This window comes from Struthio camelus, chromosome Z (assembly GCF_040807025.1).
Source record: "Struthio camelus isolate bStrCam1 chromosome Z, bStrCam1.hap1, whole genome shotgun sequence".
Classification (NCBI taxonomy): domain Eukaryota; kingdom Metazoa; phylum Chordata; class Aves; order Struthioniformes; family Struthionidae; genus Struthio; species Struthio camelus.
Window position 1 is genome coordinate 34,601,921 of NC_090982.1, and position 144,179 is coordinate 34,746,099.

General features: G+C 36.3%; 1 long non-coding RNA gene and 1 other non-coding gene across 2 annotated transcripts; one reads left to right on the plus strand and one right to left on the minus strand.

Annotated features, from left to right (window-relative positions):
• The first annotated feature begins 13,739 nt into the window (after positions 1–13,739).
• On the plus strand, positions 13,740–13,901 carry LOC138064873 (U1 spliceosomal RNA). Its single transcript, XR_011138130.1, has one exon. It is a non-coding gene; the product is annotated as a U1 spliceosomal RNA (small nuclear RNA).
• Positions 13,902–22,630: 8,729 nt separating this feature from the next.
• On the minus strand, positions 22,631–68,954 carry LOC138064378 (uncharacterized). Its single transcript, XR_011137616.1, has 4 exons — positions 68,902–68,954; positions 35,725–35,839; positions 24,648–24,747; positions 22,631–22,753 (listed from the first exon to the last, which is right to left on the minus strand). It is a non-coding gene; the product is annotated as an uncharacterized lncRNA (long non-coding RNA).
• Between the last annotated feature and the right edge of the window lie 75,225 nt (positions 68,955–144,179).

The window sequence follows — 144,179 nt, forward strand, 5'->3', positions numbered from 1 at the left end:
GTTGAATTTTATTTTGATTGTGTTAAGTTAGCAATACTGAGTCCAAAGCTCATTAGGTCACAGTTTTGGAAGGAAAAATGTAAATAAAGGAAGAAACTCCAGCCAACAAGAATTTCCCAACATTTCCCAAATATTTCTACCATGAAGAGCCTACAGAAATACTAACATGGCTTAATAGTTGTACTGTGTGTATATGAAGTGGGAGATAAGAAGTTCGTGAGTAGAGTTCAGGTAATAAACTATGCAGAGTAAAGCAGAAGCAAAAAAGTCACACTGTTGAGAGAACAGCTGGTAGGCAGGAAGCAGTAAAAATATATCAGAAAATTCTAATTTGCAAAGTTGAAACTCTTTATGAGAAGTTTAGCATTGATGCATCACAAATTTAGAATAGCAGTGCCAAAAGAATTTTCCTGTTGTGTAAATGCCTCATTCTGGCTTATTAAAATGGAAAGTTTCTGGTTTTCAGTTAAAAACAACTTTCTTACACTAAGATGTCAAGGTTGCTTTAATTAAAAGGGATTAAAAATAAAAATAAAATACTTTTGTGTGACCATTCTGTGAATCCATTCAGTATTTTCATATTACAAAAAAAATATGGAATGCAAAATTTGGAAAAAAGGGAATAAAAGGCAAAGTAAATTATAACAGATATAACATCAGCTACAGAGGGCAAACGACATTCTCTGATAGATCAAGAGAGAGGTGTTAGCCAAGAGAACCTTGAACAGTAGTCAGAGTAGACAAAAGAAATGCATATAACTTGGAGTATGGGAAATATGCTCATGAAAGCTTGAAAAATATATGGTCACTGACAAGGTTAGAGAAATCTTAGCTGGGCTACAATAGGAAAAACATTTTGTCCCATTTTGAAGACAGCTTACAGCTTTGCAGATACACGTTATTTGCGAATGCACTTATTTTTCATGCAGGAGATTCAAGAAGCAGCAGAAGTGTTGTGGATTACCATTCCCAGATGTACAATAGTAACAGATAATCCTTTAGCAATAATTTTACAGAGCATATGTTAGCATACTAGCAATCCCCATCTAACACATATTTTATATGCACAGATCTAAATGCGCACGGTCATATTTTAGGGAAAATTCACAAACAGAGGTGTCTCTATAATAATTCTATCCTACAAATAAACTTCACATTTGGAAGTGTTTTGTTGTTTTTCAAGAGAAGTAGTAATATCTTTCTCTGCATTTCAAGGGTCAATCAAGAAGAAAATTTAGCTTTACCTGTACATGATACCTGCTGTTTCAGTCGCTAGATAGATCAAAAAACTAGTCTTCTAAGAGTACTTGCATTTCAATAAAGCAGATTTCAGAAGTCTAAGATTTGCTTAATAATGTATCATGCATTTCAAAGTGAAACTTTGAAGGTACCATCCAAAATTATCTGAAAATCTAGTGACTACAATAATACTTTCTTTAAGAAAAAAGAAGGAATACGAATTTTGTATGCATTTCACCCTACAGCTAGGGCAGGTGAACTATCCAACTAATTTGATCTTTTTTTGAAGGCTGGCCGACATTATCATACACTAATTTTTGTGGGTTACTTTTGCAATTTTTCAACTCCTAGAAAAGAAACAAAATTAAAAATGTTTTAGGAAAACTAGGGCATGATATATCGTAGGTGAAGTATTTCCCTCTGATTGCAGTCAGCATCAAACTGATTAACTATCACAACTCCCAGATGTTTGCAGACATCACTGAAGGCATCACAGATGTTGAAAGACAAGCAAGGTATGTCTGTGTGCACCATTAATTATAAGTAATTACAAATAGCGTGAAAGTCATCTTGTTTGTACAGGTCTGATCTTGAAAGAGATATTTAGGAGAAAGGCAATCTAGAAGGCAAGGTGAGATGCGAACATAGGCTGCATGGAGGGAGGCTTATGAAACTGAATTGAAACTCATGAAAGCTCATCTGTCTCTCTATGGATCTGGCTCAGTCACTGACTTTCTGAATCTCGTCAGCTTTAAGGCCACTTTTGTCCACCTCAGCACTATAGTGCAGCCATAGCTGGAGCATGGAAAGGGTACATTCACATCTGTGGTGAAGGAAAAAGAAATTAAAGAAAACCCAGAATGAAACTTTCAAGCAGAAGCAGCAGAAGGATGAAGACTAACAAGAGACAGAGAGGAAAATTTTTCAAAGAGCTGAATTTCAAGAATAACTTTGAACTAGGAAGTAGAGTAATTGTCACAAATACAAGCACTTGGCATGAGCTAGATAAAGGCAAAGAAGACAGAAGAACCATTGCTGTGAATGGTGGTTCTTACTCCAGTGATAAAGCACTCAATAGGTTGGTTGTACTACAAACGGCTCAAGATGGTTGTACTACTCATTACTGAGATTATCTGTGTGTACTTTTCTCTTCATTTGTTTATCTCCTGCACCTATGATGTTTGTTACAGGATAAACGTTCATCTCTACTGTATCTTGTCAGTAAGACAATGGAGCTAATTTATCTTAGCAGTGCTTTTTAACCCAAAGTAAAGCATTGGTGCTTGCTCTGGAAAACTACATATTGCACCATTGCATAAAAAGTGATGGTCCCTTTTTCTGCACCATAGTTTGTGACACTTGTTTCATCTTTCATAGCTGAGTTGTTTTACCTAGGGTTTTCTTTAGTCTTCAGAAATATGGGCTGATCACCTTTGCAACATGTTTCCATTTCAGTTGCCATTTTCCATATGTTTTTAATAGGTCACCTGGCTCTGATTTATCTCCATGGGCTTTTCTGCAGCGACCTGCTACACCAGCTGTCTCCACTGTTGTTCTTGGGCCTCTCATTTCTATTTATCTTTGCCAGTTTCATCCCTGTTGATACTTGTTTTGCATATGAGGCAGACCAGACGGCATACCATCTTGAAGGATCCACCCTGTATGTCAGCTAGCTAATTAGGGAGGCTCAATTTCTAAGGCAACAGCTTGCAGTGTCTGAGAGATCTGCTACAGACACCATCATAAATCATTATTCAGTGACATTAATGAATTGGTCTCTGCCCAGGATTTACCCTGTTTTGGCAAAGACATTGCAGCATTTTACTTATACTAGCTCCCCCTCCCCTCCAGTCTGTAATCAGCTCTATTGAGGGGTGCTAAACTTTTCTTATTCATGCTGAAGACAAACAATTTTGTTGCCTGTTTCTGAATTGTCAGTCAGTGCTTGGTCACAGGTTTGTAGCCCTTCAGCTTTCTGACTGACTGGCTCCCCAAGGCCACTTCATAGCTGTTCACAGCATGTTTGAAATGCTGCGGGATTTTCCCAGTTGTGCATTCAGTCATTTTATGGTTGAACTGTTCCTTTCTTGGAAGGGAGGTAAAAGACCTGACAGATCTCCTTTACGATGGGGAGGATGGTGAACTTCAGCCTAATTGCTACATCTTCTTCTTGGGTACCCTTCTCTCTAAGTACTCATTTTCAATGAGTACATTTCAATTTCCTGCAATCACTATTCCGTTCAAGAACTAAGTTGCCTGTACATGTCATTAATGTGCCATTACATTAATGTTAAAAGTGCCATGGAATACTGCAATGTATAACTCCAACTTGAGAATGTTAAATGAACAATCTTTGATGATTTAATATCACAGAGTCCGTATATAGAGAACACAGGCAAAAGCAAAACAAAACAGGAGAAACATCATGGACAACAGTAAATGTCTCTAAGAAAAAAAAAAAGACTTGTTGGAATATACAAATTCATTCCCCTTAAAGGGCAAGTATAATAATGAGGCAGTATAATAATCCCTTCATAATAGCCAAAACTAATTTGTCAATCATCTGTTTTGTCGATTTTGTCAGTTTGTCTATTGTATACATTTAGTGTTAATTTAGTCTTAGTCTACATACAGGTTCCACAGCAATGATGGCAACATGTTGGCTAGTTGTTAAAATAACCTTTAGATAAGCACATCTCATATCATGTTCCAGCTTCCAAGTTACTGAGACCCTAGGAAATAACCTTTTACGAAGAGGTAGAATAGTATTATGGGATACTTCAGTGTTCAGGGACACTTGTATTCTGGGTCCTACTGCTGGATATTGAGATCTTTTCCTTACTATTCAGATTGTAGCTGCCCTGCTTGCAGCCATGGTAACTGCACATGAAAATATAAGGGCGTAATTGCTGGCCCTATTTTGTAAGTGTATCATTAAATTTCATTACTGAGTGACTGGCCAATAATGCCAGTGTATATCCATTTTGAAAAACTTAGTGCTACAGAATAATCTTCTTATAGATAAAATGTAAAATTTATCATTTAATGACATTTATATTATGCAGAGAGTGTCATTTATATGAAGACTAAACAATGATGGTGGAACAAGGAACACTGACTTAAACCTATATTGTTTGTACAGTCAGTTTTACAGTATGATGGATTTTATTGTATGGTGGGCATACAGCTTCCCGAGACTGGCTTTTGTATGTTAAATTCTCAAGTAAACTTTTGGCTTAAATATTTTTAGGTACTTTCAATTGGTAGCTAAAATTGGAAAAACTCTTTCTGCTAGCGCTAAATAAATAATTTAAAATTGCAAAAAAATGAACAAGCAAACAAAAAATCCTTTCCACTTTATCAGAATTGTTTGAGACTCTCAGTAAGGACATTTTTATTATTATTAATTACCTTAATTACTTCCTGTACCTCCCTATAACATACATGGATAAGAAAAGTTCCAGTAAAGAATTTCAGTCAAAAGAGCTGATCTTTTGATATAAACCGTTCAAGCTGTGGGATGGGAGTGAAGAGCAAGATTACTCTACCAGGAGTCCTTCAGCAGGAGGACTACTCTAAGAAGACCCAGATATGCTTTGGTATGATCCCAACGATTAGTTAATGCCATACTGCTGTTCTGTTACTCCTATTCTTTTTCTCCTAATCTATTTACCCTAAATTTACATACAAATTAAAAAAACAAATGACCCCAAAACCCAGAAGCTTAAACTGAAATTCATTTATGGAATAAAGATCATAGAGATCAATATCTAAACTTTAAGCAACTGGATAAGCAAGATATTTTTTCAAGTATTGAATTATCAATGAATAAAGAAATATGAGCATTAGCACATGTCAAGAATTAGGTAGATGATAAAATACATTAATCAAATAAGCTGTAATAAAAACATAAGGCTCTGCTCTAAAATATAATATCTGAAGTTGCTCAGCCTATGAATATAACAGTAAAATTCTTGATTTTTATCATATTCTTCAGGAATAACTTAGAATAAAAATCTATTAAATAACTATTAGCAAAATAAAGAAGTACATGCACATATATTATTTGTAAGGATATAGGAAGGCTATTAAGTTTAGAAAAGACGTATTATGTTTAAAATACTAACCAAAGCAGCCAAGAACTTTGAATTACTTTAACAATTTTCCATATATTCTAGAATCTCACTATAAGTTGCATATCAACTGTTAAGAAAGAATATTTAAGACAAAAAATCCCAATCATTATCAAGTCAGTCTTTTCAAGTACTTTAGCTCACAATTGTTTCTTCATCTGTTAACCCACTAATTGTCTTTTCTCTAACAGCACAAAATTTTACAATTGATGTAATAGTTTGAGTAAGTAATGTTATGTGTTTTGGATAATTGCTCACAAGTAAGATCCGCCAAAACAAAATATAAATGCAAATTTTAGGGGATGGAGGGAAACTTTTGTTGACTATTATTTCTGTACTTATAAACCTTTATTCATGAGGTATCCCAGTAGTCCTTCGAACTGTTTGTAATAGAGCCACTTAGATATTTTTAATTACATTTCTTTTCTCTGAAGTATAAGCCCTACGCTAGACATCCAAAAATGTGGCTATGTCCTGCCTCAAACCCTTGTGGGAAAGAGTATGCTTTCACACATACAAAAATAAAAAAGTACAAAAAATATCTGATATTAAACTGTTTAATTTCAACTATTTAGAAAGTAAAATATCATTTCCATCTTTAAATGTTTTTATTTTGAAAATAATTGCAATCTTAATTAAAATATGATAAAAAAATCAATTCTTTTTTTCTGAAATAAAGTTATCTGCATCCTTTGAAAAAATATTAATGATTAACCAGATTAAGACTGGCAAAGTTTTCCATAATCTCAAAAACTTTCATGTGGAAAAAAGAAAACTAGAACTTTCCCAGTGTCAACTGTGGTTACTTTTCAATCTATGATTACTTAGAAGTCTAAGAAGTCTTGGTTGACTTCCACTCTAGTTTTTTTGCTATTGCTCCTGGAAGTAGTATAGAAGGTATGATATCATTATCAGTCTCTGAATTAGTATTACACTATATGGATATACTACTGTACAAAGGCAATAAAACTCAATATTTATCACATGAGTTGTACAGCGAAATCCTTTTCTTCCACTAGATCTTCAGAAAGATTAGAAATCTTAGAAAGAAAATTGCTTGTTGGTAAGGCATTGGTGATATTAGGTGAAGAATAAAAAATATGTTCTATTTAGAAAAGTTTAAAAAAGGACCTGGAGGTATAGAGGAAGTCATCTATTCCTTTCCTAAATTCCTATTTACAGATAGTTCAAGCCTAATAAACATGTGCTTTGAAAGACACGATTTTGAATCATTCACTAACCCACTCACACTCTTTATTTAAAGCACCTAATTTCCTTGGTTCTTTCACTTTCAGAGCATAGAAAAACAGAGATTGCAATCCGCTCCCTATGCTGACCAATGATTATACATTAATTTACACACTCTACGAGACTTTTCTGTACGGAAAATAATTCTGAAAATTTTTTCCTGCTTGACTGCACATGTAAACATGCTTTTCATATGGGGTCTGTAAAATATGTGACTAAGAAGGGTAGTTTAATATGAAAAAGGCAAATTTAATTGTAGTTGACATTAAGAGCACTATTTACATCTTCTATAAGAAATTTTAAATAGGGGGCAAATTTGAAGGAGTAGTACACTCCATAAATAAAACATAGCTGGAAAAAGGATAGTGACTTCTACGGGCAGGAAAATTTGAGTAAAAAGACTATGTGTGCCTGTATGATGGAGAAAATCATACTATAATTGATTTAGACAGCAAGAAGCCAAAAGCGAGGAGCTGTGAACACCTTGTCCTTATACCCCAAGGAAGCAACCATTCCTTCAAGGACCTTCTCCATAAATTCGAGAGATGTAAAACTCGTACATACAGAATAGAAACTTATGGCCCTTAATGGTTTCTTCAAGCAAGCAACTTGGAATCATTTGAAAAACTGAAATTTATGAGAGAAGTAAATTGAAGAACCCAGCAATATCTGCAGTGATTGATACTCCCCAGTGGAACACCGTCTAATTAGAAGAAATGAGTTCCAATGTCAAGAAGAATAAAATTTAGATACAAGTACAATTATGTTCTACCTTAAATTTGTGCAAGTTCTAGCTAATAAAACATATTTTACTCTCTTCAGAGTAGTCTCTTCCAGTGACTGCTGTAATGGAAGTCTTTCTAGGATAAGTTCCAATCCAGGTGGATTTCCTGAAAGGAAATATATTTGCAAATTGGGTTGCTAGATCCTTGTGGTCTTCCTGTAAGCTGTATGCTTATGCTTAGAAATGCATGCAAGTTCACAGAGCGCAATGAAAAAGAGATCACCTTTCAAGTAACGCATGTAATTTTTGACTACAGGTAACAACACTGATGTTGTAATAGTGCTTCCTTTAAAAAAAAAAAAAAAAAACACCTATACAAAAGGTAGGGGATACTGGCAGGGAGAGGGCAAATGAAAAACAAACAAGAAAAGGAATGAACCCTCTTATATTTCATGACTACCCCAATGCTGATATGTAATCTAAACATTTTATATATCTGAAACATACTTCCATGGTTTCTGAAGAAATTCTTTTCCTTCAGAATCACCACAATATACTATTTCCTAAAGTAAAACCTTTTCTTTAATAATCACCTATTCAGATATTTAAATCAACCAATTCTTTCTTCACATACAATGTTCTTCTTGTAGCCCCATGTTTTCTAGCAGTTAGCAATATCCTATGATATTAATATTGAAAAGTCATTGGATCGTAAACACTGATAAACAATACCAACCACACAGCTATATTCACTTTTGTTAACGTATTAACTTTCGCCTAGGATCAGCTCCATATTTCTGATTGTGAAAAACTTTCAGAAAAATGCCTTAGGCTTTGCATCTGTTTCTTGCTACTGCTATTATTCTGTGGATGCCTCGAAGATGTTACTTCCATATTCCAGAAAAAGAAGGAAATCAAAAGACAGGAGTTTTTTTACTTTTAAAAAGGTGATATTAAAATTAATTTGGATCATAACTGTATTCCAGGATTGGCTTGGGCATTTGATACAGTATTCCAAACCTGATCTGGTTCTCAAAAAACCTAATCCAAGACCCTGCTTTCAATAGAAGGTTGGAGGAATATAACGTTAGCCTAGTTACCTCTACGTTGCCAACTATTCAGATATGCAGTTACAGTAACGACACAAGAAGATATACGAAGTCCCTTCCAGTCAGACCTTTCTGTGACTTTACAGAAGACTACCACAGTTAGAAGCTCCACAAGAAGCAGTCCTGACACAGCGCTGTGGAGTTCGCGTTTTAAGGAGGTTCCGGCTGAAGTATGAAATACATATGTGAAAACTCTTTTCCTTTTTGCTACATACAAAAAACTGTAACATAACATAAAAATAAACCTTTTTACACAGGGTTCCTCAATGTCTTCACCAGTTCCAGGACAAATTAAAACATACATACATACCTACATACATACATACATGCATACATATAGTATGCATTTATACGTATATATATATACTTATACACACACACACAAATTATCAAATGCACGTACACCCACCAAACAAAACAAAAGAAAAGAAAACAAAACAAAAAAAACCTGGCTAAAGCAATTTAACAAAATTACAAAGTAATTAGAAGAATCTCTCTTCTGAAAATATAAGTTGTCACAGAACACAATTGCTGTGCATTAAAAATAACTTCAAAAAAAAATTAACTCTTTCTCCTTCAACTAGTCAGTTCTTCTCTGAAAGTGAAAGGAAATGAAACAATCTTTAAAAAAAATGCAAGCTATAAACTAAGCCAATGGTATAAATAATATTTATCATTGAGTCACAGGAAGCAGAAATGTGACTTTGAATATGATTCACAGATTCTAAGGCCAAAAATAAAGGTCATAAGATTTCCTAATAATTTTTGTACTAAAAATTTGATTTGGACAACAAGAAGCCAAAAGCGAGGAGGTGTGAACACCTATACCTATACCCCAAGAAAGTGATAATTCCTTCAAGTACCTTCTCCATAAAACTTTGTGCTGAATTAGAGGATGTTCTTCGGAGAAGCTCTTTCAATACTGATTCCTGCAATTATGCTACATTTGTTGGTTAGTCTTTCCAGTGAGTAAATATGTCATTTAATATTGTGCACATTATTTCTAGTGCAGGAATGTAGTAGGATTTCCTAAATATAACTTCAAATTTCAGTTGTATCTCTGTTTAATAAATTGATGAACTCTGTATTATCAAGATCCTGTTCTCCAAGTAGATCCTCATAAACAATGATCAAGTATCTACTCGACCTTATTCTACATAGGACTGAGGATGCCAACTTCTGTTTATGACCTATATTCTTCTTGATCAAACATCACACAGCCACCTTTATTGTGAAATACATTTGCTTGCACCTCTTTTTTAAAATAATTATTCTGTCTCGTTCCTCATGTATTTCTCTCAGTCTTTTTGGTTTTGTCTGAAATTATCAATAGACATTTAACAATTTGGTTAAAAAATGGAAGCACAGATAACGTGGCAACAAAGAATAAAGAAAAAAGAATGAGACATGGATGCAAGAACTTGAATAGGAAAGTGGAGTTGAATAATAAAAGATGTGGTGAAAAAAGGATAGAAAGCAACAAAATGAAAAATGCAGACTGAAAACAGAGCAATTAAGCAGGTGGTAAAAATGGCTGATGCCTTAAAGTAACCCTTTCATTTTCTTCATTGTACGAGAAAAACCGTCAGGAGGAATGATACAAAAAGGAATCCGTTTTAAGGGAGTACTAATGTAACTGAAGACAACACTGATAAATGACGATAAGTACAGACCCAAACCACTATTCAAAAGTGGCTATCAGTCTAATAGTCTAGTGATATCTTCTCTGTATTACATATGAACATCCGTGCTTAAAAATCTCTCAGTTTTTGAAAAAAAGCTATTTTGCAATTAGACTGCAGAGACTAGTTGAGAGTTTCATATACTCAGTCCTGAAAGCCTACAAAATTCTCAGTTGTGGGCACCTTTAAAACTCTCGCTGGTTTTTGCAGATATACTGCAAACATGTCAAACGGACTGCAGCACTCTAACTGCAGTATACTATTTATAACTACTGCAGATTAACTGTCACATAGTGAAGTATTATCATATTGTCAAAGCAAGCATTTGTAATCTGACTAGATGTAACTTGCAATAGGAAAAATAGTCACTGTTTATTTTGGTACTGCATTTGAGATATCCCTTTGTATATCTATGTAGTTTGCAGCAGTTCAGAATAGTGCAAATGAAAGCTTGTTAATCTGTTCCTAAGTAGACAGCAATCTCTAAATCTAAATTTAAAGCATTTTTAGGATGATTTATTGCTGACTGATAAGTGGTGGATCTATACCGTCAGATCCAGCCAAGTCATGATGGGATACATCAATAAGCAGACATTCAGAATAGGTTTAAAACAGGAACTCTGGGTTCAAGAAGCTGCTCCAGACAACTTGCATAGGTAAGAGCAACTCAGGATTGTACTAGATTGCTTGCAGGCTGCCCTGTATAATTTATAGTGCTATAACACAGAATGCAAATTAAAGTCACTAAGTAGATAGTCACATAACCTCCTGTGTGTACTGTCTAATTCCAGCTTAATTTGTGGGCATGATTTAAGCAAAAGTCAAACTAACTCTTATTTCATAACAACAGACTCCATACTTTAGGATCACACCAATACTTCTGTAACGATTTAGGACTGATATAATTATACTGTCAAAAAAGAAAAAAATGTCCTACATAGACCTGCTCCAAATAAAACACTCTATTTTCATTGTCAACATGACAAAAGCTTGTATCTCTCTTCTACTCCTCAAGCACTCAAGCAGTTAATTTCAAAAACTTTTAAAGATTGAAAAATAGTTCAAAGTGGTTATACTCATACCAAGAATTTGAGTCTGAGTATTGAAAGCTCCTTTTGCATCCAAATAAAGTTTATAGGAACTACTTTTCATTTACATCAAAAAGAAAGCTGTTTTTTAAATTAAATTCTAATTACTTTGATACTTCAAAGTTATATCCCTGACCTAAAATTAATCCATTGTTTATATTTGTTAAGCTCACTGTAAGCCCAGGAGGGCCCATGATCTGTTCTCTCAGACTAAACAGAATCATGTAATTATTCACGTATGCAGAATTCTTACCAGCATCTTTCCTGATACATTGTTTATTATGACTGAACACCTATGACACCACAATAAGTAATAAAGTTTGATTTATAGTGCAGTAGGAGCAACCTCCCTCGCTTGGAACTAATGCATTCTAAATAAGACATTTTTTGCAAAAAAATCTTTCTCTAGGGGATGAAGCATCCTTTTCACTTGTACCAGCGTTCCTCACAAAATAAGGGAAATGAAAGAAACAAAACAATATATAAAGAGAAGAACAGTACTACCAGGTTTAAAAAAGGTGCACTACTTTAACACAAACTTCCTCATTGTTGTCTACACAAAGCAGCTTACACATATTCTCTTGCTTGTACCTTCTAAGTATCAATCCAGAAAATCTCCTGCATGCTGAAGGGAAAAAAAGCACTAGTCAACAACTGGGCCAAAATCAACAGCTGTCAAGAGAGAATGATTGAAGACCGAGGTCAACCACAGAACTCAGAGAACTGCAAAAGCCCAGATAACTAAACTTTTTTCTTTTGAAGAAGAGTTAAGGAGTGGACAAGTGTAATTACTGTCATGTTTAAGACAGTTCGGATATACATTTCCATAGTGAGGAGGCAGTCCATACAGCATCAACGTGACCAGACAATGGTCTTTTAAAATCCAGGGAACTATAGCTTCTTCTATACTAACTCATTTTTTACTCTGCATAAATTTCAAGGACAATGACATGTGCCGATGAAATAAAGTATATGTAGAACTGGCATTTTCTGAAAACATGAACTGAATCATCCTTATATTGTTCTCTCAAAAATAAGAATCTTATATCTGCTTTACAAATATGCCTATGCAAATATCGGCTCAAATATACAAATTCAGAATATTTTCCACTTTGGTTACATATCCCATGTGCAAAGCTTTATGGCTAAATGTTAACAAAGCCTTCCAAAACCAATAAGAATAATATCCTAACCTTTATGAATAGAAAACACTGGCTTAGAGTAATAATGTTTCTAGTTGTATGTGGATAACCTTGGGAGAGTAAAATCTCCTGATTTTCTAAAACCATAGCTTAACCAGATAAAGCTCTTCAAATGTTAAGAGTAATGAAAGAAATAAAAAGAACAGTAAATTATTAACATTGTCTGAAAAATGCTAAGAAAAACTGAAAAAAACAGCCATATTCCTACTTCATAGTTATTGTAGAATAATACAGAATATGGAACAAAAAGGACCTCTCCAGTTTCTGCACCCCAGCCCCTCCAGAAATGTGTAGACGTTAGAGTTTACATGTTTAACGAATAAAGCATATAAAAATATCAAAGCTATCTAGAAAATGTGATAGAGAAACAAGAAAGAAATGGTCTTACTCTGGGATCTCTACACAGAAAATGTTCACAAGAATAAGCTTCTGAAGTTTGGAAGAAAGGATTTGAATATAATTATCTCAATTAAATGAAGATAACATTCTAAGTGCTCTTTAGCAACAGGAGCATAAGAAAACATCTCATTTTATCATTTTCAAAATAATATATCATTATCAAGTAAGACCTAAGAGACAACGTATTTCACACAATAATGAGCATTCCTTTACCAAGATCATTTGATAGAACATGTTTCCACAGCACAGACAGAGCCTACAGAGAGTGGTATAATGTGCAAAGAGAAAAGAGAAAAGAAAAAATTGGCATCTTAGAAGAGAAATCTGATTCTGTGGAGTGCTGGGAAACAAAAAGCATGGCCACAGAGGCCAGTTCCTGCTGATGACTTGGCCTCCAAGACCTTACCTTTCCACTGAGGACCAAGAAGGCTCTCTGAGGCACTTACTAGGAGGGGCACAAATTGACCATCTCACCACGTTTCTAATAGAAAAGGCAAATAGAACCTGAGTCTTGAGAAGCACTAGTCAAAGCATTTAATTTAAAGAGCTGTGACACTGAAAAGTATATTCACTTTTTCTGAGAGAGAATCAGAATTCTCACTATAGGATCCTCCATAATTTCTAACCTTACACAAAGAATTCTTTCAAAACAAGATATCCTGATATGCATTAAAAACTGTTTTATCACCTTCAAACTTGATGGAGGGAGAATCATATTTCATAAAAGCAAACTTCTAAGCTTACTCTGGAAAAGGTGTAGCCAAGCATCTGGACCCCACCGTCTTGCTCTGTGTCAGATCAAGCTGTGTCACAGGACCAACTTCTGCAAAACAACTGTAAGCCTATAGCAGCATAAGTCTGTAGCACAACTTCTCAGCATGGAGATCTTAACCCCGGATAACCATTCTCAAGGATGAACTATCGGCAGGGGAGATGCCATAATCAGGAAGGTGGTTTTCCCAGGGTAAGGCTCATGCCTTGCACTCTGGGTGTGCTGACCCCTGCGATTTCCCCAAATGCGGGAAACTTGACTGCATAATTCGTGGTAGTGGGGAACTATGTTCACACTCTCCTAATAAAATCTTTTGGGCAAAGGTGACATCCACAAATCCATGGGCCCTGATGGGATGCACCCACAAGTGCTGAGGGAGCTGGCCACTCTCCATCATCTTTGAAAGGTCCTGGAGATCAGGAGAGGTGCCTGAGGCCTGGAAGAAAGCCAGTGTCACCCCAGCCTTCAAAAAGGGCAAGAAAGAGGAGCCAGGAAACTCCAGGCCTGTCAGCCTCCCCTCCATCCCGGGAAAGCTGATGGAACAGCTCCTCCTGCAGGTCATCACTAAGCATCCGGAGGACAAGACGGTGATGAGGAGTAGTCAGCATGGATTCACCAAAGGGAAATCATGCTTGACCAATCTGAGAGCCTTCTGTGATGGGACAACTGGCTGGGTAGATGAGGGGAGGGCAGTGGATGTTGTCTACCTGGACTTCAGCAAGACTTTTAACACTATCTCCCATCACATCCTCCTAGGCAAGCTCAGGAAGTGAGGGGTGGGTGAGGGGCCAGTGAGGTGGATTGAGAACTGGCTGACTGGCAGAGCTCAGAGGGTCGTGATCAGCAGTGCAGAGTCAAGTTGGAGGCCGGTAGCTAGCGGTGTCCCCCAGGGGTCAGTCCTGGGTCCAGTCTTGTTCAGCTTAATCACCAGTGACCTGGCTGAAGGGACAGAGGGCACCCTCATCCACTTTGCTGACGACACCAAACTGGGAGGAGTGGCTGAGACCCCCGAGGGCCGTGCTGCCATTCAGAGAGAGACTTAGACAGGCTGGAGAGATGGGCAGAGAGGAACCTCCTGAAGTTCAACAAAGGCAAGGGCAGGGTCCTGCAGCTGGGAAGGAAGAACCCCCTGCAGCAATACAGGCTGAGGGCTGACCTGCTGGAAAGCAGCACTGTGGAGAAGGACCTGGGAGTCCTGGTGGACAATAAGTTGACCATGAGCCAGCAATGTGCCCTTGTGGCCAAGAAGGCTGGCAGTGTCCTGAGGGTTGCACTGCCAGCAGTGAGGAAGGAAGAGCATTGCCAGCAGGCCAAGGGAGGTGATCCTCCTCCTCCTCTACTCAGCCCTGGGGAGGCCCCACTTGGAGTCCTGTGTCCAGTTCTGGGCTCCCCAGTACAAGAGAGACGTGGAGCGAATCTAGTGCAAAGCTACTAAGATGATGAAGGGGCTGAAGCACTTCTTCTATGAGGAAAGGCTGAGAGAGCTGGGTCCTTTTAGCCTGGAGAAGAGAAGACTGAGGGGAGATCTGATCACTGTGTACAAGTATCTGAAAGGAAGGAGTCAAGAGGATGGGGCCAGACTCTTCTCTGTGGTGTCCAGCGACAGGACAAGAGTCAATGGGCACAAACTGAACCACAGGAAGTGTCATCTGAATATGAGGAAATTTCTTTACTACTGAGCTCACTGTAATTTTTATGAGGTCCTCTTGCCCACCTCCAAAATAGGATCAGTAAAAAAGGAGATTCTAACTGTGGGCATGCATACCGTGGCCACTCTATAGGTGTGTGAGGAGTCCATAAAAGGGGGGATAATCCTGCAACCTAATTTCAGAGATCTGATCTAGAATTGGGTACTGAATGAGAGAATCTTTATTCTCAAGCTACAGTGCAGCAGCAGCTTTTCACTCCACCTGTGAGGGAAGGAGAGAGGGATGGAAGGGTGGGTGGAAGCAAAGGAAGCAAAGGAAAGAAGGAAGGAAGGAACAGGAAAATAGGATGTCCTACATAGCAGTGGATTTTTTAACCTCTTTCTTCTGCATTTTGCTGCAGATCACCTCCTTTTATATTGGGAAATGTTCTAGTTCTACAGGTCTTCAATGTTAAAGGGTTAAATAAATGATAAGATTTATCTATTTATTTTAAAAGTACAGATCTCATAACAGTGAGGTAATATTAGTACACTGCTAAATAAACATCTTGAAGACAAGCATGACAGTAAGTTTTTAATTCATCCTTACTTCAAAACTGCTGGAGTGCAATGAATGTTAGCACGAATTCTAAAATTAAATCATCCTATATTTATAAAGGAATATAAAATTACTTATATTTCCAGTCTTGTAAAAAATATGATGATGTGTATGTTCAATAATTAAGGACAAACGAAAAAAGCTGAAGTGAACTAAAGTGTAGAAAGACTAGAAGAGAAAACTGAAAACCATTATACGTTATTTTTCAAAGGAACATTTTGGATCCTTTACTAAGCAGGTGAGGAAGCATCTGTTTTATGGTAGTATCATGCAAATCAAAGGACAATTGAATAAAATATCAAATCGAGATTTCTATACAAATGTTTTTCAAATAGATTCTTTAAATTGAAGAGGAGTTTCAACCTTAGAGAAAGGACTTAAGAAAATGGGAAATTACAAAAAAGGCCACAGAGTAGACTGCTGAGATGAAAAGAAAGCTCAGAGGAAATGCAAAGCATTTTCTACTTAAGCTGGAAAAAAGCCTAAAAAATATAACTTAACCTAAAGTGTATAGTCTGACACTTCAAAACTTTCACAGATGATTTCTCTAAGACTTAAGGCAGGTTATTAGGTTAAAATAATAGAATCTTTCTTTTAATTCTATTACTAAAAACAAACTCAAAAATATACATTTCTCTAATCTTACTGAAAGTCTTCTGGAAAGATGAATGAAATCCAGGTTGTAATCTTTCTTTTCAATAATGACAGTGATAGGCAGTGGATTTTATTTATTGAATGTCTGTGATCTTAAAATCCTTGATAATAAAAACACTATTTAAAGAAAATAGTTCTAGGAAATATATCAGCTATAGGGCTAAACAGCCTTGCAGGAAACACTAGAGGATAAGAGCAAGTGAAGATTCTGTCTTTTCTTTTGTTTTACTTATATCAAGAAGGTATTTTTCTGTTGAAATACAAATGACTCTTCTCATGGCCAAGATGGAATGGTTGGTCAAAATCAAGGACTAGACTTGGTCTGAAAAGCTCTGAAACACTCAAGTTATAGGCCATATTGCAGGAAAAAGGTTGCAAGTACCCCACACCCCAGCAAATGTTTCTTAACTTTTTATTATTATCAATGTTCTCTGTGGAGGAGGCTGTTGCAGAGAAAATAAATCTCTCAGTCATCTCATTGTAGAACAGAAATTTTCAAAGCTTCTAATTTCACATACAAAACAGAACCCTTGTTTTCGAGCCAGCCTTATTAAGAACCAAACTGATGAAAGAGAAAGGAATTGATCTGAAATAGTCTGTCAACTCTCTATATGTAACATTTTAGCACTGTAAAGCATTGTGATAAAGCAGTCAACAAAGAACCCTTGTTGTTATTCTTTATCTGTAACTTGAGTTTTAGCACTTATCTATGTTCTGTAAAACTTTTTTATATCAGTAGATATTTCAAAGTATTATATTTATGTTTTATGTCTTGAAAAGAGACTTTTTTTAGAAAGCAGCCTACAGTTCGAAATACTCAGGAAAGAATTTTAAAAATGGCATTTAACCAACAACTCAATATGTAAAAGTTAGGGCGCAAGTGGATAGCTGTAGAGTTGCTGAGCAATAAACTGAAATTTCCTGGATATGGGGTAGAAACTATATTTGAATATGTGATGAAAGTAGTCCGATTTCATCAGATTCAGTTACAATCTAGAAGGGCAAGCTAAGGAGAGAAGATTACTCTTGTAAAAAAACAGTTTTCTATGAGTTTACCTTACACATCCAGATTCTGGATTGCCAACTTACTATCTTGCATAGATCGTTTACAGGTCTCAAAGCTACGCAAACAAAATAAAATATAAAGCTCACAAAGAAGTAGCTTTAAATTAAGGGAAGGGTTTGAAAGCCAAGAAATGAACTAATGTAACAAGAGGGACCAATACATGACTGACCAAAGCGGCAGAACAAAAGTTAATGTTAATTCAGTTATGTTATTTTTGGTGCTATCGTCTCACTTATCTGCACTCCACTAGTGCGGATAAGCCTTAAGGACAAAAGTTTAGAGAAAGCCAGCCAGTGCTCAGGGACATCCTTTTCACAGTCCTTGCAAGCAGGACAACAAAGCAATGCACAGAAGGAGACTAACCGATTCATGTTTTTCAAAGAGCTGTTTTTTCAAAGAAACAATTTGTTTCTCACATCTCCCACTGAAACAAACAATAATAAGAACAGCATACAATCTCAATAAATAATATTTAATCACTGCAGGTACATTGCAAACTTCAAAAGAGCGTGAGAAAACATGTGGCATAATCACAGCTGGAAGGGATTTGAGGAACTGCAGAAGACACAGCGTGTAGCCTCTCACCAGCCAACATCCAGCTACGTTATCAGGAAGTCAACAAGTCTTTGTGCCTAAGTAAATACAAGCAATATCCTATAGTAGCCCAAACACCTCTTTTGCTTTAACAATCCATTTGTAGATTAAACAGAAAATTATCTATTCTTTGTTTTTTGACAGCATTGAGTAGAACAAAAGCAGAATAAGCAAGACAATTTCTCTTTCAAGCTTTCAAATAGGTGTAAACTTAAATTTTTAGTGTAGACAATATATACACATTTGTCTGTAGACATGCACAGCATCCTGACCTATACTTTTATTTTAAAGGGAAAAACTGAAGGATTCAATTTTCAAATGAAATACACACTGTAACTTGTTACTAAATAAATGGAGTAACAAATATATTGATTTAAATGAACCAAGTTGTTCAGCTACCAAGAGACCAACACCTCTTCAGGTTAATCCAGCCAACATTAGCTCTTATAAATCTCAGTCCAGGAATTTAAAGACGCAGTATCCCACCTAGTTCTAAACTGCAATAAAAGGATTTTCCTTAAGACAGGCAAAACAGCTAAAGGTTGTGCATAGCTTAACATGCAAACAAAATTAGTTTGCTTTCAGACCTTAAAATAAACTAACATTTTTGTGAGTAAAACACCACCCTACTCCCTCCTTTGCAGTCCAATTCTGTGAACACAGACTATGATGGTAGTCTGCAGCTCTCACTCTTTCCACTCATACTTCCTGACAAAACCAGTGAAATACTCAGATGTATACATTAACGCTCATGCCTTAAATTGCAAATGCAAAAGTGAAAACTAAGCATTAGGAATTGGAGACTTAAAACAGAGAATAGTTTTAAACTCTAAACTCAACCTGAGTGAGCTTTGGACCAATACGTCACAGTTCGTCAGTCAAGATGACTGCAGCACAGCTGCCAACAACTTCTATATTTGCAGTCAGTTTAACTGGTTTCCAGTTGCGATGTCTGCTTTAGATCATACCTGGTTTATGTGACAAAGGCTAAGGGCCCAGTGTCATCTAAGGAAAAACCTTCCAAAATTTTCTACAAATTTCATTAGAGTATTATGCCCTATATCAAGGATATGAAGATTCCCTGTGACTATATGCTTTTCTCCCCATGGCCAATTTTTTAATAAAGTTTCACATCTCTTTCCTTGATCTCACTGTAAATATCTGGTTCAGTGCTGCTCTCTGTTGGCCCAAGAGACTCTTAAGCATACAGAAACAAGATTTTTGGTTTTCTTCCTCAATTCAGGTAAGTTTTTGTAGGAGGATAACAGGTAAGCTACATTTTCCTCTTCATGCCTCTTTTGTTTTACACACATGCAGCATATATCTGAAAATTTCTTATCTGCTCCTAGTACTTCATCTATACTTTCACCGTACACACATATACTTTCTATGCAATCTGTGTGTAGAACTGTATGCAGAATCACAATAGATTTTCAAAAATAACATATCTTTACAATGATCAATATACCTACAACTTTAATATAGTCAAGAAGTTCTCAGAAAAATGTTTCTTATTCCTCACAGAAACCATCAAGTTTTTGATAAATGATAAAGGACATACAATAAAGTGGTAGGGATGGATGGGTGATGGTATGGAAAGGCATCGTGTAGACGTCAGGGGTCACTGACTTATACCTCTTCTCCTACAGTTAGTCATCTGCAAAGCTGTACCACTCCTTCCTTGTAGGCCTCAGGACAGTTTTGATGAATGTCTACCTTGAAGGAACTTTCCATTTGATGTATGTGGCTGTATCCATCACAAGTGTTTTGAAAACTTATGAGGAAAACTGTGTAAGAATGGACCTAAACATATTCAAGTAACAATAACCGAATGCTTACATTGTGCATTGCTTAGATTTCTAGAGCAATAACTAAGTCTGAATTTTTTTAATAGCCATGCAGAAGAAAGAAGAACTTACATCTTATACAGCTTCCACTGTGGGAGATATATATACCACAAACACCAGTTTGAGTGTCAAAATTTTCTTACTGTCTTTTTTTCTATTGCCTGTGTTTTGCATGAAAGTCAATGTGTTCTGAATGGAAAGGCAGTAGGCCTTAAGGCTAGGAAAGATTTCCCTTATGGCGCTAAGATGCGTATCTTTCTGTAACCAGGAGAAACCAATTCTGTAAAGTGTTAACACTGGCCCTCCCTTCAGCAGCTCTTTTATCACATCAAAGATACAGACTTCTGACCAGTTTGTAAACCACCATTCTGCCAGTGGCTGGTGGGTTGTCACAACCTTGTGGAAAACTCCTCTACCTTCTTTCAGATTGGCCTCGTATCTATTTTGTGCTTATGTTGTGCCACTTCTTATTGCATAACAACAAGGCACAGACTCTCTTACCATCCACATATATCACATCATGCATCACATACATTGAAGCTGTCAGCAGCTTACACCTCAGTTCCTCTTCTCTCATTTTGACAAACAAAATTTAACCCCACTGAGGTTCCTTCATGTTACTCTTGCAAAAAGCATCTAGGCAAATAACCTTCATTAGCTATTTATTAGGGTTTCAAGTATTCATCTTCCTGTTTTTCCTCCTACACTTCTACTTCTTACAGCTGAAAGTAAAATTTGGAAATACCTATAAGGTTCCTCGTTTGTTAAATTCTCTTTCACTTTGTAGCATATATATGTGTACAAATGTGCATATAGTCACACCCATATACAGTCATCAGTATGTAAGTAAAGTAAATAATAAGCATTAAAATGCTTAGCTTGCTACTATGCTTGACTGCTGTATGGCTAACTACATCTGTCTCATTAACACAGTGGGGTACTCAGCCAACACAGGGTAATATAAAACACCGATAATACATTTCACATATGATGAGAAAGAGCTACAGCCTAAAGCATTAGTTTTAGAGAGATAAAACCAACAAAAGTGAAATTATTAAAAGAAAAGAATACCCCAAAAGAGGTGGTGTCTTAAGAAACTGAGAACTGTACAAAGTTTGAAAGGCACTGTAACTGTGAGAGGCTGTGTTGCACAATTGCTACCTGAGCAAATAATTCAGATACAAGTTTCAATTTATGACTCTTGAAGACTAGGAGAGACGAGAGAAAATATTCTCCTCCTCGTCTGATGACTGAATTACAATATATGCAATCACTAGGTTACAGATCTTCTGTTACTGCAAACAGCAAAGCTGCAGAGCTGACAAAGGAATTATATCATATTATTAGCAAAGGATCTAGGTCATGTTGACTCACTAAATGAATAACATTTGCAAATTTATATTGCATAGCTTTATGTAAGCATAATTTTACACAAAAGCAGATTCTTATGAAGACTTTTGTCACAAAAAGATCATGAGAAAAGTTGATTCTCTGGCAGCACAGTGGAGTACTGAAGGTTGCTCATTGCAGAAAACTATATTAACCTTGTTCTTGACATCTACAGAATCTTTTTTTTTTAATGAGAAACAGGACAAAATGTTTTCTCTGTTAGTTTGAAAAATAATTTTACCTGATAGCAGTGGAAATATACATAGTTATTAGTAATAGCGTGATATTTTTGTGTTGTAAACATAACACAGAAGTAAAATTTGAATTAAAAAAATTCTACCATTCTTATGTGCATTTAGAATGATGTGCCAGCAAACCTACTGGAGCATAAACATTTTCACCCTGTACAGGAGACAGATCCTTTCTACTACACGGAGCTGCTGAAATACTGTTGGCTAGGATATTATAACATACAATGTGTCTGGCATGGATAACCCTGATATGGTTGAGCAACCTCTGGAAATAATCATTCATATCCATGCTTAGATTGTTCTGTCAAGAATTAATCTGACAGTATTTTTAAGGAAATAGAACAAATAATTGTTTTCATGTAAGACAGTTAATACTAAGGCAGTATTTCAACCATTAAGAATAACAAAACTGTTACCTCTAAATAAATATATGCATATATTTGAGACTTTCAAAAACAATTTTTAAATAAATAAATATTATCCTCTATTGCACTGTAATGAGTTCCATTTAATCAGAACTCTTTTATGAAACAAACAGGCAGGTTGATCTCCCTAACTGCTCTGATGCTTGCTATTGTTGCAACGAAACACATGCACTTTTGGGCATTTGTGTCAGTGATTATTCCTATAAATAATTGTTCCGGATTAGCAACAGTGAGACTTTCTCAGTGCCACTACATAAGCAATCTGACAAAATCTGCAAGATAAACTCCACAGCAGCAACATGACATTAGTTACAGGACAAAAAAAGAAAAGAAAATCAGTAAGTGAACGGTCAGAAGATTAAAACCATCAGAAAATTAAACCCATCACTGATTTTTATGCTTAGTGATAGCTTTTTGGCTCTCTCAAAACTGCATGAAGTAAAATTAGATTACGAGTTTCTAGGAAGGCAGGTTCTGGTCCATGCTTGGCTCAGCATGTATAAATGTGGAATAAAGATTATCCTCTTCTAAAGGTCACTTTTGAACGATCTCAGTCTTACCTGGGGCTTTGTCCTTCAGAGGAGTGTAGAGAGAGCAAGACACCCAAAGAATCATCTAGTTGTGTTGTGGGAGTTTGCAGTGCCCCCGAAAGTGGCTCAGTAAATTTCACTTCCATTTCCCCACTCTGCAACAAGACTTTCAAGTAGCACTGTTACTTTTAGGCAGATGGGAAGCAGGCATTCACAAAGCATTTTCAGAGTAGGGCTGAATATTAGACACCCTAAATCGATTTTTATTACAGGGTAGTTCTTTACTAGTACATCTAGTCTCAATCAAAAGCCATCCATATATTTTAATGGGTGTCAGTTCATATGCTGATATATATATATATATGCATTTTAGTATATGGAAAGACTTCTCTTTGAGGCTTACATATTGCCTCACTGGCTGAGAAATTTTTCTTTTGTATACACTACAGAGTTACTGAGAATTGAGACAAATACAAAGGATAGCAGCTGACCTGTCAATTCAGATATACATTTTCAATTACCCAAGACAATCAAGAAGGTGTTAAAATTGTCTCTTGAGTAAGCTAAGGGTCAATAATCTTTAGGCATGGCTAACCCACTCATCCCGTTCTCCAAGACATAGGATATTATTAAGATATTTACTGCCCCCAGGAATTTTACATTGTCCAAAAGATTGTATGAAATCCGAAAAATAGCACGCAACCATGCTGGTTTTAATATACAAGTTGGAGGGGAAAACACTCCATGATTCTTTTCCATGTTTCCATGTTGCAAACCGATGGTGTAGGAAGTTAAGGAACTTTTTGAAGTCCGTTGCATGAGCTGCAGCTTTTTGCAATTTAGCTGCAGCAAAGTATGAGTTTCATGTCCTTTAAGATTCAGAACTCTGGCGAGAAATTAAGGGATTAAGGGCCTGGAAACACTAAGGGATAATACCGAGACCCATCTCATCACACTTGCATGACTTTGCAGTGTTTGTGACAGCCACCAAGGTTCATGTACATGCAGAAGCATATTTAGCACCCAGTCTTCAGAAACTGAGTCCAAAATTCTGCATCTCAGAAAACATAAGAATTGTAAAGTGGCAGGACTAACAAGATGAGAGAATAAGAGAAACATTACCTCCTCCATTAGTCAATTAACTTAAAAGAAGTTAGCAAAATCAAAAATCATTTGCAAGATACACTCTGAATCAGAAGAATTTGCAGTCAAAACCCTTTTGATTAGTGGCGACTACATGATCATAATTCCCGGAAAAGGTTAGTACCTAAAGTTCATTAGAAGCACATAGACAAAATAGCTGTTGTATCCATCGTAATTTGTGAGTATGAAGTTCTATGCCATTGTTCCCCAACTAGCTTATTGGCCAAAAGCTATTTTGCTAATTTGCATATGATAGTCAACACAGTAAATATTACTTCCGAAAGCCCCCATAAAAGAAATAAGGATTTGAAAGGCAGGGAGTAGGAGCTTGGACAATAATGTAACAGAGATAAGGTATCCCACACATAAATACATTCACATTTGATTCCTTCAGGAACCTCTTTTCTGATTTGACTTGTAGGCTGGAAGAAAGAACTATTGCTGATCCTACAGTTTGTGCCAAAAGGATTTACTTCTTTTCTCTAAAGCTTCCTTCTTCTCCTCACTTTCTCTTGTCTTTCTAAAGAAAGAATTATTCCATATGCTATAATGGACATCATAAGTCTGTCGTCATACCTAACACAGAAAGATTAAGACAACAGTCAAGACCCAGAAACCAGGAGTAGCTGCTTTCTCAAAACTGAAGTTAGATTTGGAGCAAAAGCTCTGTTCACTATTTATTAATTAGGCACATTTTGCCATGTCTTTTCTGACAGAAGAACTAGTTCTACGGTTCCACTATTTCAAAATTATAGGATAACATCGCCTAAAATCTGACTATTATTACCTAAATTGCTCCTCAGGAATAAAGGGAAGAGTAATGAAATAAATCATGTGGCAAGACAGCAACAAGCATGTGTGAACCCAACTAGTGTATGTTTGAAATTATATATGAACTAAAAATACCTTACTGCAATAGGTTTGCTATTTAGTGACTTAAGCATTGGTAGACCCACAGAAGAGTTGGTGAAGCAGTCTGGAACTTTTCAGAAAGTGAATATCAGAGCTAGAAAACAAAAAAGAGAATTAATATTTCATTGGTTAGTACTATGGGGCCAAATGGATAGATTTATGTCAGATTTTACCTAGGAAAAGACTTTTAGCCTCAGGAAAAAGGTATCTCAAGATAGTCAAATCATTCATAGTGTACATGGTAAACTGTCTCTGCAGTCTTTATATTTCTGTCATATTTTATGAGGTGCCCTAAGAATTTTCCTATTTTCAAAATCTATATAAAACACCTTTCAGTTTTGAAGCATTGCTCTTCTTCCCAATAGCATGATTTAAAGGTACTATGTCTATGCAGAGCTGTTCAGATTCAGTACGACAAAAATTTAACTTGCTTTAGTGTTTGTGTTATGCTTGCACAAAGCCAGAGTTTTTGCTTCTTCATCAAATATGGATATATTTATATTTAAGTAAATTAACACTAAATTTTCTGTGCTCCTTCACTTAGTAATATTCCAAAAGGACAGTAAATTCCAACCCACCTTTCCGTATCCACACCTAGTTAACAGACAATCCACTACCAATGCCTCAGCATGTACCAGCAGTATGATTCCTACCACCTACAAAGCTTGCCAAGTCAAAAGTAGTATTTCCCATTGGGATGGAAAATCTTAACATAAGATGCAATTCCCTCTTTTGTGAATGGCTTACTGCTACACACAGTGTAATAGTAACCACTGTAATTTACCAGATTCTACAAATAAATTGAGTTTTGTTAGGAGGCCTCCAAAATTTAATGTTTTTTTTCTCTCTTTTTTTCCATTAAAATGCCTGTAAATATGTTTTGTAAAAACACTACAAAATAGTGTTTCAAGACTAAATGATACATATTAAAGACCTTCCTGCAATGCATATGTTATAGTATGGATCTGAGGAATACAGTGACTGAAAACTCAAATTCCTATCACAAAATTCAAAATTTCAAAATATGAGAGGTTCAAAAGATTACTATTTTATGATTCTATACATATTCATCCCTTTCTTTCTTCCACTATTGAAAATAGTGGCCTTAACAAAATAATTTATTTCAGCTGTCTCCAGTATTTTCAAGGGAGTTCTTTACTCTAGCTAACTATGATCTTATAAAGAGTTTTGGTAAATGTTTTCAATAATAGCCATGACCAGAAGCTTCAGCTATTGATACTAAAGAGATAAATTATAATAAACTAGTTTAGTAGTAGTAAGGGTTTTCTTAACAGTGGTAACACCTCATTTTTTCAGTAAATTTATTTTTTTACATTATAATAGCAAAGTTTGCATATTTATTGGTAAAGAAATCAACCCTACAGAGAGGAGAGAAAAAACTGAATAGACAATCAACAGGTGAGCATAATATTTTCTTGTGATGAAAGTGTGTTGGATGTTCCAGAAAGCATTCTAGCTACGGCTGGACATGATGTGTTTTTCAAATACCAGAATTCTTATTTTACTCCTACTCATTTACTATTGTTTGAAGTGATCTTGTATATCACTCTCTTCATCATGAGTCTTTTCTCTGCTGAGATTTCTAACTTGCAAACGCATCTGTGCTGTCTGTCTGTTAATAATTCACACACATGCATAGATTTGGCAGGAATAGACATTTCATAACTTCTGAGATGGTGCTGATGAACCAGTTCCCCATTAAAGGTTCAAACCCCTTCTAGCATGAGCTGTGTGGCCACCGTTTATTAGATGTCATTTATAGGATTCATTTTTCAGAAATTTTCTGCCTTTTACTTTGCAGTAGTACAACAACAAAACAAACTGCTCTATTTTGTGAAAGCTAGCTGAGGTCCATGATACGTCTTCTGACATAGAAGAATAAAAAAATGGTATTTGTAGACACTGGTTATTGAACAGCTAGAAATATATGGGTGAAATCTGAAAAATTTGGCGAAAGGCCTCTTAGACGCTGATGTTTGATTAATTTACTTCAGTTTATGCTCCTCTGTTTCTCTTGTCAGGACCCAGATTTGAATGGCATGCTATCAGTGTTCTTCTCATACCAGCCTAAGGAAACTGCTGCATTAACATTTTCAGATCTTCATAGGTTTATGTTTCAATTTTCTAAATGGCTAAGAAACATATATTTCATCGAAGGCAAAGCACTGCCTTCAGTCATAATGACACTTTTCTACACATTGCCAGAAATTGTGTGGTTCTTCATTAAATAATTTGAGAAGTTATCTTTCCTCATAAGGGTCTTGGGGTTAGCTTGAAGCTGTAGGGTTTACAAACACTATCAAGAATGCTGTCAAGTAAATTATTTCAGTAATTTAACTTTTTTCCTGTTGTTCAGCAATGATTTTGATGGAGCTTGACTTCTTGGTTATGCAACATAAGCATTTTCTCCACAGCTGAATCTTACGACCATAAGCTACGCTCATGAAATGAACGTGTGTGTTGGATCATCTGTCACATCGCTCAGCTCCTGCTAAACATCTGACATCCATTCGAGGACACTCTGCCCCTTTATGCAGTGCTAATATTCTTCAAGTCCTGCAATGTCCTGTCAACACCATTTGTTCTTTAGACCAGAGTCTTTCCATTAATGATAAAAACAAATTGTCTGGGGATGGCTTCTGAAGGATGAATATTCTGATAATCACTCCAGTGAAAAGTTGCCTTATTTGTTTTTTGTTTTTTGGTTTTTTTTGTTTGTTTTTTTAAAGATCTGTCCAGTGTTGACCAGTCAGCTTGAAATATGATCTAGCATACATGCCAACATTTTTCTAACAGACAACTCTCTATTTTAGGCAGCAACTTTCCAAAGAAGTTTCCATGTCTTTTTCTGTATGAATTCTTTCCCAATTCCTTTCTTTACTTAATGTCTGAAAACACTCTAAACATTCTGTTTGCAAACATGGCCACAATATTTCCATGACGGATAGCCATGCTAGAAGGTTCCCATGGAAATGTTTATACATTTGCCTGTTTATATTGCTGTTGATAAATCTGCTGATAAACAAACTTCCTATAGGACTACCTAACCACCTTCAAGTATTTTAAGCAGCACTCCAACAGCTCTTTGGTCTTTTCAGGTTTTTTGCATCTGCATGAGTCCATCTAAAATTATGTCATTGTGCCCTTCCTTAACAGTCTCATAAAATGCTACAGCACTCAGCAGTCAGATAACCTCTTGTTTGGGACAAAATGACCTGAAGTCTGGGTACCTTTATTTGCTTATCAATTTAAATTTTTTCTAGGGGAGGTAAAGATCCAGTCCAAACCAAACTTTTCTTACATTAGAGTACAGGCAACCAGTTAGCTAAAAAGTAAACATGCCATTTATATATTGCAGGACTCGTAAGCAGCATGAATCATTAGGCAAATCGTAGCTCACATTCAATTCAGATACAATATTTTGTCTCCTTCTCTAGAGACTAAACTTTAATCGCAGCACAAAATGCCCACCATACTAATGTAAGAATCCCCACCTACCCTTTCCTTGTCACTGCCATCATGTGGTGATGATGGAGCACTTCAAATATGCAGCCTTTGTGATCATAAATAGCATCAAATGTGAACATCTACATTTGTTAAAATGACTGTTCAGCTATTGTTGGTAGATGTCGCCATATAAAGGTCTAAAAGTGTTTTTCTTCAAGTAAAAAATACATTCAGATTATGAGTGCAAAAAAACTACAGAAATCCTTTATTGGCAGTAACATAATTGTAAATTAAATGGATATCACTGCCTTCAATTTTCATTTTTTTACTATTTTGAAAAATTCACTTCCATGTAGAAAAGGTTTTCACATATGAAAGACCACATAAAGCCATACAGAGAGATAAGACATAGTTTGCCATGGCAGATACTAGTTACCACCTGCCTTAGAGAACAGAACTGCATTTTCTGTAGTCAGTTTCTTTCTGGGCTGCCTCACTCGTCATAACTTACTATAATTCAAAAGTTACATTTTTTTAGACCCACAAAGCCCATAGGCATCTTCAAAAATTCTTCTTTGCTCTACAAATCTAGACATTCTTTACTAATCTTAATTCACAAAGAAGGAAAAAGAGGAAAAAGCTCTAGGAAAAAGGAAAAAAAGGAAAAACTTTAAAAAGTTTTTTAAAACAGGAATTTTGTCAGCAGAAAAAGAGATCTCGGAAAAGGTGTTTTGCGATAGAAATGCAAAATGTGTATCACTGTATATAACGAAATCATTTTATTTTATAAAGAACTCTGTCATACCTCAATTTGACAGAAACTCAACAAAATTATGGATAGCATATTTGAAACTTCATTTTAACTATTGTATAGAACAGCCAGCTAAACAGCATGCAAGCAGCATGTATATAGGTACCTATATGCATTTATACACACACACACGCACACGCGTACATGCACACACACACATATCATTTACAACAAACTTCCAGAAGGTTATTTAATCAAAAATGGAAAAGGATAAGAGAGTAAAATTTTGGCATGTCAAAGAATTATGGCCTGAACACTAAAACAATATTTTCAAACTAAGAAAACATCGAAAAGCAGAAGAAATTAGTTCTTTTTACTAGAGCAGAAATAAACAGCAGCCAGAAAATAGCAAGAGCTCCATATTCTAGTAACTGACAACGTCATCAAAGGAAAACAAACCTTGTTCTGAGCTTTTATTTATTTTATGCTGTTATTAAAGTGTAAGATGAACCTTAAAATGTATGTAGAGATTACTATCCTAGTAGTGGTCTCTGCAAGAAAACAGTTGTGAGTGATGGATGCAGATACAGCCTCCTGCGTAGTATTAGCACACATATATGTAATATCTCCTTGATGCTTTTCAGATACAATATCATGCCCTGAACACCCTGATTTCCATTCTGCCTAGATAATGCAACTGAAAGGGCTATCCCTATACATACACTTAAAAAACAATTTTTGCACATCAGGCAACATCCTGTCATTATCATCCTAATCATCAGTGACAGAATTAAACTTATTTACCCATAAAACCATGATTCTGTTCAACGCTGAAGTTTTGCCAGTTTATCCTTAAACCATGATCAAGGGCTTCTGTAAGAGCTAGGTAATCTTCCACCTCCAGATATGAGGCTCCAAATCAATGCAAAAAAGGCCACTTAACAGGTCAAAAAGCATACTTAATATACATCACTGCAGAACGCAAATTGAGAACAAAAGTCACACTAATTCTCAAAAAACTCTCACTAAACCCTTGTACTGAAACAGTTATCTGTGAGAAATGTTTCCAGCACTACCTGTTCTAAAGCTACAGTCTTCACTTATAAAACCCTGTGACTGTCTTCTGCTGAGTGAGATAGATTCTTTCTCTCACAGAAAGGCTTCTCAAAACAATTGCTTTTCACAGGAACAATGAAACTATATTGTAATAGATAATGCCTCATAAGCACAAGAGACAGGACATACTATGAGATTTGCTTCTGTAAGAAATAGGAATGACCACAAAAATTTAATGTTTTGTGAATGAAGAGGAACTGTTTCAAGTATAACCATCCCTTCAAAAAACTGCATTATTAAGAGGGTAATAAAAAAAAATCCAAAGTATATTCACAGTAGATAAATAAGAACATTTATTTCAATAATTTCACATTTTATTTTATTTCTACACATTTCAAGGTGATGAATTGACATTACTGTTTAATTTGGCTTGACATACTTTCCTTCTCAAATTGCTTTATGCAGTTTTGAATTGCAAACTGTGGTCTGTATGGAAGTTCCTACAGAAAAACGTTACAGAAAATGAAATGAAGGCCTTTTCTGTCACCTTTAATATTAATTTCTATGTATGTTTTTAAAGAATAGAAAAAAAGGAACAAAAGAAGGATCATACTACTTTATTATCAGTTCAAGTGTATTCAAGCTACCCTAGAAATTTGTCCTGTTATGTGATTTATTTCCGTAAATACAACATAAACTTTAATCAAGCAATGCCCCTTTCTGCTTTTGAAAGCATGTTCATGAATTATTTAACTAAAGAAATAATACCTTTCCCCAAAATTATTTGACCAGAAAAAAACATAAATAGTAGAAATTTAATGTACTTGTGTGAAATGTGCTTTTCAGTGAATGTCCTAGTTCTTCTTACTTTCAATTTATTGCAATTACAACTTTTGCAATGGATTTGCAATGGCTGTACTGGATTTGCTTTACTACTTTTTTTTTTTTTTTTAAATTCTTGAACACAATTTTTCCAGTTTAGCTTTATCACATTTTCAGGATAGATGGCTCATCTCAATTCTTGATAAAGTTTTTATTCACTTTTCTAAAATCTTATCTTTCTCAAACTAAACTTCAGTCCATATCTATTCATAGACATCACTGTATTAATACCCTAGAAATATTGGGTATTTATAGCATATAAAAATAGCCCTGAAGAAATTCAGTGAGTGTTCAGACAGTATCCAGAGACTTTTTAAAAAGCTAAATAAAGCACATTTTGCAAGAATTGGCTATTCAGTAGAATTAACCACATGCAAAGAAATAGCAGTACCTTCCTCACAGCTTCAAAATCAGGTTCAGTTAACTCAGTATTAAGCATATTAAAAGTTCTCGCTTTTAACTAGCTATGTACCTACTGATTCTTTCAAGACCTTGTAAATTAAATTTTTGTACCAGCTGTACCCTTAGATTTCTAGTCCTACATTTTCAGACTTGTTTTTAGGTTTAGGTTATCATTCAAATTGCTGGATATTCACACCAAATATTCTGGTTGTTACCTAACTCTCGCAGAGACATGGTACATAATCAGTACCCCAGGTAGCATGGCAAAAGATTTCTATACCTTTAGGATGCTTCTTTGCCACATTCCTGCAGCTTTATGGGTAGTTCGTCTCTGCAAATGGCAGAAGATTCAAAGATCGAATGGCAAGCTTAAACAGGCACGAGATTACCTGGCCAGAAAACATCTGGGGTTTACTGACACTTTGCCCATGACAACGATGTGCTGTGAGGTGATTTGTTGCGGTTTGGAAGTGCTCAGATACCACAGAGACTCCTTTCTCTAATGATAAGGGACATGAAATAAAGAGAAAGGATAATCCTTCTGAATTTCATGCATCACTAATATCGGGTGCTATTAATCTGAGACAGTAGAAGAAACGCAAACATGAGGAAGAACTGGATCTCTATAATCCTGAGTTCTGGTTACACTGTTGATATCAACAGAACTGCTCACACAGTGGTCTACCTCATTGGATCAGAGTTACTCAGTTTGGTAGAGGTAGCACAAAAATTATTTGGTCTCCACAGCATCTAATAAATGTTGACCGTTTTCCACCGTTTAAAATGGTAACTATTCTGACTAAACTAATCAGAAATAGTGACAATAAGAAATAATATGCATATTGATTTGAATAACCAGAGTAAATCAGAGTTCCTACTACATTTGTCTATTCTATCATAAACAATACAAGCTTGCATTAAGATAAATAATATTAACTCACAATATAAAAGAGCATGCCCAACTGTGAAGCACATATGCAGCTTTAAATAGCACACCTCTGTTGAACTATGGCAATTGAATTTTATCTCTGTATAGATACTTGTAGAGTCTCCCAGACCCCAGAAGAACTAGGACCTAATATCATCATTGCTCCTTACGCTATGGTCAAATTCTTCTTAATAAAATCAGAATTTTCTAATTAAAAAAAAACAGACATGTCAATTTGTGGCTGAAAGAAAAATTGCTCCTGCCCAGATGCAGCAAAATGGAAAGGAGATGGTGAAGCAGAAGGACCCTGTTCAGTGGCAGAATTATGTTGGATTTGAGTATTCATGAAGAATTTGCCTCAAAATTCTGTATGTAGAAGCAGTTCCAGAAGATGGAGATGAAAACATTAAGGATAGACATCTAAAGTTTGGTAGAAGTTCTAGGGAAATAAATAGTATCAGTACTGTGAACTCAGTACTGAGAAATAAGGTATACTGTACAAAGTAAGGGCTATAGGACCCTACTGTGGGAAGCGAATATGTGTGCCCACAGCTGAGAGGTAATGTTGAAACTACCACCACTCTCATTACTACAGAGAGCCAGGCAAAGCAAGGCTGAGAATGCCAGACTAATGGGTCATGTTCTAAATCAGAGATTAAGAGATCATTATTGTCAGTATTAGTATTTTTTAGAGAATACTATAGGAATAGATCGGAATAATCAGAAAGCAATTCAGAACCCTGAGTAAATTCACTGCCTTGAAGATTTATTGCATTGAAACCCTGTACTGAGGTCCCTTTGTCTCTGACATAGTGGGAAGCATCACAGTTTCCTGATGATAAGCTGCAGCAAAAAGGGCTAATATTATCCTATGAGGTATACACAAGGAGCGAAATTAGGAGTTTAATTTTACAGCCATGTGCAGCTTCACTGAGACCAAAAATACAACGCCTGACTTCAATTTCTACATTTAAGGTTAAAAAAATGAGGGGGGGGGGAAGGGTCCAGTGCCTGGGAACATGCCTTTATTCAATGGCAGAAAAAGGTGCTGCAATAAGAAGGTGTAAGACATAGCTACCTGAGAAATGCTACTAAATACTAAAGTCTTTGGGGAAATGAGAAGAATCAACGTGTAGAAGTTGTACACGTAAGAAACCAGGTGTCTTTGTTTTTTTAATAGATGAGACCCAAATAGCAAAGAAATCAGTGAATTTTACAATACTTTCTCAATCTCTTGCCGCCCTCAAGTTAAGACTGAATGATTTAGGCAAACACTTAATATTCATCAATAAAATGGAAGATATTGTTTAATATAGCAGCAACTAAAAAAAGTTAAAGCATGAAAGGGGGAAAACATAGACTTATTTATACAATGAAATCACTATTTATTATAAATATACTTTTATAATCAAACAGAAAATTCTCAGATAATAAATAATACATTACTTACAACACATAGCAGTTTTTGCTACAGTAGAAATTGCAAGGAAGAGAAAGTCAACACTAGCACAACACATTACTGAAGCCAACAACTCCCAGGTCTAAAAATGCGTTTGCTAAACAGCTGGTGTAAGTGCCTAATTATATGGGAAATGATTATAGAATCTTTGAAAGAAAACTCTGCTCTACAGTATCAAAATGTAAAATGCTGTATTATTTACCTAAAGTATCCTTGTTTATGGGAGAATACAAAAATAATAGAGTGAAAGCCATGAATAATTCCAGACACAGTAAGATTTTTTAATTTTTTTCAAATCTAAGCAGAACAAACATTCAAAAAGAAATTAATGTCTAAGTGCTAGTGATAATATGACCTGACATAATGCGCTAGCATCAATGTTAATATAAACATATTAAATGTATTAACAACTGACCAAAACTAGAGAAAACTCTGGGCGTGGTTGCTGTGGCAGAGAGGCAGAGCTGCCAGCAGGCAAGAGGCATCCTCTCACCCCACTGACAGGACACCCAAGGAAGCAGGACTAGCTTTACACTTCTGGCAATAACCCCTACTTGATGCTACAGAGAAAAGGCAGAAATTCAGCAATTGCTTTGAGAGAAATCCTTTCTAAACCTGGAAGATCATATGGATTCATTAGCGAAGAAAAACAAAAAGAGAGAGAGAGAGAGAGAGAGAGAGAAAAGGTGAGAAAAAGAAAGAAAATATCTATCTCCTCAAAGTCCCAAATACTATAATTCTTCAATGTAAAATGAAATGGAAATTCTTGCTTTAATGACAATAGAGCTTTTGAATCATTAATAAAAAATATACTCAAAACTCTGTTTTCATAATGACCGAAGCAAGCTATTTGATTACAGTGCTTTTCATTTGCCACAATTATGGTAATGATTATAAAATTGTACAACACCTTTAAAAACTTAGTTACATTATTTGGCTAAGTGACCTTTTACAGAACCAAATTCCACTACTAAAATGGACACATTGTGATACAGCCCTACTACTTTATTTAATGTTGCTTATTAATAACTTTTTATCTTGTTTTCCAGAACAGCCTGAACAGTTTCCAGATGACATTAAATAATTTAACACATTTGCTAATTTATTTTGTTTCCTTATAACATTTTTAAAATGATGAAATATTCATTGTTAAGTAATTTTATTGCAAATGTAAGAACTCACACTTTCTTGAAACTTTTATGTCCTTACTACATCTTCTCTTCAGGTGTATATGTACCTGAGTAGTACATGCAAGCCTTTGTATAATAAAGAGCCAAAGAACAGTAACTTCATTTTTCGCTAGCCTATATTATTTTGCTTTAAATTAGAATTATATTTCACATTAATTTTCATTGAACTAGTCACTGTGATATAGAATCTCTCAAAGTAGAGATTCCCATAACTTTCCTTGTATTTACTAATTACTTCAGTAACATAGATTTTTAAAAGAGTGTAACTGCTGCTGTTTGCTTCATGTTTTCCTTTACGGTCATATAAGACATGCATAAGAACTCTTCCATTAATGACAATTCATCATTCTAGAATGAAAATGAAAAGACTCTTACATATCACATCTATTTTGAGGAATAGGGTCAAAAAATGCCCTAAGGACCTCTTTTTCTGTCAGCACTGAAAAGGTGAGCAAAAATTGTAGGAAAAGTTTTCAAAGAATTTCAAAGTAATTTAAAAATCAATTAAATTATTGGTTTCTTAATTCACATTTCTCTTGGAACTCCTAAACTATCAGGTAGCTTGCAGCCATTTCAATCAATAATGATTTAATCTTATGACACAGTGAGATATGAGTTTTACAGACGATAGTAATCACCTCTGTGCTCTTGCATAAACATCTTTATCAAAAAAAATTGTTTGATTTAACCACCAAAGAGAAAGATTTTCAGATTATTTGGATATCATTACTCACAATTAAACTACACTAGACATGATAGTACATGACTCACCTGCAACTGGAAACACAGAAAGATTCATAAGCTCATTATTCTTTACTACTTCTGTTCTCCAATAAGATGCATTAAAATTGATCATTGTGAAATTTGCAGAACATCCACTAGTAACTTAAAACACAGGAGCTTTCACAACTTTCTAAAACATTCTGTTTACCTACCTTATTTATTGAGTTCTCTGGTGTGGAAATTCCAGGCAGTATGTGAGAATATAATTCCATGAGTCAGCTGTGGAATTCTAGGTATCCAGTCATGTATACTAATGTACTTCTATTGCTGTAAGAAAGAGGAGCACATAATTGCCAATTAAAGGCTGAACATAACTTGTATCATCAGCTATGAAATTAAGAAATAAATATTTTAAATAAAGTTGACCCATAGCTTTAAAAAAGAAACTTTTTTATTCTTATGATTGGAACACAAATAAGTATTATTTTTGTCTCTCCTTACCATATTCACAGGTTACAGCAATACTGCTGTACAGAAAGTGAGAGGAAGGAGGTAAACAATAAGGACACATTTACTGTAGCTGATACATGCAGTTTAGTATATAGGAAATAGGGTATAGAGACTATGACCTCATTCTGAGTCTGTGAGTTTCAAAACAGATCAGAACTAAAATTGAACCTTTCTCAGATGGGCTAAAATTAGAGCTGACTGGTAGGTAACAAACACAGCACATGAATATTCACTGAACTTTAAATCAACCAAGGTAGACTGCTATGCTTTTAGGTTCAAGATTTCAAGAGACCTAAGGAGGCCAATGGCATCACCACAAAGAATCTGAGAAAGTTTTAATATTGAATCAGATCAACACAGGAAGAAGGCAGTTTGCTTATTTTAATCTAGCATTTTCTACTAGGTCTTCAGGAACTACTGTGGAAAAATAAGCAGCGAGGTCCCTGTTTTCTTAGTTTTCTGCATCTCTATGTTGCTTTAATAAAATAAACAAAAAATAAATAGGATAGATAGGATTTTTCAGGACATTCAACTGTCTTTTTGCATATCAAAGAGTTCAGAGCTGTAAGAGTGGTAGCAGATTATTCTCATTTTCCTTTCAGACCTAGAAAGCTGCTGTATCTGGAACCAAATTGAAACTACCCTAGATGTGCTGTAACTGATACTGTCAAATTGAGAGGCTCCCAAAACAGTTTCTAATTTAGCAAATTCAAAATACTCCTTTAAATACTCTGTGACTATCTAGAAATATGTCACACCAGTGGTGCCACTACATATCCTTTTCAAAGTCATGGAGAATTTTGCTTAGTTGTCCTAACAAAACAAAACATCACAGGAATTTTTTTCTCATACACACATATCTATATTTGTGTGTGTATATGTGTGCATATATATATATATATTTATTTATTTATTTATATAAAAATATATATACACACATATAATAACTATATATATATATATAAAAAATATGCATTCATAAAATCTACTGAAAAAAGTCAGCAGATGAAGCATTTTACAATGGCTTCTAGCGCCCATGTGTTTATAATGCAAAATGTGTTTTTTCTAAATCCTCTTTTAAAATCAAATGTTTATTGACATTATTATGGTTGCAGTATCAAACAACTATTTTATAGTTATTTTCATAAGAATTTTTTCTTGTTTAATGATTGAATTTCACTAATCTATTTTTCCAATTAGTTATAGGCTAGTTCAACTGACATTTGAAGCTTTAATTACTTACGAATAATTTATGCATTTAAAATAATTAATATGCATATAATTTGGAGAACAAATCTTCATCTTCATTCATGTTTTACTGAGATGCTGTTCCAGACACTTTTTACAAAATATAATCCAATTATTAGCCTAAAGATGCATGTATAAAAGCAACAGTTTCTAGATGAGTTTAAACAAATATGATCAAACGTTGCATCATTTGTGCTTAATACAGAGATATGTAATTTTAGGCCAGCACACTGCTTATCTCTTGCCCTTAAAATTCACTTAGTGTGATGGGAAGTAGCAACACAATAGTCTTACAGTTTTTTCACTACTATGCTATTAATTTTAAGCATTGGTAAAATGCAGAGCATATACTGCTAGTATACACAGCAGCATGAGCCTAAAACGCTGTAGTAATGTCCTAAGTATATTAAATACACAGAACTCCCTTTTGTTGAAATCTCCATCTTCTCATGGAAGAAGACTCTGATCACTTCTACACTATATTTTCTGCTCCAACTATGAAAAATACACTCAATAGATGAGTCAAATGTGTACAGGATGAATTTGCAGAAACTCATGAATTATCAGTACTGTTAACATATTTTTGAAAGAGAAATAACGCCTATTATTATAGCACCTCTGACAGCCCTGAACTACATTAAAATTCAGTAGAGAGTGAGCCAGAATGGTCTATTCACAACAGCAGAAAGCTCCACAGTGCTCCAAAAGAGCAAATATAAGAAGTCTAGGCTGAGCCCTGTGCTGTTTACGCTAAAGTACAGAAGGTATACAAAGTGGCTGACTTCAACAAAGTCACAGTCTCGAAAGTAAACTGTTGCGTTGAAGTCTATCTTCAATAATTCTACTAAAATTATTTCATGATTCTACTCAAATTAGATTTTTACATTGTTTCAGTCAAGTATCAGTTTGACTGCTGAAAGTTTATTAAAGGGATCAATTTCATTTTATTTTAAAAATAAATTTATAATAATAATTTTATTTTAAAAAGTCTATTCAGAAAAAGGCTACAGAAAGAAAATTCTACTTTTATTATTATTATTATTTTTTCAATGTGGACGATTCATTTCTGTAAAAGGACGCGTTCCAGAATATGCCAAGTACCTTCATGCTGCACTTCTGCTTCATTCATTTCATCATGATAGAAGTAATATTTTGAGAAAAGCCTGGTTTTTGTAACTCCTTAGAATAAGAGAGAAATGAGTAAGCCAAATAACTAAATTTTAAAGTAAATTATGCAAAAAATTTAGGGGAGGACATTGGTACATTGAAATTTTAACCAAACATCCTCTATAGAGAAAAGGAGAATGTAGGTACAGTATTTATTTCCTGTAAAACAAACCTGATATTGTGAGTTCTTCTAAATGCAATGAAATCTCATAACTGGCCAAGAATTAAAACATACTCATCCTGGTTTCCTGTCTGCTGAGTCTCATCACATTTTGGATCTACGTCATCTTTGTTAGAGGAGTCTGTGACACAGTCTCCATGAGATAGCAGATGATTTTAACGTCATCACAGGCCATCAAACTTGCCATGAGAATGGTAGTCTGGAATACCTCTAACTCTAAAATTCTAGACTTGTTCAACTCATCTCCATGAAAGCAAAGCATAATTCAGTAGGGTATGATGAGGTACTTAATAAAGTGGTAAAATATAGTAAAGTTACAAAAATTTGCTATGCCAGTGAACTGAATCAGTAGTTGTTAAAAACATGCATTTAACATAGATCATGAGCACACCAACTTTCAAGGAAAACAGGAGTTTATGTCTAAATGTTTATAAATTAGTGTCCTTTGCAGCATCCAATTCCTTTGTCAGTTATAAAACAATAAAACAATTTTAAGTAATAGTGGAATGTATTCTATTTCAGCAGGACTTAGAAATGACAACTTTCAAAGTTCTTGTGAAAACCTTCACGTTATTTATTATTATATTTTTAAGTTTTGTGAAAGACTTTTTTTCTAGAGTGAGAAGAAAGCTAGTACTTGACAAAGTTCCTTTTTCATTTAAAGATTGGGTTTTAACTTTTCAATCAATATAAAATGATACTTCCTCTTATTTCCACATATTTATAAGCATAACCATTTAGCTTAAAATTCCAGGACTAGCTGAATTAAAAGAAGCTGACAACTGCAGTTTCTTGTAAGCTTTACCAACCAGGGCATTTATAAATTCTCACTCAAGAACATTCTCTCTCTAAAATTAATCATCTACTTCAACATAACAGCTTGTGTACATTGTGTTCTCTATCAAACAGCTGTATGTTTCTTCTAAAACTTTGATTTTTGGTTATGTTTTAGTTTTTCCAAAATGTAAGTTACTAAAACTTCTTGAAAATTAGACTGAAGCCAGTGTCCCAAACCTATTTGCATTATGCATGTCAAGATTTGTATAACTGCCTCCTTGCCCCCATCCTCATTTCCTACTACTCTTCATAGTTGTGCAGATACCTTCCCCTATGCCTCACTAATTCTTATGACTTTCTGAAATACTTCCTCTTTCATATTGCCCTCTGTGCCTAGGCAGAGACAAAATTATAGATGATTATTTCATATACAGAAAGACATAAATGTTCCTATAACTATGTTAGCTCAAAATAGATACACATTTTTATAATGTTTATGCGTACTTTTTTTCAGAATCTCCTAATAAATCTTTTGTAGGAAAGTATTGCATTTATTTGTAAATTGTCATCTGTTACTGCTGTGGTGCAAATATGAGAAAAAATTCTCACAAAAGTTGTATGCTACAGAGAGCTCTGCAGATTAAGCCAGACAAAATTTGATATCTTGCTTATTTTGTAACTTCACATTTTCATCAAACAGGATTTCTTCCTCTCTCATTAAGTTTCACTATTTTGCTGTTAAAAAGGACTGAGAGACAAACAGCATACTAGTCACATTCAGTGCATTCAGTGACAGAGATTTTCATAACTGTACCTCTTCGAACTGAGTAGCAGGTGGGCAGAAGGTTTCAAAATCTGTCTCTCAAGTAGCTTTCAAGAATAAGATGAAACAATCCATTATTTCAAATAGTATCAGAAATAAATTATCTTTGCTTTGGTGTCATTTTATCTTAAACATAGTCATTTCCTGTAATATATTTGGTGTGAGATGTTTGATTTAAAATAATTGATTTTCTGACACTTTTCCAAATGAGCAAGTCAGGATAAAGCATTGTATTTCTTCAGTATAAACCTGATACAATGGCTTTTTCTAGGACATTTTAGTAAGTTAATTAAAAAATAAATTAAAATGCACACTGGAGTCACTTCACTTTTTTGTGACATTGAGCTTCCAAACACTATTTTATTCCTGTACTAAATCTATATATAAAAAAAAGTCAAGATATAAAATAGAACGGATAATGCAAGTTCTAGAGCTCCCCATATTTGTCTGTCTTACTATTATTATGCTCTTTGCTGGAGGCATTTGCCAGGTTTTGCTTTTTAAATTCTAGATAATTATTCAACTTTGACTCTAAGAACAAATAAAAATCTCCTCCTTCAAACTTTTTTCTCACTGTACATTGCATAGCTAGGGTGTGACATTGGTTCATTGAACTACAAGTTACCAGAGAAAATGCAAATCATTCCACATAGATACAGCTGTAAATAGACGTTAACAATCTTCAATAGCAACAATAAAAATCCCTTAAGTAATGACAAAGATGATTTGTCATTTGTGACTGTGGTCACTTGTGGCACATAAAGCTCAGCCATGCATGAAAATGCAGATATATCATGCTTCAAAAAAATACAATTTCCACAGAACTATACATGGTAGTAAAATAAATTTGATTCTTTATTTTCATAAACAGAAAAGAAGAAAAATGCATGTTTCAAACTGGAAGAAGACTGCCTATCTTCAAGCAGAAATGGCTTTAAGACTTACACTATTAGCTATTCTGACAGAAAAGCTTCAGTCATTTTCCTGCTACTTTAAACACAGCATGCTTCAGATACACAACCTTAAGAAAGAGCACACTAACAAAACTGCTGTAAAAATACAACATACCAGGAAAATTGGCAGTTATATTATTATTTAATTAGTATCACATTGCCTCATGTTTAATACTAAACTTAACTTGAAATGAATTCAAATGCTGAATGAAGTACTAGACTATATGCTCTTTGCTTCTCAGAAAGGTAACTTTTAAAATCCAATTTCTCTTATTGAAATCTCAAGAAGTAAATACGGCAGCTAGCTCTGATCTTACCTGACCTCATTTAAATCAAAAATAACTCAGCGCACAAGTTGACACGCACAAACACACCAACAGTGCTAAAACATTGTAAATGTTTCCTTTGATTTTGTATTAATCAATATTAGATTAGTTTGAATACTCAAGTATTGACTCTCTATAACATCACAGGCAGTTCCTGCAAAACACAGGCCTTAATCAGGACTACACAGTATTATCTAGAAGCTGTCATATTCTTAAGTGCTAAGTACTGTGGCAAAAATAAAAGTTAGAATGTAATGATTTCTTCCACCCCGAGGCAGAGCTACAAGTTAGCTTTGTTCAGCTAACTTGGAGAATTAAGAATGGCCTGCAGATGACTTGTATACTTTGCATTCTAATGTTATCGTTTCTCAAAGTTTTAAAATAATAAAGTTGGGGGCAGCATTACCTATTTCATCAGACTATACAGTAAAACTTCACCCTCAGAAAAGAAATCTCTGAAACCTTTGCACTTAAACATATCACTTCCCTGAGGGCTTTGGAATAATCTGTAAACACAGTAGTTTTCTCTTCTGAAAGAATGCTGTGCCTATGGAAAAACATACTTATTTTTATTTATAGACACAAGTTTATGAAACACTTAAAGAAAGCATGTTTCAAACTAATCGTAAATTCCCTGTATGGTATTGTTAACATATCATCCTTGGATACTTTTTTTTACCTCCAAAGTCCTTATCCAGTCCTGTCATCAGAGTGATGTTAGACACCACTGACAATCAAGATCGTTTATATCAACCTCGTAGCTGCTTTCTTGGACATCAAAGCTTATAAATCAGTCCTGGTGTGCATAAGACCTAAATTTCCTTCCTATTCGGAGACTTTCCTTTCCTTTCCTTTTCGGAGACTGTGCAGCTCCAGGAGTCCCCACACCCCACTGCAGCAGAGTTGTCAGAGGGCTCAGCACCGTGTGTAAATGTGCATCATAACACTGTTGAAGAGGGCTGGAAGCTGGTGACCTCTTGTAGAAGGAGAAAGGCTCTTGCTCCTCCTCAAGACTTACCCTTGAAGAACAAGTTGAGCACCCTCCAAGCCGAGGAGGAGCTGGGCATGGCTCCAAGTGAGGCAACTGGCCTGGCAGACCCTGTGCCGTGCAGGAACCCCCGGAAGAAGTGGTGAGTGATTGTTGTGGGTGACTCCCTGCTGCAGGGGACAGAGGCACCTATCTGCTGACCTGACCTCTTCTCCAGAGAGGTTTGCTGCCTGACAGGGGCTAGAAGAAGAGATGTCATGGAAAGACTGCCAAGGCTTTTCCATGCATCAGACTACTACCCTCTGCTGATCTTCCATGTGGGCGCTAATGACACGAAAGGCAAACTGGAAACCATCAAACAGGACTTCAGAGCTCTGGGAATGGTGGTGAAGGGTCTGGGAGCCCAGGTGGTTTTCTCCTCAATCTTGCCTGTGAGGGGAAAGGGTGGGAGGAGGAGTAGACGAGTTTTCCAAGTTAACAACTGGCTGGGCCGCTGGTGTTGGCAACAGGGCTTTTGTTTCTATGATCATGGGACCCTGTTTGAAGATCAACAGCTGCTGGGGAGCGATGGGATCCACCTTACCAAGCGGGGCACGCGTGTCTTTGCCAATAGATTGGCCAGCCTGGTAAAGAGGGCTTTAAACTAGGAAAGATGGGGGAAGGGGAGTGGTATAGTGGCAGGGGAGTCAGTAAAACACCGCTCAAGTCAGGAGGCCTCCAGCGGGTGCATACAGCCAGGGGAGACAGCATGGAACATGGCTATGGAGGATCCTCTTGCACCTCTCCTGGGAAGCCTGCGTGCTTGACTGGCTCTCTCAAATGCCTGTATACCAATGCACGCAGCATGGGGAATAAACAGGAAGAGTTAGAGCTCTGTGTGCGGTCGCAGGGCCATGATCTCATTGCATTACAGAGGCATGGTGGGACAGCTCGCATGACTGGGATGCTGTCATGCACATGCTATGTGCTTTTTAGGCAAGACAGGCCAGGAAGGCGAGGTGGTGGAGTTGCTCTTTATGTGAGGGAGCAACTCGAATGTATGTAGCTCTGCCTCGGGGTGGAAGAAGAGCAAGTTGAGAGCCTATGGGTAAGGATTAAAGGGCAGGGTAACATGGGTGACACTGTTGTGGGGGTCTACTACAGGCCACCTGACCAGGAGGAAGTCATCGATGAGGCCTTCTACCGACAGCTGGAAGTAGCCTCACAATCACAGGCCCTGGTTCTCATGGGAGACTTCCACCACCCTGACATCTGTTGGCAAGACAGCACAGCTAGGCACAAACAGTCAAAGAGGTTCCTGCAGAGGACTGGTGATAATTTCTTGACCCAGGTGGTGGAGATGCCAACGAGGAGAGGTGCATTGCTAGACCTTGTACTAACAAACAAAGAAGGTCTAGTTGGAGATGTGAAAGTTGGGGGCAGCCTTGGCTGCAGTGACCATGAGATGGTGGAGTTCAGGATCCTCCGAGGAGGGAGCAGGACAATGAGTAGGATTGCAACCCTGGACTTCAGGAGAGCTAACTGTGGCCTCTTCAGGGACCTACTTAGGGGAAACTCATGGGGTAGGGCCCTAGAAGGAAGAGGGGTCCAAGAAAGCTGGTTCATATTCAAGCGTCACTTCCTCCAGGCTCAAGATCGGTGCATCCCTCCGAGTAAGAAGTCCAGCAAAGCGGGCAGGAGACCTGCATGGATGAGCAAGGAACTCCTGGCCAAACTCCAACAGAAGAAGGAAGTACACAGAATGTGGAAAAGGAGACAGGCCACTCGGGAGGAATACAGGGACGTTGTCAGAGCGTGCAGGGATGCGACAAGGAAGGCTAAGGCCCAACAACAAGAAGGGCTTCTTCAAATACATCAATAGCAAAAGGAAGACTAGGGAAAACGTGGGCCCACTGCTGAATGAGGCGGGTGCCCTGGTGACAAAGGATACAGAGAAGGCAGATTTATTGAATGCCGCCTTTGCTTCAGTCTTCACTACTAAGGCCAGCCCACAGGAATTCCAGACCCTGGGGACAAGAGAGGAAGTCTGGAGAAAGGAAGACTCTCCCTTGGTGGAGGAGGATCAGGTTAGAGATCTTTTATCCAAACTTGGCATCCACAAATCCATGGGCCCTGATGGGATGCATCCGCGAGTGCTGAGGGAGCTGGCGAATGTTATTGCTAGGCCACTCTCCATCATCTTTGAAAGGTCCTGGAGATCAGGAGAGGTGCCTGAGGCCTGGAAGAGAGCCAGTCTTCAAAAAGGGCAAGAAAGAGGAGCCAGGAAACTCCAGGCCTGTCAGCCTCCCCTCCATCCCGGGAAAGCTGATGGAACAGCTCCTCCTGCAGGTCATCACTAAGCATCCGGAGGACAAGAAGGTGATGAGGAGTAGTCAGCATGGATTCACCAAAGGGAAATCATGCTTGACCAATCTGAGAGCCTTCTGTGATGGGACAACTGGCTGGGTAGATGAGGGGAGGGCAGTGGATGTTGTCTACCTGGACTTCAGCAAGACTTTTAACACTATCTCCCATCACATCCTCCTAGGCAAGCTCAGGAAGTGAGGGGTGGGTGAGGGGCCAGTGAGGTGGATTGAGAACTGGCTGACTGGCAGAGCTCAGAGGGTCGTGATCAGCAGTGCAGAGTCAAGTTGGAGGCCGGTAGCTAGCGGTGTCCCCCAGGGGTCAGTCCTGGGTCCAGTCTTGTTCAGCTTAATCACCAGTGACCTGGCTGAAGGGACAGAGGGCACCCTCATCCACTTTGCTGATGACACCAAACTGGGGGGAGTGGCTGACACACCCGAGGGCCGTGCTGCCATTCAGGGGTCCTGGACAGGCTGGAGACCTGGGTGGAGAGGAACCTTGCCTGACAAACGTAAGGGCAGGGTCCTGCACCTGGGGAGGAATAATCCCATGCACCAGGACAGTCTGGGGGCTGACCTGCTGGAAAGTAGCTCTGCCAAGAAGGACCTGGGAGTCCTGGTGGGCAACAAGTTAAGCACGAACCAGCAATGTGCCCTTGTGGCCAAGAAGGCCAATGGGATCCTGAGGGTTGCATAAGGCAGAGTGTGGCCAGCAGGTGGAGGGAGGTGATCCTGCCCCTCTACTCAGCCCTGCAGAGGCCTCACCTGGAGTCCTGTGTCCACTTCTGGGCTCCCCAGTACAAGAGAGACATGGCGCTACTGGAGAGAGTCCAGCGGAGGGCTACCGAGATGATGAGGGGACTGGAGCATCTCTCCTCTGAAGAAAGACTGCAAGAGCTGGGCCTGTTCAGCCTGCAGAAGAGAAGACTGAGAGGCGATCTGATCAACGTGTATAAGTATCTGAAGGGGGAGTGTCAAGAGGATGAGGCCAGTCTCTTCTCCGTGGTGCCCAGCGACAGGACAAGAGGCAACGGGCACAAACTGAACCACAGGAATTTCCACCTAAACCTGAGGAGAGACTTTTTTGCTGTGAGGGTGACAGAGCACTGGCACCGGTTGCCCAGAGAGGTGGTGGAGTCTCCTTCGCTGGAGATATTCAAAAGCCGCCTGGACGTGATCCTGGGAAATATGCTCTAGAGGACCCTGCTTGAGCAGGAGGGTTGGACTAGATGATCTCCAGAGGTCCCTTCCAACTTCAACCATTCTGTGATACTGTGATACCAAATATTTCTCTGCATAGCTCAGAATCTGACAAATTTCTCTTATTACTGTGTTTATGCATTTAATTTTTAGTAATTTTGCTAATATTAAAGGAGTAGATTAACATAGTTTATTGGTTTTGTAAGTTCCTAACAATGTTTTGATTGCCTCGAACAAGGCACGTGTGCTTGATCCTAAGGGATCTTTTTCTATTGAAATCAAAATACTCTGTTTTCAAGACAAAGCTTTCTTATGTATCTTATGATGAACATATTCTGGGGCTGTCTTTTTAGTTAGTCAGACTTAGTAAGCATAGAGCTATTAGATTTGTAGTTTGCATTATAAAGTCACCTATTTCCTAAGGTTCAGAGAGTCACAAGCCTATCTTATGAAAGACATCATATTACTAACATATTACATATTACTAACAATACCTTTCCTACTACTGCGTGAACATCAGGCACTGTTTAGAGTATGGTATTTTTATTAGATGGCTTACTCTCAACATGTTCCTATTCAGGTACTTATTTATTCTTGCTCTCATTCCTTTCCCCAGGGAAAACGAAACATCAGAAATTCTTGTAATGCTAGGAGTGTAGGTGACCCATGCTGTCAGTAATCCGGCCTGAGGATATCACTTGAAGCAAATGTCATCTAATAGGAGCCAGGCAGTAAATAGTTCTGAATGTCCACCCACACTTTCCTCATCAGGTCCAAAGAATCCCACCCTGTTGCTCAGAGTGGTAAGAATTATGCTAACCTTCTGATCCAGCCTAGACCTTTACAGTGATACTGGCTAAAGGAGAACTAGTTAGGAGACTTACACAGTTATGACCCATACTACCCACTTCTATAGCATAGAGAATTTTTTTTTTTTTTCAATATAACAGTTGGCTACTGGAGGAGTTTCATTACTAGTTAAAATCCTTAACTTTGGATTTTCTTTTAAAATATTTTGTGATTGCCATAAAGTCCACCTATTTCCTTTCTTTTCGATTGCTACGATCATTCTGAGAAAAGCCTCATTTCATGCTGATCTGTTTATCTGCACTCCTGAGAGCTCACAAAATCCTCTGCGCTGTTCCTAGGAATAGGTACTACTATTTAAAAATACTTTTGTATGGAGCAAACATTTAACATACAGAGAAGAATAACATTAGTTCAAAGAAGGTAGAACTTTACTGAGCTTTGTTTCTGTCTTTTCAGTTTTGACATACCTCTTAGTGGCCACGGAAGGATCCCAGTGACGAAACAGACAAATAAGATCCAGTAAGGTTAAAATTAGAAATTAATCAGACCTAATGCAAATAAAAATGTAGAAAATAACATAGGCTTGAATCATATCACCTGTATCCTACAGGCAATGGAGGAATTAACAAAGTTGCATGAACATACACAAGTTAATGAAGACAAAATTTACAGAGTTCTCATACTTGTTTTCATAAAAAGGGATTGTCCCATTTTATTAACAGAGATTCCTTAGGTCTTACAGGATAAATAGGGTACTCAAGGGGATCTTTCCAACACTACAGTCATTGTTATCATGAAGACTTAATGAAGAATAGCTCATTAGGAAAGCTTTTCCTCACTTTTTTTTTCTCTTTTTTAAAGTTTGAATCATTTCTTCTGATTTTAAAAGAGTTATATATAGTCAAGAATCCAAAATTGGCCGCATCTCTCAAACAACCTTTAGTTTTCTTGTAGCAGTGTTGTTGCAATTATTGTTAAAATAATTTGAATTTTTATAGCTTTTGATAGTATCATAGTTTCCATCTTGTCAGCTGTTGCATTTTCCTTTCCACTTAACATTATACTATTATTTGATATACATCATTTTAAAAAAAGAAAAACAAGAAAACATATTCTTATTAAAATAAGCTAGTCCTTTCATTAAGGACTAGAGTTCATGCTGATTGTTGCAATGATGTATTTTCATTAAAGAAGACCAAACAGATTAAGGGGTGTTGCATACATTTTGACCTACTGTGCATGTAGATCAAGAATATATATTACCCTAGGATACTCAAAATTTCCTTCCGTAATCTACTGTTAGAAAACAAAATACACCCTGGTAGTGACATAATTATTCTGAAATAAACTTTGCCTGCTGAAGTTAAGTGAGATCTTCATTCAGATGCTTTAGAAAGCAGTTTTTCTTGTGAACATGAATTAACAGTAATGCCCTTATCTCTCATTCTCCAGTTCTTAAAATTTTTGAGTCGCCTGTACATATACAGTTTATGAGGATTTGGTATTCAATGTCCTCAAAATAAAGGCCATCAAGCCCATTAAGAAGAGAACCAGTTTCTCAGAGTTCACGCACTTACCTGTATTTAGAATTAATTTGTCTATTAACATTTTTCAGTGGCTGGTTGACAGCGTAAGTAAACATATGGGACCTAGAGTCATAATATGCTGAATTCAGGTACAACGTGTATGAGATTACAGGATGATGGAAGTTTCAGCTTTTTGCCATTGCTCGTTCTGGGCCCATGAGGAGATAAATCTTCCCACAGTTTCTGTAACCTAACTGAACTGAAAACTCAATTTCAAAAAATAAAAATGAGGAATCTTTACTTAAAAAAATGAAAAAAGGTAGCTAGGAGAATAGGAGAATTAAGCCTTTAGAGATGTCACAAAGACCACTTAAGAGCATCCTATGAGAAGCCCTAGGTCAGTGGATATCACCTGTTAAAAAAAAAAAAAAAACACCCTGGGAAAGGACTAAGTCTATATGGCTAAATAGCAGGGTAAGGATGATTGTTAAAAACATAGAGGTCATCTGTCAGAAAGCAGGAAGCAAGTCTGCTGACTACAGTAGGGAGAATCAAACTCTCACAGATTAAATGTAAAAACATACTAGAAAAAGTCCAAGAAAAAGTCTGTGATGTAACTAGTAAAAGGAGTCAAAACCAGTAAGAACTTTTCCTTCAAATGCACCAGGAATAAGAAGCCTGCCAGAGAGTCCATAAGGCCAACTCTTGATCCAAGACCAAAGGGAGCACTCAGAGAAGCTAAGGTTACTGCGGAAATACTAATGTTACTCTTTGTTCCTTGTGGAAGGAATTGGGAAGATTCTCATGCTGCAAACCCTCTCTATGGGAACTCAGATGATCTGTTCGAAATTGAAGCAACTGCAGAAGAGGTTATATAACAGACCGCAAAAAATGGCAGTAATAAGTTACCAGGGGGAGATGGTATTCATGAAAGAGTTCTAAAAAACTTTATAGATTAAATATTACTTTTGGCATGCAGCTGCTCACTTAATATTTGCTGCTACCCAAAGATGGCATACCATTTCCTTTACGTTTTTTTCCTTAATGACTGCAGAGAGTTCTGAAGATCATGACAAGTCTGATGTCTCCATGTTAGACAAACTAGGAGAAAAATTGCTAAGGAAAAGAACTACTAGGTAATAGTGGTAACCCCTGTACAAGGCAAATATGTAAAAACTCTGTACAGCTGACTCTTTACAGCTATTCCTATATCTGGCATCAGAGAAAATCTCAGTTATGCTGTAGGGCAGTGTAAAGCATTACAATTAGACTAAAAGATTAAATACAAAATAATTTTTAAAATGTTAAAAAACTTAATATAAAAAGAAAACACTTTTTAATGTAATAGATATTAAAAGTTAAGGAAAATATTAAAATCGGACATAAGCAATAGTTTTTTTTCCTCTAACTTACTTCAAATTAAATCGGTATTCCAGAGAAGACATGGATCTCAGCAAGTCAGTGGAAACCCATGCCTGACTGCACACAACAGCAGTGGGTTATTATGCTGAGTAGGCCAAAAGTAGGATTCAATCCTAGTTTATTTTGTAACAGGTGAAATTTAAGTGAAATGGCTAGTGTCCCTGCCCTGGGAGACTGCAGTTAGTTGAGTCTTCTCTTCGTTTACAATAAAAAATAGCAATAGAGTCAGCACCTTCTCTCCTGGCTTCCAACAGGCAATCTTTAGGAATTATATTCTACCTTGGAAGATCTAAACTAGTCCAGGATGCTAGACTATCCTTTCTTATTACAATGTTAAGTGCATTTCAGGCATTTTGCCTCAGTCAGTCTCTTCCTTTGAATGATGCCTCTCATTGTTTTAACTCTGCTTCCAAAAAATCACTGGATACTTGGTATGGCCTGTGTTTCAACTGAAGCATAGAATTCTTAGTCAATAACCAAAATTTGCAGTTCACACCATCCTTTGCATTGGTGGTTTAGACCAAGAGCTATGAATCTTTATATAACTTCTCTGATTACTAGCTAATTGCAAGAACTTACCTTCTTTTGTTGGAAGAAAGTCAGCCAAGAGTTCTCTTAATGTAGAGTTTTTTATTCCCTTGTGCCTGAATTTACTCTTTCCATTTATTTTAATCAGATATATCTTGAAACGGTCACATGATGTGACAGGTAGGTTCAGGAGCACAAATCTCACCTAACTACCACATCCAAAATTGCAGGTCTTAAAAGTCTTGCTTTGACATAAGCTTTGTATAAGCTTTGTTTCAGTAACAGAGTTGTCATTGGATAAAGCACTGTTTCAGCTAATGCCAAGAACACCTAAACTTTGACAGCATTGAGCAGATTTATATGAATTCACATCTGGATTTCATGCAGTTGCATGATTAGAAACTTCTCCACCTGAGACATGTTCATAAAGCTGGAAGAGAAAATTCTTAAAGTATGAGGTCCCACACAAAAAGATTCTCTTAACTTCTGTATAAGAACTCTGCACTCAAAGTGCACTCTAGGCTGCAGAAGACACTCAAAGGACTCTGCACAAAGCACTTTGAATCAGCATTTCCCTATCTCTTGACAGTAATGCCAATTGTAACTAACTGAAGTACGACATAAAAAAACTAGACATTGGGCAGCTGTTTTTTTTTGTCCTTCTGCAGCTCTTGCACTCAAACTCTGAAACTAAATACAGAGAATCACCTGGAAAGAGAAGAACACCAACACATGATTTTACAAACTCAAGGTATTGCCTGTCTGGAATTTACACTATTTTATAACATCAATCAACTTTTAACTAGAACTTCCCATCCCTCCCTATTCTGCCCTATCTTCTGCTATCAGTCTAACAGTGATCACCCACTAACTAAACCTGTTCTTGATGGTTTGATGAATTTGCATTTTTAAAGAGAAAGAATATAAACTGTGGGAGAGGAGAGAACTGTATAATTAATTCATAAGAGTCTTAGTAAGTTCAAATCTTATTTAAGACCCATTCCAGCCATCATTTAAAACAACGGAAAGACTTGAATTCAGTGGGAGCTGAATAAACCCTTTTAAGTACATGTGTTGACATAACTTTAATTACGGAGCTTCTCTGGCACCTCTATGTAAAACATTACTTCTGCAAAGTGGTTTTGTCAGGAAAACACTATCTCCTTTCGATATAAAATGGTAAGTGATAATTAACATAATTGCTCTTAGTGCTAATTAAATAATTATGTAATTTATTGTACAAGTAATTAAACTATTGCAATTTAATAGGTTGAAGATGCAAACATACCTACTTTATATTCATAACTATTCTAGCTTTTTATTGCCATTGTAGCTAGCTAAGTTCTACTACAAATTACAAAAGATTTGGTTATTCATGTAAGCTTCATTGACAACACTGTCAAGTGTTTCAAACATTATTTGCACTCAGTGATCATAAGACTATTTTTCAGCACCTTTTGAGACCCTTTTCATATTCAAAATTTAAAAAATTCATCTGAAAGTTATTTAAAAATTTATATAAAATTCCAACACCCAGTATTACATTTAAGTAATTTCCAGATATAAATGACATACAGTGTATTTCCACACTTAGGGTTATTTATGGTTGTAAATGTAGGAAATGTGCAGTGTTTTATTTAGTCTAAGGTAATCTTTAACTGGTCTTTAACTGTAAAATTATTCACAGGTTATTAACCTTTGAAGTGGCAGTGTGAAACAATTTTTGTTAACCTGCTCTGCTTCTCTGATTGATATGAACATCACTGATCAAATTTAAGATAGCATTCTGTTCTATATACTGATAGGTAGTCCAGTTGCAAGATTAATTTAGCAGGCTCTTACAATGTTTGATTCATTAGATTTTTAGATTCAATGTGAATTTTTCTTTGCTATCTCATGGATGGATTTGGCTAATTATTCATCTTGAATGAGGACATACTCAATCTTTAGTTCCCTGATTGAGTTCCCTTTCCTTAATGAAAGCCGACATAAATTCAACTTATTTAATAAATATACAAAGTTTGCAAGCATTCTAGACAATGTAATTTGCAGTTTAAACAACCAGATTACCATATGGCAACGTAAGAATTGCGACAGTAGTCGGACCAGTAGTCCAGACCAGTTTGTCTATTGCCATGTCATCTGCCGAGTATATCATCAGATCTATTAGGGAAAAGTTTAAGACCTCTCACTGCATTCTGTTACTATTTCTATAAAGAAAGAAACTCTGCAAAACAGTCTCAGTTTCCTCATTACACACCTTTTTAGCAATCCTTGTGACATCCTCAGATTTTGATTTCATATTTACTTCTAAAAACTTGATGAAGAAAGAGCTTGAAATTAGTCTCAGAAAAATCCACATAGTAAAGTCCCCAACAAATACTTTTAGAGAACTATGGAAGAAATAAAGGCCTTGAACTTTCAGTGTATTGAAAATGCATTTCCTTAAGGAAATATAAAATGTAATTTTTAAGTGATCAAAGGAAAAAAAAAAAACTCTTTTCTATTAAACTGATCAGTAAGAAAGCTTGTAGTTTTAAGACTATAGACACAAACATTAATTCATAAGATATTCATTTCTCTCTTCTCTTTCCCGCTTTATACATTTTATAGCTATATATAGTGACAAAATCTGTTTAGGTTAACATATCTAAATATACTGCACTGAATACATTTTTAGATTGAGTTTGATTTTTAGGTCAAAGTGGAAAATTATATACTTGGATATAAATAGACACATATTGATTTACAGCTATGTGTATATACACTGTAAAAATACACACTCTATTTTTAAGTCCATATTTATATTCCATGAATAACTTTTACAGTCAGCACTAGTCATCTATTTTCAATACAAATGAAAATGTTTGACTTTATTCCGTTTCTTTTCCAGTTTAACTGTAATATTCTATACCTTACAGTCCTTCAAGTTGCCCTCTTACTGTTATCATAGCAATAATGTGTTTCAACATATCACTGACTGATTTAAGTCTACACAGTTTTCGATAGTTCTTCATTCCCTGCAACTAACACAAACTTGTGAAGTAGAAATTAAATAGAAAAGTGATTTTTAGAAATAAATACTTTAAAAGACACAAACTACAGCCTACAGGGGTTGGAAATCTATGCTGTTATAAGTTACAAGAGATGTCCTATTTTGTTTCTTTAACTCAGTTTCAGCTGTGGAAATGACATTATGGCATCTCAGTATGAATGATACATTGCAGTTACTTAATTATCTGGATTCTTGTTTATCTGGATGTTTTTACTACACATGAAATATCTAATAATATGTTCATCACAACTTAACTATGATTATTTGGTAATGGGTTATTTGATAATGTCAAACTTAATTATTGAAAGTCAGCTTCTGGAAAGTCTAGTGATTAAACAATTTGTAGTACAATCAAGACCGAGGCTGCAACACTAATTCTGAAGGTAATTGAACGGGTAGAGAATTAGGTATGTGCAGGAAGGAAAAGAAAGCAGTTTACATCTTACACCTCATGGATGGTCAGAGCAGACTCCCAAATCCTCAGACTTTGTAAAATAGGAGAGCTAAAGAGGACATCCTACCAGAGACACTGTTTATGAATGAGTGACTAAAGCACAGTGTTGGGAATACAAGTTCAGTGAAAAGCTCACCTAAAGATTGGTAGGTATACTGCCAGAATAAATGTATAATTATGTCTGATTTAAGAAGGGATTTTGTGAAATTAAGCATGCAAATATCTAGAGGCATAGGTGGAAAGTGATTACTACCTTTGCTACACGGATAAGATGGATGATCCCATTTGCGGCAGCTATAACATTACTTAATGCTAACATAGAACTGTCTGGGATTGCGGAATCTGTGGCACTCTTGTTCCTGTATAATGTAATATGCAAGGCTGGAAATAGCCTTCAAATAATCCTTTAGACACATCCAAGGCTATAATAACCACTTTCCATCACTTTTCTGCTTTTTACAGAAAATATTGACCTTCAAGAGCAATAGAAACCACTGTAGTATATTGCTTTGATGTCATTTCTTGAAATGTCAGAGGTGAAGTAATTGGTTGAGATCAGAAATTAAATGCAAAGTGATTTTTGAAAGCAATGGAAACACCATATGACTTTACATTTACAATCAAAACATGAAGATCTGCATTATGGAAATACTAAAACATAAGATTAATTCTATAAACTTTGGGCACATCTGATATGTATTACATGACTGTTAAGTATAATTAGCACTTCAGATTTCTGTTAGTACATAACAGCTCCACAGTAATGGTGTAGATTTCTCAGAAATATTACAGAAATCTTGTTTTCTACCCTCAATTTCTCCCCACCCCAACGTATCTTTGTTTTCAGATAGCATTTTAATATACCAAAATGCTAAAAGTACAGAATAAAACAAATACTATTGAAAAAGAGTTACAGAATAAAAAAATGAACAAATCTGGAAAAACGTGAAAGCTGTAACAGGATACTTACTTTATAATTAAAAATTTCAAATATAAAAATATTTGGGTAGTTAAAAACTTCTGAGCACTGCCATACTTCAGATTATCAGAATATCGCAATTTGAGCATGCACCCTGAAAAAGAACAGACTAAGATTCGTCAATGAATTATTTTCTCTGTACTGCTGTTTAAAAACTCCCTTAATGTATTTTTTTGGTTCTTCTTCTTTTTAAGGGTGAGAAAATGTAAGATTACGTTCTCTTTATTTGTTGTCTTGTTTTAGCTGTTGTTCTTACAACAAGATCTCTGCAGTTCAATTTAAATTTCTTTGATTAACTTCAACACTCTCTAATTTAATGACCAAAGTGAAAAAGAGGACAGTTCTTTCCCTGTATCTCCATTCTGTAAGTGCAGTAGTCCTACTGCATTGCTACCTTTGAAGTCTTTAATGTTATCCATTTTTAATATATTGCTGAAGACTTCATTGCACTCTGCTTAAATTTGAGTTCTCTAAGTCTTAAGCAGAAATTTTGATTTCAAGAACATTTTGGTTATATTTCTTTTGATGTACGTGAAGAGTTTGAACAGCTGACGTCAACTGACATGTATTCAGTGTTTACTTCTCCTTTCCCAATTCAGTTCTCCCAGCTGCACAAGCAATTTCCTTCAACTGGTTCTAACTTATGTTGCAAACAGCATAGTTTAGAATATGAAGAAAAAAGGAGAATAATTAGCAATTATTTATTCAAAATGTAAAAATCATCTGTAACAGACACTAGATTGAAGATCTACCACAAGCAGCCTCATAGGCTGTGCGAGGCTAGCTATTTTTGATCCTAGGTCAAAATCTTATGCCCTCTTCTATGTGATTTGAGAGGAGACAGAACAACTTTCCTCTGTGTAAAATGCACCTCCTTCATAATTCAAAATGCACTCACTGTGATTTAGAGCAAAATAAGAAGTTGAAAAACCTACTTGAAGAAGTAAGTGGTGGGATAAAAGAAGAGAAGGCCTATATGAGAAAAACTCCTGTTATCCATGTGTTTCATGTAAATGACAGGTCTAGTAAATAATATCATAAAAGATGCCATTGCTTCTAACTGTATAGATGCAACACAGCTAAGTAATACTGGTTTTCACACTATATTTTATCATATCTGTTTCACACCATCATTTTAGACAGCAAAAATTCTACTCGTATTAATGTGAGCAGCTACAACCCAAAGTTATTCACCAGCAATCAGCACAAGCAGTTCATTCAATGTTATTAACAAGCAGTTGCACTTTGAAACAGTAGATGGTTTTCAACGATATGCTTTCTTGTATTAAATATATGAAAGAGCAGGAATTGTCTGTTTTTTTTTTTTAATTTATTCTTGTAAAGTAAATTTTTTGACTCTTCCATAAATTAAGTTAGGTATTATTTAAGGTAAGGAAAATTAGATGTTGTGAGAGACAATGAGGTGGAATTTGCATTTTCATCCAGTTACCCAGAATGTCTCTGAATGAAATCTTTACAGTCTTACTTTTCTTCGAGAATGCAATGACTTGAGAAAATACAACCTCCACAGCAGATAGCATGAGTCTTACCACTTACCTCAAAACTGTTGTTGTAAATTTAATTAATATTTAGTGCACTCTGGAGCAACTACTTCCAAGAATGTAATACATTCACAGCTGTCTTCTATATCTCGGAAAAAATGATAGTGGTCTTACTGCCATAGAGGGACAAGTCTTAGAAGTTTGGAAATTAAGCTTGGGTGAGTAAACTTAAACTACAGATACGCTTCTGGATTTTTTATTCGGAATAATTTCTAGATGAGCATTTTCTTTCATCATTAATTTTTCATCTTTCCTGACAGTATGACTGACAAGCATTGAATTTGGTTCTAGACAAAATTTGCAGTTAATGCAGCTGCAGTTGCTGGCTAAGAGACCTTCATTAGTACACATGCTCAAGTACTCCACAAAAATGAATGTGCAAGGACATTCCATCATGTATTTTCAGCTACAATTCACTGCTTAATTGTTCCACTAGGCATATAAATATACACAAATTTTTACTTAGGACTTCTAGTTCCCTTTTAAAATTTTAAACCACTTCCGCATTATCTTTTCTTTACAGAATATCAGTCTAATTCCTTGCAACAGAGGAAGACATATTTTAAAGAAGAGTGGTCCACTGGTAATGACAACTTATGCCTTTCTGCCTCCTAAATTATTCCATGAAAGACTTCCTTTCAATACAGTTTTATCTATTTGCAACAAAGATTGAAGACCTTGCAGCTTACTTATTTTGCCATTTTCCTCCCCACATTCAGTTTTTGCCATGGTCTAGTAAAAAAAAATTAGGCATAAGCAAGCCCCAAGTGACTCATGAATTCAGTACCTACACTTATACACATTTTATACCTCCTGTGTCATCTGTGTGCCATATTCTATGAGCTCTTTTTCACATTTTATGAGACTGGATAGTTTGATTATTTCATTATGGGAATTTATGTGGGAGAGATGAAAATATCTGACTCCAGCTTAAACAGATGAGCATGAAATTTTCTCTAATTCCTTCACCAGCCAAAAAGAGGAAATATTCCTGACTACTCTTCTCTCAGATACTATGTATTTGAAGCGCTCTCTCTCACTAGGGGGTTAACCTCATTTATGCTGTACAGAGCTTAAGCTAGTCATTATCCATCTAAAGACTTGTCTATCCAGACATAGCAGAAGCCCTGACTATCCGTTTATAAAGGAAGCGGTGCATCATCAGTGCATCATTCCCATTTTCAGTGGTAATGTCTCACATATCCCTTACACAGAAGTTTAATGAAGAGGATTGAATCCTGAAGGCTTCATCAAGTCTGCCTTGCAGCTTGATACACTCATAGGCACCGATATGTGAGAAAGTTTAGCACTAGGTGTGTAACAGTGGAAGCAATGCTTTGACCAGCATTAGTTAGCTTCTCTGCTGTGCTGAAACACTTAAATCCCTGATATGTCCATGGAAGAGAAGCAGCAGTAGCTTTTTGGTGCATCAGGCATGTAAGCATTCAGGGTTGGATTCTCAACCTTTGGTCATTAAATTAATAAACCTTCAGTCATTAACAGGATGTACGATTTAGAGCGCAATACCTAAATTTCTCATCAGTTACTTCCTGTCTGTGGACTACTACAATATTCTGCCTGTTAAGCCACAAGGTAATGTAATATGTGTAATACGTGGTTAGACTGGGAGTGCAGCAAAGTAAAATGTTAAAAAGGAAAGTAAGACATAGGGCATTCTTTTCCATTGCCTTTTTCACTCCAAATGGGCAAAAAAACTGGCTATGATTTGTTTTAGAAAGGCTATAAAAATATGCATTTGTTAACATTATGCTCTTCAAGAAAAGAGTTCTTATGTAAGTACTGTGGATTCAGACATTATTTTTAGACTGGAAACAGTTATGCCTTTTTCTGCAGATGTCCAAATTGCATTTCTCATTATTAAAAATCTACCTAAGTTTCCTTTTAGACTATTCTAGATAGAAAAATACTCCCCACAAGAGTTTAGGAGTGGCTTATATTAGTATCAGAAGGTCAATTTCAGTCTTTAGTAAAACTAGTAAAAAATTTCTGCTATATAAATTGAACAATTTATATTGGCAAAGATGTGAGACATTTGTCAAACTCCACACTGGTACTTCTTTCTGACTTTGAACAAAATATTTTATTGAATTATTTATTATTTTTGATTTCACTTCAGGCTTAATGTTTTTCACTGAAGAGGAAGAATTTAAAAACTAAACTAAACTCAGTTATCATTATTCACTCTTTAAAAAGTGATACAATTTGTTTTGTCTTTTATAAAAGTGTATATTTCTTACCGAAAGCAAATATCTCTGTCTTTGAGCTATGTGTATACAGTAGTAATAAAATATCCTTTGCAATTAGGGACTACCAGATTATGCCCTTAATCTCTGAAGTGTAAGAGTTGAATAGGCTACTGGCTTATTTGCTATCTTTGTCATTATAAATTAATTAACATGATTAATTTAAATCAGCACTTCATTTGCTATAAAAATTTAGAAAGTACAAATCATTTATATGTTAAACTTTGACCTTGAGCAATACAAAACAAGTAGAAAAATACAACCTACCAGAATGTAATAATGATATAATAAGACATCTTAAATTGAAAGATACGGGCAATTTTGTGGTTTTACATTATGTAGAAAGCTGCCCCTAACTGCTAAATCTTTCTTGCAAAGCAGCAGTTTGGGATTATATTCTCTTGACTAGCTGGGTAGGGAGGCAATAGCATTTCTCCTCTCTCTGAACTGCCACAATTGCTCTTTCAGAGCAAGTTGGCCATTCACAAGGAAATCAGCCGCTGAAACTTCTAGAGGTTTGGAGACAAAACTCCAAAGCTCAGGGCGACTCAAGAACTGCTAACACTGACCAGGGCTATTTTGTACCTAGCCCAGCGATATTATCACCATGCAATGTCCTTCAAGGACATTATATATGTAGAAATAGATCTTTTACTTTTTGTTGATACAAGATTGCTGGCAATAACTGTGCATCCTCCTCTGGGCTATTCAGATTACTATTGTGTTTAAGAGTGAGGAAATCTATTTCTGGTCACTGCCTATAGGGCACTGTGAATTATTTTCATCGGCTGTCAGATGCTGATACTGCTCTAGTTTCCCCTTTTTTTGGTCACCAGAAGAGACGAAGTAACAACGGTTATGTCTATCCAGCACAGTATCTTTGGACTACTCTTAAGAGAAAAAATGAAGTATGTCTGCAGGTGAATGGGAGTAAGTATTACTCTGCTGTGAAACTTCTTGCTTCTATCCTTCCAGCCAAAGCCAAGGCTAAAAGCATAATTTAGAAGAAATGTTTTTACCACTTTCACCCCTTTTGCAGAAGTATTTTTTTTTAAGCTGTCAAGGTGGGGACAGCCACTTCTTCAGTTCTTTCCACCTATTCTTGAGTAACAGACTACATTTAATGAAACTATTTTGTTTAGCTAGCCTTCTGCACATAGATGTGTGTTCCACACTATGCATGAAGTATGCTGTCTTTCTTGAAATTAGCCTCCCCTTTTATTAAGCAAAAAAATCACCAACAGCTACTTTCTCAGAAGGTGCAATTGAAAAGATGTCACCTCATGGAATCTACCAAGGTCAACAGAAGTTAAGATCAACCTCAGGCCACCTGGCAGAGAGACATCAGAATCTTACTCTAACTAGATTTTCACTTTTATTTCGGAGATGATAGGCAGTCATGTTGGAGAGGAAGGTTATGGCTGGTGATTTACTTCTTTTTAGCACTAGGAGACAGCATACATTTCCTTTTGCATGCTAAGACAATCTTGCAAAACCACTGGTTATAAATTGCCAGGTGTTTGTAGGTCAGTTGCAACCTTGACTACCAAGGAATTTTTAAAGTGCTAAATAGAGTATGAGCAAGAATGCATTCAGTAAAAACTGATTCTTATTTGTGGGAAAAATTTTTTAAACCTTACACATCCCGGAAATCTATGGCCAAAAATATACAGAAAAATTATAGAAAAATGATACTTCAAATCAAGTTTCTAATCTTATGTCAAACTTAAGAAGCAAGTCCAGATATCATTTATGAGGAAAATTATTGACATCTCCAGCCATGCAAGGTTTTTCACTAAAGCTCTGCCTGTTAATTTTGCATTCTGTATAGCAAACTGCAATAACTTGCACTATTATTGGTCCTTCTCCAGAAAGTTAGATTCACAAAATTTTGCAAAACCACAAAGTCCAGTAAATCTATTTTAAAGTTCAGGATTAAACTGATGACACTTTTCAAGCACATAAACTATTACTGTTCAAATAAACACTCAATAGCACTATACTAATTCGTCAGGAAACTAAGGACATTCCTGAAGCATTAGCTGCAAGTGATTTTGTTTAGCTAGATTAAATAGGACTGTTTTATATCTGTCAGATAGGCCTGACAGTTCCTGCTGAAGTGCTTATATGACAGTAAAACATTCCAAGTAGCTTCCACCTTTTAAAACATTTTCCAGAAATAGGTAATTGGAATTTTTTCAGCACATGTTGGAGAGGCACTGTTAACATTTACGGAAGAAATATCAGCAAGTAAATGGGAATAGCAAATAGTGATTTTGCAGAACCTGACAGGAAAATTTTACTGCATTATAAAGTTAAATGTGAAGTGGTCATTTCAGTGAAAAGAGCACAAATAAAACCATTAAATCAGAAGTACACAACTCCCAATAGATTTCAGGGTAATCACAGAAATGTTTTCCTCTTTATGTGTACTAGAAGGGACACAGAGTGCTATATTTTTATGTGTGGCAATGGGTCCCAAAAGTACTCGTCTTTTGGGTCTCGTACTGAATTGTATTAATGGGTTTATGCTGATCTACTGAATTTGAGATTTCTTGCTTCCATCAGGAAAAATCCTTTTGAGTCACATTAATTTTTACTAATGCAAATCAAGAAGATGAAAATGTGCTCATTACTGCTTCTTGAAATTGCACGTCCAACACATTTTGCATGTTCTAGGAACAGAAGGGTTGTCAAAAACACTGAAAAGAGACAAAGATTACAAAACTATTTGGTCAGTACTAAAAGGCTCCAGTGGCATTTAAAGCGGTCAGATACATTCTAATCCAAGAATGCAACTATTTTCTTCTCTATGATATAAACCGCATCCACAATAAGTATCAAGAGCACTCTTTAGACATAATTATCAGAGCTGCCATGCCTGACAGTTTCAGCAAGCCCAAGACTTCTTCGGCTCAGTTGTGCCCCTAGCAGGAACACTACCTGCTCAAGAATAAAGCTAATACAAAAAATCACAAATTATATTCTCATAATCCATTTAGTTATTGGAAATTATTAATGCTTAGCACTGACACAGAACTTTTCACAGAAATATTGCACAAGTCTAACTAATTAATATTAATGACACTTTATCTGTAATTATATTTCATTATTTGCTGATCTACAAAATTGGGACTATTTACCCATTTTACTCAATAGCAGAATTAGATCTTGCTACTAACTCTGTGAAAGAACATTCAGTAAATTACACATTTTACCTTGAAATTGCCCAATGACATGCTTTATTTTGCTAAATAAAGCCCTATTGTACATAGTACCATCTGCTTTTTTGTTGGTTGCAGTGCTTTTTTCTTGTGTTAATTATTTTATATTAATAGAAAATGTACCATAAGTAGAGTCAATTTATTAAAGCAATTATGCAGTGAAATTGGTGTTAAGAGCTGAAGTTGCTTTTCTGTAGATTATAATGTAACATGCCTAATGATGTCAGCTATATGGCTGAGCCATCTACAATTCCGCATAATTGGTATATGGTACATTTTTAATAGAAATAAAGATGAATAATTGAAACATAATTTATAATATAATTCGTTATGGTCCATGGAAAAGAATAGTGCCTTACAGTAATATATAAGAGAATATATGCTTGACATTGCAGTGACCTTCAACATACATTTCAAATAGGCTCTAGGATTTGTATCAACAAGGAACAGTAACAATAACCTTGTCAAATGAAAAGATAATGTAAATGTGTGGACTGATACTCTTAGATGAATTTTCACAAGAGCTGAGGGTATACTCATGCTATACTACACTATCATGTAGACATATAATAAACTGGTTCCTTCTAATGAATCTGACCTTGCAAAACCAAAAATTGCATTGCCTGCTTGGGATGCTTTTGTTAATAGCATGGCATAGCAGACCTCTCCCTTTAAATACTAAATATATAAAAAATCCTCTCAGTAAAGCAAGACTGATTTTAATCTGATTTACAAATCTCTCCAGTGCTCAGTATACCTTTCAATATTACATATTACAGTTAGTGCAGAACCGCATTAATTTATTCAAAAAAAAATTCAGAATTCCTACAGCACTGAATACAAAGGGAGCAGTTTTCAAATGCATGTGCAGCAGATACACCGATTAGTGAAAAGTCTTATTTGTACCCCAAGCAGCTGTCCATAAAAATATTGTCTCACAAAACTTTCCTGTATTATATGAACTGGCTTTAAAAAGAGTTAAGAAACAGTGAAGCTTCTTGAATGCTTTTATTTAGATCCTAATTCCTTTTAGCTCCCTTTTTTTCCAGTATTTGCTTATGGTAGTTCATCTCCACAGAGCAGCAGAAAACAGCTTCAATAGAATGGTGATCGCACCCAAGACTTTTGCTGGATTGACATTAAACGGCTTATTCTCAAAGATGCCACACTAGGGCTAAAATGACAAAAGCCCATGCTTTAAAGAGTGCATGATGAATTTAGCTGAACACTGCATCCCTTTTTCTTTTAACATACATATAATTAATATGAAAAGGAAGTTTGCCATGTCAACAAACTATCTTTTCTGGATAAATGCAAAATTAACTAATTTCTACTAATTTAGTGAGTTTATATCTTCGGCTATTTTCCCCAATACAGAGATACGTTACAGTGGGTGCATGTTCTAGGAAATGAGGAAAAAAACCTCAGCATGTGGTTTACAAATACAAAGGGGTTAAAAGAAGTTACAATATCTAAATAAATAAAGGGGATATTTTCATGACTTATGACAAATTTTCTCACATCAGAAGACTGGTAGCATGAGAAAAAAAAAAAGGCACTTAAATCCCACAACAGTCAGACCCTGAGGTGACTCATTTTGCAACTGAAGTTTGTAGTAAAAGAAATAACCAGAGAAGCCACACAAAAATATCTAAGTGCCTAGTAGTCAGGGCACTCATTCCCAGGAGATTTGCTTGAGAAAAAAAAATATAGGAAGTATTATAAAATACCTGCTCACTAACTGATGTATTAGAATACAAGCATACAAATTCACTAGTTCACTGCACAGTTATCAAGAGATGACACAGTAGCACTAACATGTGCTATTAAATAATTACGAGTGTTTCTAACGGAGATACTGTGTTGTCACTGATAAATAATGCATATTATATCATGGTGATTATGCAATTAACTTATGTCACCAGCATCCTCTTCCTACCTTCTATAACACTCTGGGTCAGCAAGTAACTTCCTATTAACTGCTGAGTATTCAGAAGGGCATCTTTAACAGCTCTAATTAAAATGTTTTAAATGCCTACTAAAATCCCTAATGAGAATTGCCATTGTAACAGACGATCTGAACAAGCTTCTGCTACTTCACTATGTGCAAACCAACTTCTTTTGTGGCATGTCTTGAACAGCACATTACAAATGTTACTCTCTCATTTTTTTCTGCGATACCCTATCCCACAAGGACAGCCATTCACAGGATGCTCTCTGCATATTCCTCCCAGCAGTAAGAATAACAATAGTGATAGTAGGTGTGTAACACCATGAATTGTCAATGCTTTCTCACTAATTATCACTGGAAACACCTTCTAGGATGAAATAAACATCCTCACTGTTCTTAAACGGTCAAATTCTGTATTCTGCCAACAATATATACTATGCAGAAAGGAGCAGGGTTTCTCCCCTGTGAAGGACAACGGACAAGGCCTGGAAAGAAGTTGGGATATTACAGCAGGTAGATATGAGTTAGAAGGCCATGCTCTTCTCTAAGGTTACCCACATGGTGGAGGGTGGGACATGCTGACTCCCTCACAGCCACTGTACTGTAACCACAAGGATGAGTTAATAACTAAGAACAGCTATCGCCACCCACTATGCTAAGACATACTCATAGAGCTCAGCTGAGTTCACTATAAACAAATCAAGCCTATATTTAAAAACTAATCTCTTGCCTTGTTCATTGTTACTTACAAGAAACAACAAGCAAGCCAGAGGGCAATTCCAAAAATTTCTCCATGTTACGGTGCAAACATGAAAAAATGTAAAGAGAAACATTGACATCTGACCAAACTACTGTCTCCTTCATATTTAGATGGCTCACCTGTGCCCTGTGCCACATTACTTTGTCTTCATTCCTTTACCTTGGACCAGAACTAAGCTGGAGAAAAAGGAAAATAAGGCAGGTGGTAAACTCTTTCTAAAGAGTTTCTAAAGAGTAAAATAATATATATTTATGTTTGTGTTAAGTGAATTTTAAAAGACAAGCCGTTATGTGTTTTATTGCAGTATCTATTGTAAACTATGTCTAGGCTGTCAGATTTAACAAGAGCAGCCACATTTTTCTTTCTATGCAGATTTTCTTCATGAGCTCTTCTCTCCAGGAAGTATGGAACTGATTGACTTGTAAGGAGGAGAAAGGGTTCATAAGATCTCAAAAGTAATTAGCCTAACCAAGAAACAGCACGAGACTGTTATTCTTATATTCCTGTACACTAGATTTCTTGCAAGCGAATTCAATTAAAAAAAACCCTTACTACCACTTAATATTAATCTAATCTGTTGCAAATCAATCCTTTTCTTTTTTAGATCTTTTAAAGATCCTAATAACTATCAAACATAAATAAACTTGGATAGTATCCACATGCTGCTAAATGAAACATGAGGAGTATGTAAAGCATACAAAAGGCAAAAGGAATACATACTGAGCTTGTTAAAAATACACTTATAAACTCTAAAAACTATCCATTTCAAGTATCCAGATGCATACCACTACATTACAGAATGTAATAGCAGACATAGCAGTCACCTAGATTACCAAAAAAAAAAAAAAAACCCACTAGCACAATAGTTTAGAGTGGACTTTTTATTGTTTTTAGTCTTTTTTTCCTGTGAAAGTGTATTACATTTATTTTTAAGTCCTACACTTGTTAATAACTGTCTTGACAGTCAGAAATCATGATGCAGACCAAAAAGTGAGTGTGAAATTGAAGGAATTTTGAAATTCCCTAACCTTAAAGTCTTAAATTGTGTCCATGCTCTGCTAAACATCAAGATATTTAAGAACTAAAAGCAGGGGTAAGATTCTTGATTGATAACATACACCGTCCCCCCCCCCCCGACCCCCCAGAGGATTAAGGCCATACTATCGCTGAACTTACAAGACTTCAAGTTTATTTTGTGCAGAATATTGCTCCAATGAGCTTGATACAGGAGTGACATCACCACACATATATAAGCGGAGTTTCTGGTCGCTGGCACTGGCCAGTTCCTCCAGATTGGGCATCCATGGACAACAGAAACACAGAGCAGTAAAGGCTCTCCTAATGCTGATCGATGCCTATTGTGTCCTGGGGTTAAAGCTTCCAGACACACACAAGTAAATTCAAGATGATCCAACTGCAGGCTGTTGCTTTAACAAGTGCCAAATAAACACCCAAAAGATTAGTTTTCAGTATATTCACCTAGAGGAACTATTTCTCTTATGAAATATATCAAAACATAAAGAAAAGTGGTATGAAAACCGATAACAGAATCTTTTCTTCTTGCAAGGCACATCTTGGAAATCAATGGACAGCAATTCCTTTGAGTTGCAGCTGCAGATTAAAATTCAAAGCTTTTCAACTCCTCACTTAATGAATTCAAAGTTTAGTTCAATTTCATAAACTACAGACTCTGCTTCCTGCTATCCCTGCTTAGGCACTGATATGCTCTGGTACTGTATAAATAGTGCAGATATACTGCAAACCTAGTACCTGTACTTCTAATTAGAAGTTGATCTCACTATTTCAGCAACTTCTTGTTCAAAGTTGTACATAGATACACATCTTTAATAAACAGAAATATAAGACTTCAAGGATACAGTATACAGAAAAGAAAAATAGTGGAGATTATGTAATACTAGTTTTATTTTGGCTTTGCATACTGGTACCCAAGCAATCTAAAATTCAATAAGAAATACAAGAGAAGGGTAACACTTCTCCATTCTCAATAAGTTTATTACCACTGTGTCCTCATTATCTAGTAATAAAGTGAAATCTAAGGTCAGAACTAGGAACGAGTAAAAGTGCATGTCAAAAGAAAGCTGAGTCACCTTGCTATAAAATTAGTATTTCTAAAAACAAAGCTTAAAATAATTAGAAACTTAAACAGCACAAACAGATGTCACTTAAAGAATAGAACTGAGAAAATTAGTTTCCGTGTACCGCAAACAATCATTTCCTTTCACTTTAAGGCTATTCTGTGGTAGTTTACTCATGGCTCACACCAACCAAAGTGCTCTGGAATATACCAGCAGCATTGTGATTGAATCATGGCTACACAGTTCAGCTTTTTTCCATATTTGCAGGCTGCATTTGCAAATTGCTCTTTCCAGACAGCTGCTTACAGAAGCATTTAAACAGGCTATGAACTTTCATGACTACAGAATGGTGAATCAGTTAGCACTATAAAGAAGCGATAACCTGTTTCATGTTGCTCGAGCTGAGTGATAAATGCTATAGCTGATTAACTTCTAAAAGTTTGATGGATTCTATGGTCACTCTACCTTCATAGCTCGATTTGTTAGGGGTTTTTTTTGTGTTTGTCCTTACTTCATAGGCTTTGAACCAAAGCATTGCTCTGAGAACTGGACCTTAGACACTATCACAATTACAAAGGGGAAGGACATAGGGTCACATGCAGAAGAGAGAGAGAGCAGAGGATCTGGAAGCATTTTTACTAGAAGTTTTGCTTACTCGGCCCTCTTCTGTGCTGTCATACTTCCGCTTTGCAGTGCTCTGACTCATTATCAGCCTAGGTCCCTATGAAGAGCTTCAGACATGTCTCTCCAGGGATCTGTCATTCTTGATAGTATTGAAGGACTCCAGCAGTGCAAGCTAATTTTACCTTCAAAATTATGTTTATGACCTGCCAAAATGCATGGTAGGAAGGAAAAGTTAGAAACATCCCATGGATTTCCTTTAAATCATGCATGGAACACTGCTTCAGCAGTATATTCCATGTATAGCTAGCTCTCATCCAGAGATCTTAGCAAACTGTGCTTTTTTAAAGGATGCCATTACTGTTCATGATAGTAACTGGTCCGTAAAGCCATCGGGCCTTCTGAACGTTTCCATATTAGAACTTCACAAGAACTATAGAGTGTTTATATCAGTCAATTTTCCAAAAGTTTTAGAATTACTTGTAAAAAAAGATATGCCTTGGAGTACACTTTCAGGACTCTCTTCTTGTGAGCTTGGGGTTCAAGTCTGCATCCAGCGTTTTTATTGTATGCTAGAAGCTTTCAAGTCACCAACAGTGACTAGAAGATGCTTAATTTTTGAGACTCTTGTGATGGCACACCTCTGTTCAGCTCGCATTTCAAATGGAGATGCACTGTACTACTCAAGGTCCTAATTTGCAAAGTCATCAAATCCTTGACCTACAAATGACCTTTTGTAATGTGGTTATTTTAGATTACACTTAATTCCAGCTATGACAAACAGAACATAACAAACACTTATCCACAATATTTAAAACATAAAGCGTAATTTAAAATATTTGTAAAAGGCCTAAGCAATAAAATAAAACAACTCCTACACCTTAAGTTACAGCAGAGATACCTCTTCCCTTCCTGACAAGGTGGAAATCATAGTTTCTACCTCTGTGGACCTCTCTTACAGTAGTTATAACTAACCTTCACTACAGATCTTTTAGTGAGGTGAGACTGGTTCGATCGTTCACCCCAAAAATCCTTTTCTTTCCTTAAGTAAAGAAAGTTTTTCCTCTTTCTAATGGAATTATTTACCTGTCATAGGTATTTGTATATATATTTTACACTAAGAATCCTCCCCTGCATTTCAGAAAAAAACTTCAACCTCAGTTTCAGAGAGATATAAAACTCTCTTTGCTGTCATGACTATTTAACATTCTTCAGTGCAGAAGAATGTTATCTTTCACAGGACCTTACAGTCAATATCAATCTGTAAATTAAAACAATGCATGATAACAAGCATCTAAACTGTTTAGACAGTAACCAGCTGTATTCATTTAATCAATATGGTAAACTATGAAAACAAAACAGATGTTGCCACAATCAGTTAAGAAAAAACTGACTCTTTCTTTCACTCATAATCAAGAGATGAATAAAAACTGATTCATGAGTAAATAAAAACCTTGCAGGTTTTTATGTCTCACAAAGAGAACATTTTTTCTACATGTAGCTTTACCAGTAGAAGGAAGTCAAATAGATATTTCTGGTTATATTTAAACTTTAAAGGTCAGCATAAATGATTTTGAGGTCTCTTACTGCAAAGAGTTTCAGAAAGTAATAGTAATACTCACACTCTTTAACGATCATGTAGGTACTGCTGAAAAGGGGAAACCAGTTGTCAACGTAAAATAATATTTAAAATAATCTAAAAATAAATAAAAATATTAAAAAGCTATCATCTTTACTTGATAATAATGAACTTAAATTGAATTTACAAATTTCCAAAAGGCGCAGAAACTTTCTAAACAACTTAAAAGTGAATGTTGTGTATCTTGAAATTGTTGAGCCTGGCCTGCACTGACCCAATTTCCTTACATACGTTAGTGATATGGTCCTGGTTTTATTTCTAACTTAGCTGAAAGGAGGAAGTACAGCAATCTTGTAAAAGCCAGTTCTTTTAAGTGCCCACAGTGTCTTCTTCCTCTTTCTATGAAATAAATAGTTTTGAACAATTACGAACAAACACAAAATAATAGCTCAGACTATCTTCAAGCTCTGACAGCAACAACTGTTTTTGTAATTAAGCAGAAATTTAGGATGACTTTCTCTGGACACTTGAGATGGTATGATAGCTGTGTCTACGATAGATCCAGCCCAGTCAAGCTTATCCTCAGCATTAATGTTGTGATCCTGGAAGCTGTTATCAGTTTCCCTGCTAAAATGCTACATAGTGCAAATCTATCGCAGCACAGAAAAGATTTAGAGTTAATTGTTCAAAAGTAGCACACTGGCATTGAACACTCAGTGACGATTCAGAAATGGATGGGAATGTGATGCTTAATTCTTTACATACTTCCTGTGAATACACAACTTATTTATGGATAAAGATATACAATTTAGTTATACATTACCTATATTGAAACATACACACATATTTATAAAGTTCATTGGAACTTACATCACTTCAATGTATATATGCTCAATATTTTTCACCAGCTAAGTATACTCAGTATAATTCTATTAGTTTAAAATTCTAAAAACTGATGAAAATCTGGATGTTCCTGGAAGGAGTCCAGGAAATTTTCAGAGCTCTTCCCCCGCAACCATTCATCAGGATAATCTTTTAGCAATCATTCTTGGCCTGTATACATTTTGGCAGCACTATAGGGGTAGACAGAGCTTGTTTCTCCTTTCATTTCCAATGGCATAACTTCCTAAACAGTGGAAATCTGTTTAGGATCACTGTGCACTGTTGTAAGTAAAAAGTACTGCCTGTGTAAAAGGGACTCTACACATGCACATAATTAACCTGCAAATAGTGTGTCCAGCTCACTTAGTCATGCGACCACAAAGGAAGGTCTCGTCCTATCACTCTGAAGGAACATTTAGCTTACAAAATTCTATTTTTCAGTTCCATTACCTTGATTCACAGCAAAATACTGGAGTGACAGCCTTATAAAGTACAATTTTGGGTGTGCATTATTCCTTATGTCACACACTTTTGTTTATTCTTGATTTTAAAAGATTACAAAGCAAATAAAAATCAATAAGATGTCACACTGAACCAGCACTTACTTTATGGCTTAAAATCACACAATTATGATGATTTGCGAATGAAGAAGTAAGACAGCTGTGACAAATTCCAGTAACAGATTATAATTAAACTCCATAGGAAAAGGGATCAAAGAAACCTACTGTCATCACATAGTTTACTTCATATCAGTGCTTAACTAAAAAACACATTCCAAAAAAAGAATGTTACATTGTAATACACTTGGAGTGCTTTATACTACATGCATGCTTCAAATCCCATATGAGACAGCCTCTCACTTATTTAATGCAGACAGGTTTTTTATTGCCATTTATATATGAAGCACCTTATTGCATGCTTCTGTTTTCTGTTGACTCAGATGAGCCTCACTTATATCAAACTCTTGAAGTCTGCACGCTGCATTTGTCCTAGATCATGTGGGAGAGAGATTAGAAAAAGGAACTCAACCTAGAAGGTCTTTTTGTTCTCCTATTTGAAAATAGCGTTGCACAACAGTAAAACCTCCTAATAAGCAGAATGAACTGCTATAATTCAGTGCACTTTCTAGAGTTTGCTATTTCATTAAATGTGTATCATTTAATTCCTGTCAGCCAAAGAGCAGCTCTATCTTTTAAATTTTATAAAGAAAAAGAACTCCCACAGCAATCACAGTCTCACATGTCACCCAGTGGACACTTTCTTGTGTTCACTTAAGGAGACATCTTTAAAATTGAAACAGATAGCAGTTACACAGAAATGGCTCTGCAATTCTCCTCACTGCTACTATCTCAGCAAATGACTAAAAGACAGAAGATGAACATTTCATTAGATGAACAGTTAGACAAGGGAACAATTTTCTAACTTCTTGAAGCTTTTAAAGTGAAAGCACTCAAAGGCTGTGTTTATGCCTTGTAGAATATAAAGGTATTCCAAGGTCTTCTGGGATCAATGATAATATAGGTAATTAATAGAACGGAAGTATTTTATTATACCTTATCCATCATTAATAGTATTAATTAAAGCTGTACAACCAATACATTTTTCAAACTATACTCAGGACCCACATAAAATTCACATCCAATGCATCTGTAAGCCAGACATCACAACAGTTTCCTAGCGAGATGGGTCAACAAAAGCAAAGCAGACTATAATTAGAGAGGATATCACACAGTGATTTCTGGAGCAAAGTTCTAAGTTGAGAATTTTTAAATAGAAGTTGCCAGCTTGTTCCTACTGAGGACTTTTGCCCCCGTGGCTACATCTCCGTTAAAAAATTAAACAATGCCACAATGTGAGTCTAGGCACTGATGCTCAACTACTGCTCACATTAACTGTCAGTGTGTTTTTAGCAAGGTTTTAGCCTGTTCCCACCAAACAGCACTCTCCTACCTAATGCCCAGTAAAGATCTGAGGTTTAACATAGTCCTGAGAATAATCACAATAGGCAGTACAGGTAATGCCATACCTATCCAGCATGACCAGCAAGGTTCAATTCTCCAGACTGGCTGAGATGTCTACAGACCCTCAGCAACATACTATAAAATGTCATACTTATGTGGTTTCCAGTAAAAATGCCTAATAGCCAAAGAGAAGACACATGAGGATTGAGTTCTTGTAGATTCTTGTATAGAACTTGGCAAAAGTTAAGGAGGTTTGGGATGGGCCAGGTCTCTGTCACTGTTAGTATCAGATGTGAAAAAGTCTAGAGGGAGTGGGGTGACTTTATGCTCAGCCACAATGTTAGGCTTAGCCACATAAAGGAAAACAACCTGCACGATTGCTCATCATTGTTATAGTAAAAATACACTGATAAGAGACTTAAGCCCCCCCCTCAGGGACTTAAATCTCATGTGCTTGTGCTGTTATGGTGGAGCCCAGTTACTCGTGACATGGTGGAGAGACCAGTGCTTCATTCAGCAAAATGGGATGAGATGGCTACTGCTTAGGTCATCAGGTAGCATAAAAATAACTGTATTATCAACAGCTATAGCACGGAAACTGCATTTGCCATGATTTAGAAATATAGGAACATACACACCCAACACAGTCTGACACCCAGGACTCAGTAAAGGATGTTCTTCTGGCTTCATTCATGATAAGTAGAGTTCATAAACTTACTGCAGCCAGTTTAGCTTACTGTGATCTCCATGAGTATTTCCTAGCGATCTGCAAAGGATGAGAGTGGTAGTCTTTGGCCTTGGTGTACCAATGGGAGCACTACAGAGGATACTGAAGAGGGATTTAGATCTCATCAGCGGCCTCCATGCAGTTGCAATAACCACTTTAGGCAAAGGCCTGAACAACCTTCTTGAAGCTGCTGTAGTGAAACACTGCACTCAAACAGTAGCTGGCTTCAGAGACCTCCAGAGACCTCCCGCATGCACTGACTGAACCAAAAAGCGTAGGTTCTTGCAGCATTTCCTTATCCCTTGACAGTGGTTCTCAGAACCATGTGCTTGATCTGCGTAGTGCAGAGCTTCTGTAACGTGGCAGATCTGCAACCCCCCAGCCAGGCCTGAGAATGCATGAAAAGCATCATGGAGTAAATATGAACAGCAAAAGCAGTAGTAGACATGGGTACTGCAGGAAACAAACAGGGGCAGAGAGGGCTCAGAAGATGCCAGTCAGAAGCTTGTGGTACAAAGCCCCTTTTGCAGCATCTAAAAACTGGGTGATGTGTTGTGTGTGGGGCAGACAACCAGAGAGTCCAACACTTCCGCTACACTGAGAGGTGTAGGCACAGAAGCGTGGAGGATGCAAGGACAAATACCTGCTAGTTTGGATCAGCCATGTTAACCATACGAGTTGACCCCAGGACCAGAACATAGTCCTAGGCCATTTAGTTTACAGGCATAGTCAATATGTTTATGTTGGCTTCTCTAGTGCAAAAGCACAAGAACGAACTCTTTGCTAATTGTACACTCCTCAGGACATACATCAGCGTTTGTCAGGGATCTTGCACTAGTCCATTCTTCCTGTTTATATGGCAAGATTTCTCCCATAGTGGAAATCTATAGATGCAGTAATAATGACCAGCAATGTAACTAGCACGATGACTAATGACTAGAAATATAACTAATATTAATGTCAAGCTGTAGGAGCTGCTTTTAAGACAAAAGGATTAGAGAAAGATAGCAATTTCATAAAAAAACAATTACTGCAGTGCTCTAAAGTCATATAGCACGTTTTTTGGTCACCAGATTCTCCTCAGTACATGACCCCAGTTATTTCTTCAATAGAAACTCTCCATATATTATGAAAAATCAAGTTCAAGACCAACTCTAACTACACTAACATATTATTTTAAAAAATAAAAGGAAAATACGAATGGTTAATGCAGGTGACAAGACAGCACTTCATACTTTTATTCATGCAAGAATGTGTATATCCTGAAGTTTTTTATAATGAAATCAACAATCTCTAAATTTCCCTAGGTACACACACAGATAACAAATCTACAAATCAGCCAGGAGAATTAATATTCAGCAGAAAAAATGTATCACTCCGAAAGCATGCTACTAGATCCTGAGCAGAGAAAGCTGAATTCTGAAGAGATCTGATTCATACAGAGGAAAATAAAGCAAATCCAGGGATAGGAAGGAAGAGAGTAGAGCAAGCCTAGAAGACTTAAGTTATTCTCATTTTTCATGCTTCTAGCTTCAAATATCTGCAACAATCTATCAGTACTGGTTTATGCCTTAAAATCCTATGAAAACATTTAGGAAAAAACAGTGATGATTTCCATTCATCCAGGAAAACGAAAGTTTCAGCAACAACTGCTCTCACCCACTTATTTTTCCCAAATCAATGATTTCTCATTTACCTTATGTAGACAGCTTTTAGTCAGCAGGGTAAGCTGACCGATGACAAATGTGCAAATGTGACAGATATTTTAAATAGTAGCTCTTAGCATTTTCTCAGTCTGGTTTGCACAGGTAAAGTTTTTGTTAACAATCCGAGTCTAGTCATACTTTTGCATCATGGAATAAACGAACTACAAGCACCATTTTATTACTACGCTTCCAACTTGTATTCAGCTGCTCTCTATGTAAAAAGTAGAGCTCTCTCAGTTCATAATTTCCTCTTCTTTTGCAGTAGCAGAACGGTATTTTGGAAATCAATTAGCAAGAATTTTTGCAGGTGATAAAAGTATCTCTACTTGTCCTAGGTCCTTCATTGGGAAAAGGGGGGAAGCATGTAGGAGGGGAACTTCTATAGAGCCATTCCCCAGAGCACAGCCTGCCGTATGGTGATGCCATTATTTTCTGTTGCCTGCCTGAACGAGTGTCATGACACACAGAAGAGTACACACCTGCTTTAACTACTGCATTGGCAGATGGTTTCTGTCTCTTTCTTTCTCACCCAAAAGCTAACAGAACAGTTTAGCTACCTGTTGGTAGCTAAAGGCCCCACAGAGTTGCACTTTTATTCAGTAGATTGCTCTGAATAAACAGATAAAACAGTATCTAAACCATTCATCTTAGGATGCATATGTCATACTTACACAACTGACAAAAGCAATTGCTGCTGGGAAAGGAGAATTTAGACCAATTCATATAGTAAACATATGTTTAGAAATGCTAAAATTTTAGCTGATGGGTAGGTTTTATTTAAGAAGAACTGCAATGCAGGTGAAACCTGGCTATATAAACTGCAAAAGCACTGAACCATGAGCAGATTGAGTGAACGCAGAAAATCTCATTTAAACCAAGGGAGAAATTATAGTCACGCAATTGGTAATTACCTGTTCTACATTTGCCTATAGCAATTTGTATCTTTCTCCCCAAGTTTCTATCATAGGCTGGGTCACTCCTTAAGCCTTGTTTTAAGATTAGCATTTTGTCAGTGGAAAAATATGACCTGATTTGGAACTGAGTCAAATGACTTCTGGCATCAAGTAGGAAAAAAAAAGAGCAAATTCACAACAGTCTCTTCATCGGGAAAGCTTTTTCTGTTTATTCCATTTAGATTTTTTACTCTCTCTGCACACCCCAAGTTTGTTTTATTTGATGTTTTTATTCATTTCAGAGGAACATCAGAATATGTCATGTAAGTTAGTAGAAGTTGTGTGAAAGAAGTACAGAAAAATTTACAAAAGATAAACTTTCTTTATTCCAAAGGACAGGAAATATATCTGCTTCATTCTAAGGCCCCTTAAACGAATTAGAAAAAAAGTTACCCTTTCTCTGAGCTTGGAAAAAATGTTTATCATTTTGATGTTCAGTCCCCTTTAAATCTAAGCATTTCACTGTCCTTCAGGTGAAGGACAACAGGATCTCCATTTAGTAATCCTCATCAATAACACTATCTCAATCCATTAAAGGACAAGGACTGAGGAGTTAAGGCTTTTGGGAACTTCACTATGTAGAAAGATACCAAATACAGTAAGAACTACAACTAACTATATAGATAAGCAAAGGCAGAAAGGACATATTATCAGGTATGTACTACAACATCTAATGTTAAGATAATACTCTAAATGAAAGGCTAACAAAACATCTTTAAAACTTAATTTTTGTGAGCAAAAATCAATTTCATAGAGAATTTAAATATATATTGCTTTCCATGTAGTTTTAGAGCAGACAAAGTGGAATCACTCACAAAAATGGAAATTAGATTTTGTTCCTCTTTTTTCATTATTAGATTTCAAAGCTCAGTACTAACATAACTTTTCTATATCCTTTCTCCTTTTCTCTTTGTAGAAAATGGTCACACAGGCACGCCTATAAAAGTAAAAAGCTTTTGACTATACCTTCCTCTCCCCCAACTAGGAAAACCTTGCCAAATTGTAAAAGAACAGTTTGCATAAATATGCAGGGATACCAGGGCTACTGGTATCCCTCTGGAGCTGTCAGTAGAAATTTACAGAAAGCTCTAGTTACTCCTCTACCTTTATAAAAGTGTATCAGTACTCAGAAAAGAACAAAGTTACATGGTATAAAAAACAGCAATACTTTATTACTCAATTCTGACTCCCATTCTGGTACAATAAAATGGGGAAAAAAGTGCTATCTTAATAGCTAAAGGGATTTTGCTTACCTAGAAAAAACGATGCAATGACTTTTATTTATGAGGAAGGATTACCATGGACAAAGCCTTAGAAATGCTAAATTGAGCTCCCTCATCCTCTCCTTCCACACTCTAGGTGCTCAGGTATCTCAAGTAGTTCTACAGTTATCAACATCCCTCTTAAACTGGGCAGTCGCAAATTGGACACAGTATTTCAGCTACAGCCACATAAGCACAGAGGAGTGAAGGACAATAACTTGCCTTAAACTTCTGGTCATGCTCCTTCTACCGTAGTCTGCTATCTGGTTTTGTTTGTTTGCAATAAGAGCGAGTTGCTGGCACATTTTCAGCACCATAAAACCAGATCCAGTTTCACAGCACTGGGATTCAGCCAGTCATTACCAAGACTGAATTGATACATGGAGTTACTACACCTTATGGTGACAATTTTTCATATTTAATATCATAAGATTTCTGTTGGTCCTGATATTCATTTTTCGCAAGGTCTCTCTGGATTGAGACTTGACTGTTCAGCAGGTCAACCATTCCCCTTAATTTAGTGTCATCTGCAAATTTGCTTTGAGGGAACACATTTGCAAATTGCTAGCAGCTAAATATGACTCCAGTAGTCTTGCTACCATTCAGCTGGAACAAAGAACTCCATTTTCAATTGCCTCTCAGCTGACCCTCCTTTCATATACAGGCAGACCTTATGCCACTTTTATTGAAATCTTCTGCAAGATGTAAAGGTGCAAGAATACTCATCTCTAACCTAAATTTGAAGGTTTTCAAACTCACACCTATAGCAGCAGTCTCAGTCCTTAACTAATGCTTCATTCAGTCAACTACAATTTGTCACTCCCTCTATATAATGCTTTTCCGTTAGCACCGGGCCTACTTCCTCCTTCTCCCCTGTGTTCCCTTTCTGGCTCAGCTTCTGAGCTGTTACTGAGCTCACATCATTCCTTTAATTGGGAACTCCACACTGATTTGGGTAACTACCCCAGCAAGCTTAGCAATTGTCAACCATTTCGAATATTTTTTCCCGCTGAGGCTTTTAAGAATTTATCTTGCATTATGTTCTTTGAATATACACAGAAACACGGAACTTCCCAATGATATCTCCCTTCTCCAAATTTCTGCTGCGGCTCTTCTTAGATACATAAACTGAACTGATAATACACTTCTATACTGGGCATGAGGACAAAGAAGGGCACGCAGGAGTCTCTCTGATGTTATTGTACTTTGCACTACAGGTAACAACAGAATCATAACTAAGTACTAGTCACCATTAAGGCACAGGAACCAACAACGACCTCTTCAGTGCTGTTTTTCAGACTTTTTCGGAGCAAAAATTATTGAAATATATATCACTAAATGATATAGGGGAACAATTCAAATGTTACACCTTTACAGAAACTGTACCAGCAAAACCTTACGTTAGTTCATGTGGGGCTGCACATGACTAATTTGTTATACATTCTGAGTAACAATTGCAGAAAAAGATCACTGATGATAAAAGTAGGCAAATCTTATAAATGTATGCAGCATTTTTTTCCCAGTAAATACATAATGCATATTTATCTCCTACTTGCCACCTCTAAGGAATAAGATATGAAGGAGTAGAGGGAAATATCTTCTATTACCCAGCAATAAATTGGGCAGAGAGAAAAAGGTGGTTGAGAATCCTGATGCATCTTGCAAGCCAGACAGTTTCACCCAACACTAATGTCAATCTTCAGTTGTGAAAGATGGTGAGTAGAATTTTAAAAATAAATAAATATACCGAATATATAGAGTTGAGTGTACACTCAACTCATACTGCCCTTGAATTCCACCTTTCTGTGCTCCTGGTTAAAAAAACAAAACACATAAATATTTTAAAAGCAAAGCAAGAATTTGTTTATATACTGTAATACAGACTAGCCGAGAACTGGAAGAACCTGTCTTCTAAGGCATTGCATGTCTATTTTAATACTTTTTCCAGTTTTTCAGTATTCATACTTACTTCATTTAATATTCTGTCCTTAAAAATATCAAATTAAATATGACTTCTGTTATTGCATTTCCAACGTCTTTTCAAGAAAAGGGTCTTGAAAATGTTGCTACAGTGAGTTATAAGTCAATTGGGTGGAAAGGTTTATAGAGACGTAGTGACACGTAAAGCTCTTCCTTTAGAACAGCTTCTATGTCTGCACAATGTCTTCTGTACTACATCGCATTTCTTTGCATAAGGCTGTTTTATAGCACTTGGGGAAGGTATATTGAATATATACTATATACAGGAAATATATATTTTTTATATTTGGGGGGAACTTACTTCTGTCCCCCTTTTGGGACAGAAGTACTGAGAAGTACTACCGTATTATGCTTTTGCTTTCACCATGCCTAATTTCCAAACTGTAAGATAGGATACATTCAACATTCCAACATCGTGTCCTGCTTTTTTGTGCTGTAAAACTTGAAAAGACTTTTAAAAATCCCAAAATGTTTAAAGCGCAACTGTGAGAGCCATTTAATATCTAATGGAATAAACTGTCAGGGTTGCCAAATTAGAATACCTATTCTTAAGACAGAGCTCTAACGCCATAATAAAGAGACTATCAGCAACAAAGTGCATTTTCTAAAAGCTTAGTATTTCTACTGGAAGTGAAAAATATAGCTCCTATTCCAAATCATCACAGGTGTTAACAGGGTATCTTTATTATCATGCCATATCAAACTGTGAAGACAAGATTTGCAGGGCGGGGGTAGTAAAGCTAAATGTTTCAGGTACAGCAATTTATTCTTATTCATATATCATCTTCTCCTCAAAGGTGTGCAAAAAGAACACAATGTACTATTAGGATAGAGGTTGTTGAAGTCTCATTAGAATAATAAAATACCCAACATTTCTTCTGAAATGCAAAGAGAATCTTAAACCTGTGTGATGGCTGCAATCACACAACTACTCTGATAGGAAAAAATGCTGCCCTTTTTAGCCATTTGCAGAGGTCAGTAGGTTTGATATCAATCAAGCAACCATTTTATATCTTCATAAAAAATAGTAATGGAATGCGATTTATCTTACTGGCTTTTGATGACTCAGAAAATGCAGAAACGTTTATGGGTAAAGTAACACACGTGGTCAAAGTAAATGAGATCATTATTTTAAATCAGCTTCACTGGCAAGTGTTTCTTATTCATTCATAAGCAAAATAAAATACTTTCATTACCAATTTAAACTAAACATGTTTACTTTATATTGAAAAGGACTGAAAAACTCACAGTTAGCTTTTCCTACTCAACTGAGGGGGCAGTTACTTCCAAGGGACGGGTAGCTCCTAAGAACTACAGGCAGAAACCTCTTAAATAACTCTCTGAATCCGCAGGAGTCTGTCTACAAGCTCTGCCTGTGGATGCAGTGATTTTTCATAGTACAACAGGGTTAGGTCAGTCCTACGATACTGAACCAAGAGTAATCTACTGCACATGGGTTGTCAGCTCAGATCTGCCGAATCAGTAGCGTTTGGAAACACTGTCATAGCATCTGAGGACAGTTGCCTATGCAAGGGGAGCATCTGGCTGACAATGATTCCAGTACACAAACATCTAAAATATAAAGTCAGTGCCACTGACTTACAACGCGCTCTGAGAGGCCAGACTGAGGATCTGCATTCTTTTTTTCAGCTTTAGGGATGGTCGCTCCCTAAATCCACGTGTACTGTAGAAAATATTGCTATTACTGATTCACAGAGAACTAGATAATCCCAATCTTGAATTATGTTGAAGTATCCTCTTCCATAAAAAATTAGTCAATTTAGAAGGAGAAACAAGACTAGATGGTATTTTCTTTCATACAATGGCAAGAACTTTAAATTCCCAAGTTTAAAAAGTTTTCTACAAGTTGTATTAAGCACTCAGGAGAAATATAGAATGGCTTACTGATGTTCACTTTGCTACTTTTTTCCTCCTCTTTCCACTACCTCTTTCTCCTCATCTCTTGGATGTTTACTTTTAATGATATATTTATTGTAGCTTAGTCAAACAAGAATGTGACCTAAATAGTTAAGAAAAGGAGAGCCACCTGCCTCCTCTCCTTCCAGAGCTCTTTAAAATATTTCTTCTTTGTAGGAATCTGTGATAATCATGATAGGGTAATCAATTCAAAATCAAATGCTATGCACTTTTCATTTTCACAGCTATCTTCTTATTAATTTTATTATTTCAGCTATCAGATTTTCTTCCAGTCTCTCTAAGAACATAAAGGTCCCCAATATAGAATATTAAACAAGGGAATGAGAAGATTTAAAAGCTTTGTGGGATTACAAGATAAAACAGCAACCAGTAGCAAATAACTCCTCCCTCACTCCTCCATCACTGATTTGACTAGTGTTATCTCATATGGTAATGTACAAATCCAGCACAGCATGACCTTCCTTGAAGTCACAGATTTATTCCTGCTGTTTGGGGCAAACTCTTTTATCCACTCGTGCTTTGGTTTCATTCTGCCACTTGTGACTGATATTTCAAGGAAGGTTATGCCAGAGAAGTATATATCCCATTCTTGTTCAGTATAGTAGGCATGTAGAAAATACTCCCTTAATATAGCATGCAACAGGCAGAAATCCAGGTAGAGCATGTTTTTTTTTTACAATTTGCTATTAATTTGCTTAATATTTTAACACTTTTTAAAGAGATTTGTAAAAATTATCACCTATAAAATCCCTCTAGTATTTTTCGTAAAAAGGATAGTAACAGTAAATTAGCTTCTATATCAAGCTCTTCAATGTTTGAAGTATCAGCTGTCACACAAATGAAGAAAAAGAAACAATATTCAGGTATGATCCCTAGAAATAAGCCAGACTGCTGTCATGCAGCTGCTCAAGTTTCTCACTTCTTCTATTTACTTGCCAGGTACATATTACAAAAGAGGCTGTCCAGAGCTGCACGATCTACTTATTAACCCTACCTCAATGTCCCTTCTGTTCTGCAAGATCATCAATGCTTTTAAAGAAGATGGATAGAACAGCTGAGATCTTGCATGTGGCACTCCTGCCCCTTCCTCCCTTTTTCTAATTGGTTATAAAACAATGGAAAGTCATTTGGGAATTGAGATCGTCTTTTAGAGATGATTTTGAAAGAATCAGAAAAGTGCTAACTGGATTAGCCTTCACATTCTCCCCACAGTGTATTCGTAGCATCACAGACTAAGAGTAAACTAATATGTAAGTTTTATATCCCTTCTTATGCATAATGACTAAATTGGCAGTATTACATTTAAATCCTCCATCGCTTCCTATTCCATCTGTTTCCTCCCATCCTCCAGCCCTCTTGGTGACAGTGAAAATTTCTCCCTCAGTGCCAAGATTTTAGAATAAAACACATGCTGACAATATGAAAGAATGAAGAATAACATGAAGAGTAAGAAAATAATGTAATAATGTATGCCTTAAACCAGACTCATTGTCACTTCAATATGCTTCCTTAGCACTTTCCCTAACTTCTTCACATGTAAAATACACTAACTGGCGTTGTGGGAAGGCAACACTGGGAATCACAAAGCGTCTAACAGGCAAGACCTACTGGACTTTATCCTCCTACATAGACATAATCTCCAATATTATGTGTGTTTACTGTTACTCTTCCAAATAAAGATTGTTAGCTAAAAGTGTAGTCAAATTCTCTTCTGCCAAAAATTCCCTGATAGAGCCAAGATTAGATTTGAAGCACAGGATTTTGGTTAAATATCAGGATGAAGACTATCCACGACTTGTTCAATTTCGCTTCCAAATTGTTTTAAGTAACAGAATCTGATAGATAAAATATGAACAGTCTGAAAAGCTGTTACTCTGTGTGTAATTCAATTCATGTCACTTTGTTCTTTCCTGTGTTTTGCCTTGAGAAACATTTGTTCAAATTTATAAAAAAAAGTATTGCAAAAAGCATACCCATGTTCTGATTCCTTTTTCCTGGTAACAAACGCTGACAAGACTTTATGAGAGCAGGTTTTTTACATAAATGTTTCCTATGCTGCATATCATCTCTTACGAACTAGTGTCTTATATGCTATTGTTCCCATATGAATTAAGGTTAACATTAAATATTTAAACCTGGATTTCCAGATGGCATAATTTAACATGGCTTCATTAACTTTCATAAGTTGGAGACAGTCAGGTCACACAGAGAGGTCATCCCATAATCCTATACTCAGTGGCACCCATGTCATCGGCAAGTCTGGACCCTATAGGGTAGAAGCCCTGAAGGTGCTGGCATCGTCCAGGAGTAGCAGAGGGAGGAGAGGTCCTGAACCACAGATTCAGTTAGCCTGAAAATTCCCAGTAGTTCAAATATATCAAACATAAATAAAATCATTGCTGAAATCCCATTGGGGTTTTATTAAAGTTTAGTCAAAACAGAATTTTTAATGAAGTCTTTGAAGTCTCGCTTTGGCAAGGTAACATTTTAAAATGACAGGTCATTTCAAGAGAAAATTCTGACCCAGCTCAATGCAGTATGAATAGGGCACTCCATTCCGCCTCCCCTTTGAGGATAGTGTTTTTAGGTTTGGACCCTCAAATTCTTGATCCAAAGGAATGAGTCCACACCTATAGCACTTTTAAATGAGTATATTGTTAGGCTACAGCACGAAACTGCTGCAGTAGAGAAAGAGATTAACCAAGCTGACTTTCCCAAGGTTGAAATCATCTGTCACTGAGAAGATTGCTGAAGACAAGGGCATCTTAGGACCTGTATAACAAGATTCCTTCTTAAGAGATTTGCAACAACACTGAGAATCTCCAAAGAATATGAATCACATACTTCTGTGCCATAGGGTTAACGAGAATGACTCAGAAGATAACAATAAACTGTGAGATTACAGAACTTTCAAATACGATTTTATAATCCTAATAAACATTCACTACTATAAACAAGTTATCTTATTAATGTATTTGTCAACTTATGAATACCCAGTTTCTGAAGGATACCAAGTTATACCCCATTTAATTCTCTGGAATCGTCAGATGCTATCCACACTCCTCTCCTACTCTACCATGAGGGTCATAAGAGATAAAATGATTAAAGAGAGGTCCTATACATCTATGAAGTTTTTCTGTAAAATAAGTATTGTAATGAATGAAAATATAATCTATTTAATTCGCCATGAGATATAGGGGTAAAAATTAATCCTAAAGCAAAGACTGCATGTATTTTTATTTCAGATTAATGCTGAAACAGTGCCAGTGATTTATATTCAACACTTAAACAGCTTTTTCCTACTGTCTCCTTGTCTGCATCAGTTCCTTATCATACGACCAAGCAATTGGAGAAGTCTGAGAGTATAAGACACTGCAAATACTGTAAATCAAAAGCAAACATGTTCCCCATAAATCCTAAGATTTCATTCTCATAGTGCATACCATTCAGCAGAGTGCAACTGCAATTATTTTTAGTTTAATATTAATAATAATACTACAATATCTATTTTTGCATGCTTTACAATACATACTAATTTTATTACAACATTTTATAAACCCAGTATACTTACGTACAGTATGACATTTATTTAAAGCTTTTCCTTTTTTGCCAGAATTACGTTAGACACAATTTGCATATTGATGAAGTTTTGTAAAAGTAACAACGCGCCCTGGATTTCTACAAATACACCTTGCTTAATGCACTTATGCTTACAAAGGAAGAAAAATTATAGTTTGTAAGCATACTGAACACGTGCTACATGTAAGGTTAAAAAAAAGTACCCTGATTTCCTTGTTTCCAAGCAGATAACACCAGCAACTTGCTTGGTGAATGCCACAGTATGTTCCCTTCCGTCTCTTTCATCTGAGGCATTTTCCAATGGAAATCACCATGGGTGGCAAAAGGGGGGGAAGTAAATGCCTACATTTTGTCACTTTATTAAGTTAGGACCCATCAGGACTCAGGGATTGATCCCAGATTTGCCAGGTTTCCCCAAATGATACTGTATAATAGGGTGAAACTCACCCTAAGCATGCTTGAGATAAAATGAGGCCTGGACTGTATCTGCCCAACTCTAATTAATTTACTGATTCTGGAATGCCCTGGAAAAGCACAGATAATTTTCATGGAGGAAGCCTACCTGAAAGCATTGCTAAATAAGACGTGTACTATATCTGCCCAGCTGCAATTGTTTAGGTTTGTGTGGGAAAGTAACAAAAAATCACAGATGAACCATTAACAACTTTACGTCCTTGTAACACATTTAGGGTGGGAAACCAGGTGGTGATAATACTTCGGGTAACCACAAACTAACTTTAGGTACAGAGAAAGTCAAAAGAGATAAGCATGGGGCTTCATGAACTACAATTTCCCCTGCGGGAACACATCCATGGACATCCCACACGGTGCAGGAGGCTGAGCCTGGGGCAGGACTGCTATATGCAGAAGCTGGCTCCTCATCACACGAACTGGTTAAGTGTTATATTTCCCCAAGTCTATTATGGTACCAATCACAACAGGACTGGAGGGACAGGGGCTTTGATCAGTCTTAGTGTGTGACCCACAGAACAGAAATCACTACCCACCTCCTATATCCCTCCCACTCAGTAAATAATTTTTACATTTTATGACACTGAGCAGCGTGGTTCTACTCTTGCAGCTTTCCCACCCTAAGTTGCCCAGTAGAAAACTGGAAAAATCACATTGCACCTACAGCGCAATTAAAAGGGCCAAAGTGAGGCATCTGCACTTCTCCACCTACAGTCTCTCCTACAATTGATACTTATGTTAAGCAAATCAGTGTTTAAAATGCTGATCAAAAAGCTGCTAAAATCATGTTCAGAGAAGTAGGCATAAACAATGTGACTCTAAGGCTCATTCTATTTCTCTCAATTTCTATTTATTCAATTCTCAGGAGTCAGGATGTGCAACCACGTTACAGATACAAGTGACTAGTAGCTTTGTGGTTTGAGAACTGAGAAGGACGTTAGATCAGCCTGGACAGATTTGTTCTTCCCAAGAGAGTGCCTTAAGCACAAGGCTAGACTGCATCATTCAGCCAGTAGGCAGTCACAAATACAAGATTCACAGATCCAGATGGAAAATGAGAAACGTGGTGTGGTGTGGTGAGGAACTTTCCTTGGGATGAAGGAGTCTAGACTGTGTGATTCTTGTTTCATTAATGTTAACAGAGCATGGGGGGAGGGGGGAAGGTTCTTCAGAAAAAATACATAAACATCGCTGGGAACAAGGATAGATTCTTGGTTCCCTCTTCTTCTTGTCAATTATTTATTCCCGCGGTTCACAGTGGAGCCACTGACTCATTTTAGGTTTTCAAGGTGGATAGAAATGACTGGAACTAGTTTTAACAATTTCCAAGACTAAAGGAGAAACTACTTCCTGAAATATTTTACTCTCAATGGAGTAAACCCCTGATTCCCTTGTTGTAAGTTAACTGTAAGTTATTTATTTATTAATATTTCTTCAATCATTCCAACTTCTAAAGAAATGTTGTGATTTTTCTTTCAGGAAGATTTACATAACAGGTTAGGTGTTGATTTTATCACTCCTTCTGCAAAAATATGCAAGAATGATGTAAAGTGTGGAAAGACAATCTGTTCAAGGTTAGATCATGAGATATTCCTGTACCTAGTAAGTTCATGTTTCAAGATTGCATTAGCTGTATAATCATTAAACCTGGAATAGCTTTCCTAGCAATTTGCATAAACATCACGCTTCTTCCCAGGATCTGACATCAGGAGGTCAGCAGCTAGAAAGATGCTGTAAGGTTGACTCCATTTTTGGAGATGTGAATGACTCTAGCTGTAGCTATAGAAAGCTATTCTAAGCTGTATGTTGATTTAACTAAGCCAGGGTGACATTTTATCAATCAAATCTAAAAAAATATACATTACTCATAGCTCTGCAAAGTAAAGTAGAAATCATTTGTAAATAATATTTACACACACTGTATTTGCAAAAGGATCAGTAAATGCCTGTGCTAATTTACTATTGGAATTAAATTATTTTTTCTTGAAAAAGGACACCTAGATTTAACTTTGTTATCCACAAATAACTATAACATAATCCTGATGGTGTATTACCATACATAAACACAGCAATCTATGCTGAAGAAAATTATGAATATAATGAATACAGAGAGACAAGAAATGAAAAAAATTAAGATCTTGACCTAACATATCTTGTACTACCGAAGGCACGGACAAACCAACTGGCATGTATTGGTCACTGTAAAACAAACATAATATTGCCAGCACACCTTTTCTTCTCTTTCATTTTCCTCTTCCCACATACATTTACAATGCTAAGATAGACATCAGCTCATTTGCTCTGATTTGAATTAGCTACCACTGAATGACTGCCATTGCTAATGAGGCCGTTTATAGTACACGGTCTGCAGTGCACCACAGCTGTAGCGGTGAAGTCATTGTCTCCAGGACCTGATAGAGATACCCAACTTTTTACTTCCTTGATTTGGAGTAGGATATGATTTTAGAAACATTGCTTTAAACTTTAACTTCTAAATGCTTAAGTGGCAAAGCAAACACTTGAATGATGAGCCCGCTAAACACCTATAATCTGCTATTCTGTGTGTCAGTGGGATGTGGGACTCCCATTGCTTTGACCAAGGATTTAACAGTTCCCAGACTCACTATCTTACAAGACTCCTGCTTGACTGAATGAACAGTATTTTACGATTCCTGAGCGCATGATTTGGGAAATCAGAAGTCTCACAAACTGCTTTTCTTCCTATCTGGCAGAACGTGTAGGTGCTACTGTTTTTCTGTAACTGAGGCCAGCTAATGGGCCTGGGATTCCTACTGGTGAGGGAAATAACTGACAGCTGAGATCACACACCTACAACCTCACCTCAAGCAGTGCAGTTTCTGTGAAGGCTGTATAAGACTACACTAGCTGCTGCTAACCATGGAACATCTTGCATCATCGAGGCATACATATAACAAGCACAACATATGCTCATACAAGTAATGTAAAATAATGTAAAAGAGCTCGATTAAAGTTACTTGGGAAAAAAAAGAAATACCATTTACATTGCATACTGTGGTGCTTCTTTCCTATTCATGTCTTCAACAGTAACCACCCTGTTAACTGCATTAACTATAGATTTTTAATAATTTTTAAATATTTTTATAAAAATATCTATTTCTATATATAAACCTTTATACATAAAATTAAAGCAATAAGTAATTGTACTAAGCAACTAAATAACTGTTTTCAAGTAGCATAAGCAACACATAGAATTAACAAGAGAAGCACATTATCTAATATGAGTTAGAAAATGGAAGAAACTCACAAACAATTCTGATTAAGAAATCTGCAGCTTTCTAAAGTAAAGGTCTCATCAGGGCATTTAATCTCCAACACTCTTAGTAGAAAATTACACCTGGATGTCAGCTAATTTTTTGAAAGTAAATTGAAGTATTATGAGGGAAATACAAAAATTTCATTTTTGTTAGATGGTTAGAAGAAAGAAATTACTTAATTAGAGCTTAAGAATAACCCTAATAAAAATAATGATGTATGAATAGTGCTAAATCTCTTCATCTTATGATAAAAGACATATTGTGCAATTTTTTTTGAAAAACAGATGAGTGTATATACAGATTCTGATACAAGCTTTGTAACTATGTTATAAACTATTATTATTCATAAACAAATAGACTCTACTTTCCAAGATGCAGGATATATTGGCTGCGAGGTAGTGGTGACCTAGCAAGAATGCGAACCATCTTTTTGTCTGCAGTCATAATATTCATCAGTCAGCATAGTCATTTGCAAAGTGGCAATGAGACTTCTGCTGTAGAATTTAGCCAATCTGATGCCAGCTTTATACTATTCTTAGAAAACTACATGACTACTACTGACGACAAAATGCAGTCTCTCTACCATGAAAATATTTTACTCATTGAGGGGAAAAAACTCACATTTCACTACTTGCAGAGGATCCTCAGTGTGAGGGAGGTCTGTAGCCCTTAGTTGCATATTTGTATTGCACATTCTTTAAGAGATCTCCTTCAAGAGTTCCAAGACTTAAGCTAGTTCTCAGTCATACTAGCATGAAGTCTCTCTCATTCTGCAATATCACTATCTCATTAAATAAATAAATAGGAGGATAATGGTCAGTACCATTATTACTAATATTACTTGTCATATCAGCACATAGATATTGACAGAACTGCACTGAGTTTCTACAAGGAACGAGCTATCCAGCTTCTGCCACATCTTGCTGATACCGCCTGTATCATTGATAGAGCTGGAGATGCTCTAATCTTTTTGATTGCATTTCTTAAACTATAAGAACATCCACCTAAAAGCCTAAACTTAAACTAAAGATTTTCCCTATTTATTCTTTTTTCTATTTAGGAGGTACTTTTTTAACTGGTGAATTCATTTCTTTCTTCTTTTGGGCCACTGAAGAAAGGAAAGGAGATCCTTAACTTCTCCTGCATGTTCTCTCCTGTCATAAGTTGGGAAGACAATTTTACGACTTCTGGACACTGCTGTGCGGCTGTCACGGAGGAAGAGTGGGGAGGGAGTGATGCACTTCACTCATAAGAGAGAAGCAATAATATGTTTTATTGACATAAAATAGTGATTTTACAAAGATTAAAGGTAAATAAGACAGTGGTTTAACGAGATTTGATGGCAAGGATCACTCATTCATTTACTGCAAGGAGGACTGGGTCAGACAAAATCGTCAAGAAGACCCTCCCGTTGAATCATGAGGTTCAGAATGGAGCCCCCTTGCTTTCTAAATTCCTTCTTGGAGGAGTCTAGGTGCAGCTGGATCCAATCTTAGTCCCAGACTTGGTCAACAGTTTATGCCTAAGGATTATGTGCACAATAAATCAAAGAGGTAATTTAGCAAAGTTTGCAAAGTCCCAGCATGCTATTAGTCACTTACTGAGGATCTGTCACGGGCAAGGAATCTCTCGACCTTGAGGAGTAACCTTAAGATGCGTCGTCCCTGCTCAAGGAGACATTCACTGCTGTGCAGCTAGCTGCCCTGCAGCAGAGCTCAATGGGCTCTAAGCTGCCCCCAGTTTATGGGGTAAGATGATTGACTCATAGCCATATTTGCATACCAGCCGTACATTGGACATTGGCTATTGTGTTGCTATCCGTCTCCCCACATTTTGCTCTGATGCGGATAGCCTGAGCATGGGGGCGGGGGAGGCCAGGTCTTACTGAGGGCTATCACCTGAGCAGGGTTTCCAGTGAAAGGTCAGATTAGGGGGGTAGCACACTGTCACAGGGACTTGTATGTTAATCACTGCTTCCTTACAGCATCTTTCTAATGCCTCAGGTCAATTTCCTGCTGGAAGGATGATTTAAAAGGCTGATTTAAAGTGAGTTTATGTTCTTACTAAGAGTAAAAAGAATTTCAGAAGCATTCAATCCTTTGTCTCTCTTGATTTCATTTATATTGCTTTGTGCTGCCTTCTCCACAGTGTTTTCAAAGCACTGCAGGTGATAACCATACCATGCGGACCTTTCCTATACGTAAGAGCAGCAGAAAAGTTCTTTATAATACAACTTCCCAATATTGGCATTTACAGAAATAAAATAGGGCGTTCTGTTTTCTACTGGTTAAGCAAATTTGCCAAGACGTAGAGCTAAATTTTCAAGTTAACTGTTTCCATTTTGTTGGTTTGTTAGTTCACACGAAAATCATTCACAGGATCAAGATTTTTATGAGCTTGTCCATAAAATCCATCTGAAGTGTTAATCTTCAAAGGCAGTAAAGGGAATTCCAAAAAAAATTTTTTTTATCATAATTGAGGCCTCTAGAAAGAAATTCCACACAGACACTCAGATAGAACGCAAGGACTCCCCCAGTTCATTTGAGGTTGTTTTTTTTTTTTTTAATTTGCATTTAGTGGGCAACTTTTAATTTACAATTTACACAAAACTGAACACACATGAAAAAATCTGCCGCTGTATAGGAGTTGTTCTCCATGCTATACTAAAGCAATCATTTAGAAGAAGTGAGATGGATTATGAACAGAATGGCAGGAGAGATTATCAAGTATGTTAGCAACACAACAATCAGCAGGCACTTTATTTCATGGATTTATTTGCAAAAGCCACTGAGAACAGAGCACTAGGAAGGACTATTTAGAATCTGTGTTAAATCTCCACTACATTGCTCTATTTTCATGCTACAGTAGCTTTACTGACATCTGAAAAATTATGTCAGTATAAAACCAGAGTAACAGAGTAGTATATCAAGTTTTACCTGATATTCTAGCATATCTGTTTTATATTTTTTCTAAAATATTTACTGCAAAAAACCAAATAAACAAAAAGGAAGGATCTCTTCTTAGAAAAGAGAGAAGGATTTGTTCCTAACGTGCTTCCTATCAGTCAAAGTGAAATAGAAAGCTTCCCCCAGAGGACATAAAGAATATGTAACGTATACATTACTGTATACATACACATAGATATAAACAGAGACATACATACAGCTCTAAGTTCCTTTCCCTTCCCCTCTTGACCCAAACTTTTGCTTCATGCCTGCATGTGAAAAGGAGAACCATCCATACAGCAGGCAGATAAGATGTATAGATTCCTGCTGCCAAACACATGCATGCCTTGTTCAGCAGATCTACAAGGGATCTTCTGCTGCATGCATGGTTGGGAACCAAAGAAGAAAGAAGAGGAGGAGCATATACCTCAAGGAAAAAAATTAGAAAGAGGCGTTAACCTGGAAGGTCAGAACAGACTCATCCTATTTCCTGTCAGTACACTGTCTACCCATGAAGGCTTTAACATGATTGATGAATGTACCATTCTATTTGTATTACTGACTCCTTGACAGAATTCCCATAAGAGAACAAGTAGGAAAAACTGCAGGAATTATTTCATACTCAGCAATTTGCTTTTATTCACATAAAATAGGCAATTTGTTTTCAAACTTGTGCATCTCTGAGCAACAAACTTCAAAAATCTAATCTATTTTAACTGTATAATCAAATAGAAAGCTAGTATGAAATATAGAGTTTCATTCCTTCACTTATTATAATTTGAGATGAAGAGAATCTGCACAGATTAATTATTAACAATACCATGCTCAGTAACTACTTTCCAGCTACTGAAAATTGGCTTTGACCCATTCTGACATTACTCTAGGTTAAATACACGTAGAACCACAGCTCAGTTTCTATTATTCAGAGATTCTGGCCAAGCAATTTAAGATTTCAAGGATTTATATTCCTATCTTGTAAATAGTTGCCCTAAACATGTTGTTTGCAAAAATGTAGCACTTGCATTAAAATGCCAAACAGTGAGAGGCTAAAGGTGAAAGAACCAAGCAAATCAGAATTCAGCTCTTTGTGTTCTGGCAATAGCCTCTCTAGGAGTACTCTGTCACCATTTTAAGTTATTAATGCTTCATAACCTTTCAGATTAGCTTTTCAGTGTCTTGAAAGTCAAAAAAGGGAATTTATTGTCTCACTTTGCAAAGACAATCTTAAAAGATTAGGTTTAGCTTTCATTGAACAAAAGCTGGATTCTCAGAACAAAGAATCAGCTATTGTTCTAGGAGCTACTCTGTTTTACTTAGTTTAGCCAACAGAGCTGAAGTGCTAGTTGCTGAAGAAACTGATTTTTATATAATGCTTGGGATACATTTAGGAGAAACTTTCCAAGTGATAGTGGATTCATAACTGTAAACACAACTAAAAAGACCTTTTTCTTTCTTTTTTCTAGTTTAATGGTCAATTTCCAGAATAATGCTTTGTGGATGGTTACATATTTTCCATTCTTAGCCTAGAAATAGCCTAAAATCATCCAATTTAGGGATCAGATTTTTCTTTTTTTTATTTTTCTTTGTACTGAGGTAGTCATAATTCACATTTATTCTTGAGTATATTTTTCTGAGAAAACCTTTTTAAGAAGTTCTTGGCCAATATGCTAAATAGCCACTGTACTGCTGCTCTACAGTCCTGCTCTTCTCCCTGACTCCTCACAATTTCTTTGTTTCTTTTTAAGATCTTGCAGAAAGCTTTTTTGACACACTTATGATTTTTTCCATCTTCAGTTTACTAATCAATTTTCTGGGACTGGAATAATACAAAATCAAAGGCAAGTTTATCATCAGAAGAGCTACTGAAAACAAGATGTAAAAAAGTCATTTTGCCTGTACATAAAGACTGCATTGTGCTCACATCCTGATGATTGTGTGCAGCTCTGGACCTGCAGTAGGACATACTGGAGTTGGAGAAAGCACAGAGGAGACAGCTAAAATGATTACAGAGGCTGAAGCATATTTCTCACAAAGGAGAGATTAAAACTGCTGTCTTTTCAATTTGAAGGGGAGAAGGCTGAGGACATGTACGATCAAGGCGCACAGAATCATGACAACAAGGAAAAAGATGAATGCAAAACTATCATTCATCAAATCCTGAAATAATAGAATTATGGAGCCCTTTTTGAAACTAAGAGAAAAAGTACTTCTTTTAAAGAGCTAGTAACACCACAGAAGATTGTGAAAGCTTCCAATATAAAGTGATTCAACTAAAGGTTAGGTAAATTCAGCAATAAAAGGTCCATAATTGGACACTAAAGGGAACAGGCAGCGATATCCTTAACACAAAACTTTCTCCATGCTGGGGAAATACAAAAGGAATAGCATACAGAAAGGGGGCAGGCTTTTGTTTTCTCACTAAACAGCATCTCCTGCTGCAGTTATTGAACACAAAACCCTATACTCAGTTGACTGTTAGTGTGATCCAGTGGCTCCTTTCTCTTGGCGCTTGGTCTCCTAACAGGCTTTAGGTGAGACTTCAGCTCCATTTGCTATGCACTGGGAGGATAAGACCATCTGAATTTACAAAACTCCTTGCTCTTTAGAACTATTAATAGGAAGTGTTATTTGTCCTTTTCCTGAGCATATTTGCATAGAGATTGTTACCTGCAACAGAGACTGATTACCTACAAAAGAACCTTCACTTTTGTGCTCCTCAAAACACAGTTTTTCTGCTCTCCCTTTCAAAATCTTAAGGGTTTGCAATGAGTCTGAACTTATTCTCAGATGGATCTAATTGCGAACTGTTTGCATATACAAGCAAGGAACTCTTGAGAGACAAAAGAAGAAATATGGTGTAACCCAGATACTAGCCATGTACTGGGGAAATAAAACTAGCTAGCTAGCTTTTACTCCGCCAAGCATATTTGCAAAAAAAAAATCCACAAAAATGTATATTTAATTTAGGCATATATAGTATCACTTTGTGTTATCAGCATTAAACGTACGGACGAGTAAGATACTACTATATATTGCTACCCATCCCAAAAATTTAATTCATGCCTTTAGAAGTCCAGCCTTCTTCTTCAGGTTCAATGGTCTTTTATGCCCCTCAAACCTTGGGCTTGAGTAACTGTAAAGCTTGCAGTCTTTAACTTGTTGGCTTTGCAGTAGTAAACTGTACACCACAACGGTTAAGAACTTTATATTAAAAAAAAAAAAGAATTATTTAAAACATAGGCCATCCTTTGACATAAGCTGGACTAAGCCTTGCAAAAAGGAAATAAAATAGCAGGTAAGGCACTCGGCATACAACATAATAGAAGCAAGAAATGAGCCGGGACATTAATCATTTCTTTAAATAGAGGAAGAAGAAATGCTTAGATCCTTAGTAGAATTGAATCATACTTTACAAATTCCAGAAGGAGAGAGGAGAGAGATTTGCTGGTATTCTCAGTACAATAGTTAGGGAGATCTTTGTTCCAGCTCAAAGAGGAGCCTCATACCCAGATCTGCAGACACAAACTTCTGCAAGAACAGGATCTGAAGGTCAGAAAACTGTGGTCTGAGTGGACCTATTCTTTTATCATCACAAACCTACCACAGATAAGGCAAGCAGATATACCATCTCCTGGATGCTTATTCAGTGATCTATGACATATCAGAAGGGTACATCACACGCCCCACAGTTAGAGAATGGAGTCTATAGTTAGCCTCCATATGTGTGTAAAAAGAAAAGAAAGACAGAAAGAAAGAAACAATTCATTATGTTTAATGTTTCCTCTTTTTGGGGGACTAAACGATAAACCTCATAACACAAATTCATGAGTTATTTTAGTTGTCCAGAAAACTTCATTTCTAAGCAAATAAATGTTTCACAGACTCCCTGCTAATCAGAAGCACTCTGACAAGAACCAGCTGCAGACCCACAGATATTAAATGCACTCAGCAAAGTTTACAACAGCATCAGTACCATGTTTAGATATGACGGTTAAGATAGATGTTATTAAAATAATAAGTAGCATGGAGAGGGACTGATTTTTCACCATCTCTCCAATACAAGTGTTAGGGAGTTTTATACGAACAGAGGAAGCACATTAGGACAAAGAAATGGAGGTCGTTCTCCTCACAGCGTGAAGTAAAGCTGAAGAACTTCTTGCAGTAGGAAGCTGCAGATGCTAACATTTTTACCCAAGCTCATGGGGAGACGAGGCAATGTAATGAAAAAGAAAGCCACTGGTATCTATATATTGAACCACAGTGATTACAGACAAGGAGAGTACTTAGGGAAAGTATTATGTGCGTTTGTTCTGTTTTCCTGCACTTTGTGAGGCATTGCTTTTGTTTGCTTTCAGAAACAGGCTGTCAGGTTAGATGTAGTGTTGAAGGGGTGCAGTATGGTCACCATAATATTTTTAAAAAGCTGCTTACCCCAGAAGCACCACCACCTAGGAGAATTCTCAGATAAATACTCCCCCTAATAGTCCACTGCAGCTTAGGCTGTCTTTGAACAATTGCAGGATTAACATTGCTCCATCCAAAGTCCCTTTTACCTTAGAGATATTTTAATATACCAGATAAATCAGTCCCTAATCTTCAGTTTATTTGTATATGATTTCAACCAAACAATAGCAGGTAATTACAGGGAATGGGAGATGGGGTGGTAAGGGAGAGCAGAGGGAAGCTTTTCTACTAATCCCCATCACTGAGAAACTTCGAAGAGTCACACTTGGGTCAAACAGCATCTAAGGCAACTTATTTCAGCTTCCAGAGGGAATCTGTTCATGTCCTTCTCTTCTTCTCCAGATCCATTGTTCCCTGCACCCGGATCAGCTCAAGAGATGCTTTTAACTTCTTTAAAAAGGACCTGGAGAAGATGATGGAGTGTTTGCTCATGAAGTTTTCACCTGACAATAAACTCAAGGACAGAGCTGCCATCCAGAGGGACCCAGACAAGCTGGAAGAATGGGCTGACAGGAACCTCATGAAATTCAACATGGAGAAGTGCAAGGTCCTGCCTGTGGCAAGCAGTACAGGCTGGAGACTAGCTGGCTGGGAACAGCTCTGTAGAAAAGGCCCTGGTGGGCAGCAAGCTGGGCACCAGCCAGCAGAATGTCCTGCCAGTCCTGGCAGAATGAAGGCCACCTGCCTCTGGGGCTGTGCAAACTGGGGCATGGCCAGTCAAACAAAGGAGGTGATTACCCCACTCTACCCAGCACTAGTGGGACAACATCTAAATAATGTATCCAGTTTGGGTCCCCCGAGTGCAGAAAACATTGATAAACTGGAGTGTGTTTAGCAGAGGGCCTCTGAGATGGTTGGGGGTTGGAGCGCTAGCCCTGTGAAAAGAAGCTGAGAGACCAGGGCTTGTTCAGCTGGAAGAAGGGATGGCTTTAGGGGGACCTGCCAGTAGCCCCTCAAACCCTACAGACAGGTCATCAAGAAGAGATAGCTATGCAGCCACTGTTGAGGGGCTGAAGGATGAAACATGAGTAAGCTGAAACAAGAGACATTCGGACTGGATACAAGGAAAAACTTTTTTCCCCATGAGGACAGTCAAGTAGTGGAGCCAGTTGCTCAGTGATGTTGTGCAGCTCCATACCTGGGAGTTTTCAAGGCACAACAGGACAAAGCCCTGAGCAACCTGGTCTGACTCGATGGCTGGCCCTGCTGTGAGCAGGAGGTTGGACTACAGACATCCTGCCTGAGGTCCCCTTCAACCTGAATTATCCTGTTATCTGATGATCTTTCTCTCCCTCCTCTAAATCTGATGATCTTTGCAGGTGGATCAACTCAAAAGAAGCAAAGTCATAAGTACAAACTACAGCCAAAATATCTGAAACGCTTAAACTTTTGTGGCATGAAGCATCTGCACCCATACAAATTGTATCTGACTGCATGTATTGTATTTTAGTAATCTGTAGTAACCAAAACCCAAATTAAAAAAAAAAAAGATATATTTGAATTTAATAATAATTAAGAGTATTCATACTATGCTATTCTGGAGTATTAAAAGAATAAGAAAATTTTCAGGTTAGTTCACTGCTGAAATTCTTTAAATGTGTGTACGTGTACATAGATGTACACATATGTATATTTTCAAGGGTAAATTTTCTTGAACATTAGTGTTCAGCATGTATATAGGCTATATTTTAAATCCAAGCTTGTGCAATTAGGTAACAAAAAATGTACTCTTTAATAATAGGGAGCCATATATTTTCTTTCCAGACTTGCATGCAGTTTTCTTGTCTTTCAGCCTACTGGCATGAATATAAAAAGATAAGGTATGTTTTTCATTACACTATGAAATGTATTGATACTGACTTTCAGTAAATATCATATTCTGAATTCACACACCTCATGGAAAGATAACTCATAATTCTAAGTCTTCGGACATAAAAGTACTCTGGCAATGCTGTCTTTAAATTGACAGTCAAATGGGGTTTCCTAGTCTCTTGAGATCCAATTAGAGTTGCAGTGTTTTACTTTCCATTCCTAAGGGGATGAGAGATACTCAGCATCTTCTGTTCATGCTACTGGTGTCGCTGCTCCGCTATTTCAGAAATGTCTTTGGCATAAGCACTATTACCATTCCCTCTATTAAGGCAATTGTCATGGCTTTCATGTAGTTTATAGGAGCTGATACAACACTGTTTTCTAATAGGCAGTATATTGATGTTTTGCTACATCTTGTGTGCATATTAAAAACAGAACAGGATGTAAATGCAAAAGATTTAAGTTTTTAAAATATATCTCAAAATGCTAAAAAAAAGTCAATCATTAAGGAATTAGGTTGACAGCTGTAAAGAAATTTTTAAAAATCAGATTCATTTATTTGCTTAGATTTTTGCTTTTTCTCATGAGAATTTAAATATAATGTATATAACTACCAGTCATTTACCTGAATTTCTCCAAAAAGCAAATGACAAAATAACACTTGCTTTTCAACACTTGGACATGTCATGCTCCATGTTATGTACAAAATAAATAATCAAAAATGAAGAATCAAAAAATGACATGCCAGCATCCAAGAACTTGCAGAAGGAAAGGGAATGTATATGGTTTCTAATGGCAGAACCAATGAACAGAATGTTCTACTGAGAAAAATCATTTTAACAGTAAGAAAAGCTGAGTTATCGCCTCCCAGATATTTCTTAATAGAGTATTAGCTATCCTAGGAAGGGCATAAAAGTGATCTTCCTTTCCTCTTTTTTTGCAGTTATCATTTTACTTCCATGACAGGTATGGCTTACTTTTAGTGTTATATAGCCACAACATGGGCAAAGAGTGAAAAAGTCCTGTAGAGACATCTTCTTTTTCTGTTCATTAAGCAGAATCTGAGCATAATTATGGCCCTGTGTTCTTTCAGTATCGAGACTACTCTTGTCTATCACAATTCTATGCCTAGTTAAGGGAAAGTGAAAAGCAGTAACCCAGTCCTGTTTTTGCAGAACGCTGCAGTATTGGCTAGATTCAGGATAATGTATTTTTCACTCCATGAGGACATTTCTCTGGACTCAAAGAACACTGCGTATCCATTAATAACTGCCATGCAGGCCTTGTTTAGAATGTTCCTATATGGATTTCATAGGAAAACAACTGAGCCCAAAGGAACTGACGCTGATGTCTTAAAAATTAGTAAAATCAGTATTTCAAAGGTTACCGAACTAGCTTTAAAAAGGTACAACCACAGATCCTTGCTTATATCAGAAAGGAGTTTAACTTAACAAATATGTCCCATGTTTCTGAAATCATTACCTTTTCCTGCTTCCCACCTCCTTGAATATAATACAATGTTTAGAGCCCAAAAAAGTACAGTGAGGAATTTGGAACTAAGATTATTTTATACCACTGTGACTATTCAAGGATTACTGCCATTACACAACTTCCGTAAAGGTCTAAATGTCTTTATGACTGTAAGCAGAAAGTGCTTTGCGTCCAATTGGGAATTCTATCACCTTGCAATTTGCAGACACACTAATAAAAATGTACCTGATTATGCAATGAGCAACAGAGGAATCCAGATTGACAAGGAGGGAATATCTGAACAGCAAAAACTCAACAGGCTGGAAACCTGCAATGACATATTTCTCTAGCAGATGCACAATGTCTCACATTTTAAAAGATTTCTGTGAAATTCTTCAAGCTCAATGATACACCAATAAACATACTTTTTATGACTGTAACTGAATGTCTTAAAATTTTTAGAACAAGACTTCTCTTCTTTTCCTTTTCTTCTTTTTTTTTTCCTCAGAAGTAAGGTTTGATATAAGGAAGGGGGGAAAAAATCACAGCAATATATTCCCTGAAGCAAAGATCATGCCTTTTTATGATAAAAAGTAGAGAGATGGATTCTGAATCATATGAACAGAACTAACCAGAAAAACATTTTATTTTTTATAAGTTTTTGTATTTCCTTAGAGCAAAAAAAAAGCCTAAAATTTTTTGGTTAATGTAGTGGAGGGTTTGTGAGTGTCCATTGTTTGGTTAAACTATGTATATTCACATGAATTTTAATATTTAGCACACTAGTTTAGATTATAGATGTTCTAAATGTTAGTCTGCTTCATTTCCAATCACATCTGAAATGCTGAGATTATCAATAGTATTTAACTAGCAATGTGTAATTTTGGTACCTCAATCTCGAAGGATGTCCTAAGGACTCGCTCTCTTAGAACATCTTTCATGTCTTTAAAAACCATGAACACCTCAAGGGCTATGCTGAACCTAGCTTTTGAAGTGTTTTGATAAATGGTTTTGTTCTTATTTGCCACCTGAATTAGAATCTAAACATTAAAACAGTATATTAACACAGTAGTATGCATTAAGTTCCTTCAGTTCCTTGAATTATCAAAAAGTGCTAAGTTCTCAGAGATTTTTCAGCCTAGGCTGTTGGCTTCAAGAGCTGCATACAGTCTGAGGATATAAATAAGATAAACAAGACTTCTGATATTTAGTGAGCATAATCCCAAATTGCAACCCAGTATTCAGCCTACCAGGTCAATCAGGTAATTCAGGACCTGGACCTACCTGGTACGTAACCAACTGAGAAAGGAGCATATTCAATCTTTTCATCATTAATCTTTTTAAAAAACTTTCTTTAAAATTGAAACAGCTCAACAAAATATATCAGATTTAATAAAAAGAACACTTCTGTGAAACTCCATTTTTTCAAAAATTTAAACAAAGTTGTTGCTATCAACTTTTCACCCAGGACAAGACTCTTAATTCCTTGTTCAAACGTAATTATGACAGAATCCTTTTTTAAGGTTATCCATTTCTTCTCTTTTTGTTGAATAAACAGTATTTTAATTGGAGGCAAGTATAAATTTGGATTGAATTATTAATATGGAGGACTCTTAGCCCAAGACATGAGAGAAACTCTCTAAAGGCAGAAAGGAAAAACAAAAGTCATCCAGGAAGCCAAAGTCATTAAAAAGCTCATAGGTAGCAAAGATGACAGACTGGGTAATATGCAGTAAGTAGTCATTTGTGGTTTAAAATAGACGGTCACCGGGTCATGGTAGTATTTCTCAGCATCTTTTGCCCTCTGTGCAATTAAAGCTCTATGATGCTTAAAGCATGAGGTCTGGTATAGCCTAATGAGACTCGGTATGAAAGCTGCTGATCATCCACTAAGGCACAGTGAACGTACTCCTTTCTTCCCTGCTGCTTATTCACCACATCTCTGATGCTCAGCTCTGAAAACTGTACTGCAGGCACCATGTCCAATATTGTGTTATCGTGAAACTGTTGTAAGCCCCTAACACACACATGCCTTCATCCCATCAGAGAATCTAGATACAGTTAGCCCAGTCCTTAGGGTCTTCAGTTTTCTCATTAGAATTCTTCATATTATATAATAAATAATGTCACTTTACTTGGAAAGATCACTGCTGGCAACAGTAGATGTTTGCTAGAACTGACTTTGACTACAGTCCTCCAGATCAGTCCCAGGAAAGGTAGAACAGGAAAGTAAGCTTAAATTTAACATATTTCAGGCAACACACTGGGATTAGTCTTTGTCATTTTATGATGTGTTTTGTGCCACTGCTGCCAAAACTGTTTCACATAAGACATATATTTTCTGTTGTAGTGGATAAATCATTAGGAGCAAAGTATGGATTTTTTCCATAGCATGCAAGTGAAAATAACAATATTAAGATAAACACACTGTAGGTCAGTAAGAGCTGTGACATCCTGTCAGGCCTGATCCAGCTACTGTGTTGACTAATAACTACCTGCCTACAGTTATTCAGTTCTGAATATAAGAATACTTTTTGCTTACTCTAAAATACTTCAAGCAGGGAAATATTTGTTGTCCTTATGGCAACTAATCCAATTATTTATGATTCCTAGAAAAGGTTGCAGAAATACATTTTTTCCTCAGTCTTTCTTTCTTCTTTTCTATCTGTCGTCTCTAACAAATAACTGGGGAGACCATTGCCAAAACTTCCAAAATTGGAGAGTAGACTTATTTTTATGTACATCTAAGAGGTTTTTTGCTGCAGGCTACTGAAGTCAGAACCAGAAAAAAAAAATAGAGCCACTTAAAACAAAACTATTAGTCATTAGAGGTCCTATTTGGCCCTACAGTGTTTACCTGGTAAAGATGTTCACTAATTAATAAGACAGAATAAAAGTGGACTATTTGGCTCTATTATTATATTCTGGGCTAGTGGGTTTTTCCCTCATAGCATGTTTTACTACAAGTGCACTGATCCCCACTGCTGATACCAATGGCACACCACAGGTCATTTCCATCAATACACAGTTGGAATTATTATATAATCATGAAAAATATGAATCTACCTGAAAAAAAACACCAACCATTTAAAATTGTTTCAGGTAGAACTGATATTCTGGTATCCTAATGGCAGTTATGTATATATTAGAAAGTTAAAACCATTATTAACAACTGCAGTGTATTAAGTGCGCTCCTAGAGCAATGCATTTCCTTTTATGAGTCCATGAACTTTCAGAACGATCTGTAACACAACTCAAAGTGTCCCAAGTGGGAACAATAGTGAGTTTTGCTTAAAAATGTACTCCTCATCCCAAATGAAACACTGATGTGGACAATCCAATTTAAATGGCACAAAATTCTAACACCACAGAGTCTTCTACCGATTTCAGAAAGCTTCGTTCTTCACTTGAGAGATTACTTAATCATTTACTATATCAGAAGCATACAGCTTTATCCATTCAAGGTAATTAAATGGAATGACTTTTGCAGGAAGCAGCTCCTTATATTAAATAGGCAATATCTATTTAATCATTCACATCTATCTTTAGTGCAATCAAAATTAAGTGAAACTACATGATAAATTGGATATGTTGTGCTGGAATTTGATGTAGCACCTATCTGTTGCCAGCTTGAGAGCAGAGTTCAGCCTAGGCCTTCCATTTAGGATAAAAGGGATGAAATCACCATAGTCACAATAAGAAAAAGAAAGGTAGTGATGGCAGAGAGCTGTTAAACTAACTTAGTTATGCTCATCTTCATTGTTACTACAAGAACTATCTTAAAGACACAAGCTACAAATAAGGGAAAAACATTACCTGTCACCAAGCTGTACCTTAAGAAAATGTCAACATTAAAAAAGAAAACTTCCCAACATCCTAGCATAACTACTGCACTACAACAGAGAAATCCTAGTAGGCTATGCACTTTTCCTAAAGGTGTCATATCTGACTTTGTGCACATTTTAATGTCATGTTTTCCCACTGAAAGTGGGAAAGTCAAGTAGTTATTTTGGGTCTACCTGAGCCTCACTGACTTCAGCAATCTCAGAAGATTGAACACTGGCAAAATCAATAAAATGTCGTACCAAAACTTTTGCATTCCATAACACAAAAACTAATTTAATTTCAGACTGAAGCCTAATAATATTACTCATGAATCTCTTATTTCTTCACAATGCTTTTACTAGCACCTTCACACTTATAAACATAATATCAAAATAAAATCTTTGAAATAATCCCACAATAATTTAAAAGGCAAAGTCACTTTAAAGCTTCTTAAATTCTTCTCTGCTAAATAAATCCGGAGTTTGGTTCGAGTAGCACTGCCAACAATAACTAGTTGGATCAGGTCCTGTATGGGAAAATGCGGAAGAACGTTGAGGAGACAGGCGATGGAAGCTAGTTAGACCGTCCCGTGGGAAAAGGAGCATCAATAGGACATGTTGACCCATAGTCAGGTGGCTAAGCCTGTGCCAGTGTGGCGGTGCACCTGGGCTTTGAATCAGAAGTAGCGATGAGGTCAATATGCTTGCTGCGCATGTGTGCAGTCCATAAAAACCTCACATAGTGCCTCCTCTGGCGTTGCTCACCATGGACCAATGCTTAGGGGTGCTGGGGACTCTCCTGCTCCATTATTGCCTCGATTGGGAAATTGCTGGGGAGTCCCCACTGAGACGCAGAGGTAATAAACACTCAGTATTGACCCTAGTGTGCCTTGTGTTTGTGTATCCATCCCTGCCAGGAGTCCAGGTGGTGCCCCTGCCCTACCCTTACAGGACCCTACAGACAATTTACACTAATCGCTTGATGATTAGGTTTGTTTTTTGAGGATAGAAATCAGCTGAAGGCACAAATAAGAATTCCTGAATGAAAATCTTGATCATATGATTGGTCAAATAAGAATTTTACTTGTGATTTCTACGTGTCAAGATGTCATTCCCCAAATGTTTGTCCTACATCCAATTATAGATGTTGAAAGTAACAGTTATTTGAGCTGAACAATTTCAATATATGAAAAAATAAAGCATAAACCATGGCATGGTTAAAAATATCTCTAACATATTCAGACTTGATATAATTAGAAATATTAATTAGAACTACTGTACTGAATTCTTTTGGCATCTAAAAAGTTTTTACAAACAAAACTATGGGTTGAATACATTTCCTTTCATGCTATTCCCAAAACTTGCAAGAGTCTTACAGATGAGAATAAGCCTTAAAAATACCAATGAAGATACACCCAAGCCAGCTGAAGGCTAATCTACACAGATGCTTAAATATCCAAAGAAAAAGGATATATAGACTAATCATTAAAACCATTAAAAATAAAAAATGAAAATTGTATTTCATACAAATTCATAGAAATAGCCTGAGACAGTCCTTTTAAAATTTTTCTTCCTTTTTGATGGGGAGAGAAAGGAAGTTAAATGTGGACTCGTTGTCAGGCATCTCCAAGAATTTATTTAAAGTAGATATGGTACAGTAATGTGAATGCTATCTAAAAGCCTAGCTACCCTTTCAAATTTTTGCAGTGGAGTAGCTCTATTGATTTCAATGGAATTATACTACATTAAGAAAGAGTGAAAAAGAGTCTAGCCCACTGACTACTGTAGACGTTACACAGCTAAACCACCATGCATTACTTTTAAAATATATTATTATGTTAGCAGAAATAAAAAAAAAAAGCAGACACTATTAAATAAGAACTAAAGCAGGCTTGCATTTCCTGGTCTAAATTATGCATGACACAAGGTATGTATATGTTTTATCAAAATTCATGTAAAGTGCAGCCACAAGAAATACTATTTCAAATGACAATAGATTCTTTTTTAAGATTTATTAATAACGACATGATCTTCTAAGCTATTTTTCAAGTTAATGAGCAGGTGAAACTATAAATAGGCCGAACATCAGTGTAATTTAAAGTACAGGTATTTCGTCCTTATTATCATTGCAAATAAAGTAGCTTTTCTTAATACAGAAAGTCAGATTATGGACTCCTGTTATCACGCAGAAGACGAAGAAACACGTCTAAATATTTTTAAACATAGCCAAAGTCCATGCATTCAATTCACTGTCTCTCAAAACTGGCTGGGTATTTATTTCAGATTTAATCTCACCTCGAGTTAGTTTTCTACACCAATTTATTTCTGCTGAGTAAGAACGCAAGCAATAACGGAATAGCTTTGTTGCAACCCTCCTTCCCTGCGCACTTCAAATATTAAAGAACTTGCTATCTATGTTACATCTGAAAAATCATCAGACAAGAGCCAACAGCTCATAAATAACTCTCTACTAGTTTTTATAATGCTGAGCAAAATCATCTACTTTATTGTTCTAAAACTATCACTGTATGAGAGTAACTTCAGTATTATGACTCAAGTCCCAGTGATGACTACTATTTGATAACACACAAAATAACATATGACTTGAAATGATTCTCCAACCACTAGACGTGAATCAGTTTGAATTATGTCAGATCCACTGCAGTACACAACAATAAACCAAGAATAGCCTGCTAATCATTACTAGGACAATGACATTTCAAAGAGATGTCATCCTAGCAGATGGAACATATAAAGTAGTCAGATAAAACAAGTAACTTCTAGATTTCTCTTGTCTGCCATGCTTTACCTTTAGAAAAATGTATTATTTTCTCTTTGAAAAATAAATGGGAAAGTGCAAAATTATTCTAACAATTTATTTAACTAAATAGCTCTCATCTTGCAAAAGAACGTTAACCCTGCTAGAGCTACCCAACACACTATTGTCTTTTGGGTATTCAGCTGTTCAACTTCTTCAGCTAGCAGAAGAAACTGAGACTCATTGGTACTCCATTCACAACCTTTACCTACCTCTTGCGTATCCCTTATGCAAAGCCACTGCAACTTCCAGTCAGTGCTAGATATCTTCCTCTCTCAAGTCATACAGAAAACTAAGAGCCTCTCCCATTCCCCTGCAAGCCCTATTTTTCAAAACTTACCTAAAGCTGCAAACCTGTCCACTAAGTTTCCATGCATACAATAACTCAATATTCAAACCGAGCAAATGTTTGCCTCTTTGATTAATTAATATTTTTACCTACCCAAGTCTTTCCATATTTTCTATTCTAGGAGAGATGTATTTCATTCTTCTACTATTCTGGATATGCCTTTAAAATGGATATGCCTCTTTTTCAGCTAACATAGAAAAGTTCCAATGATATCTCCAGTTATTCATTCTTTGATTTCAGCTACACCACCCATTTACTATCTTCCTTGTTCTATCCCTTTAGCACATTTAGTTAAACCACAAAACAACAATTTAATAGGGTATTTATCAGGTCCATAATTTAATAATTGCACTTATGTATTATTTTATTGAAAGGTAGTAGTGATTTATACTAGCAGACAAAAGAAACAAGAAGAAATGATAAAAATCGAGAATTTATTGGACACATTTAAAACAAATTGTCTGTACAGAAATAAAGGCCAGAGTGGAAGCATACACTCTCAATGAAGAATAAAAAACTATTGCCAGTTTTGTTTTATTTAGTTATTTTAATTATAATTTTCCTATTTTCTGCTTTCTGAAAACACAGGAAAACTTCATTACTAGTATTGGCTGTAGTTCACTGCTAGCCTTCTTTGCTCCCCTACCTCCCATGAAGTTACTACAGGAGTAACACAAAATTTTGTTTGTTTGGGGGTACGTTCCATAAAGATAATAGAGAAAATTCTCTTTTTTTTTCCTTCAAATACATTTAGAAAAATGAGATGAATATGTAGCAGAGGACAGCAGGGACAACACATGCAAAAATAGCCAGATTCTGCAAAGTCTTATTCAATTACATAAACTTTATTACTGTAAGTAGTTCACATACTATTACAGTGAGTGAAGGCATAAACTCATAGATGCAGTAGTTAGACTACAGCAGTAATTTATCATAGGGCTTAAATGGTTTTCTTACAGTAAAACTACTAATGACTATGCAGTGAGGTTTTATTAGCTACATATAAAGTAAAACGCAGAACTTTTCTAAACTTATACCTACTAACATATCTAATAACGTGGGCCAATTGCTCAATGGAAGCAACTAAGTTGTAAGGAATCTTGGTTTGAAATAGAGACTTAGGCATTTATTATCACGGTGTTCAATTACTGTGCCTTACTGAAGAGAAATGAATCAACATATTTATTTAATAAATGGAATGAGCCCTCCACTACAACCTGGAAGCAATTATTTGGGAAATTTATATGCTTCTGTCACAAGATACCAATTCAAGAAAATTAATAGGCCATCTACTTCTAGCTGGCTTATATATGACTTTTAGGAGCTGGCACTGCTTCAGCAAGCAGGCAGCACTGCATTGATTGCCTTTGACAGGTGTGGCTTGTGGCTGAAACAGGAAAATTAACTAAAGGATTCAATGAGGAACTTTGAATATGATTACTCTTATTTGTCTTTTAGCTTTTTCTAGAGAAGCATAAAAGTGCATTGTATCAAGTGGCATATTACTAACTCAAATATTTCATTAAAAAATAAATATCTATTTCTTAATCTTTCTAATGATTCTTGCCACAATGTTATTTTCTGCTATATGCTGCATTTTCTTCTACTTACTCGTTATAATTATTTTCAACTTACTGTTGTTTTTTTATGGTGAAAAATATACACATATAAAGCAAGAATTATGTCTGCATTCTTTTATGTGGTACTTTCTATACAAAGAAATTAAATGGACATTTTATTTTTCTGAAGTACCAGAGGGAAATAACAGAGAGATAGCATGAGGATTAGAAAAATGCTTTTCAACACTAGAACTACCAAAAGTAGATTGTTGTTGTTCTCAGGAACCCCTCTCACTGGTCCAGAAAGTTATCTGCTTAAAATCCTTAACATTTTTACAAAAACTGTACGAGAAAAACTGTTTTACAATTTTGAGTGATCCTATCATTTTAATGATATTGTCATTTGATGGATTTTGCCAATAAGAAATGTAACTATCCTTGCCTAAACTGGAAAGGATCAAGAAGCTTAGTGGGTCAAGATTAAAAACTTATCTAGTAGTATAGCACTTCAGCATTCTAATTACATTTTACAGAGAAGATACTCCGTAGAGTGCATCTTGTATTTATTGCCAGTATCCCTTTTCACATCACACAATGTTATCATAAAAGGGCTTTGTCATTTCTATAGCACTAAAGTTACCCAGATAAGTGATAAAATATTAGTTTTACATTATTTTCCTATTCACTTTATGACTTGAACATGTAGTTAAACGGGAACATATTTTGTATTACCTTGACTGTATCTACCTCAGATAAGATAATTAGTCTCTGAGAATCTAAGAGCAAAATCAACACTTCACAAAAATTTTCTTGTATAGGCAAAATATGTTAAGTTACTCATTTTATAAATGGAAGAAAAAAGATTAATAATACTACATAGGACAACCTTTGTAGATGGAAATAACAGATTTTACTAGAACTTAGTATAACTGAAAAAAATTAAACAAATTTTTATTCTCACAAGCCTTCATATCTGAAGTACAATCTGCAGATTTCAAAGTCTGATAAAAGTTAAGGTCAAGAGACCAGGAGTTAGCGATGGAGCAGAAAAACATCTCCAGAACAAAAGGCAGTCTGTTTGTGGAACCAGCTGTGGAACAAATGAAGACAGGAGAAGTGGGAGAGATGTTAAAAAGTTTAACAAATCTTATAGGCAAAATCTTACAGGCAACAGGTAGTTCACGGCATGTGGAATACAGCAGAGTGTGTGGGGAGAACAGAGGAGGGAGAATAAGATGCCACAAAAGCAGGAAGTGATTATACTGAATTATGAGCAATTGTTATAGGCCATGAAAGAAAAATCTCTACTAAACACAAACTGCTGTGACAAAGACAACATTTCAGCTGAAAAAAAGCAATCCAGACAGTGAACTTGAATCCTCAGTTATCTAAAAAAATTAATCTGTTTGCTTGCTCTCAAGCTCTGCTTTGAGCTACTCTTCCTCTCCATACCTGGTCACAGTCTGGGAGATATTTCACTTCAAGGACCTCTCCCAAAGGCACAATGGATGATTTTGCGCTAACTGGGTTTTGTTTGTTTGACAGAGCCTCCAAATGTGACTGCAGCAGGTTTTCTATAGTGTCCTCATATGCCCTCATGTGTCACCTCACAACATAGAACAGGTCTATGTTATCAACTTCATGCCATCAAAATGCCATTCCAGTAGGCTGCAGCACAGCCCTTACTTCATTGCCAGTATTCTCTTAGTGTGTGCTGTTTCCAGCTGCTGAAAGCTGCAACAACTTAAGAGTACCCTGGAGTTTTGATAAGTCCTAACAGCAGCCACACAAAATCTCCGCCAACTGGGTCATCCTGTGAGCACAAATGTGCCTGCCTTTCCTAGAATAAGTAAAAGCGCTAGGCCAAAAACATCTGTCTTCTAAACATAAGATTATTTACCATTGCATTTCTACATTATTACTTTTTCATACTTTGGCATTGAAGCAATCTAAGGAAGAGGGGAATATAATATGGTTTCATATCCATTTCACATGCAGTGAGAGACTTTGAGAAGAAAACAAATACCTTTTCATATTTTACATATGTTCACTATAGTAATCAGCGAGTAACCAGCAAGCAGTTATGAAATCTAAAGATATTTCATGTTTTCATGTTGTCCATAAAAACAACTTTTTAGAAATATAAACACTGACAATTTTACATATCGTTATCTACCAATACTGCTTGCATTTTGATATTTATTTTCTATTAAGAAAAAGATTAAAATCTAATAAATGAGATACTGCTTAGTATTAAATTGCAAAATTATTATACTGTCCAACAGTCACTTTCTATCCATCTTTGTTCAGTTATATCAGAAATCCTCTCGTAAAATAGTTTTGGTTTAGGTATCAGCAAATGGAGTCACTGTACACTTCCAGAAGCAAAGATTGCAGTTTTTCCTTCTAGTAACAGAGATTAAAACAAGCAGAGAAAATTATTTTTGTGCTATAGAGGGTTAGTCACAATTTTTCATGAAGCTTTAGAGATATTCCTAATTGAGAAAACAGGACTGTTGATAGGACTACCTACAACTCTAAGTACACCTAATGGATGATATGGAAGACTGAGAACTTACAAATGCACTAAATTTTTATGTATTCTAATCCTACCTATCTTTAACAGGAAAAATAGCATCAGTTGATATAATAGAATGGACATATATGGGAAAGCCAGAGCACACAGAATTCTTTTGTTCCTCTGTCTCACTTTCCAGTTCAGTGCCATTTTCCTTGATCAAAGAAAGTGGGGAGATATTAAACCCCCATAGGTTTTCTGCTGCTTAACAAAGCAAAAAGTTAATATTGAAAAGTTAATACTTACTTGCAAGTTTGAAAAAGATCTCACGAAGAAAGTTATGCTACAGGTAATTTGAAGGAGAAAACTTGACTGTAGAAAGTTTAAACAATTTTGTGGGCGCTCTCCTCTACAGGCTAAGAGAAAAAAGTATGATTTAATAAATATCATAAAAGAGGTGAATATTTTGCATCAATTAGCACCATAAAGCTGTTACAAATTATTAAATGCAACTGTAATTGTCTTAATGTATGTAAACATGCATCAAATTGCATAATTAGATCTGTATCCACATGATATGATACAGGGACTTGAATAAGACAACTATTAATTAAAATTACAAAAGGTTGAAAGGATATCATATATAAAGAGAATTTAAAAACTGCATGTGAAGGAGAGAAGGACAGTAGTCCAGTATCTACAGCTACTAAGAGTAAATTGGTCTAACCATTCTAACCCTGAAACAGAAATTCTATTTGATAGACTTTGCTGGGTGCCCTAGTAGACACTTTGAGACACGAGGAAACTTCACTGAGGAGCTCTGAAATAAAAAGTTTCACCAAGGCGTTAAAGGATTCTTTAACAATGTTTGGCTCTCTTAAAAAAAACCTCTATCTTCAACAACTCCATGAGCTAGAAGAGTAACACAAGATCATAGCCTTGGAGAAATTTTTGCTTTCTGAAAATGTCTACATTAGGATGTAATCTGATTAAAAAACGTGAATCGACAGATGGAGGTAGTTGGCAGTGAAGACTCTAGAACTACCCTCTGTGAGCTTCAGAAGCTTTACCTTGAGCTAAATTTAGTCTCATTGTCTGTGTTTCAAAGCTGTTCAAAGATGAACCATCGATTCAGACCATTATTTCTGCATTTGAGGTCGGAAATTATTTAGTGAACATCCAAATTGGAGCTTCCAGCTTAAATTCCTTTAAAAAAAAGAATTTATTTCACAAGCATCAAAATCACTCTTTACAATAAGGGTGGCAATCATGAAATCACTTCAAAACCATTTTACTGCTCCGAACTGAAACAGGAATAGTTCAGATAGTGTAAGTGCTTTAGTTTTATCTGTCAATTCAGAGGAAAACTTAGCTGAGGTGTTAGATTAGAATAAGGCTAATATGTACATGCTGTTATTTTAGAGTCACATTGCCTTTCAGTAGAAGGATTTTAATATTCTGTGCCAGATACAAAGTACCTTCCTTTAGGGGCTGGTCAGAGGTTCTTTGAAGCAGAAAAAGGCAGCTATCTAGAGATGGATGTACATAGTGTGATTGGTAACTATAGGGGATGGTATCTAAACTCCAGTCTAAGATTCAAAGAAAAATTATGTACTTCCTCAGAATATAAGGGCAAGAGGCCTACCATGCTAATGGATGCATCAAAAACTGGGAAGAGACAAATTAATCTACGTGTCCAGGGTATCACAGTGGTACGAGGTTTGTGAGGTCCCCATTTAAATTTTACATTGTACAATTCTGTAAGACGAGAGGTATGAAGAAAACTAAAAGCAGTAATTCACTTGAGAGATCATGCTTGTATTATAAACAGCAAGAGAGTATTGCTTGGGTAGCTCTGATAAAGTGTAACTAAGCTCTAAATATGAAGTCAGCTGCCTATTACTAGGGTGAGTGAAATAGAGTGCATGGAAGAAGAAAAAGGAAAGTCATGGTCTGTTCTTACAAATCAATGCCAAGATGTTCAGTGTCGTATTTGCTCCCGAGTCCTCACACACACCCTCCTTCAGAGAACAACATTAATAAAAATCCTCATTGCCTACCCTCCATTGCTCACACATGACTCTTTTTCTGCTCTTTTTCTCTATTTTACTTGATCTGCTATCTTTCATCACACATGCTCCAATCATTTTCTAGTCCTGATCATACCTCCTGAAAGGAGGATTCTTCCTCCAATTTGCCATATTTCTCTCCAGAACATTATTTTCTCTATGGAATCAAGCTGGTCTTAACATTTCTCCTTTTTATCTGGGGAATACTGTTAATTTTTCCATACATAATTCTGATGTTCGAGGAAAGTTTACATCTCTTCTGGTTAACAAAACTAAAGACTGATTTAGTCAGTCAAACACAGAAGCTACTTGGATTAAAAATTATGCCTCCTGACAAGCAAAGTGTAGATGTTTTATACCTACCACTGAGTAGCTCATGATCCGTGATCACATTACAGCTGTCCTACTGGTGGTGACAGTTAATGCATCACTGGAAATTTAATTAAACTATGAAACCCAGCCCCTAGATATGTTGGAGGAGGGAGAAGAACACGGGGATTTTATATTAAAATTTACAGAAATAATTAAGGCATCAAATCCAAGCTGGAAGAAAAGCATTTCAGCTTTTTAGAGAAAACCAAAATGCTCAGTAGAACAGCTTAAAAAAAAAAAAAGTTACACTCTGATTCTCCACATAAATCTGTCAATTGCAATGGATAACAGGTGACGAGAGAAATAAGATTCAAAAGCACTTGGGTTTTCACATGCCTACACCATTTTAAATGTAACTTTGGTCCTTAATTCACTTAGATAATTTTGAAATGTTTTATTACAATTTTATACTGAGATAAAACACTCCTATTATGAACAGCAGTTTTCAATGAAATCTAGGCTCCTAAAATTATATTCTACTAAGGATAAATGGTCATAAGAGAATGGTATGAAGCAGATATATTAAAATACAGCACCAAATTAGGTGTGCAGTTAGAAGGTATTCTGCATTAAATATGCACTTCCAGAATGATAAAAATCATAGCTGTTAAAACCTGTTCTTTACCTGAAAAGATAACATGCTTCCAAGAAGAGTTTCAGATGGTATTAACTGGTCAATACCTTATTCCTGAATGTACTGCTGATTTGAGGCTGTCTTTTGACAATTACATTAACGGCACGATATTACCCATTGAATCAGAAAACTCTTTAAGTAGAGCTGTGTTAGCTATTAAATTATCAATTTACCATTTTTTTCCAGTTTGGAACAATTCCGTTTGGCATTGGTGAACTTCTTCATTAACTCAGAATTCAATCCATATCCGTACTTCTGAGCTTTGTCTTATTTTTCATTCCCATGTGAAAGACAGCTGAATGAGTTAGTGAAGCACGACTCTCAATTTTTAATCTAGGAGTTTTTTTGGTTTATACACAGAAGGTTTCCTTTTATATTCATGCTTAATAATGTTCTTTCATAACCTCTTTAATTTCTTGTTCATTTTCATGCAATATTCCATTATACTGTATTTAGTTTTGTTAAAGTGGCTCAAAGTGAGCTTATGAACAGATTAGACACCTGCATATCTCTTAGTACTACAGAATTTTTACATTAGAATAAACTCCTCCAGTATTCAACGGTCATTTAAAAGTTCTCATTAAAATAATTTTAAACTGTTCAATTTCTTGTAAAAAATTATGATATCACATAAGTGCAACTATAACCTCCATCACCATGTAGAATCCTGTTGAGTATTGTCTTAGCAAGTTTTGCATACAAATAAGAGAGTTCTCTACTGTTCAGACTAATAAACATATTCAAATGTCAAAATATGCATTCAGCTTCCACTGATTTAAGCACACAGATATGTACAAGTTTGGAAGGTTTGCCTTTTTTGCAGGGATGATGGGGAATCTGAAAAAGTTCTGAGAAAAAGTAGATTTTTTTTCAAAAAACAACTTTTTGAAGATAAATATTATTTTGTTAGGATATATCTGAGGTCCTAATACATGTCTGAGGTCACTAGGATTTCATCAATAGCATGAACTATTCTGTATTCCTTTGGAGAGACCAGGGTGGATTTTTACCAATGGAAGTAACATGTCTGTTCAGTCAACAGATAACTTTCAGTCCTAACTTCTGAAATCCTACACTTCTGTGCTAAAATCTAAGCAATTCTTCCTTCCTGCTTTCTCCTGCTGAGGTCCTATTAGTAACATGGTCATCAAATAAGCTTCTTATTTAAAATCCCCATGAAGAGGAATTTCTCAGGGGCACCTATCTCAAACTAGTTTCTCTTATCGAAAAAAAGGGTACTTATGGTGCCGATAACTAAAAGGATACATGTGATGCTGATACAAGTGCTCAAGAGGCAAAGGAAAGTCCTCCTTACAAAACAGAAAATTCATTTCCCATGGTTCGTTAAGAAAATACAGTGATAGAAACAACAGGAGGATAGAAAAGGAGATACCCATGTTCAGAAAACCACTTAAGAAAAAAAGACCGCAAAAAAACTAAAAAAGACTATTTATAGCAGTACTGATGTCATTTACAACTGCTATCAGAGGAGATCTCAGTTAGTTACGATACCTTCATGCACATGCAATTCTGAGAAGAGAAGAGGCTGCAGTCTAATAGGCTTAGTACACTATACGCTTTCAGAGTTCTGTACTTTTAATGTCTTTGCAATTCTCATATGCAGCTGTTCTTTTAATTTGTACAGAACTAGAGATATGGAAACACACTGAACAAGCAATTTTATGACTGGCAGTAAAAACACTGTAAATTGCAGAATACAGAACCAAAAGATTGTTTCACTTTAAGCTAGTCAAGTGCAGATTTGAGATAACACGCAGTGCGATGTTTGCACTCAACACTCTAGATCAACAGTAACACTCACAACTGCTTTTTTGCACCATAACAGACAGGAAAACTGAAGATGCGGTATACTGGAGAAAGGTTATTTGTTATAAAATGCAAATACATCTATTTCCTGAACTCATCTGTAAATCACAGATTAACCTGCACTTTGTATATCAGAGCATATGCAAAGAAAACTTATCTCATCCGTGAAGCCAAATGGTAACAGATTCGTGTTAATATATTTAATTCATCACTGTTTTATACTTTACATTTCTCTTTCCTATTTAAGATAAGCTATATGTAATAAGCAGTTTCCATAGGGACTAGATTTATTCTATGTAACCACTAGCCACCTTGCAGAAAGGCTATAATGTAACGCACCAGGAAATTAAATTGGACAGACACTGTTCTATGGCTCCTGGGCCAAATATGGTTCATATCCATGTACTGAAACTCTCGTACCTACCAAACGAGGATGGCAGTATCCACACTGCCTGTTTGGAACGCCTTCTGGCCCATGACAGCCCCCCAAAGAACATATGGGCATTAACAACTATAGGAACCACGTTTATACAAATTTGTCGTATAAACAACCATAAGAGCACATAGCATAAAGAGTGTCCAGGCCTGTATCCTGGCCCCATTTAGTGCACTGATTTAGTCATTAATCTAGATTAATTGTATGAAAGAAGCATACAGGGATTAGCTAGTTTGAATATGTTTAGGATGCTGCCTAAATACACCCTGGCCTGAGTTCGCACTTAAACTTCTAGGGAAGAAAAAATAATCTACTTTATATCTAAAAGGTCAATACTCTCTGACATAACTAAGTTGCAGGTCTGTCTTACTGTACTGCGTAGCTCAACTGATTATAACATCCAACCTAAACACGTAAAACTAACATGGTTATCTCTAAAGCATGACATTGGGAACATTACTATGGTTGGGATCCAAATGGAAAGCTAATTAACATTTATTAGAAGAGAAAGTGTCCTATCAATAAAACAAGATATAAACAATTAAATTTCCACAAACCTAGAACAGGTAACCACCACAACTTCAATTCCTTGCACTGATTTGAAGTCTGATGCAGCAAGCTTCATATTTTTCTGTCACATGTTTAGTTTCACTGCAGGCACTGCCAGCCTTTGACCAACCTGTACTTCACATTAGTTGTGAGAGGTAAAACAGTAAGGAAGAATCTTCCTGAAGATCCTCAGCTTCAGTACTGTTAGTGTCAAATTTGCTATTACCATATATTTCCTCCAATAAAAAGCAACTGTTTGCTTAGAGGAAGGAACCCCTCATACTGCAGAAGCCGAAAGAAGGAGAGACAGGAACGTGCCTTTAGAATAAGGAACTACAAAGTTCTCAGTTAGAAACAAGCATCCCACCACAAAGGAGGAATCATTAATAACATCTCCTTCACAGAACGTAGATGCTTTATTTCTACCAAAGTCTGACATCAAAATGATGATTTCTGGGTGTGACAAGCAGCGTAAGATATATGTAATACTGGGTGGAAAAGGTATCGGTTCCTTTTTTTTTTTCTGCTTTACATCTTTGGGGGAAAACCACACAGCTTCTTCCATTCCAAATCACTGGATTATAGCCTAAGCTTAAGAGAAGATTAAGAGAAGAGACATTTAAAAAGCCCCAATAGTATGTTAAATATGTTTTTTAAAAAATATCTAATTATAATAATATTAAATATTATATTATATTATATTATAAAATATCACAAATACTTGACAAGGAAACTAGCTTAAGACTCAGCACTGTAACCTGTGAGCTATGGGTGCAGTTGCAGATCATAATAAATGTAGCTCTGAGCCACCTGTATGTGTTCTTCTCAACACAGAAATTCCTCTGAAACTATTCAAATAGGATTGAATCTATTGTTGAAGATGTCTCTTCATGCTAACAGAGAGAACAAGATGACCATACCTCAGGAAAAAAAATAGAGTAAGAAAGGAAGTTACTCCGTATATATATATAAACCATCAGAAATGTTCCATGTTCCACTAAATTATATAACCAGAATTTTCTTCTAAAACATCTAGGGAAAAGAACTCCGTACACTAATGAAAAATGTTCACAGGATGGGAAAAGCACCTTTTAAAGACAGTTTTGATGGCAAATTACCCACATACTCACCTTATTTTCTATTTGTCATTATTCATCTCACTCATATTACCTTACATAAAAAGCAGCCACAGTTTTCTTTAAGATGTTAGTGCAACTGAGTTAGAATGTACAACTCTTTAAGCTCTATCCTAATAACAGTTTGGTAAAAAATAGTTATTTCTAATAGACACTAAACCTCTGCAAAAATAAGCACAGACTTGCTCAATGATAGGCATTACAGAAGACAAAATTAAAATGTTTTTACATTTGTCTGTTCACTAACGCTCCTATGCACCATTTCACTCTGTTGAGGTGACTATGTAAAGCTTAAAACTTTCTACATGAAGAAAAGATGCCTGTCCCAGCCATTTATTATGGTTTTAATGTAGACTCTTTTTGATGTTTGTCCACTTGTGAGATGTTCTGTAACTTAGGATGTCGGCACACTAATTTAATTTGTCTGAAGTGTAAGTGGAAAAATAATTCATTTTAGCACATGGGTTTCACAAAGTACTTTTCATCTCATAAATATTTATTTTCTAGTCCGATCTACCATTTGTGAGGAATGGGACTCTTTTCATAGACAGGAAAGAGGACATTAGTCTTCTGAAAGGCAGAATGAGTTGCTGTCCAGTTGGCTGGTCAGATGTTTGCCTGGATTTCTGTCCATCACTTTTTCAAATTCTTCTTTATACATAGTGATCAAGGTTTAAATACACTGAAAGCTCTTTCTATAAATTGTCCAAAAGGAACTGGAGTGAACTTCTATTCTACTTACCGTTTTCTATGCTATGAGATAAGTCATTTCAGGATGAACAATTATACCGTCTAATGTGTTCAGTCAGTCTATGAAATATATAAACTTGTGCTCTGAAGATTTTTTAGTTAACATCCTCTGAGCTTGGGTTTGGCAGGCATAGCTATGATTGTGTCAGAGCGATGCCCCATAGTGTTCAAAAAAAAGCAGAATATGAGAATTTATTTCACTACGTAACTATTATAGGTATGAGATTGTTATCTAGAAAGATATTATAGGTGAAAATTAAGATAGAAGTACATGATTACTAATGGATACTCAATAGTGACATCTTAGTTAACACATTCAGAGGCAAACCGTAACAGTAAAGACTGGTTTCATAATTCACTATATTTACTGAACTGCATAATAAATCAGTTCTGCTAGTATTTTTGTTTTGAAAGAAGCCTAATTCTTCTGAGAGCTAAAATTAAGTAATGGCTCTAGAATTGTCAAATGGATATAATAGGAAGTATTTAGCTAGTATTTAAGAGTGGTGTAATTTTCCAGTGAGAAAGAATATAAAACCGTCAGTACATAAATAACATATTCAACATAAGAATGCAATTAACAAAAAGCTAATACACAACATTTTATTACAGAATTAAATATGTGGAATAAATACAATTAAGAATATTTTTATATGAGGCAGCTCTATAAAGGCAGATCTATAAAATTAAATCAAAATTCCAAGTTATGGAAATAACTAAAAATATTATTAGCTATTAATTGCTCTATAATTATTTTACAAAGTGAAATGCCAGATATTCATAAACATGTTTTAGTCTTAGACACTGTATCATGCACTAGTGGGGATTAAAGCGATAAAATAGATATTTAAAATAGGCATTTTACAGGATTCAAAGATTGCAGACAGCTTCCTAGATAAAATCTTAACTTTAATAACCCTTTGCTATGAACAGTTGGTAAAGTACAGCACTTGAAAGTAATTTGGGTAATTTGCAACACAATGTGAAAGCACTGCACACTAATACCGCTGTTGGAAGCATTGTCTTTCAGAGATGGTTCTTGGAAAGAAGTCAAGTAACAGGAGTCAGAACTAGCGGATTAGTAGCTGGCCATCAGGGACTTACACTCTATGCAAACACTGAAAAGCAAGACGTACTGGGAGAATAGCACAGACCATGAAGAAAAAACATTTCAAAGTATTTTAAAGTAAATATGTGAAAATTTAACTTTTGACCATTTTATAGCTGACGATCAACTGAATCTGCAAAAGGTACTTAAAGATAATGAGATCTATCTAAAGCATAAGACTCATGTTTATACATCAAAAATTCTAACAAATTTGATGGATCCATTGGTTGAGCTCTGACCCACGGAAACATCACATTCTTACTGTGGACTATGGTCTTCCTACACTGAACACGATGCTTTAGAAATTTTTATATCTGGAAGGAAAAAAGAGAGAATTCCTGTCAAGCTACTATTCCCATTAACTCCTATGGCTGGGTTAACAAAAATGTCTAGGCGGTTTGGCTTAATCATTCCCTTAGCTCCATATACACAGCTCTCAGAGAAGGACTGGAAGAGCAAAATAATCACTTCTCACAGCAGAAATTTTCACCTCAATAGGTCATGCTAAGCATTAACAATTTCCCTAAAACCTCTAAAATGAGGGAAATGAGAGGTATAGCTGAAGCTAAAATTCTTTGATTAAAATTCAATTAGTAGACTTTATAATTTCTGTTGGAGGAGAAATTACACAGAAAATTTCAGCCTTTGGACAGCAAATTTCAGCTATTTCACAGAAACCTTCCACTTATGCTTGCAGAAGATCGAGATGCTGCTCCACTGTTGTGCCAGACAACACGCTATATTGTGCATATATGTCAAGGACAGCTGCTGGAAACAATGTTTATCTAACTGAAATATCTGTGAAAAAAGCAATTTCGTCCAGAAAATGTGACATCATATTTAATTGGAAACTAGCAACACTAGCTACTGTGTTCCAGTGGTTAATAGGTATGAGCTGTGCAGATAAGAGATTTTTGTCTGCAGGTAATGATTTTCAGAATTATAATCACTGCTGCACTGAAGCATAATTATATATAACAAAGGGCAGAAATCACTATATTGGTCAAGGATCTCCTGTATGACCTATTCTGTCTCACACAGCATGACTTCACAAGCCAGATATTAAAAGGATTGCCCTGAAAAGGTCACTTACAGTCTGTAAATGCCAGTAATTTATCCCTACAATATGTTTTGACTTCCTCAATAATCAAAACTACAAGGATAAGCAGTTACATGTACAGTGCATTAACATACTTGAACACCTTCTCTTCTGCACTACTACCAGTTTGCAAGTCTTTATCTAATGAAGTACACAGCTCCCCAAGGATGCCAAGTGCTTATGGGTAAGCATATGTGCAAGCGTGTTACAGCTTTTTCACGAAGTCTCTGCCGCGCCTCTACATCCCTCAGCACAGCACCATGCAGAGATCCCTGAGGATCTTCTCTATGAGCTGGAAGCCCATATTGCATAGCAGTGTTTACTACCCAAAAGATAAGCTGGTATTTTAGTAACTGAAATGATTAGCTTTGAGTCTATATTCAGCTGCAGAGCTTCTGGCTCTGCACCGTGTTCTTTTAGAGTAGGCGCTTGGGCACCTCTACCCAACACTGCAGACTGCATAGCGAGGACAAGAACATCCTCTGAGTCTGGGCTATCTCAGCCACAAGAGGTGGAAAGAGGTTTGCTACCAAGGTCCATCAGCCAACAGAAGTTTTTTTGACAACAAAGCAGACTTTTCACTGACAAATAGAATAGTATTTAAGAGCACGACTGGAAGCGGATCCCCTTTCAGCCGAACGTCAAAAGAGCACTATTCGCTTGGGAGCGCCCCAGCTAGCTCTCTCCCAAACTGAAGGTTTTGAGGAGGAACAGCCGTCTAGGAACTATTCACCCAGAAGCAATTTGGACAAAACCACAGCAAACTTGATTCCCTCCCCTTTGAGGTCTACACAGTCACCCAACACTACCCCCAACTGGACACAAACAATAGTTGACTAAATTTTTAAAATTATTAAAGAAGAAATTATTATCAGAAGAAATATTTGCAAAAAGAGAGAAATGCAAGGAGAAGAGGTTTATAAAATAGCACGAAATAAACTTCAGCAGCAAGCTTCCCTGGGGGAAAAAATGAATCTAACATAGAGGATAGATGAATTTCTGAAACAAATAGTTCTTGTCAGACCTTCAGAGACAGGTGTGGAAAAAAGGGAAGCATGGTGGACTGTACTCTAGGTTGTGCTGGAAGAGCAAACAGACAAAATGGAGAGAATTTTCCAGAAATTCAGTCCTTCTCTTCCTCATCCACTTTAACACAGTTTGCCATTTGAGAAGATTCTCCAGCCTCTGTAGAAATAAATACATCTGATCAGATCCCATCATCTGTTAGCTCTAATAGAAAATTCTTGACTTTAGCTTTAAGGATAACTAATATTCAACAATAATGAAATATTTTCATGGGAATTTAACTACCAAACCCAGGTTCACTTGACATAAAATTGTTTATACTCCCACCATCCTTAACTCTCTGAGAGTTTCACCCTACTACAAGAAACACCATAGTAGAGAAGTGTGAACCTTACCATATCTGAAGGTAGTGGAGTTTTTTTTGAGAGAGATTTCTCTAGAGCTTTTTTTTTTCCTCTAGAAAGTTATCTCTAGAAAGCTTTTTTCTATGTTTTTTTTTTTGAGAGAGAGAGAGCACGAGAGAGCGAGAGAGAGTGCGAGAGAGAGCACGCGTGCTTTATATTAAGATTTCTCTATTAATCATTCAACAGAAAACTGGAAGATAGACTCTCTACCTTTTATATTATACAGACAATCCTTTACTGCTTTTGCCCTTTTTCCTCTAAAACTTATGAATTTCAGTACACCCTCCTTGCAAATGAGTTTAAATCTATCACAGTGTAGTAGTTCATTAGCTGAATTAGAAGAAAAAGAAAGAAAGTCAGGAGACAAAAGCCTCCAATTTGGGATAGAAATGTAAGCTATTTGCTTTATTAGTGTCGATGCCTTGTAACTTCTAGCCTGAAAAAGATGTTTCTTTCAGACAGGAGGCTAGTAAAAGGAGAAACGGAACATCTTTAGTACCTAAAATACAAGCATAAGAAGGTAATTAAAATCTATGGATCAGAGTTTTCTGTATAGTCTTTGAAGCACTTCCTGCTGCAGAAACCGCAATAGAACATAAAATGATTTCACTGCATTTTACTATGCTGGCTCTAAATATAATTATTCAGCTTTGTTCTGAATAGTTAGTTAGATTAGCAAAATGAGACTGTTCTTGTTTTGAATACAGAATTGTAAAACCTTATTATAATTATTTAAAACAAAATAAGGCTTTTTGAGGCACATTTGTTATTTTATTTATTTATTTATATGTGTGCACATTTAATCAGCTTGACAAAAAGCCATTCAACTCTCAGTCATCCAGAACACAGGGAAGATAACCTGGATAAAGAAAACCTTGGATTACACCAGAGCCATAAATTAAGCTAGAGAAAATAAAAAAGAAGATATGATGGAGGCAAAGATTAATGACATTTTCTGGTCTCCCAAACATAGCAGGGACATCAGCTAGTAAATCCATGGGTGAAAGCACATGGCTGCCTAGGTTACCTGCTTGAGTTCCAGAGTGTGGCTTAGCTATCTGCATCCAAAGCAAATTCATCTGCAGATAATCAGATGCAGAGTACATACGATTCTCATTATGATTATTAAAAGAAAATTTGGTTGTCTGTTATTAGCAGTATATGCACCTAACTATTTCAATAATGAGAAATAACAAAGTTGCTAAGTAAAACTAAAATAATCTTTGCACATTTCACTACACAGGCATAATTTGCTCTCTAATTCAGTATGCATATTTACAGTTATATGTCAAGGACTCCAGAGGATTTTAGCTCCTTCCAGAATAATTGTATGCCAAGCATCTGCCAATAATCAAATCTGTTAGAAAGCCTCTTAAACAGCCTAGGAATAGAAGACAGTAAGAAAACACTGTAATAAGAAGTCTATTCTCAGAGGAAGAAAAAGGAATAGAAAGGCAATAACCATTTTTGGTTTGATTAAAATTTTTCGATTTACATATGATGCAAAGGTTGTAATTCTGTTTTCATTTATAGTTAGTGGCAGGCTTCATAAAATGCCCTAAAATAGGAGAGATGGCATTCAGTAGCTGTGTGTCAACCAAAATAATTGTCACAGAACTATATTACCTAACAGGTATAAATTCTGTGAATCTCAGACACCCTTCGGTGATAACCTCTGCACATTAACTCTTCTTTACAGATGATTACAAAATGGGGAAAAAATTCCAACCTGTGTTTTGTTGGTAGCTTTTTGTGAGATTTTTATCTGCAAACTGCATCTGCATTCTATTCAGGTTACTTAAAAAATATTTGAGAGAAATAAGTAAAAGATTTTTCTGAAAAAACAAGTCATTTAAAGAATCTAATATTTTTCATTAAGGGTCTCATTTTCAAAAGAATTTCTCTTCTCTTTGGAAGTCAAAAGTATTCCTCACTGATTCTTCAAATAACTCTTCAACGCAAACCGTATTCTCCACTTTTGAGTCCATTTTGGTCTCTAAGATACTGAGTTTCATCTTAGCTTCTAGCAAAAATACGTACATCCTAAATGTGATCTCTTTTGACATTAAATGCTCCAAGCTCATCATTCATGTGAGGGGCAGTTCTCTCATGACCATGGGATGTCAGTGCTCCCAGCAGAGGAGGTTCTTTAACTTCACCTGCCATAAGTGGGCAAAACAAGCACTGTGCAGAGTCACATCTTTTATAGTCTTTTACCATTACACCTACGAGTGTAATCTGTACTGCTCCTTGGCATGCAGTCATTTTGGCTGCTTAGCTTCTTCCTTCATTTAAATCAGAACTGACTATTTTTGATGACAATACACATTAATTATAGAGGTCTGACACAAAGCACTTTTTAAGTTGTAGTTTTGACAAAATGAATTGGAAGTATGGGATGCAGAGACTCCTTGAGTTCTGTTCAAGCAGAAATTAATTTCACTTTAGGTGAAAAATGGATCAAAAGTCTCTCCCAGAGCACATTCCAAGTACAGAGGCCACCATCAGGCTTTTATCTTTTTTCTGTCTGCTACTCTACAGCCATTTCACAGAATGTAAACCTTTTTTCAGTAGAGCAGAACATTACTATTTGATGCAACTGATCTGTTATTCATCAAAACACTTCAAAATTAAACATATAAAACTAACAAACAGCTACATGTCATTATTGTTTGAAATATTAGAGTAGCAGGTAGGCATTGTATAAACAGCACAGGATAGATTTTACCTATCAAGTCAAGTATTGATTACCGGGGTTGGAGGGATGTATAATCTCATAAAAAATGCATCTAATATATGTCCTAAGGCACATAGTCCTTCTACTGGTGAGCTAACAAAGTGTATCTTATTTTGCATATTTCTGTTTAGAGAAATATGAACAGAGCTTTCCATTTTCTCAGTGCAAAAATAGTTTTGCCAAATTGCAGATGGTGATATTTCTAACCAAGAGAAGATCATGAAAGACAAGACAATTTACCTACGTGTGGGTAAGCAAGCACCACTGAGGTTGGGAATGAGTGGTTACTGAATTGTGACAAACGGCCCTCCCATCAATGAACTTTTCACTGCAAATCTAAGATTTTCCCATAATATTTGTTAATAAACCCAAGAAAGATTATATACATAAATCACAACCAGCACTTGTAAAAGTCAAACAAGATTTGGTATTTAATTATATCATTAGTGATTGCTATATAGGAAAAAAGATGTCATCTTTGTCAACTAGAGAGGAGCTTCACGGTGTAACATTTGGGGGGATTTCACTGTGTCAAATAACTAAAACACAAGGCTTTGTAGGATAATATACACATATCCTGTTCATTGCTAAGTTATAAATAAGTTTTAAATTAGAACATGTTTATGACAAAAAGCTCATTGAGCAGATACCTGCTATCAGTAAAATGACCTACTGAAGTATAACCCTCTGAGAAACTATTTGCTGTCATCACAAAGAGTGAAAAAATACATGTTTGTGGACACCGTGCTGCATAAGCCTCCACAGCTTTACTTGTGCCTTTTCTGTTGCTGAGAATAAAGAACTGAAAAAGTTCTGTCAGCAGCTTCTGACCAAGCTGCTGACAGAGCCAACCACTAGGAAATCAGAGTTCAAGCTGCTGTCATAGCTATTAGAATACAATATCCTTTATACCTACACTCTAATGCTTCCTGTAAAAGCATATTCAGCATGGTCAGAAATCTCTATTGGGGTTCATATCTCAATGGAGGAGCAATCAGTGGAAGGACATGCTTCAGCATGTGCATATCCTAAACACATTGGCATCAGAAATTTCCACAGCTCAGTGATGGCATCACAAATCAATATATGCAAGTACACCCAGCAGCAGTCACTTTCCAGTGTTCTGATCCAACAGATCAAGTCAGCAACACAGAGCAATCTCTTGATGACAAGGAAGGATTGGACAGTAATTAAAATGAGGCCCTATTCAGAAAGCTGCAACTATTTGAATGAGACAATCCAAAATCCACCTCGTGTCATTGCCGACATCATAACAATGCAGCAGTTTTTAAAAAACAACAACAGCAACAAAAAAAAAAAAAAAAGGAATTTTCTGAATCTTGGCTCAAATATGAAAACTAAGCATATTACTTAGCAGGTTTAAAAGTGCGGCAAATCAAAAGGCTTTCTTTTTCTGGTTATTTGAAGATTAGAGACTGCACGTGTCCAATCTTAATGCAAAGCTTCAAGATCAACATTTAGCATACATATATAAACTCTTATAAAGCTAAGAATAAAATTATGCCCCAGAGACGTAGTGAAAATACTTTCTTTACTGTTTAGATATATGCACCATGGATTTAATTCATTGGAATATCTTGCACAAGACTTTATGTTCAACTGTAAAGCATGGCCAGTTTAGAAAACCTTCAAAAGAGTAAGTCAGCATCATGGCCATATAGCTGAATAAAAATATCTGGAAACCTACAGTGTTAATGCCCATAGCAGGTAAAAATCAATGCAATAGTGAACAACTACAGCAATGTCAAGTTTGCAATCCTATGACTTGTTCTGTTCTCCCAATCTTCACCTCTTCTATGTCAAAGAACAATGAAAGTCATTGAGGTCACTCACTACAACAGCAATATTCTAATAAAATTGAAGGAGAGCCAGAACCAGAAAGCTAATTCGGCTGGCTGTTAACAGCCCCTAAAAACATCCAGTATCTGCACATAAGAATATTCACATAGCAAAGGTGTGAAGGACAGAATATGGGACATAATATGTAGGGTTTGCTCAAATAGCTCATTTATATTTGAGAACAATAACACAAATATATAAAAGGAACCTTAAATTTATCTGTGATCTATTTTCTGTCACCATTCTGAAAATATGCTTTAAGATGCAGAACCTATGTTACACATTGAGGCATATCACTTCCACTTTTTATGCACTAACAGTAGATAATCCTGTTTTTCTTGTACTCTTAATTGTACTTTAATTGGTTTGGGATTAAAAGACACTTTTCCAGATTTGAGTACTGAAAGCTATTGCATACAGATTCCATCAGCATTGTCCTAGATTGTCAATTCCATCATTCATAATACAGGAAATTTATTTTTCAGGACAAGATTTGAAAGAAAAAACGCTTTACAATGTTCCTCTCTATCTTTCTTTCTCAGGACTGGAAGACATAGCCCAGAAAAAAACAAGCCCATTTTTGTAGATGATGTTAGTAACTTAATAACCAAGCAGTCTCTTTTGAGATAGCAGCTTCTTTATGCTTTCTACTGAACTTAATTCATCAGCATTCATACTCAGGCAAAAGCCAGGATCTGGCCTTCCTACCAATTAATCTACGAGATAGAAGGATCTGTAGACTTAGAGTCAAAAAACTGCCTTGGTTAGCAGAGAATCCAAAGCTTATTTAGAGGATCATTTTGGAAGATGGATCCCAGAGGTGATAAATGATGGTTCTAACACCTCAGATGCAGATTGGTATGTTAGGCCCACAGGCTAGAGCAGCATACAGGCAGTTAGGGCTTTGTTTTAGTGAATTGTATCCTTACTGTTTCTGCACATTTCACAAAAAAAGAAACTAAATATACCTTGCCTGACTATTTCATTACTCTAGTTTTGTGCTGTTCTGTTGGAAGTTCCCTCTAGAACCATTAGTTGTAACTGGATTCTTTGGATTTCTGTGCACAGAGTGAATTATATGAGCCATGCTATGTATTTCATTGCTAATCACATAAGTTAATATCCAGTACAGAGCTGGCTTCTATACTCCACTATCTTTTGATTTGGCTCACTCCAGATTCTGCATGACTGAGCAGATGGTTAAAACAGTTCTTGATTACATGCCTCAGCCACTCTTACAGAATTCTGCTCTGGCAGATTTATTATACCTGAGTAGTGAAACCTGAAACAGAAGTAATCATATAGTCCGTACTCTGCCAGAGTTTACATATCTATTATATAGTCTAGAAGAGCTGGCTGAAATTCAGAAATTGTATATGAAGAAAAAAATGAATATATCTTGAAAAGTGTTTCCATTTTGATCTGGAAGAAAATTACAAAAGGTTAATATCTGCTACAAAGCAGAAAATATTTCCCAAGTAGATATTTAACTTTATATTCTCAAAATAAACTTTCCAAATTTAAATATAATTTTAAAGCTATTAGTGTGAGTTATGTTTAGTCCATTTCTACAAAAAATAAGGAGAACTGCTTTTAAGAATTAACTAGAGCATTCTTTCATAAAAATCTACTATTTACATTTTTAGAAAAACATTTTAAGCTATAGAAGATAATGATTTTTTATTTATCTGTTATTTATTCAGTAATAACATTAGATGAAATTGTAAAAATAAATATAAATATCTATCTGGCTACACTAACATGTGGCAGGATATATTGATAAGGATATTACTGCTATTAACTTATTGTATCTTCCATATTCATTCATTTTTTTAATTCCAACCGCTTCTACAGTCAAAAATGAATTTCAAACATTTCCAAAATGAAAAGTATAGAAATAAAAAAGAAATTCATTTTAGAAATATTTCATCATGCTTCAAAATCAGTATTTTAAAACTATTTTTCATGAAAATTTTGTTCTTTAGTAGTTCAAATTAGAACTTTCCAAACAGCCCTGTCTCCTCTATGTTATCTTGTCAGTATAATTCCTTTATTTGACCACAGACTTACAGAAACAAGTGATAGAAAAGACCTGTGACCTAATCCAAACATTGCCAAAGGACAACTGTTAGCTAAGAAAATCATTGCTGGCCTTTTCATTAAGGCTTTTTTATTCCCCTCTCCAGTGAATGAACGCTTCCCCTTCCTTGCTCATATTCTATTTATTGAGCTCCTTTCTTGTTTCTTTTTCTTGTTTCCTCTGACTTAACTTGTTTCTCTAAACCACTTTTTATCTTGCTTTCTGATTTTACTGTAGCCTTATCCATGTGTTATTAACAGGTCTTTCACAGTTGTTCATCCTCCTGAAGAGCTCTGCTTTTCTTTCTAGCTATCTCACCTGTTCTGTATGATCTCTAATAGTTAAACATTCACCTCATAGAAAATGTTAACTTCATTATCGTTCACAAATGCATACATAACACAAATGTGACAGACTGGCTTATTTAAGAAAACATTGCATAGAAAAGTCATACAAAAAAACAAATCTTTGAGACAACCAGAACAATACTTCTAGAAATACTTCTACTGTACAACAGACAGTTGCTTAAGGCTGCAAAATATTAAGGGCTAGCAAATTTTGGTCTCTATTCAGTGTGAAATTGATTTTGCAGCACAGGAGCAAGCAAGTTTAGCTTCTTAGGGCAGAAGGAGCCCTAGAGCTAGCAATACACAGCATATATTTTCGGAATTGCTAAATATGATACAATATACCGAGATGTCCTGTGGATTCAAATGCCTCGTCTTTTTCAAATGCCTCATCACCTTTTGTTACCTTTTGTTGTAAACAGTTGTTGAACAATGCCTTTTGACAGACTTGCTCCACACCATACAAAATAGACCATCCAGACCTTGTAATACCTTATTCGTTCTGTTTTTATAAAAAATGATAACAATGATTTCAAAATGAAAGAAAATAAATATATTATATACTCATTCAAGTAATACAAATAGCTTTCAGATTAACTGCTAAATTTTCTTCTAAACATATACTAGGCAAATACCAGATAAACTGATATGTTGTAACGCAGTGTGAAAGGCTGAGGATCTAATGCTCTCTTGCACTAACAGATCCCCAGTTAATACGACTGAGATCCAGAAACTTCCCTCAACTATGGCAGGGGAAACTTGTTCAGACATACATTCATTTTGCCATGTTCTCCTGCAAGCCTCACTTGCTACTTCTTTTCCTAGCTACACTGAGCAAAAGAACAAATAATTCAAGAGAGTTCTCCCCTTGAAAACCGTATTTGTGTCTTTGCGTAATCACTATTACATATTTGTGGCTGATTTACCCCACACAAATCAAGTTACAAATCTAGCTTCCAGTTTCTTCAATAGCTTTCCAGAGTACATAATGTTTAATTTAGAAACTAAATGAACCTATTTTGAGGTTAAAAATGTGCTTCCTACCTTAATGACCTGTTGCTTTGTTAGCTGACACAGAAATAATTTTGGTATTCCTTCCTTTCTACAGGGAAACTGGATGGTATGCAAAATAAAAATTTAATTTGGAAATATAAATTATCTCTTCTTTGTGCAAAAAAAAGTCATACTTAAATCTTTTAATGATTCTAGCACCTATATTTTGGCTTTTTATATTTCATATTTGCAATGAAGATAGCAAAAGTCCCTGTACATAGTTAAGGAAGTAAATATTCCAAATACTACCTAGAAAGGAAATCTAAGCAGTTAACAGGCAAGTCTGAGTGGACATTTCATAGGCCAAACTATCTATTAGCTATAGACTGTTTATAACTACACATAAAGCTGTCCAAAGGGTTTTGCAAGGGTCTGGTTTTCTAGTAGATCTTGCATTATTTCAATTTCTGGTATCAGTGCAACAAATAAGTTTGTTTTGTAATATTGCACTTTTTGCTCTTCTTAAATATCACTATAAGCAGCGTACCTAGACTCATAGCAAATTGGTTTTAAAGTCAGAGAGATGTCATTATAATCCTTTAGTCCTAGAGTAGGAATTAACATCCTCCATTAATGTTGGGGTGTGGGGTGAGGGTGGAAGGAGAGGAAAAGGTAAAAAGGAGGAGAAAAAAAGAAACAAGAAAAATAGGGAAAAGAAATAATAAAAACAAACAAGGAAAACAAGGAAGCTCCTGTCCCCTACGCAGCATGCTTTTATTACTTTGACATGATTCTTAGAATCCTTTTTGTCTACTTTTAAAATTTATCCACATCATAGAATTATTTTTAACACAATTGCATGTTTCAAATAACAATAAAATACAAGTAAAATAAATGCAGAAAAACTGATTTCTGCCATATTTCATTCTTACAAATTACTAAACAAAATTACAAAATTACTAAACAAAGTATCCTACAAATAATTTTTGAAGAACAATTTTCTTCAAATTATTGTTGAGATGCCTATAATTGTATAATAAAATATTGCTCCAGAAGATTTCATTAAAGTCATTTGACACTATTTCATGAGCTTAACATGGTATTGTTAGGGTGATTAATTAGAACCAATGAAGAGAAGTTGAATCTTTAGCGTAACAAAAGGTAGATTAAGAAACATTTGAGGAGGTCACTAGCAAGAGGAGGAGAAGAGAAAGAACCTGGAAATCTCTCTGTGAAGTTGCTAATTGCTTTGGAACAGGTTTTACATAACACCTATGGAGAGCTGTTTGAAGCACAAAACACAACTTTTAGATCACTACAGAGTGGACTACACAAGTTTGTAACAATTGGCATATAAACTATGCTTATAAAGTGTTCATTGCAAATGGCTTAACTCTCAGTTAAGGTGGGGGAGTCATTGTGAGAGAGCAACTGCAATGTACTGAGCTCTGCCCAGCGGTGGATGATGAGAAGTCAAGAGCTTATGGGTAAGGATTAAAGGGCAGGCCAAGAAGGGTGTCACTGTTGTGGGTATTTACTATGGGTCACCTGATCAGGAAGAGGAAGTAGATGAGGTCTTCTACAGACAGCTGGAAGTAGCTGCACGATCACAGGCCCTGGTTCTCATGGGGGATTTTAACCATCTCGATATCTGCTGGAGGGGCAACACGGCAAAGCACAAGCGATCCAGGAGGTTCCTGGAGAGCACTGATAATAACTTTCTGACAGAGGTGATGGAGGAGCCAATGAGGAGAGGTGCACTGCTGGATCTCATAGTTAAAAACAAGGAAAGGCTGGCTGGAGATGTGATGGCTGGGGGCAACCTTGGCTGCAGTAACCATGAGATGATGGAGTTCAGGATCCTGAGAGAAGGAAGCAGGGCAATAAGTAGGATCGCATCCCTGGACTTCAAGAGAGCTAACTTTGGCCTCTTCAGGCACCTTCTGGGAAGAATCCCATGCGATTGCGCCCTAGAAGAAAGAGGGGTCCAAGAGAGATGGTTAATATTCAAGAATCACTTCCTTCAGGCTCAAAAAGGTGCATCCCAATGAGCAAGAAGCTGAGCAAAAGGGGCAGAAGACCTGCATGGATGAACAAGGAACTCCTGGTAAAACTCAAATATAAGCAGGAAGTGTACAGGAGGTGGAAGCAGGGACAGGCCACTTGATAGGAAGACAGGAACATCACAGGGACGTGACAAAGAAGGCCAAGACCCATTGGGAGGGATGCCAAAGACACATTGCAAGGGATGTCAAAGAAAAAAAGGAGGACTTCTTCAAATACATTAGTAACAAAAGGAAAACTAGGGAAAATGTGAGCCCACTGCTGAATGGGGCAGGGGCCCTGGGGATAAAGGATACAGAGAAGGCAGAGATACTGAATGCCTTCTTTCCTTCAGCCTTTACTGCTAAGGCCAGCCCTCACAAACTGCAGACTCTGGAGACCAGGGAGAAAGTCTGGAGAAATGAAGGCTTTCCCTTGGTGGAGAAGACTCAGGTTAGAGATCACTTAGGCAAACCTGACACCCACAAGTCCATGGACCCTGGTGGGATGCCCCCACGAGTGCTGAGGGGGGATGCTGGCGGACAACATTGCTAGGCCACTCTCCATCCTCTTTGAAAGGACATGGAGAACAGGAGAGGTGCCTGAGGACTGGAAGAAAGCAAACGTCACTCCAGTCTTCAAAAAGGGCAATAAGGAGCCAGGAAACTACAGGCCAGTCAGCCTCACCTCCATCCCGGGAAAGCTGATGGAGCAGCTCATCCTGGACACCATCTCCAAGCATGTGGAGGACAAGAAGGTGATCAGGAGTAGTCAGCATGGATTCACCAAAGGGAAATCACGCTTGACCAGTCTGATAGCCTTCTAGGATGGGATGACTAGCTGCGTAGATGAAGGGAGAGCAGTGGATGTTGTCTACCTGGACTTCAGCAAGACTTTTAACACCATCTCCCATCACAACCTCATAGACAAGCTCACAAAGCGTAGGCTAGGTGAGGGGATAGTGAGGTGGATTGAGAACTGGCTGGATGGCAGAGTTCAGAGGGTTGTGATCAGTGGCGCAAAATCTAGCCCGTAGCTAGCAGTGTCCCTGAGGGGTCAATACTGGGCCAGTGTTGTTCAACTTTTTCATCAGTGACCTGGCTGAAGGGACAGAGGGCACCCTCATCCACTTTGCTGATGACACCAAACTGGGAGGAGTGGCTGACACACCCGAGGGCTGTGCTGCCATTCAGAGAGAGACCTCAACAGGCTGGAGAGATGGGCAGAGAGGAACCCCCCTGAAGTTCAACAAAGGCAAGGGCAGGATCCTGCAGCTGGGGAGGAAGAACTCCCTGCACCAGGACAGGCTGGGAGCTGACCTGCTGGAAAGCAGGTCTGCGGAGAAGGACCTGGGAGTCCTGGTGGACAACAAGTTGAGCATGAGGCAGCAGTGTGCCCTTGCGGCCAAGAAGGCCAATGGGATCCCGAGGGTCGCATTAGGCAGAGTGTGGCCAGCAGGTGGAGGGAGGTGATCCTGCCCCTCTCCTCAGCCCTGCAGAGGCCTCACCTGGAGTCCTGTGTCCAGTTCTGGGCTCCCCAGTACACGAGAGACAGGGCACTACTGGAGAGAGTCCAGCAAAGGGCTACCGAGATGATGAGGGGACTGGAGCATCTCTCCTCTGAAGAAAGACTGCAAGAGCTGGGCCTGTTGAGCCTGCAGAAGAGAAGACTGAGAGGCGATCTCATCAATGTGTACAAGTATCTGAAGGGGGAATGTCGAGAGAATGGGGCCAGACTCTTCTTCGTGGTGCCCAGCAACAGGACGAGAGGCAACAGGCACAAACTGAACCACAGGCAGTTCCGTCTGAACATGAGGAAAAACTTCCTTATTGTGAAGGTGACAGAGCACTGGCACAGGTTGTACAGGTCGCTTGAACAGGTTGCCCAGAGAGGCTGTGGAGTCTCCATTCTTGGAGATATTCCAAAGCCGTCTGGACATGATTCTGGGCAATGTCCTGTAGGTGACCCTGCTTTAGCAGGGGGGTTTCGACCAGATGAACTCCAGAGGTCCCTTCCAACATCAATCATTCTGTGATTCTGTGTTCTACTGCATCTCTTCTTTCTGTATGGCCACGTTCCATTGTTATTTCTAATGATGCTGCCTTGGAAGGAAATTAAATTGTTTTAATAGATTTCGTTCATGACAAACTCATGCTAGCTTATGAGTACTCATCTTTTTGTTATCTTCTAAGAGCTTATAAATAGTTTGATTTTTTTTTGGTAATATGTTTGCCCTTTCCCATCTGCAGTGAGAAAAGAGATAAGATGTGAATTGGAAGCAGACTTAATGAGATAACACTTAAATTCATATTTTGAACTTATTTATACACTGGGAATAACTCACAGACCTCCAAAAACCAACACGATGTAACATCCAAAGAAGAAGAATCACGGAGGGTATATATAAAAGCAATCTTCAACCTACAGAGGCTAATTTCCTTAGTTTTCCACTACAATTGGTGGAGAATAAAACAATTCATAGACAAAGCTTGAATTAGCTACTTTGAATCACTGTATGGAAAAGTGTTTTTCTCTCTTTCTGTTCGTTGGCTACAGAGGAAACCTAGGCCACTTTTGCTTCTGAAAGCTCAGGTTTGCCTTAGCAAATTTACTTCTCTCGCATCAGTGGAGAAGTAAATATTTCAGTTAAGAGAAAATTAAAGCCATAAAAATGACTGCTTCTTCTCCTTAGTTGCTATTCCTTTTAGCCTAACAGATATGATTAGTGAAGGCTAGCTCTCATACAAGTCTTGATTCACTCCTTCATGAAGTTTAACTTCTCAAATAACCAGATAGGTTTAGGGATCTAAGAAGTGGAAATAAGCTGCCTAAAAACACAGTTCTAAACATTTAGTCTTTTTGCATATAATTTTCTGATAAATTTTTAAATGAAAAATACTAAATCTTGAGGCCATGCTGATGTTAGAATTTTTTTCAGTTTTCCTTTTCTAAAGATTGAACCTGCCTCAGCCAACAATATCTTAGGCAATAGTTATATTAATGGACAGCTTACTTCAATTTTTTAGTCTCACTATGTCCCAAAACCCTACCCAACTTCAATGAGTTCATTTGGAATTCAAAAAAAGTAATTTAGATAATCTTAATAATTTTAATTACTAAATTTAAGTAACCTTTACAAAGTTGGAGACAAGATAGGAAACTTGAGCAAATGGAAAGCTGTCTTCAGCCTGTCAGTGTTGCCACTTTCCTCTTTTTATAGTATAGTCAAAGGTCTTAAGACATCACTAGTAAAAACATGCAACTCTCAGTCTTTAGGCCTCATCATGCCTGAAATTCTTAGGAATCTCAAGAAACAGCCAAATAAGGCATGCTTATAGTACAGTGACTAAACAAATAACTATTTCCTAAAAGCACTTGGAAAAGATCTGTGTACAACTATGGAAAGGGAAACAGTGCCTGTTCTAATTGCATTGTGATCTAACTGAATCTTTTGATTCTTTCTATTCAAAAATCAACATATAAGAAATTTAAGTATGAAGAAGTACACTGAAGAAGATTTGAAAATAAGACTTTTAAAGATCAAGAGTGGCCAACTAGCAGAGAAAGTATTGAAAGCATTAACACTCCAAACTAGGTAAAATTTTAAAGAAGACATTAATGCCATACACATAACAAGTATACTTGAAATAAGAAAAAGAAAGGTCAGGTAAGACCTCAGGGTCATCCCTTTTGTTTCCACTCTGATTCCACAATGCATGAAGTATTGCATTAATATTTTATTCCTCATAAGAACAAAAAGATTGAGCTTATAGGAGAACAGCACAGATTTAATTCTGAGGCATTTTTTTTAACAGACCTTAACTGCCGTAGGGTTGGTAGAGACGATATGTTATTTCTCAGTAAAATTTGCCTTGCATTATTTATTGACTGAATAAAAGATATTTACCCTTACATAGAGTGAAAGCACAAGGTTCATACATGCTACTCAGAAGAATTAGAGTGAATGTACCAGGTACACATTCCCCTATACTAGTCTCTGGAGTTACGCTTTAAGTCTTGTTAATTGACCTAGCTGTATTTTGGGATTGCCATCACTACATTACAATCATCTGAACTGTTTTTAAACTTGGACAATTTTTCTCAGAACAATGGATGATATTTTTCATTTTACAAAATGTATCATTTCAGATATGTGCAATAATATCGCTTTTCCTCCATAAAATAGTTCCTTATGGAATTATCAAAGATTCATTTCAGAATTATGTTAGTTTTTCTTAATACTGATTCCAAAAAAAATGGCTCTAAAAAATGAATAATCGCAAATGGTGACAAATACAACTCTAATTTTTTAAAAGTAGCACAAAACTGGGAGAAAGTCAGAAAGATATGCAGGGCAGAATAGTTTTATCTCATTTAAAAATTTTCTGTGGATAAGAAGACAGGAATGGGGATCAAGTTTCTGAAAATATGATGGCAGCTCATGAAGAATAATGTAGAATATTATACTTTTGTCATTTCAGAATTGATACGAAGAAATTGGCAGAGGTCTGTATCTACAGTTCAGTGAATAGCAGATTGTTAAGTAAATGAAAGCATTGGAGTAATTGCTCTCCTGTTATAACCGAGAACTGGAAAAAATCTCTGTCAAAATATTTTGTTCAGTCACTGAAAAAGCTTTTTGCTTACTCTACTTATTTTTCTGAACTTAGTAACATAAGAAAAAAAAGTACAACCTAAAAACATTTCTAACTCCTTTGGCTGTGATAATGTCAAAACAAAATGGACATTTTGACTTCCCCCTGCCACAAAGACACCTTTTGGACAAACAGCATGATTCTGAATCTTTTGGATGGAAAAAAATTTTGATGGAAAAGGAAAGCCAGCGCACCTTGATTTGTGGCTAAGATATCTAACAGTGCTTAGTTAAACAATTTTGTTTTTTCCATGTGAACGTGAATGTTTGGGATACAAATTAGCAAGTACTGTATATATTACAGATTCTAATGCATCACAACATAAGTATCTGTTACAGTTCAGTGTATCTGATTGATGATACCCTCCCATGTGTGGGAAGTTAAACAAAGTGATTAACAGGTAACAAGCAAGCACATTGACAAAACACATTTAAATACCAAAGATCGATGAGAAGATGATGAGAGAGCTATTATTCAGGGTATTATCTCTATCATAATATCTGCAATTCAATTAAGGGACAAGTTTTCTCTTTCTAACCAAAACTAAATGGAAATATGAAAACCGTAAAGACCAAGGGAAAAATGATATTAAATGGATTCTAACCATTTGGTAAGTCTTTATTTAAGAGACAAACTTGAGACAACCAGGCTGAACTGGATTTACCAAAGTTTACAAACCCCCTAAAGAGTAGGCAGGAGGCAATGTGAGCACATGCATTTTTCCTTTCTTGTTTATTTGTTTCATCTGTTATGAACCAACCCTTGGGGTGAATAAATAATATTTTGTTTGAAGAAGTTATGTTTGAAATCACTTTAATCAGTCTCTGTCACAAGCTCCCACAGGGAAAAGCCCTCTCAAATTAGCAGAGTAAACTGTAGACTAAAGCCCTAATATTCAGTCTTGGGGGGTAAAATGATGTGGCTCCTCCTTCATGAGGACAAAACCCATTCTTAGGTAATGTAGGGAGTGCAAAAAGTGTGTAAAGCTGAAGCTCACTGTAATTATGTCAAGGAATTTCAGGAAAGCAAAGTCAGAAATGGGAAAAAAGATAAAATGAGCTGAACTGAACATTGCTCCATAGGCAGCTATATTTAGTGACAAAATAAATGTTTTTGAGAAGCTAAGAGATGATGTTGATGAGACTGAAACAATTACAAAAAATAAATTAAGTATTTATGCTTGAAAGCTTACAAATCTTATTTGTAGTTCTATAAAGGGAAATGAGGCATAAGAGTAAACACAGATAAATATAAAGATACTAGGCTATATATAGAAATCAAGGATTACCAAATGATGCACAAATGAGAAATAAGTAAAGTATAATACTTTGTGCAGCCTATGAGAACAATAAAATAGATATAGTGTTAATTTATGGCAGTTTTAAGTAATGATGAAATCATTCTGTAATATTATTATCAGGACAATATTTAGGATACTTTGCTAATCACCTTATTAGAGAAACAATATTCCATCTGAGAACACTGCAGGATTAAAAAAAAAACCATAAGGGAGAAACAAACCAATTTTGGGTTTGGAATATAGAACTGAAGAGGTATTAAACAGATTCAGCTTCCGTTATTTTAGAACAAAAAAAGGGGGTTGTAAATATCTGAATTCATGTTGGATTGGGGGAATGCATTCATGTATAGGGTCCTTGTCACCTGCCCTTATTTTTATAGATGAAGGTAACTATTCTTTTTATTTCTTACCAGATGCTAGGCAAAAAATTTATGTCCTGGAAAATTCACTTTTTGTCTCATCTGCAGACTCAGACACATCACAAGATTTTTCTTTGGAAGACCTAGAGCTATATTCATGTGAGTGGTATCTTAAAAACACCAAATGATAGCCTGAAGAAGAATGACTACTTTGAAAGAGATGGATTAAGCCTGTGCTAAGTTTTTAGTTTCCTTAAACTCAACACAGGTCTAAATTGGAAGGGGATGTGGCACACAAATTGCTGGAGTTCACTCCAGCACTGCACTGTAACCTTTCTTCTAGGACATGGAGAAAAATGTAAAGGTAAGCACGCTAAATAATAGAGCAAAGAATCTTGCAAAATTTTTACATTGTGATCCACTGCATTTGGATTATCTGATGTCAGGTGTAGAAAAAACAGGAGATATAAAAAAAATTAAACAGTATGTCAAAAATCATTGAATAATGACAAACACACGTATGCATTTTTTACAACTACCCCACAAGACACTGGGTAAAGTAGTTAGAAACGAAATAGAAGGTTAGCAAGAATGGCAGAAGAAATGCTCATCGTGGAATACCATCTCCTCTGTAAGCTCCTGGAAAAACTACACAATATCAAAGATCTATTGAGAACTACAAAGAGTTTATTGGACATGAGCCCATTCTTGAAAAATTGCTGGTGTGAAGATAAGAGAACAACATGGTATCGTTTCTAAGAAAATCTTGTATAATTCTTGTGGTTTGACAAGTCCAGTTTTTTTTAGAATTACTCAAGTCAGAAAATGGCAAATTGAAGTATCTTCTGAAGGATCCATTTTCAAACTTTGTATTTCAAGATTCAAATATTACAGAGCAGAATCAATTAACTCTCAGTGACTGACAACGCTCGCAAGAAAGTTGATAGATTTAATTGGTTCTTTTTCATCCTACCAAATCCTTCAATACTATTATACAACTATTAACTAACTAATGTAGTTGTCTTAACAGTAACAGTAGTTGAAGAGAGGGGAGAAAACAAAGCAGCTCTATAGACTTCTTTCATACAATTTGAAATTATGCTGCTCAGTTATTCTATCTACCTAAAATCTCTTAATGAAATATGTGAAAGATTGATTCTGTAATTCGTCTACATCAATACTTGCCTTGGTCACAAAGAAACAGAGGCTACACATCACCAAGAGGAAGATGGAGCTCAATATCTCTGTCATTAACAGAGAGTCTCTCTGGAAAGCAAATAAACCATTTCTACAAATTAAAACATTTTACCACTTTTTGACAAAGTGACTCATAAGATTTTACTGCACTCAACTTAGTTCCTGAAATCTAAAAAAGCAGGGCTGGCAACATACACCACCTATTAAGTGAGCAGCCTTTTTCAACAATAAGAGTTTCCCACCACAGATGGGAACACGTCTATAGTCGGTGTTGTGTTATACCTAATGACAATAGGCTTAGCTTGCTTTCTTGCTTTTCTTCAGTCCCTTAAAAGTGGCTCTAAGACCTTCCAATTTCTACAAACCATAGACTGAAAAAGCTAATGCGCAGATAGAGACACTATTCCTACTGTCTGTACCTCAGAAGGCAACCACCAAGGCTGATATATAACACATTCGGAGCCAATTGCTAGGCCACAGATCAGTAATTCCATCTAGTGTAATTATATACCCTTTTGCTATGTTTATAATAAAAGCAATTGATTCTATATTTTCTCATGAAAATATAAAGAGGAAAAATCACACATCATAGGAGATTGAGGGCATCTAGGGCTAAAACTGCATTTGGGGTGAAGACGACAATATATCTTACAAGTTAATAAACATAAGGTAGGCTTTTTAGAGAGTAAGCAGTTAGAGAAAGGATGGAAGAGGAAGAATAGATACTGACAGTTTCTGAATCCAAGCAGAAATGGAATCAGAGACTAATTTATTTCACTTCTACCATTTATGAAATATTAAGAATTTAAAACAATGAGCAGAACTGCCTGTTTGAGGCACTTTCAATCACAGTGCTTTCAGGCCAAAAATACTGCTGCCTGTCAGAACTTGTTTTTCACATGTCTTTTACCTCCAAGTGAGACTGCCACAGCGCAATCATTACTTGAGGTTAGTGTGGAAGACTGCAAAAGCCAAGCACCTCCAGAGCAGGGCAGATTCACAAGAATAAGCTCTCTTTGTTATAACAATTCCAGACCAAGAATTAAAGGAATCGGTGCTTACTTCTCCCTGCTCCAATTATTGTTGCCTACTCAATATGTGCTTCCATATAGTACAGCACAGGCACAGCAATATGGCTTCCCTTACTGGGCCATGTCTACTTTAGCACTAATACCAAAGTAAGCAGGCATCAGTTACAGGCCTGTGACACAGACAGGATACTGGGCTAAATAAATCGTTGTTCTGATATGGCATGGTTATTTGTTTCACCTTTAGAAATCAACATGGATGCTCAAGGGAAAAACTGATTTGAGTCTCTTCATATATTAATGCCGTGTCTAGGAGAAAGCTTGGAGCATACCAGCTTCTTTCTCATTTAGGAATAGAAAGATCTGCTATATTTCTGTAGGGGTCTTCACTCATAGAAGCAAGCCACAGACGCCCCCTGAGAACTTACATCAGTATAAGGAAAACAGTGCTTTCCATAGAGAGGCGCAAAAGAAAAGGACAGGATTTTTCCCTGAGCTAGTGACATGCTTGCAAAGAGATGTCTCTCCTATATTTAGGTTTCTCAAGAAGGAAGACAGACCCTCCATACTGATCTTTGCACTTTTCTTTTTCAGTATACTCTCACTCATGATACACAATCTCGTCTTAAAGCCAGAGGAAACTATAAACTGAATAACAATTAAACTAATATTATGTACCTCCGTTCTGCACCACAAACCACTTCTATGCTTTTTCTGAGACTGTACTTAACTTTGTAAATGATATAATAATATCTTTCAAAGATTCTGAAATATCATGATATAACATATTTCCTCTTATATTTCTAGTTCCCTGGAAACAAAAGCAAGATTATATTTTGCTATTGAAACAAAATGGTCTACCTTTTCTTTCCTATTCTCTTACATAACACTGCTAGTGGCAGTTAGAATAGAGATTAAAGGAGCAGAGAGGATTTTATAAAGTAATCTTGCTCTAGGTGAAGACTCTTACAACCGCTTTATTCATATGAGTGCTGAAAACCAGACATTGAAAAAACAGAAGAGCACCAACAAGAAGCAATCATTCTTGGAAAACAGGAAAGTTGAGCAAAGGTAGGAAAACTTGTTTATCACTACTGCTTATAATCAAAATGTTAAATATTGTTGTTGATTTTTTTAAGAGTTCAACCTTAAATGAACTGCTTTTATAAGTAACTGTCAGTCTACATAGCAAAAATGCTTTTACCTTCATCATCTTATTGCTGGAGAGGGGACTATTTTCAGATAAAGTCTTTTCTGAACTAATTCTTGAGACTATTATATTCATAGCATAGCAGGAAGGCTGGCAAGGGAGGACTAGCTAGTAAAAAAAAAAAAAAAGAAAACAAGGTTTGTATCACAACATCACTGTTTGACTCAAGATTCAGAAATATAGGACTATAGGTGACAATTCTGCCCAAAAAGGAATGGAGCCACCTGTTATACAAAAGTTGCCATAAAGTCTATCCTCAACCACCATTTTTTCTGTTCTGCAGCTGCAGTAGCAGAGCCGTGTGAATAACGCTATTTGTGTAAACTATGGCTGGGTTGTAAACAATTTTCCTAACTGATAAAGGTTTTCCATGTCATTACATTAAAAATGTACTTTCACAGAAGAGGAAAAAGTCAACATTTACAAAATATTTTTCTAAAAACTTTTTTTAAAGCTTGAAATGTAATATTTAAATGAATTATTTTTCCATTGGACTCTTAAAAAAATTACTTTAAAAATAAGACAGAAAATAGGATTTATAAAATATCAAAATAAATATGAAAATTTGGAGGGTAGGAGTTTAGGTGTTTTCAAGTATTTTTCATATCATCATATTCTCATTAATAGTCTCAGTGGTAATGAATGCACACACTTCCAATAATAAAATCAAAACCCAAAAACCTATCAACTTACAATAACTATTTTATGTCCTAAAAAGACACTATTTAAGTCAAGCCTTTAGAGCATCGCAGAGTGAACTGCATTTCATAACTTTTAATCAAATATATTATTGTTTTCAAGTTGCAGGGAGTAAAGCACAAAGAGAAGGAAAATATTTTCTTTCTACAAAGCAGCCATGGTATTTCATTACGGTGCCCTCCTCAGTGCACTTTGATTTTGTCATCTGCAGCTAGCTAAAAGCCTGACCCATAACTTTCAGGTACAGATTTTAAACTGCCAGAAAAGCTGTAGATGCTTCTTGTGGGGTGTTAGTTTTTTTAAGTAGATCTTCCCTTTGGCTTTTTAGCTTTTCACTTTGTAGTTACTATGCAAACTGATGACAGAGAGGTTCATTCCCAGAGAATTCTACTGTTCATGTTCTTTCCTTAGATTGAGTAAAAGAATTTTTGGAAGCTATTTTAATTACCATCAAGCACTTACCTGTAGAAAATGAATAGAGCCAGAGTAGAAAACGATGAGCACAGATTATCCCTAGGTTTACAGCAATAGCAATATCCCTACATTCTTTTATTTCTCTTGCTTTGGTGAGTTCCAGAGATGTAAACTTAAACAACTTAATTCAAATATTATTCCAAACTAGCTATAGCAGAGAACTAAGGAATTCTTATAGTTGCTGGAAAGGTGGCCTTCACTCACTGCTTTCTGATCAGATCAATGTTTTCCTTCTGCTGTCTGAATATCTTCTTTTTTAGGCATGATATTTAACCAGGTTAAAAGTTTCATATACCGTTTCCCAGCACCAGAGCTGCCTTAAGAGAGCTCTATACTAAGCCATCTGTTCCCAACACCGTAACACATTTTAATTTTCCTTTAGTTTTGCCTGTTTGTCTCTTTGAGACTGAGCTGCAAAACAGATCACTGATGTGAGCACATTTGCAAACACTCTTGAGAAAAGAAGTAAGAGATTTAGTGGCTTGCTGCTCCTGAAAAACTGATACTCTTTCACCACCCTCTTTCCTCCAGGCTGCATTCTCACATAAATTCCCTTAGCTAGCACTGTTGCTTGTCTGACTGTAGAGGAAACTAATACGTTCATTCATCTGGCAGAAAGCTAATCCGGACAAGGGAAGAAATAAAAGCCAAGGAGTAGTTTTCTGTCAGCCTAAAAATCAGTAAGCTGATCCAGCCATATGCTAAACCAAGAGCACAATACAGGTAGGAGTGTCAAAGGTGTGACCACCCTTTTCAGCAGCAATGAGTCATTAGATTATCTCAGCTAACTTTAACCAAAAAAATAAAAAAAAATAAAAAAAGGTGAGTGGGGCAGGAACAGCAAGTGTGGGCAGCATTCGCTAAAATCACCCTCAAAGTATACAGTAGGTACTCATAAGATCTCTGAGGCATTTGCCTTTAATAGCTCTTCTTATCATTTAGATGCATGAATTTAGGTACACCTATCTGCATTTTTGCAAGATCTAGAGTAGGAAACATGAACGTTTCTTTCTGCTACATCCAGATCTTCACTGAAGTCCTGAGACTCACTTATCAGGCTCCTGTACATCAAGGGTAAGCTAGCAAGGTAATCTTCCCAGGACAGCTACCTACACTTTCCAAAGCAGTCTTCTGCAATTACATACAAACAGTTCAGCCAGCCCTAAACATGTTCTAGAAGATAAACTACTGTGGCTACAAAAAAGAAATACTTTCAGTGTGATACACCTTGTTTATTAAATCATTCAATATGCTTGGAAAGAAAGCTTCCCCACTGGTCACATGCAGCCTTTTTCAGTTAACAAAGACATTTCAAAGATGATCAGCAGCTTTAAAATGCCCAAACTCAGTTAACGAATCACCTTTCTGACACCAGAATGCCTCCAGGCTTCCTCTTTACTAAGCCTGTTATTAATTAACCCAAATAATTTCTCTTTGCTTCGACCATTTACTAGTCATCTGTAATGGTAGAGAATAAACATCGTAATTTTGTTCAAACTCATTTCAAGATGGTAAAGCAGCCTCGCAATATTTGTGCTAGTCATGAACCTAGCATGCCATAACAGCACAGTTTAAAGTGAATTAGCAACAAAAGTTTTAATAACAGCAAACCACTTATATAATCAATAACAATTTTTAGTTGATCTGAAGCAGAGTCACTGGTTGATTTTCTGGTTTTTTCTTCTTGACTTTTTTTGCCTATAGGTATTGGCTAAAAGCATTACGGTCACTATACTGCACCCTCGGTTCAATAGACATCCAGCTGTTTACAATGATTTAAACTGTCGTATGAGTACTATCACAGTTCACAAGCTTGTCACAGTAAGTTATTAAGAGAACAAATTCAACATTCAAATGAAATAGAGCCTAAAAGGTAGACAGTCACCACTAGGACTACAGCTGCTAAAGAATGTTTCACTATATTTTGAAAAAAGGAAGCAGATACCTATCCTGATACCTGGGTGTTTTCTGAATGAACATCAGAATGACATACAGACATGCTTGATGTGTTTCCCTTCTGTGGGCCACAATGGATCCATAAGGAAAGAGAAAATTATAAAGTGTTTCTTACATGCAGCAACTTATTTTACATGTTTTTGGGAGAGCATGAATGATTTAGATGAGAACCCACAAGGACCACATTTTGAGCCCTGAATCCACTGTTTGAGCAGCCATTGTTCTGTACGCATTAAAAAGTGGGGGGGGGGAGGGGGTTGCAATTAAATATTAAGCTACAACGCAGGCCAAGATAGCATTCAGTTCCTTGCTGATTCATAGAAAGGGATGAACAGCATCAGCTGAGACCCAGAAAAACACGTTCAGAGTGTCAGCCAAAAGGCTGTAGTTTATCTATGTCTATGTTAATTAGTCTATGTTAATGTTATCCCAAAGGATGAATAATCATTAATAAAGGAA